The 139,107-nt window shown below is 35.0% G+C and overlaps 1 protein-coding gene across 3 annotated transcripts; it reads left to right on the top strand.

The window, feature by feature from the left end:
• Positions 1 to 23,032: 23,032 nt before the first annotated feature.
• Gabra4 (gamma-aminobutyric acid type A receptor subunit alpha4) lies at positions 23,033 to 85,683 on the top strand. Of its 3 annotated transcripts, XM_004849771.4 has the most exons (9): positions 23,033 to 23,294; positions 23,685 to 23,803; positions 37,329 to 37,396; positions 38,430 to 38,650; positions 38,824 to 38,906; positions 41,488 to 41,631; positions 43,768 to 43,920; positions 49,997 to 50,256; positions 83,065 to 85,683. In XM_004849771.4, the coding sequence occupies exons 1-9, from the start codon at positions 23,209 to 23,211 to the stop codon at positions 83,596 to 83,598; spliced, it is 1,668 nt and encodes a 555-aa protein (XP_004849828.2). In that variant the 5' UTR covers positions 23,033 to 23,208; the 3' UTR covers positions 83,599 to 85,683. The 3 variants fall into 3 exon arrangements, with proteins under 3 accessions (XP_004849828.2, XP_021118052.2, XP_004849830.2); XM_021262393.2 differs by lacking the exon at positions 43,768 to 43,920 and having other exon boundaries at positions 23,035 to 23,294; positions 83,065 to 84,064; XM_004849773.3 differs by lacking the exons at positions 23,033 to 23,294; positions 23,685 to 23,803 and adding an exon at positions 29,654 to 29,869.
• The last annotated feature ends 53,424 nt before the right edge of the window (positions 85,684 to 139,107 follow it).

Here is a 139,107-nt window from a genome sequence, read left to right as displayed (position 1 = left end):
AGTCTGTGTCAGGTAACAAAAATAGACTTACATAACCAGTAACCATTAATGTTTTTTAAAAGCCATAAATTGAGGTAGGGACAAATGCAAAATTATTGTATCTAGTCTATATCTTTATCAATATGAAACATTTTTCTTATCTCTAATAAAGCTTCTTTTTTTTCCATTAAGTTTATTGGTACATTTTAGGTATAAAATACAGTTACACTCATCATTAGAATCTTGTACCTTTATATGATGTATCTTGGTTCTTATTTTTTCCCCTTCCTCTGCCCTCCCTTCACCCCTCCACCCTTTCCTATTTGCAAAGACTTTTTTGCTTCCATTTTTTTCCTTTCTCATATATTTTCTTTTCCCTTCTTTCCTTTCCCCTACCCCTCCCACTTCCCTACTCCTTTAGACCTTTTCTTCCCATTACACAATACGTTATACATTGTTTAATTACAATATCAAAATTTAGAGGACATTATCACAGATTTTACAGAATTTTAAAGGATATAGACAGCATATTACAAAAAATCTTTCTTGGAAAAAATTTGACAACTTCTAAGAAGTACTTTGGAAGACAAATTAATGAAACTGACTCCGGAGGAAATATAAAATTTGAATAGCACATATTAAAGAAAGTATATTCCTAGCTTGAAAACCTACCTATATGACAAAAACAGGCTCATATACATTTTAAATGATAAATTATATCAAACATTTAGGGCAGAAAACAAAGGAACATTTCCCCCCTGATTTTAGAAAATCAACATTGTGCTAATCCTAAAACTGAATAAAGATAATAGAAGAAAAAAGGATGAACGTAGACAGAAATTTGTTTAACAAAACAAACTATTAGAAGTCAGATCTGGCAGTATGTAGAAAGTGGTTTTATTATAGGGATGGCAGTGTTGGTTCAGCATTGGAATATCCACCCCCAAAAGTCATCATTTTAACGGAGGAAAGGAAATAGCCATATGAACCTGTCACTAGTTGGAGAAAAAGTATCAAACTAACTTCTATAGCTGTTCATGGTAAAAGCTATCAGGAGACTAGAAGTAGAACAGAACCTTCTCAACAGATTAAAGACATGTACTTCATACTTCCAGCAAAAAACCCTTATATGAATGGAGAAGATACACTGCTTTCTACCTAAGGTGGGGAACAAGGGCAGATAGGCCTACTCTTCATCTGTCCATTAAACTTTGAAACGTAGGCCTAAACCATAATAGTCTGGCAATAAAAAGAAACAATTAGCATAGGATTGGTAAGGTAGAAGTAAAATCTTTATATGTTGATGAAATGATCATCTACAGAGAAAATACTAAGAAATCCCTCAGAGCCCCTAGAAACTGTATTTGAATTTAGCAGGATTAGAAAACACAAAGTATATGTAAAAATTCAGGTCTATGTATACTTGCTATAAATGAAGAATTAGATATTGAAATTTAAAAGTTATGTAGGAGTACAAAGGGCCTAGAAAAGTAAAAAGAAAATAATAACAGTGTTGGAAGACATTTATTACCTCATTTAAAAACTTCCTCTAAAGCTACAGTAATCAAGGCAATGTTGCTGTAAGGAAAGACATATGGATCACTGAAATAAAACAGAGAATCTAGAAATAGAAACACACATATATGGTCCACTGAGTTTTGAAAGATTATTTAACATTAACATTTTATAGACCATAAACTCAACTCAAGAGCAGAGGAAAAGATAGTGTTTTTAGCAAATGGTACTAGAACACCTGTTATCCGTATATAAAAAATTAACCTCAACCATTTATTTTCATACATAAAAATAACTTGAAAGGATCTGTGAACCTAAATATGAAAGTCTAAAACTATAAAACTTTGAGAAGAAATTATGGGGGAAAATGTTCATGAATTTAGGGTAGGCAAGAATTTCCTAGGATATAAGAAACAGGATGTATAAAAGAAAAAATTGATAAATGAGATTCCATCAAAATTTAGAACTTTAAATGATATTGTTAAGAAAATGAAAAGTGGTCCGTAAACAGACCATATTTATAATACATATAACCTATGACCAGAATATATAAAGAACACTTACAGCTCATTCATAGACAACCCAATTAAAAAGTAGATGCAAGAAGATGATGAATAGCCAGTATAGCACAAGGAAAGATCTGCAACACTGGAATCAGAAAAATACTAATCAGTACAATGACAAGATCATATTATACACTCATTAAGGAGATGAAATTAAAAATTTTAAAAGAAAAAATGTCAGCTTAGGTGTGAACCATTTAGAACTTTCTAATACTGCTAATGTGGATTTAAAATAATAAAACCATTTTGGAAAACAATACAGAAAGTTCTTGTATTACTGTTAAGAACCAACAGTTCTGTTCTTAAGTTTTACTTGAGAGGAATGAAAACACTTGTTCACAATAGATTTGTATATACAAGTTGGCTATTCCTTATCTGAAATTCTTGGGACCAGAAGTGTTTCAGATTTTGGTTTGAAATCCACTTGATTTTCAAAGAGGATAGCTACTCCTGCTTTTTTTCGGGTTCCTATCACAGGGAATATTGTTTTTCACACTTTAACTTTCTGTTTGAGATTCTTTTTGAGTTAAGTGTGTTTCTTGTATGCAGCACATTGTTGGATCTTGCTTCTTGACCTATTCTGCCAGTCTATTTCTTTTGATTGGTGAATTGAGACCATTAACATTGATGGTTATAACTGATACGTATTGACTTATCATTGTCATGACCTTTTCTTTTTGCTTGATCCTCCCCCTTTACTTTTAATTTCTTGTTGTGCTACATGGATTCATTCTGCTGTGCATCCTGGGGTTGTGATCATCATTGTCTTTTCCTAGGATATTATCTAAAATTTTTTGGAGTGTTGGTTTGGTATTCATGAGGTTCCTAAGGTGCTCTTTGTCATGAAAGTATCTTATTTCACCATCAATTTTGAAAGATAATTTTGCAGGGCGCATCAATCTGGGTTTGAGGCTGTTTTCCTTAAGGTCTTGAAATACATCACTCCAAACTCTTCTTGCCTTGAGGGTTTGCATTGAGAAGTCTGCTGTGATTCTGATGGGCTTTCCTTTGTATGTGATTTGTTTCTTTTCTCTAACTGCTTGTAGAACTTTTTTCTTCTGTTGGGTTTCTGGAATTTTAACAATTATATGCCTATGTGTAGATTTTTTTTTTGATAAAGTCTATTTGGAGTCCCATATGCCTCACTTATCTTTATGTCAAGTTCTTTTCCCCTCCTTGGGAAGTTTTCTGCCATCACTTCTTTGAAGAGTTTTTTTTTATGTCATCTGCACTCTCTCCTGTTTCTTCCTTGACTCCAGTCAACCTTATGTTATTTTTCTTTGCATTGTCTAGCAGTTGCTGGATTGATTTCTCATGGTCCTTAAAATTTTAAAGGAATTTTTCTTTTCCTGGTCACTAATTGCAATCTTATCTTCTATGTCTGAAATTCTGTCCTCACATTGGCACATTCTGTTGCAAAAGCTTTTAATCTCGTGGAGTTTTTAATCTCCTGGAAATCTGTTTGTATCTGTTTTATGTATTCCATTTGTTTCCTATGTTGGGATACCATCATGTTCCTCGGTTCCTCTATTTATTTACCTGTGTCCTCTCTAGATTTATTAATAATGTCTTGCATTATGGGTACAATCTCTGCTATTATCTGAGAAATTATTTCTGATTTCATTTTTTCTAGATCCTCTTTTGTTGCCAGTTCAGGGAGTCCACTTGGTTGAGTATCAGAGTGTTCCATCTTGTTTCCCTTAAGGGTTGCTTTAGGTTATCTGGAAGTCTGTTTTTGAGACTTGTTTACATGTCTTCTCATTTTGATGTGGCGGGGGGAGGCTGTGTTGCTGGCCCCCACGTGGCTCACCTCCTCTGTACTGAGGGGGGTGGTACGGTGGCCTGGAAGCCTCCTCCTGGGTGCTGGGAGTGGCTCACCTGCTCTGCACTGAGCTGAAGCTTCTTATAGACAAAATACTCATTGTCTGATATTCATATAGGAAGAATATGGTATGTACTTTACTTTAAAATTTTCTTTTTTTTTTTTTTTTTTTTTGGCACTGGGGATTGAACTCGGGTCCTTGCACTTGCACAGCAGGCGGTGAAACCACTGAGCTAAATCCCTGGCCCACTTTAAAATTTTCTGTATCCTTACACTTAAAGTGAATCCCTTTTGAAGGACATATATTTAAGCTTTGTTTTGTTGTTCAGTTTTGGAATCTTTATTGTTATTTTCATTATTTTTATATTTGTTGTATTATGGAAATATTGATATTAAATAAAATTAATGTAATAGTACTAAATTTTAACATCTTACTAAATATTCTATTTGCCCCACTTAATTCTTTGCTCATATTTGTCTTCAAATGTGGCAGAATTTTGTGTTTTGAGCAGAATCAAAAATACTGGAAAAACTTGCTCGCTATAGAATTTATGACCAACCTAGATGTCATGCTTGCAATGCTTGGCCTCTGTAATTCCTATTTTAGAAGTAGTTTGCCCACAAGATAATCACCGTATCATAATTCAACTCATTGTAATAAAGTGATGCAATTTGATTTTGGAGTGATTTTGGCTTCATGATTTGAGATATATTGTAGATACAAGAAATTACCAGGGTCATAAAAGTAAAGAGTTCCATCTTTATGATTTTTAGAGGTCAGTTTTTAGTATGTTTTCCATTTTTTGTTACTGCAAACTTTGTGGGGATATGCATTGTAGAGTAACTAAATAACATTAAAATATATTAAATACCTTTCCTAAGAGCCAGATTCTTTCAGAATAATATAATGAGGAGTCTATGCCTGAGAGTAAGACAGCTTTATAAAATTTCTGAAAGTCAATCTCAGTTGAAAATCAAAATGTATGGTTATAATTTGAACGTCAAGGAAAAGGATAGATACACTTTGTTCAGAAACTTGTTGGAAATCATTCAACTGAAGGTGATTCCATTCTCAGAGATTATCAAAATAAATCAGAAACAATAGCATCTGATTTTATTACGAAGAAACAAAAAAAGATCATTCCTTTATTAAACTTGAAAAAACATAATAATAAATGTGTCTCTGAGACAAAAACTTATAAGTAAAATAAATAAATACATACATATGTATACGCACACAAATACATAAAAACAAAAGGGAAGAAGAAAGAATTGTCATATTCATAGAAAAAAGTTAAAACACTGAACATCAGTTATAGATAAGCTGAAGTGGAGAGCAAATCAAATGTAGACATGATTTTGCTAGGCTCCATCAGTTGCAACTTGCCTTCTTCAGGATTTAGGTACAGTGATTTGATAGTCATTGAAGATATAAACTGGTTCCTAATTTTAGAAATCTTGCAAAAAAAAAAATAATAAAGTTCTCTGTGACTGAGGGGGAAAAAAGGTGTGATTTGAGCATATCAAAAACATCCTGCTTGGTCCAAATGTATACGTTTTAATAGTTAATGACACCAGAAATTATATCAGAGTCTATCATTTTTGCCAAAAATATTCATAATGATGTTTTCTTGCTTTTTGTACTCATAATCTTAGAATGTATACATTTTTATTTTCTTACAACTAATTCCTAGAAGTGGAATTCCCGAAAAAATTCAAGCACATTAAAAAGGTCTTAATTGTATTACTATATTTCCTTGTTAATGTGATCATTGGTTTCATAGCTTTCCTGTTAATATATGTAGTCAGGGTCAGGGATCCAACACAGTATAGGATTTAAATGCCTTCAAGGGCATTTCAGTTTATAGGCTCAAAGCTAAATTTCCTAAAACTAAGCTTTCTTCTAAGGGCAGCTAGAGATTAAACCAAAAGAATAAAAATACTAGTGGATGAACAGACAGAAAACAGGGATTCAAATCCAGGCACTGGCTATTAGTAACATAAACTTGGAATAGTCAGGGATTCTCTGTGAGCCTAAGTCTTGTACTTAAAATGATGTGGCAGAACTAGGTGATTTCTCTTGGTTCTGTTTGGCTTTGCAATTTTATAATGTCAGCGGGAAATGCGAAAGGTCATTTTAGACATTACTTTCTCCAAAATCTAATTCTGTCCTAGTCTCAGTGTCTGGGAAACCAGAAATATGAGTGGTTTCATAAATTTCCTAAATAATAATGAACTTCCTTCTGGACTCATTCCTTATAAAAATGTATAGTAAATGCTTAGAATTTGGGTCTCATTAGAATAAGTAAGGTATCATCCCTAGTACTTAGAAATTCACTGATCGACAAAAACCATTTTGCAAATGAGCAACAGGTAAGCAGCAAAGGTCTGTGTGGACAGATAACAACACCCTTACCTGATGGGCATAGATTTGTCAAGTAAGTTGCCATTTAAAATAAAATTTAAAGATATATAATGCTTGCCATGTAGATAAAATGGAACAGGTATTTCTGGGGCAAATGGCATGTGAAGATTCATGAATGACTAGATCTAGAAAGTGATACATGTAATTTATTACTAAAAGCAGAATAGTCCTATCTTTTTCTATTATAAAACAAAAGTGATTTGGAAGCATTAGGCTATTCATAAATCTTATTTACTAGACATTCAACTTTTGCCCATTATAAACTGTCTCTAATAAATGACTTTTTATACCGTACATTTTGTGGTAAGAAATATCCCCAAATCCTCCTTTGATTTTTATCCTCACGAATTTTTAATATTCACCAATAGTACCAAGCTTCATCTCTCTGTTCTTAAGTATGAGTCCCTTTAACTCTCTCTAAAAAATTATGGTTAATGTCACTCCACACAATAGCCACCAGATGGTAATGAAGAGCAGTCTGGCTCTTTAGTCTTCCGAGAACCAAATGAATCACTACTCTGTCGTGTTCAGCCTTCACGGGTTTGTGTGGAAAATTATTTCCAAACATTGTGCTGGTTTGACAATAGGCTAATATACATTTGTGATAGCTTAACTATTTAGTTTGTGTGAACCTGGATTGTATGACAGGTTCTGTACTGAAAATTTTAAAGTACAGAATAAGCCTTGAAAATGTCTGTCATTATGCTTTTCTTTAAAAGTCATTATATGAACATTTGAAAAACCAAAATATTTGTGTATAGAATTACTAGTGAAAATACATGCAACTTTCAGGCTAATTTAATATTTGTTTCTGATTATGAATTTTTTTTAAGTAGGGTCCCCTCTTACCACCAGTAAAAATAATAAAATAAAAATATCCAATACAAGTACATGTTATAAAAATGTAGACAATACATAAGAAATTCCATATCTTTACTTACTTTTCAGACTTATATAATTGTCAAATATGCTCCCTCACTATAGTTTTTCTCAAAGTTAATCATGTAAATGGTGGTATTTTTGCAAAAGCTTAGGCCCATTATTATTTTTAACAGAACTGTGGAAAAGTGTCTTATTATGAATGATTGTATTATGTAAAATCCATTTCTTCTGTCTGCTAGTGTTTTGTATTCTCCAAAATTTTGATAATTAAAATATATCATTTGTTTAATTAAATACTTAAAGGGACACAATTCAAATACAGTGATAAATGTATAATCTTAAAAATGTCTCATGTATCTGTAACATTTATAAGTGCTCACATATCAGGAGCCCTTAATTGTCTCACAAAACAACAGAGTATGGTATTATAAGTTTCTGTCTTCTATAAGAAATTTACATCGCATTTTGGAAAAATGCATTGGCATTTGAAAGGCAAGAAAAATTTTAACATGGAACTAACACATCAAAATTATACAAAAACCTAAATGATTTAATGGGCATTTAAACTTTATCCTCTTATCACTTGTTTTTGGATTCTCTAGAAAAATAAAACCAGGTGAATACAGGTTTATTATCTATATATATATTGAGGCTTTAAGAAATTTACTCACATAACCATAGAAGCTAACAAATCCAAAGTGTACAGGATTGGCTGGCAGGCTGAAACTCAGGAAAGAATCAGTACTGCCATTCAAGACCAAAGCCATCTGGTGACAGACTTTCCTTTTCTGGAGAATCCAGTTTGTCTTTCAAGCCACACAACTGATTGAATGAGGCATACCATATTATGAAAGATAATCTACTTTATTCAAAGGCTCCTGATTTAAATATTAATTTTATCATAAAAGTATTTTCACAGAAATATCCAGAATAATTTTTTACTAAATATCTACATATTGTGGCCTACCTAAGATGTCACAAAATTAACCATTACACCATTTTTATAAAATACAATTTAAATTTTCTACAAAATAATTTAGGCATATATAAAAATACACATAGCAGATAGTCTTCAAAGATGGTCACCCAATCTCCTAATATTCACATCTTTTGCATCCCCTTTGTACAGATTAGATTTGATTCTCTATCTTGCTTTGACCAACAGTATGATACTCTATGACTTTCAAGGTGTGGTTTAAAAAGTCTTCACCCTAAGCCTAACTCAGGAATTGTTTACTTTGGGGAAGACAGTGGACAATTAAAAAGTCTCACTTCTTCCATATTTGTGTCACATTAGTATCATGTATAAAGACACATTTTTTGCCCTCAGGAGGACACCAAGAAAGAGGAGATCCAGGCAAGACCCTCTGCCCTGCTGTTCCATATATCCCAGCGGAGCTGCTGATCATGTGAAGCAGTAACCTATCATCAATGCATGGCTCAGTGAAACCTTCAGATGACTTCTGCTTTATCCACTATCTAATTGCAATGGGTTGAGGGGCCTTCAGAGAGAACCACCACATAAGTCCAAATTATGAGCACTAGGGAAGATCATCAGAATTGATTTTAATTCAGGAATTTTTGTGGTACTGTGCTGCAAAGCAGTAGATGATCAGAACAAACAGAAAAGTAATCCAAAGAATACCCAAGTCCTTACTGCTAGATATGGTAAATCTTAACATTTTGCCATATTTACTTCAGATATATTTTTTCAATGAAATACAGCATTAGATAGATAGTTGAAGTAGCCAGTATTCCTCACCCATATTCTCTTTCTTTCTTTTCACAGATAATAGCATCTTGAATTTGATATCAATCTTTCAAATAGATTTGTTCATGTTACTAAATTTATACCTATTAAGATTTATGGTGTTTTTCACATTATACATTTTGTATGGATTATATTTTCCTGAAAGTATTATTCTGTCTCTTTCTTATTTTGTTTATATCACATAGATGACATGTATTAATATATATAGCCTATATCTTAATTGTAATTGTTCTTTGTGCTTTGCTTCAGACATGGTTTGAGTATGCCTCCTAAGATACCATGTGGAGCCCAGAGGAGTCTTCCAGGTTGGCGTGCCATGGCTCCCAGGCAGGAGGAGGCTTCCCAGTAGGTGCGCCACAGCTCCCAGCTTAGAGAAGGCTTCCAGGTAGGTGTGCCACAGCTCCCAGCACAGAGGCAGTGAGCTACACAGGTGCCAGGAACACCCCGACCCCCACCCACCACCCCACATCAAAATGAGAAGACAGGTAAACAAGCCACAGAACCAGACTTCCAGATCACCTACAGCAACTCCAAAGGGAAATGAGATGGAACACTCTGATACTCAACCACCTGGACTCCCTGAAATAGCAATGAAAGAGGATCTGGAAAAAATGAAATCAGAAATAATTTCTCACATAACAGCAAAGATTGTGCCCATAGTGCAAGACATGATTAATAAATCTAGAGAGGACACAGATAAAAAAATAGAGGAGCTGAGGAACATGATGGGATGCCAACATAGGAAACAAATAGAATCCATAAAACAGATGCAAACAGATTTCCAGGAGATTAAAAACTCCATTGAAAGTCGATGCAGCAGAATAAGCCAATGTGAAGACAGAATTTCAGATACAGAAGATAAGATTGCAATTAGTGACCAGCAAAAGAAAAAATTCTTTGAAATTTTAAGGGACCATGAGAAATCAATCCACTGGCTGCTAGATGATGCAAAGAAAAATAACATAAGACTGATTGGAATCAATGAAGGAACAGGAGAGAGTGCAGATGACATTAAAAAAGCTGTTTACAAAAGTGATGGCAGAGAACTTCCCAAGGAGGGGAAAAGAATTTGACATACAGATGAGCGAGGCATATAGGACCCCAACTAACCTTGATCAAAAAAAATCTACACATAGGCATATAATTGTTAAGATTCCAGAAACCCAACAGAAGGAAAAAGTTTTACAAGTAGTTAGAGAAAAGAAACAAATCACATTCAAAAGAAAGCCCATCAGAATCACAGCAGACTTCTCAACCCAAACGCTCAAGGCAAGAAGATCTTGGAGTGATGTATTTCAAGACCTTAAGGAAAACAACCTCCAACCCAGATTGATGTACCCTGCAAAACTATCTTTAAAAATGATGGTGAAATAAGATACCTTAATGACAGAGAACACCTTAGGAACTTTGTGAGTACCAAACCAGCACTGCAAAAAATTTTAGATAATATCCTAGGAAAAGACAACGATGATCACAACCCCAGGAAGCCCAGCAGAATGAATCCATGTGGCACAACAAGAAATTAAAAGCAAAGGGAGAGGATCAAAAAAACAGAAAAAGTCATGACAATGGTAAGTCAATATGTATTAGTTATAACCGTCAATGTTAATAGTCTCAATTCACCAATCAAAAGAAATAGACTGGCAGAATAGGTCAAGAAGCAAGATCCAACGATATGCTGCATACAAGAAACACACTTAATTCAAAAAGAAACTCATAGACTGAAAGTTAAAGGGTGGAAAACAATACTCCATGTGATGGGAGCCCCAAAAAAAGCAGGAGTAGCTATCCTCTTGGCAGATCAAGTGGATTTCAAACCCACACTGATTAAGAGAGACAAAGAAGGACACTATATCCTTGTGAAGAGAACAATCCAAGAGGAAGAGATGACAAACATAAATATCTATGCACCAAACACTAGTGCACCCAACTATATAAAACAAATACTAATGGACATGAAAAATCATATAAGCACTTATATAATAGCAGTGGGGGACCTCAATACCCCATTGACACAATAGATAGACCAACTAGACAAAAAACAAGCAAGAAAGTACTAGAACTCAATCAAACTCATGAACATATGAACTCAACAGATGTTTACAGAGTGTTTCACACTACAAAATCAGAATACACATTCTTTTCAGCTGCACATGGGTCATTCATCAAAATAGACCACATACTTGCTCATAGAGCCTATTTAGGCAAGTGCAAAGAAATTGAAGATATCCCCTGTATATTATCAAACCATAGTGTGATGAAATTGGAGATCAACAGCAGAAGAAACTGCAAAAACTTCATAAACACATGGAACTTGAACATCACACTTCTGAAAAACCAATGGGTCACAGAGGAAATTAAAGAAGAAATCAGACAGTTCCTTCAATTAAATGACAATGATAATACAACATATCAGAATCTATGGGACACAGTGAAAGCAGTCTTATGAGGGAAATTCATAGCAGTGAATACACATATTAGGAAAACAGAGTGATCCCAATTAAACAGCCTGATGCTGAACCTCAAGCTTCTAGAAAGAGAAGAGCAGGACAAACCCAAAGCTCATACAAGGGAGGAAAGTATAAAGATCAGGGCAGAAATCAATGCAATGGAGACTAAGAAAACAATACAAAAAATCAATGAAGCCAAGAGTTGGTTCTTCAAAAGAATCAACAAAATTGACAAACCCTTAGCCAACCTTATCAGAAAAAAGAAAGAAAAGGCCCAAATCCATGCAATTAGGAATGAAAAGGGTGAAATTACAAGAGACCCAGAAGAAATCCAGAGAATCATCAATACCTACTTCCAGAACCTATACGCCAAGAAGATGGAAAACACAGAAGAAATGGACAGATTCCTAGACACATATGAATTACCAAAGTTGAATGAAGAACTAAAAATTCTAAACAACCCAATATCAATCAATGAAATTGAAAACATAATTAAAAACTTACCAACCAAAAAAAAGTCCGGGTCCTTATGGCTTCACCACTGAATTCTAAAAGACATTTAGAGAGGAACTACGGTCACTCTTGTTTAAATTCTTCAATGAAATTGAAAGGGAAGCAATACTCCCGAAATCATTCTTGGAAGCAAACATCACCTTGATCCCCAAAGCTGAGAAAGACCCAACCGAAAAAGAGAACTATAGGCCAATCTCACTAATGAACATAGGTGCAAAAATCCTTAATAAGATACTGGCAAACAGAATGCAGAAGATCATCAAGAAGATCATACACCCTGACCAAGTGGGATTCATCCCAGGGATGCAGGGATGGTTCAACATATGCAAATCAATCAATGTAATACACTATATCAATCAAGCCAGGGACAAAAACCATATGATCATCTCAATAGATGCAGAAAAAGCATTTGACAAAATCCAACACGCATTTATGATAATAACCCTACAAAAAATTGGAATAGATGGTCTCTACCTCAATCTGATGAAAACCATCTTTGAAAAACCAACAGCCAATATCATACTGAATGGTCAAAAACTGAAATCTTTCACACTAACATCAGGAACAAGACAAGCATGTCCACTATCACCATTCTTGTTCAATATAGTTTTGCAAACATTAGCCACAGCAATTAGACAAGAGGAAGAAATAAAAGGAATAAAGATAGGAAATGAAGTCAAATTGTCATTATTTGCAGATGACATGATACTTTATATCAAAGACTCCAAGAACTCCACCAAAAGTCTTCTAGACTTAATAACCAAATTCAGTCAAGTAGCTGGATACAAGGTCAACACATAAAGTCAACAGCTTTCCTCTACTCAAACAACAGACTCACTGAGAGAGAAATAGGGCAAACAATTCCATTCACAATAGCATTCAAAAACTAAAATACCTAGGAATCAACCTAAAAAAAAGAAATCAAAGACTTCTTCTCTGAAAAGTATAGCGCTTCGAAAAAAGATATTGAAGGGGATATCAGAAAATATCAAGATATCCCTTGTTCCTGGGTAGGAAGGATCAACATAGTGAAAATGGCCATACTTCCAAAACTACTATATAGATTCAATGCAATCCCAATTGAAATCCCAGTTGCATACTTCACAGACCTTGAGAAAACAATCCAAAAATTCATTTGGAACAAGAAAAGACCCAGAATAGCAAAAGCAATTCTAGGTAGCAGAGACATGGCAGGGGGTATTACAACTCCCAACTTGAAACTATACTACAAAGCTACTGTGATAAAAACACCATGTTACTGGCAAAGAAACAGACCTGAGGACCAGTGGAACAGATTAGAAGATGCAGAAACAACACCAGACACACTCAGCCATCTCATCTTTGACAAAGGAGCCGAACACCCTTGCTGAAGGAAAGATAGTCTCTTTAATAAATGGTGCTGGAGAAATTAGGTTTCAACTTGCCAAAGACTAAAACTAGACCTATATCTCTCACCATGCACTAAGCTAAAATCAAAATGGATTAAAGGTCTAAATATAAAAAGATAAATGCTGAACTGGCTGGAACAGAGGTTAGGTACAACTCTTGAAGTCATTGGTGTAGGAAAAGACGTTATGAACAAAACCTCAGTTGCCCATGAACTAGCGCAAACAATCAACAAGTGGGATCTATTTTACTAAAAAGCTTCTGCACAGCAAGAGAAACCACCAGCAGTGTGAAGAGACAACCCACAATGTGGGAAAAAATTTTCACCAGTGGTCCCTCAGACAAAGGTCTACTATCTAGAATCTATAAAGAACTCTAAAAAATCAGACCTCCCAAATTTAAAGACCCAATCCAAAAATGGGCATCTGAAATGAACAGACATTTCTCACACAAAGAAGTAGACATGGCAAATAAACATGAAAAAATGTTCAACATCACTGGTCATTTGAGAGATGCAAATGAAAACAACACTGAGATTCCACTTCACTCCAGAAAGAATGGCTGCTATCATGAAATCTAGCAACAGCAAATGCTAGTGGGGCTGTGAGGAAAGAGGAACCCTGCTCCAGTGCTGGTGGGAGTGTAGACTGGTGCAACCACTGTGGAAATCAGTATGGAGATGCCTCAAAGATCTAGGACTGGAAGTCCCATTTGACCCAGCTATTCCACTACTGGGGGTCTTCCCCAAAGAATTAAAAGAATCATACCACAGTGATATATGTGCACCCATGTTCATAGCAGCATGGTTTGTAATAGCTAAAACTTGAAAGCAGCCCAAATGCCTATTAACTGGAGACTGGATCAAAAAAATGCGTTTTTTTAATAAAATGGAGTACTACTTAGCCATCAAAAATGAGAAATTAGAGACATATATTGTTAAATGGATGCACATTGAGGCGCTACTCATAAGTGAAATAAACAGGACACACATGTGTAAATTCTGAATAGTTTCTCAAGCGTGAGAACCTGAAAGTGCAAGTAAGGATTAAAAGGTATGATAGATAATGTGAAATAGGAAGAAAAGGGGCAAAGGGGAGGGGGAAGTGTAAAGGGTAGGGGAAAGGAAAGAAGGGAATGGAATTAATATGGGAGAACAAAACAATGGAAACAAAGTCTTTGTAAATAGGGAGGGAAGGATGCGTTGAAGGGGGGAAAGGGGGAAAAAATAAGAACCAATAGAGTATGTAAAGGTGCATATCTCCAATGATGAATGTCATTACATTGTACACCTAAAATGTACCAATAAAAGGATATACAAAATAGATAAATAAATAAATAAATAAGAGCTGTTTGTTGGAAACTCGGTCCCCAGAGTGGTGATGTAAGAGATGGTGAAACATTTAAGAGATTGAACCTAGAGCAAGGTATCAGTTATCTGTGGTATTCTCCCCCAAGGAGGTTAAGGTAATGTTTGTGGGACCCTAGGTACTTATTGTAAGACACACGTTACAAAAGAGCAAGATTGGCCTCTCCTCAGTCTGCCTCTGATTTCTTGCCTCCTCATGAGATCTCTCTTTCACAAGTGCTCCCACCATGATGCCATCCACCATGATGTGATGCAACCAGAGGTGTTATCATTAGGACCAAGTGTATACTATTATAATTGAGACTTTAGGCCTCTAAAACTGTGAGGTAAATAAATCTATTTTCTTTATAAAGTGCCCAGCCTCTCGTATTGTTTATACCAATGGAAAACCAACTAATGGAGTATAGCATTCCATTTACATCACAATAGAATGTGATTGTCCCTTTAAATGACATTTAATTCATTTCTAGTTTTCCACTATGTGGCAAACAATAAGACATATTTTAAGTGTCTTCTTATGAATAAGTTTGAAAGTTTTAATGGTGTATAAAATAAACATGAGATGGATTGGTTATATGATAGAAGACACAATATTGTATTTATCATAAAATAGGCACTTGGGAACATTTAACAGTGCATTTAATTTGGCCAATACATAAATTGGTCATTACTATTAGGTACTGAAAAAATATATATTACTTAATAGGTAATTTTTTCTCATAGATTTTGAAAATGCAAATAACATACATATTAGCTCAGTTAAAGAAGTATTTATTTTAATAATTAATACTGGTTATGGTTAACATTGACTGTCAATTTGACTGGACTGGGAAATGCCAAGAAAATTAGTAAAACACATATACATATGAGTGTGTTTATGAGGGTATTTCCAGAGAGGATTGGCATATGGGGCAGCAAACTGAAAGGAGTGGGGACTTCCCTGAATATGGTGGGACCATCCAACAGGCTGAGGGCTTGAGTGGAACAAAAGCAACAGAAAGAGAAAGCCAGCAGCAGTCTCTCTCTCTCTCTCTCTCTCTCTTTCTCTCTCTCTCCATCTTATCTTTTTGCCATGAGTTAAGCAAATTTCTTCCACCATGTTCTTCCATCATGTTTATGCCTTGCCACAAGACTAAAAGGAATGGAGCCATTTAACTATAGACTGAATCCTCTGAAGATGTGAGCCAAAATACACCTTTCCTCCTTTATTTTGACTTTCCTAGATATTTTGTCATAGCAACAAAAAGCTGACCAACCTAGCATTTTGTATATGTGTTACCAATTATTTATAGACACATACAAATAGTTATGACATTATTTTTGTAGTATTTTAATACTCTGAGAGTTCAATCTAGAATTTAAGGTCTAACAAATAAATAATGCTTCTCATAATTTAGCCATTTGCAAATGAGCCTTCAAAGTATTTGTTAACCCAATTACTGAAATTGCAGGTGCTTAAGGTATAGAAGGGGAAAGGAAAGGAGGGAAACGAAAAATTATGAAAAAAGGAAAAAAATGGAAACAAAGTCTTTGTAAATAGGGAAGGGTGGAGAGGGTGAAGGGAGCACAGGGAATGGGAAAAATTAAGAACCAAGATGCATCATGTATAGGTACAAGCACTTCATGATAAATGTAAATGTTTGTATACATAAATGTACCAATAAAAGAATTTAAGAATTAAAAAACATAACTTTCTCTATTTTAAAAATAAATTAATTAATTAATAAAATTGGACTTATAAAAAAACTAAAGCTAGTCCTAGAGAGTTAGTATTTCCTATTGTAATTTAAGTTAATGTGGGATTATGAAGACCATTAATTATAGATATATTATTTTAATGTGCAACTTGATTATGAACAATTCTAAAAAATCTGTAGTTGATAAATTAAAATAACTACTATTATAGTTGACTTTTTAAATGTCTAAATGTTATTTAGATAAGATGCAAGTATTGCACAAGTTTTTATTTCTTTTTCCAATAATCATACTGAAACAACTAAATGTGCATTATCTATATGGCAAAAATACACTTATTTGGGAGAGATGTTAACTTATATTTTGAAATGTTTATACATATAGAAGCTGCAAAATTGCCCCAGATTGAAGAATCTCTGTATACCACTGATGTAAATATATAGCCATCATAGAAAATAGCATGAGAATTCCTCAAAAAATTAAAAATTAAACTACCATATGACCCAAAAATTTCTCTCCTGGACATGTGTCCAGAAAAATGAAATAAGAACTTTGTAGAAATAGCTACACTCCCATGCTTACAGAATTATCCACAATACCAAAGATATGGAAAAATCTAAATGTTCATCAGTGTGTGAACTGAGAAAGAAATTGTAATGTAGAGATATGATGACATATTACTCAGCCTTAAACAAGAAGATACTGTCCTTTGCTATGACATGGATGAATTTGGAGGACAGTATGACAAATAAAATAAGCCAAATACAGGAAGACAAACATTAAATGATATCACTTTTATGTGGAATCCTTTAAAAAGTATATACATAGTATATTAGTCAGCTTTCCTGTTGCAGGACCCAATACCTGACACCCTCAACTAAAAGGAGAGATTTAATTTAGCACATGGTTTCAGTCTATGGTTGGCTGGTTTCAAGGCAGTCAAATCATGATAGAAGATTGTGGCAGAGCAAAGATACTTAGTTTATGGTGGTCAAGAAGCAGAGAAAAAGAGTACAAACACCAGACCATAAGGGATGACAGACTAGACACAGACCCTAAGACCATGCTTCCAAGGCCCATCCAGATATATTTAGAAGTGTGCTTCATCAATCCCAGGGTGGACTTCAAAGCCAATCAAGTTGAAACTCCCCAATAGCTACCATAACCCACCTCTTTTCAACTTGCTAACCAAACATATGTCTTTAAGCCACACTTAATCTCCAAAAAAACAAATAGCAATTTTATAATTCCATCCTACATAATACAACTATTTCACAAACAACCAGAAACAATAACCCCTCCCCTAAAGAATCAATAGTTCCAGCAATTTTGTAAACTCCAAGTCCACATGTCTTCTGAGACTGAAGGCAAACTCTCAGCTATGAACACGTGTAAAAATAAAAAAAAAACAAACTTACATGATCAGAGTAAACATTTCCATTCCAAAAGGGAGGAAAAGAGGAATATAAAAAATTCTTTTGGCCAAAACATTATTGAAACCAACAAGGCAAACATTAAATCTTGTAGCTCCATATCTGGCATCCAGGGCACACAGTGGTAAATGTGAGTTCCAAAGGGCTTGGGTAGATCCACCCCTAAGGGTTTGCAGGTTAAATCCCAGATGGCCTCTTTCTTGGGCTGGTTCTACTTAAGGCCTGTAACCTGTAGCTTTCCTTGCCAGTGACTCCTGGCATTTGCAACTTCCTGGGGTCCCTAAGTAGGCTTTGCTCAAGCAGGGATACCGGACACTGTTCTTAAATGAAATATTGACAGTTTCACAGCCATGAGCCTGTGATGGTTGGGGTCTTGATGGTTTCTGAGATGCCCTAAAGACATTCCCCCTTTTGTTCCTTTACAATGTTCTTAGTTTCTTTTCAGCACCACAAATCTCTTTAACAGGCACAACTCCTCTGGTTCCAACTTCACACAAAGTTCTTTCTGGGCCAAAATTTAAGTTTTTCAAAATTTTCTGCTCTGTCTTTTGCCCCAATTATCTCTGTAAATCTGGGTTAAAAAGTAATAGCAATACCTTTGCCACAGCCTGAAAGTTAGGCTATCTTGAAATTTCCTCTGCAAGATTAACTAATTCACCACCCTTAATTTCAGTTTATTGAAGCCTCAGGACACAGACAAAATGTAGACACATTTTTCTGCCAAAGTGTAACACACATGGCTTCTAGTCCAACTGCCAAAAATGTACTTGTTCCCAACTGAAACATCCTGCCTCTGGCCTTTACTGTTTGTATTCCTATTAACATTCTGTTCTTCTAAACTTTGACCAGAATTCCTCAACTTATAGCTGATTATAGCATCCTACAGTGTCCCCCACATCTCCAAACTTTCCCAAACTCCTCCATAAGCTTCTGAATCACATGGTGGATAGGTACAGTCACAGCAATGGTTCCTCTTCTCTAATACTAGTTTTCTGTACAGTTTTCCCACTGCTGGACACAATATCTGATACCCACAATTTAAAGGAGAGGTTTAATTTGGCTCATGGTTTCTGTCCGTTTGGCTGACTCCACAGCAGAAACATCATGAGAGAAGTTCATGGTGGGGGCAAAGATGCTTAGTACATAGTGTCCAGGAAGCAGAATGGGAGGAGAAGGCCAGAGCAGAAGGGATGAGAGACTAGACATAAGCACCAAGGGTTCACATCTATGACCCACCCAGGCATATGTAGAAGTGTGCTCCACCAATCCCCAAGGTGGATCCCAAAACCAATCAAGTAGAAATTTACCCTAGCTGCCAAACATACAAGTAGAGTATAATGTTTTTAAGGAGTCAGATGGGGAGTGTGAGGGAATAGAGATATTGGTTTAGGTACAAGCTTCACCATTATGTAGGATGAATAAATTCACAGATCTAATGTACAGCCTGGTGACATAATTAACACTATAGTATTACATACTGAACAATTACTTGATAAAAGTGAAGATTTTGGGTGCTCGTATTATATATACACAAAGATAATTTTTCTAGTTAATTTTAATTGTCAGCATGACTAGATTTAGCTCAGATGTGATTGGGTCAAAGGGAATAATACTTACAGAAGATTAATTCACTGATGTTCATGGATAATTCACAGGATTAGTGCCCAGTTGGAGGCCAATGGTCACTGGGGAGTGCTTTTGTGGGGTATGTTTATCACTACCCCATTCCCTGCTTCCAGGCTATCTTGAACAGCCTTGCTCCACCATGACCTTCTACTATGATATTTCTACCTAGAAAAGAAAGAAGAAAAAGGAAGCTTCTTCCCACCCCTGTCCGTTCTCCCTGCCTGTTTCTCTCTGTCTCTCCCTCCTTTTTGGCTACCATGAAGTAGGCATATTTCCTCTACCAAGCTCTTCCACCATGATCTTTCTCCCTTGACCTAGGCCAAAAGCAATAGACCATGGACTAAAGCCTCTTAAACGGCGAGCCAAATTAAATCTCTCCTCCTTTAAGCTGCTGGTGTCAGGTTCTAGTCCTACTACTGGGAAAGCTGACTAATAGTCTAATTATGTAAGGGGATTTATATGCTAATTTTTGACTCATTCTATATATATATATCACTATATATATCACACACATATACAATAAATACAAATCAATAACTAGACAATGATAATAGAATAGATTGGAACAAAAGTAACATTTCAGTGGAAACATTTTAATATAAATAAGGAAATGCATAACTAGAGAGCATCAAACCAATTCTTCTCAGTTGTCTTAAATAAATGTAACAGAGAAATTAATTAACATAAAATAATCAATAACTACTATATGCTTAGAACAGAAAGCTTTAAACTGGGTCTATATCCACAAGCCTTCAGAATTTAAAGAAGTAATTCACATCATTATCCTCCTCTAGTGGTTATAATTGGTTTAATATTTAATATTTAATAAAGAAGAGCGGGTTGAATCTTTTCAAATTACCATTCAATCTATTATTACTCTAAATTTTATTTACCAAGCTAGCTGTACATTTGATAAATTAACAATAAGTGGGACTAAGTACCACAAAACATATTTAAATTTTACAAAATAGCCTAAAGAGTCTGACAGTGGAGAAGCTTATAAATTGAAGTAGAGATGTTTATCACACACATCAGTTAAAAATATTTTTTCACTTGCTTGTCTATTTTGCTCCATGCATCATCTATTGTATTAAAACCTTAGTCCTTACAGTATTTGTCCATAGCTTTTGAAAATATGATGAAAGTTATGAACAGTCCCACAGAAAAATGAGCATAATTAGAAGAGATTGCCTTTCATTTTATTTCTTAGGCATTATGAACTCTGATGTATTTATATTAAAACTTTAGAAGTAGAGCAATCCATTATTTGTAACTCACCAAATCAGAGGTGAACATATCTGTTAAATTTATAAACTGTGACTTGACTAACATAATATATGGAGGTAATGCACCTGGGTCCAGTTCAAATTTGATTAAACAAAATAATCAAAGACTTACTGAAAATAAGAGTATAATTTTAACACATTCATAGTTCTGCACTACTATACAATCACATAAACTGCCTTACAATCCTGGGCATCAATAGGAATGTATAAAGAAAACAATGGCATATTTAGTGATTTTTAAAATTTAAAGCAAACTGAAATTTTTGAGTATTGGATTTTTTAAAAAGTAAACTCACATTGACAGGCAACATTTTTTTTAAGGCATCAGGCAGAAAAATGCAACATATAACTTCGTAAAATAATACAAAGGTAATACTGTATAGTTACAAGATTGTGAAAGTAAAATGAGATATACTGCCTTCAGTATTATCTTCAACTAAATTTAAATTATATACCAGTTAACAGTAATATAATTGGAAATAGTCTCACTGAGAGGCATGCTCTTTTTTATTTCAAGGGATTAGTTCCACATATTTAAAATTGGAATTTTAAAGGTATTTATCTTTAAAAATATGGAACTTCTTTTTTCCAAGGCTATGTTTTGCTTGTTTTTTGATATGTATACTATTTAAATGGAAATTGTAGGGAAAGATGCTAATCAGTTTTAGAAAGTGTAGGAAAGTATTAAGATTGGAGAAATTATATGATGTACTATAATAATATAATGTACTATGAGATTTTATGAGGAGAATCTGTGGGGACAAGTGCTTTCCTGGCATATTTGTAGAATACATTAGTACTTCTATTATTTTTCCCAAAAGATAGAGGTTCAATTTCATTTGAATTAATAAAATGTATCTGGGAGCAAGTGATTCATTGATTTAATTGTTCATTTGGTAAATATTTCTGAAATACAATGTACTATACACTGCAAAAAGACATAAATACGGAAAAACAAAAATTACCCAGTTTGAGCCTCAAGGAGATTACAGTTTATGATAGTAGAATGTTACAGATGGAATTAGGAGTGAAGCATAATAAATTTCATAAAGGCAGCAATACAGAATATAGAATATGATGAGAGCATATAGCTCTCAACTGTTATAGCTATGGGCACTTTTGGCTTCCTTTTTGGAAGAGAACTTCAGTCAGGTGATGAAAACAAACAAAAACCCAAAACTCGTCTGTAGTCATCAAAATCTGAACAAACCAGTAAAGCTCTAAACAGAAGATAGCAATTGGTGTCCAGTTCTAGGCATCTAACATTATGAAAGTTACACCCCTGATCCATCCTATGAAATTTTCGATATGCATGAATATTCATGGGAAAGAGACTCCACCCATTGAAGCCAATAATTAAGGTTTTAAAAGCTCTGTTGGAGGTACTTACCTTTATTCTATAAAACACTAAATGTAGTGTTTAGTCTTCCCTTTGAGTCTTAAATGGAGATTGCTCCCTCCATTTTAATCTAAGTAATTCTCTCCCACTTTTACATTTTCTTTCTTCCCTCTTCCTCCTCTCCCTATGGTAATCCACACTCTTGGCTTCAGAGAGTTAGTCCACTGAATTCTGAAAGATCTCAGGGTATGGAAGTGATTTTGACCAGAAGTCCGGTGTCTTCACCTCTCTCCTCCCCTCTAGAGAAGGCTGGAGCGGCAAAGTGTAGGATAAGCATATGCTGGGTGGGGGCGGGGAGAGTATGGAAATTTGGCATCTTTAAGGCAATAGCTTGGCAAGTGCCTTGACTGCAGCGTGGGGCTGGAGCTCACTTCCTAACAGTTTGCTGACAGTACTCTTAGGGAGTTTTAACCCCTGTAACTAAGCGGAGTCTCTTCTTTCTCTGCAACCCGCCCCCATCTCTTAGCAACTGAGGGAAAGGGTCCCAGACTTGATTTCCTGTCCTCATCACTGCCTTCCACCCCAAAGCCCAGCGATCTTGCCCTGACCTTTCTCCACCTCCAGCCCTGACCATGGGTACAAACAGGTTCTCACACAACCCAACCAGAAAAGAGCTCAGTGGGTTAGATCCGGAAGAGAGGGTGACTGGGAGGCCAAGCGCTGCAGTAGGCGGGGACCTATTTGGAGCTCATGCCTACCGGGGAGCAGGGGCGAAGGATCCAGGTCCTAGAGCCCAGAGTTACAGGTTGCAATAAACTTGTCCAGCTTTGAGGCGCAGGCGCGCCCAAGTTAACCCCAGCCCCTAGCCGGTGCGGGCAGGAAAGGGTGTGGAGCAGTATACATAGCTCTACATACACACTGAACGCCAGGGAGAAAAGGAGGGGGCGAGGAAAGGCAGGTTCCGCCTCCCCTGGCCCGCGTGCACACACGCCCACCGCGGCTCGGGCTGGCGGAGCGCGGGCGAGTGTGAGCGCGGGCGAGTGTGAGCGCGAGTGTGCGCACGCCGCGGGAGCCACTCTGCCTCACCTCGCACCCTGCTCAGGGCATCTTGGGAGCCTGGAAACGTGAACAGGCTTAAAGTATGGCATGTTGCGAAGATGGTTTCTGCCAAGAAGGTACCCGCAATCGCGTTGTGCTCCAGGGTCGGTTTCGCCCTCCTGCACTTCCTGTGCCTGGCGGCTTGGTGAGTTCTCTGGGGTACTGGGGGGCAGAGGAAAGGTGGCCAGCTCCCCGCCCCCTCGGACTTCCCGTCCCTCTTGGAGCGAACTAGACCTTCCCATTTTCACTCTAATATTATGAGCTGAAGCCAAGCTTTGCTGTGACCGCGTAGAGCCCAAGGGGCGCAGGGTTGAAGAAGCGCGTGGTACTGGGGTCCATGCTGCCCTGCTCGGGGATGAGCTTTTCAAAACCCATTTTGTTCTTCCGCATCCCATCCCCCCCGCCCCCCCCCCATGCTGCCTCTAGCTTGGGGCAAAGGACTCTCCCTAGAAGGCAAACCTGTTTCCACCTGTTTTCAGATGTTTTCTTAAAAATAATCCTTTCCGCCTGCTTCCGTTTTTCTTTGCGCCTACAGTTTAAACGAATCCCCAGGACAGAACGAAAAGGAGGAGAAAATGTGCCCGGAAAATTTTACCCGCATCCTGGACAGTTTGCTGGATGGTTATGACAACAGGCTGCGTCCTGGATTTGGGGGTAGGACTGCTTTAAATGCGCAAGTGTGTCCTGTCTGTCCCTCTCTGGTCCACCTGTCTGTCTGTAGGAGTATCTTTAGGTATACCTTGCTTGCAAAAATGAGCTCTCCCCTCCCATCTTCCCTCTCTCTACCTCTCTCCCCTCAGTTACTGAGACCTATGACAGGAAGACCGCCCCCACCCGTACTTTCCCGTCTCCCTGCCCCCTCAGGAGCTTTGCCTCTCCCCCACACTAATTACCTCCCGGGACCTGACTGCAGGGTGGGGGAGGATGGGGAGGAGGCAGAGTCAAAAATGGGAACTGGGTGCTTAGCCACCTTGCTGCCCCGCTGCTGCCAGGAGAAGGCTGCACTGGAAGCAGCTGATCTGAAGTCCTTCCACGGGTCCCTTCCTCAGCCAAGAGTTGGGGCTGCCAAAAGCTGTACCTAAGACATGAATCTGGGGCATGAAGCTGCCTGACCTGCTAGGAGACCCAGACCTTCTCGGTTCTGTTCTTTTTCACTTTGGTGGCAATTGTTTCCCTCTGAGGGCTTTGGAGTTGAAAGTGTTCAGCTCCATTTCTTCTTTCAACAAATATTTATAAAGGACCTAATAGAGAACCATTCATTACCAGTACTGTTGCTCTCCTTTGTGTTCATATTTCCTTTGCATCTGTAATAGAACCTATGTGGCAAGCTTCGTACTAGACATTAAGTTCACAGAAATCTTAAGATACACTTCTTCACCTCAAACAGCCTCTCAGTTCAGTTCAGCGAGGACAAGTGATTTGTTGGGATCCCACTAATAGGGTTGGTCCACATCCTTTGATGGTAAAGTCCCTGTTACTCCCACTGCACTAATTTCTCTCACTTCCAGCAAATAAATTGAGAATAAGACATAGACTCTTGAAGGAGCTTATATTCTTGTAGCATCAGTAGTAGTAACAATAATAACAACCACTAACATTTTTATTTCCTCAAATTTTCATTTAGACCTGCCAACTTGCAGGCATTACTCAAACTCTAATGAGTCCAAAAGAAAACCATTACCTTCCTTATTTTACAAATGAAGAAATCAAGGCTTGGAAAGTTAAGTAACCTGTGCAAGTTCACAGTGAATCCAGCAGAAGCAGGATGTGAACCCAGGTTGGGTTGTATATTCAAAAGACAGAACCATGTAGATTGGGATGGTATCTGATATTATGTGATGTGATGAGTATTATATAACATTAGAAGCAAGGAAACATTTAATGCTTCCTATTGAGGGTGTACGTAAGGAGAGAGATGGTGAGAGAATGGAGGAAGTAAATGTGTGGGGAGCAAAGCAACATCTTACCAGGTAGAAGGAATGGAGTCCCAGGTTAGAAAGGGACATTGGAGATAAAATAGAGTTGGAGAGAGTAGGACTGATGATTCTATGTAGTCTATCTAGTGTCCTTTGTCTCATTTAACAGATGAGGACAAGAAACGATTTAGGCAGGGATACGTAATACATTAATGATAGTCTGGGATCTGGTCTTCTGAATTCCAAACCATTTTGTTTTGGATTTTATTGAAAAAGTTCAAGCCACTGAGGTATTGAGTATTTGCATGTTGACAGTGATAAAAATGGATGAGAAAGCTGGACATTTTTCTTGGTTCTTTCCACATTGCCACTCTGGGTTTAGGCTGTACATATTGCATTTGCCTTCATGCAAATCTGAAAAGATACTTCATTAGAGAAGTGAATCATTTGTCAGTGCATGATCTTTTCTAAGTGATTGGGAGATTGTAATTTTAAAACAAAAATAGTTTTATGGAGACTGTTTCAGATGATATGAAAACATTTAAGACTATATCAGTACAAGAGGATTTAACTGTCCAGGGAGATTTTAAGTTTGAAAAAAAAAATAAAAAAAATATTTTTCAAAGTATCCACTCCTATGATGTTTAAATATTCATCAGAAGATGGATATTCCTGAACATAAATGAAAGGGAAAAGTTATAACTGGAACTATATAATTTTACTATTAAATATTGAAAGTTAAAATAATGTCTACTCATTTGGTTATAGAGCAAATTATAATTCAAAAGGACAAAGGGGCCCATTGTACGTAGATCCTTTTTACCATGTATTCTCTCCAATTTCACAGACAGTAAAATGAGTGAAAATAATCCATGTAAACCATTACTGGACTCTGGTTAACTATAATACAGCTATCTCTCTCCAGGGCGTTATTAGTCATCTTACTTGTCATTGCCAAGTAATCGGCATTACTCACCTGGAGATGCTTTCAAATGTGTTGAATTTACCTTACTTTGAGGGTTAGCAGTTGATTAATTATTAAAAATTTGCTATATAGCACAGTGTTACAGCTTTTATTGGTGTGTGTGTGTGTGTGTGTGTGAGAGAGAGAGAGAGAGAGAGGCTCCACTCACAAATATTTGTGGTAGATGTGAAGATATTTGTGGTGATAGATTAACTTTTTAGAAGTGGGGCATTCACTGTAAATTTGTAGTATTCCAGATGCGACAGAGGAATAGTAATTATCACCTGCAGAAAATGTATTACCTGTTTACATGAAATTGTGAATGTGATCCACCAAATAGGGCCAGAGATTTAGCTCAGTGGCACCGTGCATGCCTTGAAAGTGCAAGATCATGGGTTCAATCCCTGGTACAAAATAATAATAATAATAATAATGATAATACAAAGAAGGAGAAGGAGGAGAAGGAGGAAGAAGAAGAAGAAGAAGAAGAAGAAGAGGAGGAGGAGGAGGAGGAGGAGGAAGAAGAAGAAAACGCAAACATATAGACTCCTAGGTGCTACAAGGTTGATCCCTCCTATGACATTTTGTACTTTGCAGAAAGTTTGCCATTTTAAAACTGAGATGAAAACAATTCAGATTTTGACTGGTACATTATAAATATGGATAGACTTCCTGGTTCCTTTAATCCCACTTCTGCTCTTTGTGGAACATTTACTTTTTATCTGTTTGTACAAGTTTGCTGTGTTCCATTTAAAATAAAGCTAAAAGCAAAGATTTGAATTGAAATCGGATACTTTGTGATTGCTCAGTAGGCCAGGCAGGGGTTGAAATAGATTTGGAAACTAAATTACATATTTTTAACTCAGCAGCACAGTTTGCAATGGGGAAATAAAAGGAACCGTGATGGTTCTCTTCTTTTCATCCCTCCAGGATATCCTCTCCCTCGTCTCCACATTCTCCTGTTGGAGAAGGAAAGGAGAAAAGGTGAGAAGAGAGGGAAGGGGCCATGTGGAGAGAGGCTGGGATGGGACTTCTGAAGGGAAAATGTTCTGTCGGCCTCTGATGAATCAGTTCCTATTGTGCTGAATCAGTTCCTGTCCTGCTCAAGTAGCTCGCACCTGCTTAGAAGTGGCATAAAATTAAACCCTTCCAAAAGAAGCTAAAAAGTCATCCTTTCTTGCTTTTTCCCACTTTAAATACTGTAATATGCCTTCATAAAAAATGCATAGCTGGGTTTTAACTACTGGGAGATAGTTTAGGAATCTTGCTCTTATACTTTTTTCATTTATTGTGTGATTCCATAGCCTTATGTCTTAGTTCCTTTTTTTGTCACGGAGATACAATACCTTACATCAGCAATGTAAAGAAGGAGAGATTTATTTTGGCTCCAAGATTTTAGAAGTTTTATAAAGCTCCTTATGCCATGGAAAAAGGGAGGAGTTGGGGAGAGAGATACAATTCAGGCCACCAGTGACCTGCTCCGGGACCAGACTCACAACTTAACAGCAAGTCAGCTGCAGTACCCCCATAATCACCTTCCACAAGCCTTACCTCTGACCTCATGCAGCTTTGGAGGGACATCTAATTGTAAACCATAACCCCTTATGTACAACTCATCTTTGGAGGTACATGATATGGAATAATAAACACTTCAAATATAGATGGTTGCTTTGACATCTTCCACAGCCTTCCTGGAATGGTAACAGAATATGGTAAGGCTACTCACTAACTTAGTAAGACTTCACACTTGTGCAGTCCTCTGAAGTTTTGAAAACATTTTCATATATAATATTTAATAAGATTATTACATAAACACAAAGATAAACCAGAGGCATCATCTTTCTGTAGTTAAGAGGGTGGGAATTGCCCCCAGAGCCATATAGCTAATAATTATTGAGGGCATAATTCATAACCCAGTCTTCAAATCCTTAGTTACACAAATGGTCTATTATTATGTCCACTTCTGAGGCTTTCTTGCATCATCTTGTTTATCATGAGTCAACTTTTTCTGAGCATACCTTTTGTTACTTTTTTTGTGTGCTTGTGGTGCTAGAAATTGAACTCAGTGTCTTGCACATGTTAGGTAAACACTCTACACTGAGCTACAACCCTAAACCTAAGTAAGTCCTTGAAATAAGCAAAACTGTATTTCCTCCAAAAGAGTGATGTGAAAACTTTATTCTAAATTTATAAAAACATTTAAAATAAAAAAGTAAACATGGAAAATTGTATTCACTTAGGTTAACTGGGAATATTTCATGCAAATCAAATTGTGCTTGCAATGTTTGCAAATGGTAAAAATATATATATACATCAATTTAAACATTAAGTTTCTTGTTATATGGTGGCTTTCTTAATTGAATATCACCAGAGAATATATTTTTTAAAATGTATAGATGAACAGTTCTAATCCACAGGGAGAAGAAAGATAAAGCTTTATTCTTTTCTGCTTTGTCATATTGATTTATTGATTCATTTGTTTAACCCATGTGCATTGAGAGGCTACTTTATACCAGAAACAGTGGGAGGTTATAAAGATACATACTGATCTACCATAGAACCTTATAGACTTTACAACTAAGCAGTGTAGAGAGGTAAAGATAACAAAGAAACAAATAAAATAATGAAATAAAAATTCTGTAAAACAATCTGATAGCATCCAAAAGAGAAAATTAGGTGAGGAATTCAATTCACATAAGAATGAGGGTCAAGGAAGTCTTTCAAGTTGAGACCTAAAGGTGCCAGGTATAAGAAGAGTAAGAGTAAATGTTATTTTCCGGCAGAAAAAATGTAAAAAGCAAGTGTAAAAGTCCAAAATTAGTGTGGTTTACACAATGAAGAGGATTTGTTACACATGTAGTCAGAAAACAAAAGCATGGGTCTTACAGAATTAGGCTGAGATGGCAAGCAGAAGCAAGATCATCCAAGGTCTTTAGGGATCCCTAGAGCAGCTTAGATTGTTCTTGCTAGTGAACTTGGAAACCTTAGAGTTCTTTAAGTGGAAGAATTGATAAACTATGACTTAGACTGTAATATGATACATCTGAAAATGAAAGAAAGAAAAAGGTACAAGACATGGACCAATATTGGAAACAAGAGGGCCAATGCAGAAATTTATTTATTTGTTTGTTTATGTATTTGTAATTAATTTTCTTTAGTAATTTGATAGTTGTGTGCAATAACATGGTAGATACAGTAAATATGGATCTAAGTCAACCACAGAGATATTTTTTGGATGTCTAATTTGACAAACATTGATGATAGCTTTGATATGGTAGCTTTGACACAAGAAAAAATAATAAGTGACTCCTTGGACTCTATTTTGAGAAAGTGAGCAAGGATGGTGTTATTTAAAGGTAGGGAGGACTGCCTGCTTCCCTCCCCTCATGAACTCCTATTTGAGTTGAAAAGACAGAAAATACGCAACAGAAGTGAATAAACGGTGGAGCATGTTCGATGTTGATGAACTACGGGAGAGTAATTTATAGCAGGGGAGGAAATTGTAATTTTTGACTTGGATAGTTAAGGAGTGCTGGAGAAAATGATGTTTGAACATGAGCATAGGTGGGTAAAAACATGAAATACATGCCGGGTAGGGTCTTCTGATAGGAAGGGCTGAGGAATAAGAAGGGATCCATGTGATAAAAAAGAGGAGGTTATGTAAAGCTTTGCAGGCTGGAAGGACTTTGCTTGTGCTCTGGGTCAGATCAGACATGACTGGAGGGATTTTAAGAGGAGCATGTCCTGAACTGACTAGTTTTACAAGGCTCCTCTTGACTGCTATGTTGAGAACAGTCAGAAGCAAGGACAGAAGTGGAGAGAATTTTCACAATAAGTCGGGTAAGAGCTGGTGAACACTTTGTCCAAGCTGGTAGCAGGGAGGTTTGTCATTTTCTAAGATATGGCTGGCTTCTGCCTGTATTTTGAAATTTTAGTCAAATGATGACAGCTGGAATGTGGGATATGAGAGAAAGAAAGTTGTTAAGGCTGACTCTAAACACCTAGAAAAATGGAGTTGTTAAGACCATAGCAGAAGCAATTAGGAGCATGGATGAAAAATTTTCATTATGACTGTGTTAAGTTTGAGATGCCTAGTAGATATAAAATAAAGATCGTCCAGGAATTTAGAGATGATGGATATGTAACATGCATGGTATTTAAAGTCTCAGGACTAATGTGGTCATCAGGGGATCGAGTGATATAGAGGAGAGAAAAATCTTGAGATTTGATGTCTTTGATATTAAGAGGTGGAGAAAGAGGAGGAGGATTCTACCCCAGGAAGACTGAAGAGGAATATCTTGTTGAAGTGGGTACTGAAGCAGGAAAACCAAGACAGAGTGAGAAATTTCAGTGGTCCTGAACATGAAAACTGAATTGTAATAGAAGACAGAGTGAATGGGAAGGGAAGGGAAGAATTTGAAGAACTATGTATAATTTTGTCCAGAAGTTTAAATATGAAAGAGAAGAGAAAGGGAGGGTTGTATCTTTTTACAGTGAGAAAAATCATAATTTGTGTGCTATTGGAAATAATGTTATAGAGGATAATTTAATATTATAATGAAGGGAAGGGATAGCTAAAAAATTCCTTTTAGAAGACAAAAGAAGATAGGCTCCACAACACTAACTTATTTTCTTATGCTTTCAGTTGTTTTTTTTAAAGTATTAGTATTTTTATATATTTTTATATTTTTAGGATAAGGATATGTGAAATGCTTTTGGTGTTTCCTAAAATAGCCACTCTAAAATACACATCATAGAATGTTAGTCAACTGGTGGATATTTAGATAATATTTCAGTAGGTTGTTAAATTTTTTATATAAAATATATAAGCTTGCATTTGTATATAATTAAATATTACTGGTTTCTATTCTAGGCTTTTTTAAACACTTTTTTTCCTAATAAGCCTCAGGTGCACATAACTGAATTTGTGAATAATAATCCTTGCTTCATGACATATTCTTATTATGAGCCTTCACCTGACTTTCTTTTCACCCATCCATCCATTAATTCACTTATTAAAATATAATAAATATACCGGTTAAACCATCAACCATCATAAAGAATAGGACCATGACAACTTTTGTTCTCCCTCTGTCCTGTTTTTCTTCCCCTACCAAAGTAACTACCATTGTGAGTCCTTTATAATTTATTTCATAGCTTTTCTTTGAATATCATTTTAGGTTATATATATTTTTAAAAATACTGAATTTCCTTGAACTAGCTACATATAAACTTTTGATATTTTTAAAGCTTAATTAGGTATTGGTAAAATTCAGTCTTACTGGTGCATATTGTTACAGATCATTCATTTTGACTGCTGTGTGATATTCCCTTTGCATAGGATCCCTTTGCATCATCATCTGTTCTGCTGCCAGTAGAGTCTTTGGTTGTTTCCAAGATTGTATTACTGTGAATTTTCTAGCTCAAATTTCCTGCTGTAAATGTGCAATAGTTTCTTTTGCATATGTATCAAGAAATAGATTTTTTTCTGGATCTTAGTGTAAGTGGGAGTTCACTTGTCAAGATAGTGCTAAACTGTTTTTCCATGGTTAGTTTACAAAATTAAACTCCTTTTCACAATTAAAATGAGTTTCAGGATCCACATACCCTTTAACACCAGAGAAGTTTGTATGTGTGTGTGTATGTGTGTGTCTGTCTGTGTGTGTGTGTGTGTGTGCATGCACATTCATGTGCCCATGTGACTACTGAAAATGGTATTTATTACAAAAGAACCTGAAATTTTCTGGTTTCTATCATGTCCTAATGTAGTTCAGCATCTTTTCAAATCTATATAGCCTTAAGAATTTTTCTTCTGTGAACTGCTTCTTTTCATATTTTGCCCATATGTTATATATTTTTTTGATTTGATGGCTTTAATTATTTACAAGCTAGACCAGCATTGATAGAGGGATCATATGATACAAGGGTCCCCAATCTTTAATATTTTTTTAAGTAAAAGAAACTTCCAGAACTCTGTGTGATTTATGCTTTCTCGGCTGTATCAATGAATAGCTGTTGTTTTTGTTTAATAATCAGAAAAGCTCATATTTCTATATTTTGACAAGCAAAATTTGAGATTTCTTTATATATTTCATTTGATTCTTTGATGGTTTATCTCATAAGTACTTGAAGTTTTTTCAATTTTGGACATCATTGGTATTTTGTAAGATGTAGGTATATGCATGGTGTGGATGCCTCAAAATCCAGAAGTGGTTTTTTTTTTTGGTGCTGGGGATCGAACTCAGGACCTTGCGCTAGCGAGGCAGTCTCAGTGCCACTGAGCTAAATCCCCGGCCCATTGGGAAGTGTTTTGTCAGGTGCTAGTTATGGAGACAATGTGGACAGTAAGGATTGACTAGGTTTAAGATCAGCAAAACACCTTAGGTCTTTCTCATGGTGTTACCCCATTATTGGAGATGAAATTGAATAGTCATATTTTTTAACCAGGTCTTTGTTAAAGTAACAGTGGAAAATTATCAGATACATGACTGATTGCCTTCCCACTTTCCCAGCAAGTTGAAATCAAAATTGGATAAGAATATTTACTTGCTTTTGATCTTGTTGGTCTTGGCTATTTTTTTCAAAGAGTTGTTGAAGATCACCTTATTTGCCTTATGGATTATCTCCCATGTTTGGGGGATTAAAATATTCTCTCCTCTCCCCAAAAAGAAGGTAAAAGAAAAAAAAAAGGAATAAAAACAAAATTTCGCTCTTGACAAAGGAGAAGGATTTTGTAATAAAAGATGTCTTTGATGATACACGAATGCATGTAAAATTATAGGAAGAAGTCTTTCCAAGCTCAAAATGATCTGGTTTCTATGTAATTATGCTCTTAGTAAGGTTGATTTGAACATCCTAAATAGTAGTATTAGAGGAAGTGTCTCTAAGAATTATTTTTAATTGCATAGCGACCATTATTCATTGACAACTGATTTATCAGTAACCTATTACATTTAAGGCTTGGGACTAGTTCTATGACAGAATACAAATATAAATAAGACACAATTTCTGCTTTAATTAAGATTTATTTTTAGCTTAACTGATGCAGCAAATGAATCTTAATTTTTCTTTTTGTGAGCTAGTTTAAAATCACTACTGAGATGATATTAGATATGTAATGAAGTACATAGTTATTCAGTATCTAGTTTGTGCTATGCTATGTTTGGGACTTCAAAGAGGATACAGATTTCATCTTTGCTGTTACAGGTCAAAAAGCCTGCTCACACAGGTTGAAGGAAGATTAAGAGGAAAGCATAGAAAGTGCTGTAGGAATATAGTCCAGAAACAACTTATGAACAAAACAGGAAATGTAGGTATACAATGTTAATTACTAGATATAAAATTTCACATTTAGTTGAATATTAACTGTTAGTTTATTAGCTTATGACAAAATATAGTATAGTAAAGTTAGAATACATGTTGGAGAATAATGCAAGGGCATTATAATTCTGGCTTTGGTATATAGTATTTAGCCTCCATGAACTGTTTCTGGATCCAAAAATTTTTCATGATGAAAGCACCTTTGGAGGTGAGGTTTAAATGAAATAGTGTATAGGAAGGCCTTGGTATTATACTTGGAACATCGTGGATCTTCAATAAATAGTAATTATTGTATTTCTGCTGATTGTACTTTGGAAAAATCCAATCTCCTATAAGCAGTTACACACATAGGCTCCCGCTATCCATCCCCACTGCCATCTCCTTCATCCAAATCACCATCATCTGTCAGCTTGCCTAGGACAGCAACGTCTTCTAAGAGCCCTTCTCCTGCTCTAGCTGCCCTATAATTTATTGTCCATACGTCTGCCAGTTCGATTTGGGGAAAAATAATTAATTATATAATTTCTTACTTCAATTCCTTGGTGGCCTCTCAATGATTATGGAATACAAATTGAATGTCTTATTACATTCCACAAGCAGATTCAGAGCTAACTTGGATATCGAAGGAAGAAAACCAAGGAAAAAAAACATAAGAAACAATAACCTCTGTCTCACTTGCTAGGATGCCACAACAAAGCATCCCAGACCAGCTGGCCTAAGCAGAATAATTTTTGTTTGTTTATTTTTATTTTTCACAATTCTGGAGATATCAGGTAGTCAACAAGAGGATTCTTCGAAATCCTTTCTCCTTGTCTCAGAGAAATAATCACCTTTCTAGGTCTTTACATGGTGTTTCCTAAGTATGTGTTTGTGTCCTATCTCCTCTTTTGGTAAAGACACCAGTTATATTGGATTAGAACCCACTCCAATGACTTCATTTTAATGTAGTGGTCTCTTTTTAAAGGCCATATCTCCAAATATGGTCACATTGCATAGTACTGAGAGTTAGGACTTCAGCATGTGAATTTGGGAACATAATTTATCCCATAACAATCTCCTTATGCATCTCTCCATATTTCACTGGCATTCCTCCAAACTCTTTTTCATGTAGCTTTAACAGCAGACACCATGACATAAAGCAACTATAAATACTTTGCTTAAAAGATGCCACTTTTCAGAATATGGGCTCTGGGGGTAGATGTTTTGTCTACAACATCCAGGTCTTTATTCTCTCTATGGCTTTCATTTCTTATCATTCGCTCCTCCTTTGCTTTGCTTCAACCTCACTGGCCTCTTTTCTACTTCGTCAGTACAACAGAGCTTTTCCCTGACCTTAACCTTCCTACCTTACAGTTCTTCCCATGTGGGATCTAGTTCTCCCAGCTCTTCCAGTTGCTCACGCTTATCCTGTGAGTCTTTGAAGAAGCAACTCTGAACACAAATCTAAAATGGCCTTCCCAGTCCCCTCTTAACAGCCCCCCTCCCATGATAGCATTCTGTCATTTATTTCTTTATTATTTATACTCATCAATCGCATTTACCATGGTAGCACTGAGGCTGGCACGGAACCTGGCATGTAGTTGTTCACTCAAGTGTTTATTGAATGAGAATCCAAGTGAAATCCTTTCACCAATCTTAAATATTTAGGATCTCACTCAATTCAAAGACCCATAAAATCATGTACAGGCCAATACTGAATCATGACATAAACAAATACTGAGACTATAATTTTGAATAAAAATGTTTTTCAGGAATTGTTGAAAGAGTAATATGTTATGTAAGAATTTGAAAACAACTGATATTTTCATGGAATGATTACAACTGCGAGAATCAGCATATACCACACACCTTACAATAAACTAATAAAGAAAAATATTGTCTAATTCTTCATTCTCTTAGATTCACCTCACTTTCCTGGGTCACCTATGGTATCAATATATTATAGGACAAGTGTTGTAACCACTATTTTAAAAAACATAAGAACTGTGTCTGTGTCTATACATAATAGGAAACTGAACAGTCCCGCATAGGAACTTGTTAGCAATGCAAATTGTCAGGCTCACCTTATACCTACTAAGTCAACAAATCTGGGAGCCTGGTCCAGCAATCTGTGCTTAGTAAACCTCCAGGTGATACAGATGTAGTTAAAGTTTTAGAACCACTGTCCTAATCTGATTTTCAAAATAACTTTTGGTTTCTCAGGAATCCTGTCCATTTGTGAGGATATGATCACCCTTAATTGTTGGGTCATCTGTGTCCCCTTGCCCTGACTTGCAATGACATAGCATGTCTGCTCTTTTGTCCTTAAGGAACTAGCACAGTGACATCTTCCATATTTGAACGTGTTTGAAAAAAACTACTGTCTTCTAGGGTTTAACATACATCACCTGCTTCTTGGATTACCTATTTCCAGAACAATTTGGTTTTAATGAGATTATTGCTCTTTTTATTTTTTCCAATTCCTCATTCAAATAAAAATTTATTTAACTTCTCTGCTCTCTAAAGATTCAATTTTTTAAAAGTAAAACCCATGAAAGATAGGCACGCTTACACTTTTTCTCTCACTATCCTTCTGAAGGCTATGTTTTTCTTATGATATTTATTCAATAAAGAATTTTCTCATTTTCCCTCCATCTATCTTTGTGTGGCTCAATCTTCATGCTTTAGAGGGAAAAACATTTGGATTCATTTTTATGAAGCTAAATTTAGACCTGCAGCATTAAGTGATACCAATTGCTTTTTGTATTTTTGGGCATAAATCCAATTTCCCAGTCTATATCCAAAGGATATATTCCATCATGATAGCATATGTTATTATTTCCAGTTATGATGTAGCCTCAGACCATGAACTTTTAAACTTGCTTAAATAAGGAAACTATGTTTAAGGGGGACAATAATTCCAAATTTTCCTTTAGTAATAAAGTACTATATTAGGTACATGAGAGACTTCTATTTTTGTTGAACATATCATATTCTAGTGACTAGGAAAAGTGATTTATGTCTGTTATCTCATTTAATACTTTTAGCACTCATTAAAATCTTTATCTAAGGAGATACATGGTCTGACCAAAGTCATACAACTAGAAGGTATTGGAGCAAATTTGAACTCCAGAATTCCAGATTTTAAACATGCTGAACCCAGAATGTGGTAATATTCTTTGTCTAAAATCTGTGAGCCATATCATTATCATAACTCCACTTTTCCCCTCTGCCCAAAAACCCATATACTTATTCATGAACCAGTTTTACTTAGACATAAGAGAAAATCTGAGTAGTGGTTATTATGAAATTAAAAGGGAAACTAATATGGAGTGAGTACTTCCATGAGAGTCACTGTGTTCAATTAGATCCCTATAAAACTCTTTCCTGACAGGTGTAGTTCATGTTATTGAGAGCCTAAGAAATTTGTTTAAAGATCACACAACATATCTGTGGGCAGAGCATGAATGAGGGTTTCTTTTAGGACAGCTGTGTTTTGACCTCAATCAACAGTGGATGGTATGCCTATTGTTAAAGGTGACATAAATCATTTTTAAAGTTATTAAGAATCCTTAATTCTCCAATGATATGTTCCTTGGTATCATTATGGTTTTTCTCCTCTTTGCTCTTATGGCCATCTTTCCTCTTTTTAATAGCTTGCTTCTTTATAGAGGACAAGCAGATGATAGGCTATAAAAAAATCACAAAGGCTAAAAGCTTTTGAGTCTTTACACTACCCATTGTAACAGTGGCCAGGGGTGATGTATCTTTGAATCCTGGTAAGTAATTGGGGTTTCTTTTTGCCCTTTAAGCAAACAATATTTCCTGGTTTGGTTGTATTTTAGTCTACACTCTTTTTAAAGAATGTATTGCTTCACTGAAAGTTTAACATACTTGTAAAAACCTGCTATTTCTATCTGTATTTATTCTAATTACCTAACTCTCCTAGGATGTAAAATTGTAATTGTTTTTTCACACTTATTTACTTCATTTTTACAAGGTCCTGTCACAGAAGTGAAAACTGACATATATGTCACCAGCTTTGGACCTGTTTCTGATGTTGAAATGGTAAGTATTTGGGTAACTTAATGTATCTTTTGAAGTTTGAAGAAAATATGCCAGAGGAGAGCCAATTAATACTTTTTTTTTTTTTTGTCAATCACACAAAGTTGGAAAGTCAAAGAATGGCCAAATTAAACTTAAAAGTTTATAAGAAGTAAAGATACTGAATTTGCATTTCAGCTCTCTAATATTTGAGTATTTATTGATTTAGAGTCATTCTCAACAAAAAGAAGAACATTCTTGTTACTGGATCCATAGTATAATTTTGGATGTAGTTTTTTTCTTTAGAAAACTATTGAGTAGAAAATTCGAAATTATAATTAGTTTTGGTTTGCATTAAAAGTATACACAGTATTACAATCCTAACAGCATGTGGTACTTCATGTCAGCCCAAATTGCTTCTGCACACCCTCTCCCCCTTTTCCTTCTCTTCTTCCCTCTCTCATGCTTAAAGAGCTTAGATCACCAAGATCTGGTCTGGAATAATTCACTCATCCAGGAGTGTTGTCTTATATTAAATATATTTATTTAAAATGACAAAAGAACCTATTTTATTTTTTTCTCAACCCTAGGATTTTAATGATTTGAAACTCTTGGGTTATTTGAGTAATTTTAATAAACTTTGGGAAAACAAAATTTTCCTTTTAAATATCTTACTTCATCTTAAGACATGCTTAGAATTTTATCATTAATTATGCAATTTATTATTCACTGATTTTTGCTATCTGGTCTAAAGCAAAGCACTACTGTAATTACCTGGTGCTGGCAGTTGTATTAAATTTCAGTAATTATTTTTGAATGATTAATTTTGAGGTAATTTATTTCTTATAAATGTAAACATTGAAGGGATCAAAATGGACATAACGTACTCTACTGAGAATCTTTTTGGTCTATTGATTTGAGATCATTTCTGTTTCTATTCATTTCATTTGGAGTAGTGTTTTTTTCTGAGTAGGAAAAAGTCTGAAATTTAATGTATTTTCTACATTATAAGTGTGGTTATCTGTGATTTGAATAGGTCATACATTAATTTCCCTAGGAATATACAATGGATGTGTTCTTCAGACAGACATGGATTGACAAAAGACTAAAATATGATGGGCCTATTGAAATTTTGAGACTGAATAATATGATGGTAACGAAAGTTTGGACCCCTGATACTTTCTTCAGGAATGGAAAGAAATCTGTCTCACATAATATGACAGCTCCAAATAAACTCTTTAGAATTATGAGAAATGGTACTATTTTATACACAATGAGGTAATCATTTTATTTTTTATGTCTTACCCTTTTTTTCTTTCTTCTCTTTTTTCCCTCTCTATCTCCCCCTTTCCTTTTCTTTCTTCCTTCATTCCATCCCTCCAAAATTGAGGATCTATAAAGTTAATTTTCATAAAGGGTTGATTTTATTTAATTGAATCTTTCCATCTTAGACTCACTATAAGTGCGGAGTGTCCTATGAGATTGGTGGATTTTCCCATGGATGGTCATGCGTGCCCTTTGAAGTTTGGGAGTTGTAAGTTATAATAAAAGTTTTGTTCAAATTTCTGATTACTTCATGCAGGACGATATTTATATATGTATGATTTTTCATAATCCAACATAAAAGTCATTATTCATGACAAAAATCATCCAAGGTGTGATGTTTATGAGACTATTTATTAACTAACACTTTAAAATGAGAAAGTAACACCTCCCCACCCCGTCTAGAAACAAAAACATACCTGTACAGAGAGCCTGGGTAAACTGAGTCAAAATATATAGGTTAGTAGTCAGTGGTGAAATTTAGGGACATCTGAACTGTATGTATTACGGAAAGTTCAAACGATTGTTTTCTTTTTTGTCAACGTAAGTTTCTTTTGTAAGTAGAGACCTTTAGCAGGCCTGGGAAAAGGCCAAAGAAAGCTCATGACTTCCTTACATGAGAACAACATGAGCTGTGCTGTTAGTGGGTGAAGCATAACCAAAACATAGTAGATGGTGGAGATTAGAGAGAATATAATCCCTCACAGATCACATTAATGAGGTTGGATTTATCTAGAAACTAGGAAAAGGCTTTGAAAGCTTTTATAAAGGGGTGTGACCCTCTTTGATTAAAGTTTCCTGATTTCACTTTAGCCTTTTAATGGAGAATGGGTTGTAGATAGGCAGGAATAAAAGTAGAGGAATGTTGGATGTCTTTGCTTTGTACAAGCAAAGATGGCAGTGATTTAGACTAATATCATACTAAAGGAGTAAGTGGGAAATAAGATGTGGGTAGGAAATTTCGTGAAGATGAAGACAAGAGGATAAGATGAATGGATAGGAGAAAACATGAGATTCCTTTCCTCGAGCTCCCTTCTCTGAGATGGCAACAAAATGTGATTGCTCTTCTAAGGTCTGCCTCAACATTCGATTCAATTAGACTCTACCAAAAATAGATTCTGGCTTTTACTATTGCTTCAAACTCATCATTGTACTGATTGTGAAACAGTTGCCTGCTGTTATCATTGCTCATTGCTTAACTTAATGAGAATCGGCAGTCACCATTCTTTTTATAACCCTAGTAATCACAATATTCAGTGGGCTAACTTGAAGCTAGAGAAAGACATTTGTTCCCTCACCAATGATTTAATGAGAGAAGATAAAAGCACAAAAAATACATAGACAGAAATCATGATCTCACTGGGGCCAGAATTAAAACCCAAGTGTACTGAAACAATTAAAATTTTACACAAGGTGGCTCTTATCTGGAGGAAACCCTTCTTGTCCCCTTTCACTCTCTCTAGTTCTCATAAAAAGCACTCTTCTGAGTGACTTGAACAGAGCTGGTGCTCGACCAAGCTTTGTATAAAAATAAAGAACTCATATTTTGGAAGCTGATGTTTTTTGATTGCGAATTAAAAAGAGAGGCACATCATGTTTGGCAAGTAAGGACCCTAAATTTTTCTGGAAAGAGAAAAACACTTTATAATTCAGAGTGAGAAAAGCTAGGAAAGAAAAAGGCTATAGTAAGGAAGGGTAGGCAAGATAAGGATACCCAATTTAAAATATCACAGACAAGAACGTGGTATACAGGACTTTCAATAGATGACACAGTGTGAATAGACCCCAGGAGATAAACGCTGACACACAACTGTGTAATACTAAGTGACAACACAAGCTTCATAGTTTGTTTTGCAAGGTCGTTTGTAAAGAAAATCTCTAGCTATCGATTTCTTTTGTAGAATTAAATAATTCCACTGAGGACCTCCTATGTTCTAGCCATTTTAGGAAGGTTTGTAGGGAGCAGGGAGGGAGCAATGACACACAATTCATTTGGGTTCTTTGGAGCTTATTTGTGTGTGAACCAAGCTATCTGTTCTGGGTAGACTGGTAAGCAAGCAGCTGGTCTCCATTTGCACTAAACACCAAATAATAGAAAATGGGCTTAAATTGCCACTGGAAAGGGTTTGTTGAAGATAGAAGGGAAAATGTACAGATTGTAAGGGTTTAAAGGTAGTGGAACTGGTTGTGTAATTATATTCCCTGGGGAGCTTTACAAAGAGAATAGCCAGTTGTCTCTGTAGAATGGCTACCAAATTGCCTGAGTATTGCCCAAAGGCAGAGTCTAAAAGCAGTGACCCCTGGAGAGCTCCCCCACCAGTAGCATTTGTTCTTATTTTGTTGTGTTGTTAGAGGGAGCATCTGGTACATGTCTAAATGGCAGAGCTGCTTTAGGATGGAAGAAGTCAGTATTGGTCAAGCACTGGAGGAGAGAAATGAAAACAGTAGGAGTTCGACAGTACTGTTTTAGGGCTTAATACATCTGTTTTTCAGCTGCTCATCTTATTAGCATGGAAACATTTCCAAGAGCAGTGATGCTTATGTAGCCTTGTGGATGCCTCAGTTTTAGTCTCCTCCAATTCTTTGGCACAAAACCAATAAATCCTGCTGAATCGCAAAGCTATTTGTTTAATATATAGTTTCCTAAATTGTAAGCATGTTTGAATGAATCATAATGAAAACTACTTTCATTTATTCCATCTCTCTTGAACATGTGTTATATTTTTACATGTTGATCCTCAATGCTGACAAAAGAGAAGCCCTGACTAACCACATTTTCTTCTCTCATTCAGATGCATATCCAAAGAGTGAGATGATTTATACCTGGACAAAGGGCCCTGAGAAATCAGTGGAAGTGCCAAAGGAGTCTTCCAGCTTAGTTCAGTATGACTTGATTGGGCAAACGGTATCAAGTGAAACTATCAAGTCGATTACAGGTGAGATGTTAATAATTGAATTCAGTATGTTTCTTGGCATCAGTGGTAGAGTTTTGTCCTAGCTTTTTCATTAAAATATCTAGTGTTTTCAGGGGAACAAAAAACCATTTCCAGAAATAGAGTTGATGCATAAACTACAGCTCAGAATTTCTTTATTTATATTTATAATCTTATTTCAGTTTAAAATAAATTGAGTTGGTGAGATGTGAGATTTTCTTATTTAGAAGCAAAAATCAGTTATCAAATGTATTAAAACTATTCTCAACAAAAGTATAAGGCAAGAACTCTGAGCCTGCTTCTTTTGATGTTTTCTGAAAATCGTGTCCCAATTTTAAGTCACATTCTCCATTTTTTTCCAAAATAAAAGTAAAATCTAAAGATTAATTACAAAATATAGTGAGGGTAGACACTAAAATTGTCACACAGGTATATGAATGATTATTATCCATGATTCTTAGCTTTAGAATGGGAATGGAATCATAGGATTTAGTTTTTATCATATTAATTGGGAAAAATCAGCTGTTTGTGGATTATTGTAAAACTGTTCTAATGTACTGCATCACCAGGAAAATACTAATTATTGATGATAGCTGTTTTAGTCCATTTGTGCTACTGTAAGAAAATGTTGAAAGCGGAGCACTTGATAAAGAAATGTGTTTCACACAGTTCTGGAGGCTGGGAAGTTCACCTCAATTATAAAACTATACAGTAGCCTTTAACAGCACTTTTATCTGTCCAGAAAAAATTTTTGAAAGATATTCAGTGTCTAATAAGAGTTCAGTGTCTGATAAGAGTTCCTTTTCTGGTACATTAAATGGTGCCTTTTCAAAATATCCTAGAGATGGTCCTACTGTTAACAATACAATATTAAATACTTAAAATTTTGTCAAGAGGATAGATATTGGGCATTCTTACCTCAAAAAAAAAATGGGAAGAAACTTTTGGAAGTGATGGATAACTTTATGACACAAATAATAGTGATGTTTTTACAGATGAATACTTAGCTTCAAAGTAATCAAGTTGTGGACATTAAATATTTACAGTGTTTTATGTGCCAATTATACCTCATAAACTGGTTTAAAAATTGAAGCAAGGGAAAATTAATTATGAAAAATAAAGTTAATGCAGAAGCTCTTTTTAAAAATATTTAACCTACTATCTCTTCTGCTTAAATGCTTTGTATTAATCCATGCACTGTCATGAAATCAACAGCACTCCTCCTGTCCTTTAAATTCCATGATTTTTATCTTCTAAACACAAGTCATGACTATCATTACAAGACACCCTCTTCACATCAATTATTAAACCATAGCCTTCTAATGGGACACTTTTCGTCTTATTAGTCCAGAAAAAATTTCTTCAGAGATACTCATTTTCCATTCTGCAAGTAGGGTTGAATATATCTGGAGGATGTGAGGTTTTTAAATGGCTTCATATTCTGAATGAGACCATTACTTACTAAATAATCCCTTAATATGCTTTTTTCATATATGAGAATAAAACATTTATCCATGATTATCAAAAAGTTTAAGGTTTAATTTATTAGCTGTTTAGGTTATGCCTCTGTGTTATACATGTTTGTTTGTATTTTTATTCATATTAATGCACTTATAAATGTAACTCTTTCCTTAAAATTAAGTAGTTTTTTTCCTAAGCATGTATGTGTATGAAATATATATGAAGGATATGTTCATATATTTTTTACATATTTTATATATAAATGAAATTTCTATGTTTCATTTTCTTTTCAAAATTAAAGCTTATATTTTTAGATGTATGTGTTTCCATTTTTTTCTAATGGTTTTCTGTAAAAGTTAGATCTAAGTTCTTCTCTCAAGAATTGTTGAAAATGAAAGCTGATTAAGAACTTCAAAGAAGAAATCTTTGCAACCACTTTTTTAAAGTTATAGTCCAGTTCATTAATTGCTTAATGGCTACAGGGAACAAAAGTGTTTTTCTGAATAATGATGTTGAATGTCATCTCTCTGCCCCTTCCCCCTGTTAAGATTTAATATAGTTCCCATCCTTTGTATTAGGCGAAAAAGATCATTACTTTGTGTAGAGTATTGTTTGTTATTCTAAAATATGATCATGAAGCTATTGAATAATTGCCTACTTTTCATGTTTTTGTGGTAGGTGAATACATTGTTATGACAGTTTACTTCCATCTGAGACGGAAGATGGGCTATTTTATGATTCAGACGTATATCCCATGCATTATGACGGTGATTCTTTCTCAAGTTTCATTCTGGATAAATAAGGAATCAGTTCCAGCTAGGACTGTATTTGGTAAATGCAATTCATTTACTGGGTGTTATTGTCCACATTATATTTTAATCATAATTCAGGGGAATAGCCCTTAGATATTTCTAGAAAATATTAAACATCAATATATCAAACTGTACTGGATAAAGAATCATATAAGCTTTCGTTTTTACCTAGCCAATGCAAAGTACTAATTCTTGGGGAGATAAGGGCAGTCTGTCTCTTCCTCTGGGACCACATTCTCAGCATTCCCTGGTTGAGAATCAATCGGGTGAAGACCAAATGCGAATCTGGTTACAATTTCACTTTCAGTGATATACTTGGACTTCTAACATAAAGCTGTGTAATTGAATTAAAATTATAACTAAGTGTTAAAATGAAATGCACTCGGAACTTAAAATAAAACAAATAAAATTCATGCTTGAATGAATATGAAAGTCTTAGAATAACTTGGGTTTTAGTGAAGAGGAACAAAATGGAAATGCTTTAAATGCGTTGAATTGGAAGGCATTGTGTGCTAGTTTATAAGCCCATTATTATATTCCATCTACATAACATTGTTTTCTTAACCAACATTTTGTCTTTTTATTTTTATTGTAGCTTCTTCTAGTGTTTTAAATCATTAGAAGTCCAGAACAAAATGTATGCACTTAAAGTTTTTGTGGGTTTTAATAAGTCTTTTATTTATCACTCATGCTTTTATATAACAAAATTATTTACAATTATATATTTTTAATTTAATTTTTTTATCTATTCTTTCTCTGTATATTGTAAGTAATGAAAACATTCAATGGTGGGATAAGAAAGAAAATGATCAGAATTCCTCTGAAATGGAGGCATGATCATCACGAGATACCAGTTTCACTTTGCTTTTATGTTTAGTAGAACCAAAGCCATGGTACAATGTCTCTTATCAGGCAATAACTTCAGGGAGGCTAGTGAGAGGGGACTGAAGGGAATGGGATCCTTTTATCCTACCTTTCCATCTTTTAGAGAACTGCCAAAAGGATGTCTTAGTTTCCTTGACAAACCTGAAATCCTTCTGCAGAGGTATTTTCTCCATACATGGTTACCCTCCCTTTAATCTTAGGCTCATATAAGATATTTGAGTCATACTGGAGAAACTCATACAGAGGGCCAGTGTTAGAGGCCGAGAGGCCAGTAGGCGGGAATAATGGTACTACCTACTTCATAGAGTTATGAGGTTCACTTGAAAAATAACTGCATGTTGCAAGTGGAATAAATTTTAGCCACTAAATACAGGTGTGAAAATAAAAGAGAGGAAATGATATATCTAAGCATTGGATACTAACAGATTTGGGTGTAAAATTCACATTTACCACATATTTTCCCCATCTTTCAATTATGTTAATACATCTTTCCCTCATAGACATATGAGGATTTAGAAGAGTTATGTTCAGTACTCAAAACAGGAAACCTGGTGCATGTATTGTAGGTAACTTACTCTCCTGTACTTCTCTTCTATAGGGGTGATTTATTTTGTTCTAACTTGTTTTCATTGGTTTTTAAAGAAAACATCTATTATCTGTCTAGTGCATGCTACATGACACTGTGAAATTCTTGATGTTCTTTGTCTCATTTGAAACTTGCACTAATCTTGGGTCCTTATACATCATGTTCAATAGTAGCCTGACTGGGCAAGAAATATCTGCTAAGTCTGAGCAACAGGTGCAACTCCCTTAACTTAATACCAAAAACATTGTTTCATGAGCTATTATCATTCAAATTGTTTAAATTTTATGTTTCTATTAAGGTTTATAATAAGAAAATCACTTTGATGCATATTATCATTTCTTTCTCTGTTCCCAAAGAGCTAGAATAGAAAACGTTGACCCATCATAGATGTCTGTGGTAAGGAGATGATAGTGTCACAAATGCAGACTTGTTCTAGCCTTGTACTAGCTATGAACTTTCCGTGAGTTACTTCCAACTGTTTCTTCACAGGTTAAAAGAAGATGAATGGTTGCACTTAACTCATAGGGTTGCGATGATGATCAAATGAGTTAATTGGAATAAAGTGCTTGGGATAATGCCTAGCATATAACACATAATATTTAAGGGCTGTTTATTAATGTGTTATTCCATGCTGTCTGCTACCTCATCTGAGAATCACTGCTTGATTCTATACTGTGAATAACCTGAGTATTTCAGTAGTATTGTAATTAGTTGATAAACTGAATGCTTCCTCAACTGATTACACACTGGCAGCTATTGTTCTGTCTTACCTTTTCCCAAACAATAGAAATTTCCAGTGGTGTAGTAAGTGATAGTATTGGTTATAGCTGTACTCACTCAACATTTCCTATCCAAATAAGATAGTATAAAGAAATTAAATAGCATGTATTAAGGAGATTAACATTACTGGTCCCAATGATGATAGATTTTTACATATAGTATTGGAGTCATCTCATTTGCTTTCATAATAATTCAGCAAAGTAGGGATTGTTAATTTTGTATAGGTAAGGGAAATGGCTCAAAGATACTAAGAAACATATATCAAGTCACATAATTGACAATATCTCTCTAGCATTGAAAACTCTGTCATTCTACCTTCACAGAAAGGTAAGGGGATATGAGGGCTTGTGGAGAATTCCAGAGTTGCTGAGTGAGAGTGTATGGGTGTGTGTTACAGCTACTTTGTGAGTAGTTTTCAACTTAAAAGTTGAAATTTATTTGTACCCGTGTGCCAAAATATTGGTTTTGATTGATTAGGAATATTATGTCAATAATTAAGACTTCAGAGACTTAAGATGTATCTGAATGATGTTTATTAAACTGCTCATTGAGGGCCTAGAATGATACTTTCCTAGATAAGTAAAATTTGAAGTGTTTGAGGACATTGGCAATCTATTTCATAATAGGTTTAGGTGATATTAACTCTGGGTTAGTTTTTCTTTTTCTGATTTTTATTTCCCTTTTCCCTCATAAGGAGGGAATTGGCTGGGTCAGAAATGCAGAGACTATGCAAAAACAAAATCCAAAAACACCCGTGTAAATCTGAGAACCACAGTGTGCTAAATTCTCTGCAAAGGCCTTCCCTCTCCAAACTTGTACGATGCTAAGTTTTTTAATTATCCCAGTATGGTAAAACATTAGACACAAGTAAATGCCAGCTGGCATATCTAAATCGTTGCTATTGGATTTTCTAGGAATGGCTAGCCAAAAATTCACTCCATGTACAGTCTTAGCCTCCTCTTTCATATTTCTCCCAGCTCCTGGGCCAGCTGATATAGTTCATCTTCAGCATTCTAAATGTAAGCACTGGCAGCAATACTTGAACAAGTCAAAAAATTATGGCTTTGAAACATTTTCAAGGTAGAGTAATCTAAGATATTTAAAGCAAATGAGCCATCTTTTTAGATGCAAAGGAAGCATGAATTCTTATCTGAAGGTTTGGTTTCTGTTTGCTACTTCACATTTGTGTTTATTCAACCAAACCAGTTATAATAAGTACACTCTTATCCTGCTAATGCTTTTAAAAAATTTGAACAGTGGGCAGAGAGAACATTTTAATGTCCGAAGAGATGGCAATTTTTAAGACTTTAGTCAGTTCTTTATGCCAGCTACTTTTTGAATTTCGCAGTCATAGAATAGAAACTATAATATCTGGAGGGTCATTCCACAAACTTTAAAATCAAACCGACCCAGAACAATGAAAGAGAAAAGAAATGGAGCCATGTATCCTGAATTTTTTTTGTATTAATGTCCACAGCATCATTCAAGTTGTAAACTTGTTGCTCTGTCCCTCCAAATAGTTAGAATGCAATTTTTGTTTCATTACTCAATAGCTGCATTAGTATTCTGCTTACTCCATATTAATAGCAGAATTTTTTTTCAGATAGCAGTAAGAGAAGTGAAGACCACTACCTCTGAGTCAAGGGAGAAATCATTCTGTTACTCAAACTAAAAAACATACTACTTACATAGCTTAAAAAGTTGTAGACCATATTTGAATTCTTAATAGTTCATTACTTTTAAATTATTATAATAACAAACATTTTGATTTATCTTTCAACTCTGTAGCTACAGTTTTTCAAAGTGATTTTGAAAGTTATTCATATATCTTAACAGCCAACATGAGGATAACATCTTGTCAAATTGCTCAAGGCCTTTCTGAAACAAAGTCCAATAAATTCACAATATTGCATTTTCCTAGATTTGTATATAGTTGACTATTTAAACTACTTTGGATTAATAAGAGACTAGCAATTCACAGTTATAAAAGAGAATTCAATCAAATGCTCAAATTTCTTTATACCATTTATAGAATGTTTTTAAGAAGTCTGTAGCTCGTGTGCTATACAGGTGCTACAGGTTTTCCTACTCTTAAGCACTGAAGATTCAGAAAGACTCTGAAAAAAAATGATTTCAGAGAACATGGGTTAAAGAAGAACTGGAAAAATGAATTTTTATTTATTTTGCTTATGTCATATGCCCTGCACTGTATAAAATATTACAGTGATCCCTGAGTCTGTATTCAACACGACTACCCTCAGCAGAGCTCTCCTCAGTCAAGTTGGTGAGTTCAAGGACAGTCTGAAATACACAGTGAGACCCTGTCTCAAAAAAAAAAAAAAATCAAATTGGCTATGAGGCTCACATATATGGAACAGTAAGAAAATAATATAAGGCAGAATATAACTAAATTCTAAGTTGAGGAGATAATATTGTTTACCCTAAATTAAAATATGATTATTTCTTTATTGTTGCATGAGCTCACTATCTCTTCCATTGAACATGGCTTATTTACTCTTCAGTTGGGGACTGACATGGATTGGAATTGCTGTTTAAATGCTTCCTCGCAGTCATTACCTTCATCTTCATCCTCACCACCACTATCATCATCATCATCATCCTCATCATCATCATCCTCAGATTCCTTGTATGTCAATTTTAGGACCTTTCTTAGGCATTATACAGAATGACTTCATATGTATACAGGAAATTTTTGCAGGGATCTCTTGTTTTAAGTAGATAATATGTGTTAGACAAACAGATATGAATGGAAAAAGGGACCACTATACAAATATTAGGATCCTCACATAATACATTACTTTATAGTTCCACTGGTAAAGTGGAGTTTTTGTGCTGAGAGTGGTGACTGACCTTTTCTGTAGGCTGAGGAGGGGACTTTCCTGAAAGTCATACTTTGAAACGCTACAGTTGGAAAGAAGTACCTTTATTCTTGTTGCAAACATTATTCTTCCAGACAAACTGATGAATGATAAATACCCTGTATTTTTAGAAGCCAATTTCCCCTGGAAATTTATTTTTCCAGTAATATATTTTTACAATTTTAGTAAATTAGTCTCCTGAATGAAGAAATTTGTTATTTTAACTCAATAGATAGTATTCAGATAAAGATTTAGCTAGGTATGGTGGTGTATGCCTGTAATCCCAGCACTCTGGGAAGCTGAGGCAGTCTAAAATAAAAATTTAGCAATTTAGTGAGTCCCTAACTCAAAATAAATTTTTTTAAAAAGAGAGATCTGGTGATGTAGTTCAGTAAGAAGACCCTGGGTTCCACCTCCAGTACCAAAACGGAAAAAAAAAAAAGATGTATATATAACTTGTACTTTTTCTGGCAGTAATTCGCAATAGCAGTGGGCCATGCTTACCCAGGAAATTCTGATGCTTCAATTTAAGAGGCCAATGTTCACAGCTTCCCACTCCTGGATGAGAATCATTGCTTCCTTGAATCATTCTTCCCGCTAGGTGTGTATTGATTATTTAGGTATATTGGCCCAGATTCCAGTATTTATTTGTTGTATGATACTTTTAGTTTTTATAGTAAATTCAGTAAGTATCAATGAAGCTCTAAAGGGTTTTCCAAACAATCCAAATCACATTGAGTTAGTGATTAAAAGAGTCACAAAGTGAACTATACATCTTTTACTCTGAAGCCTGTGCTAATTTCACTGATCCACTAGGACTCAAATCCTCCATGGAAGATGGCTTTGTTTGAGTTACTGCTAATTTTGTTAGCCTCATCCCACCTAATCTTCCAGGATTTATTTGTGTGTTTGCTTTTCATTGAAATAATAGTAATCCATTTTGTCTCTGCTCTTTTGCTTTAAAGGAATAACCACAGTCCTCACTATGACCACACTAAGCATCAGCGCACGGCATTCTTTGCCCAAAGTGTCCTATGCTACTGCCATGGATTGGTTCATAGCTGTCTGCTTTGCTTTTGTATTTTCGGCCCTTATTGAGTTTGCTGCTGTAAATTATTTCACCAATATTCAAATGCAAAAAGCCAAAAAGAAGACATCAAAATCTTTTCCAGAAATTCCAGCTGCCCCAGTGCTGAGTGAGAGGCAGCCTGAAGCTCCACTGCAGGTATTTAACTTACTCTTCTTCAGTTTAAGATTTTAGCTTCTTGGAGGAAATTGTATTGCCAGGGGAAATGCTTATTGGGAAATATCAGTGCCAATTTCTAAGTAATTTAACAGTACAGGTAAATAGAAGAAGGTACCTATGAATTCAAACTTTGAAACAGTGATTAATAGCTTAAACATTAACCAGCTCTGAATGAATTGGATGTAGGTAAAACTAGTTGTTTTTTTTTAAAGTTCCTTTCAGAATTAAAAGTCTTTCACAGAAAACGGAAAAGCTTATGCATGCTATGAAGAGGAACTTGTAGATGTCTTTGAGTGGGTTGGGAAGGCATTTTAGTAGAGTTCATTGAGCAAAATAAAAAGTGGTTTTTAAGGTATTCCCTTATTAGAACTATCTCAGGACTGAGTGAGAACTGTGCCCCTGTATTAAAAAAGAAAACAAGCCAAGTCGATGTACCTCTAAATCCGAGAACTCTTGCTGTAAAGGGACATAGCTAGGAGAATGTAGAAAGCTTAATAAGAACTAGTATAACCTACATTTGGGTTTTCAGAGATTCTGTGATTAAATTTTTTTTTAAATTAAGTATCTTTACTCACATTGATCCTATTTGTAAAAAAACTGCAAGACCTTTATGAAACCAGGACATCAAACAAGCAACATCCTTTCTTCCTCTCTTCCTCACCTTCCTACTCCAATATTCTGCTTTAACCTCTCCATCTCTCTCTTTCCTTGCCTATGGTCACCAACACACAGCTTATTTAGACGGTTGCCACAAATGTTAGTCTAGTACCCAAATCAAAGTGTTTAGAAATCACCAAATTTATTTTCTGCAAATGACAGATAAGTACCTTCTTCATTCATTCACTCATTCATCCAACAAATATATATTTATTGCCAACTATAGGGCACACCCTACTCAGAGTCTAAGAATCAACAATATGTAAAAAAAAACAACAAAAAACCCCACACTTGCAGTATGGAGTTTACATTCATTTGTGTGGGACAAGGCAGGAGAAACAAACAATCTTTGAAAACAAAAAATAGAGCACATGGTTTGTTAGATATGTAAAGTGCTATGATGATATTATATCACCTAAAGAGTCAGGCAGTGGAGGAGCAGGATAAGAATGGGGATTCCATTATCAGAGAGAAGATAAAGAAATGAGATAAAGTGTGTACCCTGGTGAGAATTCCCTGATCAGAGTCCTATAGTTTATAAGCTCTGTTCCTACAGGGCTCCAGGCAGTAGTCTCTAGGAATGGTGTGTGAAGAGGTAGGAAAGTGAATAGCTCACCATTGAGTAAGTTTAAGTAACTGATATTTTCCTCTAAATGAATCCATTTTATCAAGATTTTCAAAATTATCAAAATGCATTTTGCATACAATTTTTAGTTTAAAAAGTAGTGATCAAATATGCAGCTTTATTCTTTATTCCATTGCTCATATATAAACTTACACTTTCTCTGCCTTTTATCCTTATTTTATTTTGTTTTGCTCTGTTGTGTTGAAGGTTTGATTAAAGAATCCCACTTATGGCTTCTTTAAAAAATTCAAGTCTTCAATTTATTTTGTTTCTGTTTTCTAATTGATTTATGATTTTATTTCAATTCCATTTTTCTGCAGGTTAATTTTGTTACTCTTTTGCTAGCTTCTTGAGTTTCCTTATTATTAATTTTCACTGTTCCTTATTTAATATAAAGTTTCTTTGTAGCAATGAGATTTTCTTTGCCTACAGCTCTGGTCATAATTCATAATATCGATATATGATATAATTATTTGCTAAATATTCTGTAATTATATTGTTGCTTTTTGTTTTGTGCTAAAAACATTTGGAAATAATATTACAATTTCCCAGTGGGATTTTTTTCATTCATGTACTGTTGTTAATTTTTCATTGTATTGTGTTTGTTCATAAATATTCCTATAGAGATTTGAATGTGGTGAATATTTGCAAGGTGCCTTGAGATATGCCAAAAGCTTATAAATGTTCAATAGCAATTTGAAAGGAGTTAAATTTTAGTTATTAAATCAATTTTATTTAAACCATTTTTATTTCACCATTTTAATTCACCTTTAGTCCTCATGACTTCAAATACTAATATGCAAACAGTTCTCTTACAAATATTATGAGATTGAATGTATTTGCATTTTAAACATTTTTTATGTATTATGTGGCTGTGACATTCAAAATGTAAAGATTCACAGTTGCTCTATTTCCATATCAGTTCATGAATTTAACCATAAAATAAACTTCTTATTTTTCTTTTCCCTTGAATTCTACTAGATATGATTTCAATTTTTATTCTTTTCTCTTTTTGTGATGTGGATGATCAAGCCCACAACCCTGTATATGCTAAGCAAGAATACTACCTCTGAATTATATACCTAGCCCTGATGTTGATATTTTTAAAATATTGTTTTAAAAATATTAACCTTGCTGTTATATTTTTATAATTTAAAAATTCCTTTTATTTTTTTCCTCATGTTCTCTGGAAGTTATTATTCATATTTTTATATCATTAGTGACTAAGTTTAAGTTCTAAAACAGTATTATTTCAACTTGTGATATTGTAATAATGTTGAACTTATAAAATAGTGATTATCCAGTGTAGTCCTTAACTTTACCAACTTCAGGATCACTCTAATACTAAGACTCTAGCTTTGGAAATGTATTTAAATATGGATATATGCATACTTCTGTGTTTATAATAAATGGATATAATTCTCTTCATTTTTGCAAACTAATGGCACTTACTGCAGTGGTGAAACATTATAAATACTTGAAAGTACCACTTAATCAGAATAAAATTATTCTGCAAAGATGGGAAAAGAATCTATAATTTTCTATTTGCTCTCTTAACATATTTCTTAACTATAGCAGGTGACATTATCAATAAATGCTTGATTGAACCTATCCCATTGGCTAAATCCATTCTGATGTAGTAACTCTTCTTTGCGGTTTGGGGACCCTATTGTGTACACGTCATTATCTAAACTCAAGAAGATGAAATGTGTATGTGAAGGACATACCACCATATCATTCAAGTTTTGAGAAGGACTTTAGAATAAAATTATTTAAGATATATATCATGTGTTTCCTTCTTGTGAAATTTGTGACTTTACATGTATAGTAACAGATCTGTACAGCAGTTTACTTGGAGAATATCTGTGTCCTCATGACAGTGATTAATGAATTGTCTCACCCAACTTCCTGAGTCCCACTTTCTGTCAGAGTGCAGCTGGCCTTGGAGTGTCAGTTTCATTAAATGGCTTCAGTATCAAGTTCAACTTTGAAGGTTGAGAACACATTAAAATTAAGAGAGGGGCAAGGGAGGAGATAGGTAAAAAGGGAGAAGAAAATCAAGAAGGGAGGATTGTGTTAAGAGCAAAATTTTACATGTTACTGGCAAGAAGTAGTCTAAGAATTTGCTGAGGTTTGGAATTTCAGTAGAGATTCTAATCAGACACCTGAAATTTGCTTATTCAAATATGTATTCCTCTGTGTACTACTGTTTACTTATTTGAATGATGCTGCATTTGCTTAAAATGTGTTTGATTCCCTCCTTTGGAATTGGCTTTAGCATTTAAAGTCATTTATAGTTCAATAGCCCTTTGGGAAGCTCATTTGTACTTCATTCATTGTCACCATATGTGACCTGTGAACTATTGATGGCCTGCCAGAGGCCCATGGTGGCCATTTCTGTTTTGGGGGAATTGGAAAGCTTATGGTTTATGAAATATTCATGACTTGAGGGGGAAAGGTCAATTGGTAGAATGTATGAGCAGCTATCAGTAGCTTAAGTATTTCTTGGGTAGCTCAGTAGGCAAAGCACCTGTTCTGTTTCTGCTCATTATTACCTTAATTCTTCCATTGACTCTATCCTGATATTTGAATCGAGCTCTTGTAGGTCTAACCTCCCATCTTCTTACTACTTTTTAAAGTACTTACTCCTCACTGATGCAGGTGATTTGGATGAATAGAATGTCTTGAAAAATAAATAACTATATAATTTCAAAAAGGAAAGCTTTCTTAAAATTATTTTTTTAAAAAATCACTTAAAATATATTCTTTATTCCTTTTCAGAGTATACATTAATGTATGTATACCATATCTTAAGTAAAATGCTCAGTGGCTTAATAAGAATGCCTAACATTTGAACTCTTACTTTTCTCAGATACTATGTGATGTATTTTACATGTGTTAATTGCAAGTTCACAATAATTATTTTACTGAAGCTCGCAGCTCAGAAGTGATATATTAATGATAACACAGCTAGAAAATGTAAACCTAAATTGGAAATTAACTCAGCTCTGTCTGATGTGGAGCTTGTTTACCTAACTCTATTTACAGGAATTAATTTATAATATATCTATAAAGAATATATAGTGCATGTATATATAGGTATTCATATAAATAATAAACTCAGTATATCTTTTCACTTATATTTCTATGAAAGATTAGCAAAAGTATAGTAGTCTGAATGCTTTGTGTGACAATAATAGGAACTTGTAGAGATATATTATATAAAATTTAATTATAGTAATTTGTAGAATATGTCCTGTTTTATTCATGTTTTACCAATGAGGTAATTATTAGCTAGGAATCAGGTAGCCTGGTTAGTTAGTGGCAGTGCTGGGACAATGAGCCCTGTGTTTGTAAGGCTCACTCCTTAATGACTGATTAGATTCGTGGGGTCAGGGACATGTAGGATGAAAAAGATGGTGGCATCATTCATTAGCATGAGGAAGAGAAATGAAGCATATCTGATGAAGAAACTTACTAGTTCAGGTTTTGTTATCCGTAGCAGGACATTTTTTCCTTTACTGCAATAATGAAAACTTTATTTTTTTTCTAATTACAAGTGTATGTTTCTTGACTGCTTATATTGCCTTTTCTATTTACCTAATTGTTTTTCTTTGTCTTTTTATGTCACCATAACTGTTCTGCATGGATTTTTCAATTTTAAACTGTTCACATATATAATGCTATTTGTAAACTTTAAGAAGTACTTAGGTTCTTTAAAGAAGAGATGGCATTAAATATATATACTAATAATTCAAGGTGCATTTTGGATTCACTTATAAGTGCCCTCATGAGAATCTCCTTTTTTACTATTTATTCTTCAAAGTCAAACTGTTGCCTTATTTCCCAAATGGGGCCCAGCCTTAGTCTGCTCAGACTGAAGGAATTTCAAGGAAAAGATTTTAAAGATCTGTATCTACAAAGTAAGAGTAATGACAGAACCTCATAGAAAGGCTTATAGTGAGAATTAAATTATACTATAAAGGTTAAATACACAATATAATGCTTAGTGCTCACATGTGATTGTACTATCCTCTTCAAAAATTAATGTATACATGGCCACATGTATTACTCTATAATGTTCTGTGGTATTATGCTTAAGTTGTTTCATACGTGATTGCTGTATTTACCTAGATAGGTGGTGAGCTCATTGATAAAATGAATTATGGCTTAATTTCATTTTCTTATGCAGTACATAGCATAGTGTTTAACAGGTACAGTTGTTGATTGATTATGAGCCTGAATTAGGAATCAGACAATAGGAAAAGTGGTAACTCTGAAACCAATATATTTATTACCAATTTTCAAAAATATGTATCTTTTAGATAAAATTCCTTTTTACTGAAAGTAAATGTGAACACAAGACAGATGTTAAGTAGTGAGCTACAGCACAGTCACTATGAATTTTTAGGATAGCAAACACTTATATTTAGTATTCCTTTTGCCATTTTTTAATTACACCGTTGCCCATAGTTATGTTGCACAGTGTGGTATGTCAATTCATGTATACGTTGGGTAGTAATCTTGTCTAGGACATATTTCTGAGTGGTTGAAGTTGGCTAGTGAGCAGCAGTAGAGAGCTGAGAAGAACACTTTGAAAAAGCAGCAAAAATAATAGCCATGGCAAATCTAAACATGCAGCTATTATAAGAGTAACTTATTACCTTTTGATCGTTTTTTTTTTTTTATGGTACTGGGGATCAAACTCGGGTCCTTGCGCTTGTGAGGTAGGTGCCGGAACTACTGAACTAAATCCCCGGCCCCAACATTTTGATCATTTTGGTCTTATCACTTTCACAGATATCAAAGACTGAAATGTTAAGTATAATAATTTTCAGTGATTGGTAACACAGTACACACTTCTTTTCATTCCTAAAGTGTATACAAACTAGCTCAGTTTCAGGTGATCACTTTAATTATTCTGAAAAGTCCTCTTGCAAGTTCTTTCCTTGAAATAGTTTAAGCTAACATGACAGAAACCCTTATCTTCTGCTTTGTTCTTATTTCTTTCAACTCTTAACTTACTTTAAAATCTCTTTCCTTGTTAGTTTGAAAAAGGACACGACGGAGTACTGTCAGTTCATCTGACATTTAGGTGTGTTTGTGAAAGAAGTTTAATGACATTCCTTAAATCTTACATAAATAAGTACCTCGCCAATCTCATACCTTTTAAGTGCAGAATGTTCTGCAGTTAGTAATGCTCTTTAGGCAATGAGTGATTGTTTAATTGCACAATTATTAAACTGTATAATTTAAGTGTCAAGAATACCAGAATTACATTTCATCTTCAGCCATGCTTTTTGTTAGTTTTGTTATGTTTTTCATGTGCGGTGACATGATATGCTAATGTATGATAGCAAATCTCAACTACGTAGTTAGTTAACAGGCATCTACCAGGCAACTATTATGAACTAGTCACCAAGCATGGCATTGAGGATTCAAACAAGACTAAAAATCTACAAACTTAGTCTATCTAGTGAGAGACAGGCTATTAATCTTGTGAATGACTATATTTAGTACACAGAAGTATAATGTGAGTATCAATTTTAGAATAATGGAAACATGTTGATGGTAGTGTGAGCTTACTGTCATTTTTACTGCTACCTTACTTCTGCTGAAATACTGATATCTCTATTCAATTACATAGTGGGAACCTGTTATGATTATGAGTATGTTTTTGGAATATCTTTTAAGCACTAGTATGTTGGGAATACTGTGCTTGTTTCCTTCATACTTAGGAATGTAGTAGGAAGGATATAATTGAGCAATTAATTTAAAGTTAATAATTATAAATGAACAAAAAGCTGTCAAGGAAAGGTAGGGGGGATAATGGGGAATTATATCAGAGAGAATTAAACTGAGACATCAAACAGGTCTCTGAAATTTAAAAAGTGACAAGTTAAGGGATATTAGGAAGTAAGGAGTTTTTTCTTGTTTTTTGTTTGTTTGTTTGTTGTTTTGGTACCAGTGATCGAACTTGGGTACTTGTGCTTGCGAGGCAGGCAGTCAAACCACTGAGCTAAATCCCCAGCCCTAGGAGTTTTTTCTTAAATGAGGAGAAGAACAAGAGATGGAGGGAGGTAGAAAAGAGAGAAGGAAGAGAAAATGGATAAAACCAAGAGTGAAAAGAATGGAAGTAGAGCTTTTGCAAATGAGAAGGAGAAGAAGAGTTAGAGGGAGCAGGGAGAAATGGGAAGGGAAGGGGACAGAAAAGAATTAAGATGTGTTATAGACGTATACAAACTTCTCACAGTAAATGTAATTGTTGTGCACTGCAAATACGTACTAATAAAAAAATTAAAAGTAAAAACAAAATGACAAAGGGAAGAAGCAGTCACTTTTACTAGTTTATTGAAACAATATTATGAATATTTTGATAATTATTAGTAATAATGTCAGATAGAAAGAAAAATACTAATATTACATTTTAATTGAAGTTTGGCTATTTCCTTCTTCAAAGAGGAAAATACCATACATTTAATGCTTCATTAGGAAGGCTGGTTATATTATTTAGTGTGTAAGGAAGAAATAAGTCAATTTGTCAATATAGAGTAATACAGTGGGTCGTGTATGTAGACGGTGTAGATATATACTTTATATAAGTATAGATTAATTATAAATTTGTGCATATACCTTAATGGACTGTTTACAAATATAACAAATGAAGAACTTGTGAAATATATTTAGTATAATATTTAAGAAGGCAGCATGTTGCTATTATCATAATTATTATCATTTATTAAGTACCTATTATATGTTATATAATGTGCCAGTTGCTTTACATATGTTATCTTTAATATTCAAAATAAACCTTGAGAGATGAGTTATCGTGCATTAGCTGCATAATTTTGTGGTTGAGAAAACTGAAACTTGGTGAAACATTTTGGTGAGTTGCTTAGATCCTATGTGTAGTAAATGGCAGACTTCAATTTGAGCCTTACTTGGCATTTGAAAACTGGATGCTTTTAGATGCTTGGTCCTGCTGTGTCACCTAGAAATAAATATTTTGCAGGCATTAAAGGATTTTTGTCTCTACTCTCAGATTTCCTGTGTAGATGTGATCATACAACCCAATTCTTGGGTTTGCACTTCTACATCTGTTAAATATTGAAGTTAAGCAGGAGTATATATTAATTTCCTCCTAATTTAAAAATCTGTGCCACTATAAACTCATTTACTCTGAATTATTGCAGTTTGCTTTACGCTCTCTAACATACACTTACTTTAATGCACATGATATATCAAGAGCTGATCAGTGGGAAAGTAATTCTTTCTGGGGTCATTGAGTCACATCACATTAAGTATTCAGGTTGTTTTATGCTCCAACATACTGCTCAAAATTCGTACTGCTCCAACAACAATAAAACCATCAAAAGATATTGTCCTTACCATGTGCTATAGAGAATATGTATATGTGTGTGTGTGTGTGTGTGTGTGTGTGTGTGTGTGTGTGTATTCTTTTTATGGATGAAGCGATCACCAAAAAGTCTGATTTTCCCAAGTTCACACAGCTACTCTATGGTCAGTATTTAAACTCTGATAGCCGGCAGTCATACAGGCCAACTGTATGTTCAAAAACTACTGTGGATGGCTGCCCCTCAGTTATAACGCACTGTTTCTACTGTTGACTTCTGCTGTTCCTTCGGGCATCATGGGTTTACTACCTGCCCCAGCCTAGATTTTGTCTGAGGGTTGCATTAATATTTACACTGTTCAAAGCGTGAGCCAAATTTGAAATCCTATCCTGTTTATACAAGCCATATCTCTTAGCCAGTAGTGTAGGAAAGTCACAAAAAATTAATATACTCTCCAAATCTCTGGCTTGGCATAAAATATGTGTGGGTTTTTGTCAAGACTAAAAAAATCATCAGTTGAGCCCAGTCATTTCAATAAAGTATAAGTTAAACAACACAGTATAGGTTAAACGTTTTAAAAACTTTTAAAAATATTGTTAATTTTTATTTAAAATAACCTATTTTACGTGCATCAACACATCCAGTTAACAATATTTGTTTATATGTTCAAAAGAATTCTGTTTTAAATATGGTAGGAAAAGCTGTAAAGAAGTTCAAGAGGTAGTTTTTGCCCTAACTTGTATTGCAGTATAGTGATTTAAATAATTAAATATCGAGTACCTTATAGGGACCAAAAGACATTGTAAAGAAATGCACTGAGCTGTAGAGCATAGGGATTGGTGGGAGATGCTCTGACTGTTGTGAGGTGTATTTTATTGATCATCAGCATGAAGGAGAGTAGCAAGGAAATAAGCCAACTCATTACTGTAAATATCATTAGTTGCTTTGTGATGAATGGACTAACTTAAAGATCACTTTAGAATTGCTCTATATTTTATAACTGCTTGTATATTATTGAAATTTTTATTTCTCCATTTGCTCTATTACTGCTCTAGCACATCTGGAACAAATTCAAATTTCTTAAGAATGTAGCAGGTGCTCAAAATATACTTGCTGATTGATTTCAGTTCCTAACGTAAATAAGATATAGATTCTGCAGCTAGGGTCAGCAATATATAAAAGAAGCATACATTTCCATTGCCGAAATTATATTGTAATCTGTAAAGTTATTGTATTGAAATGGTAAGGTTTTCTAAACAGTGCTTCAAATTTTTATTTATTTGATCTTTTTCCATCTATGTCAGCAGCATGAGTGGGACAACACTTCTTTTTAGAATGAACAAAAAATATCAACTTTAAAAATACACAACTGCTTTAACAACTTTGCTCAACATTTGGTTATATTTTCCAGCAAGTTCTAGTCCCTAAGCTACTGAGTAAAATTATTCATTCCTTCTGTTTTATTTGACTAAACTGCCAATTTTCCTTTTGCTATTTTGAGAAGTTAATTTTCCCACAATATAATATACATCTCTAAATTTCCAGCTTTTTTCTAAGCCTCGGATGATTTAGCAATTTCAAGAAATACTAGTTTGGGTATGACTTATTTTCCTTAAATGAATTAGAGGTATTATATAATAAAAAATGTCTTGGTAAAAGAATATTATTATATATTTTAGTTAATTTTCATTTAAAAAGAGAATACATTCCACTTAGATTGTATGGTATGAATTGCATTTCTTAATTTTTAGTTTATCAGATTCCATAGCTATTTACCCTGTCTAGGATCTTTGCTTGAATATGTCATATGCTTCCTGTCTTTTGCTACCCTTATTAGTGATCCTCAAGTTTCACTTTCCTCTTGCCTTGTTAATTCTGTAACATTCTATTATTTTTATGTTGGTTTTTAGCTCTTGAATTTTATAACTTTGATATCTTCATGTAGGTGACCAGCATGGGGATTTCTTTATTTTTCTTGATAGTTTAATAACTCTCAAAGTGAGCCACTGAATTTTCTTCCTCCCCTCCTCCTCCTCCTCCTCCTCCTCTTCCTTCTCTTCCTCCCCCTCCCCCTCCCCGCTCTCTCTCTCTCTCTCTCTCTCTCTCTCTCTCTCTCTTTCTCTTTAACTAAAACAAAAACAAACCTGTTTTGCTTCTTCCTTTCAATTACTTTTTCCCTGACTAATTGAAACAGTTTCAGACTTCATAGTAAAAGGAAAGGCTATTTTTAGGAATTTCATAGAAGGGTCTAAGGCCAATTAGTTTGTTGTGGACATTGGGATCTCTTTTGAAAAAAAATGTGTGTGTGTGTGTGTATAATTTAGATAAAAGGAGAAGTTAGAGGAAGTGGGAGCCCCATCTTTTGGAATATCTGTACTTTCTTTCTGTGCAGACTTTGGCACTTGAATATCAGCATTTCCAAAAGAGGATTGGGCATAGGGTGGTGAAGCCTCTCTCTATAAAAAGAGAAGAAAGTCATGCAAAATTGGTGTATTACTATCTCTAGCTTAACAAACTTTGAGCACATGTGAAGAGGTGGGGTTAAACTATTGGACAGATTTAGAAAGAAAGCATTTTAGAGAATATGAACTCTAAAACCAATGTTTAACATAAGGCTTGGCATTCAGTATTTATTTGTTCATTCAATAAAGGACAGAATGGCTTCTAGTCTCTAACAAATATTAATAATAGCAATAGCTGAAAAATCCTAGATACTACCAATACCCCCAAAACTCTCATACACCCATGTCAGCAATGGTATTTTGCTTTTACACACAGGGCTTTGGGTTACTTGAAGGAAATCTGTGTAAGTCCTATCTCACCAACAAACCACTTGGTTTATTTGATACACTTCATTATGAACCAAGTACTCCTGCCCTTCCATTGTCTGTGCCTTTGACCCTTAGTTTTGTTGTGTGTTATCCCTGTGTGCCTCAGCACAGATGGGTACTAGATGGAAAGTAAGAATCGTGCTCAACTCTGCTGGTCAGGTTATAGCTAGAATATGATCATACATTCTCTGATTGTGTGAGAAGGAGAAAGTATCTCAGAATCTGCTCTGAGAACTGGTTTGGTTGCAGGAGCTCTTATAAGCACATCCTACTTGGAAGGTGAGAAAAGGAAGCCTTGATGGAGCTTGAAAGGTGCTTTGCAGAGAGTAAACAAGATTTGGACAACCATATAGTAACCTGACAGTTACTCTCCTTGAGCAGATTCTTAGCCAAGAAAATGTGGAAGGGCAGTGATAAACACACAGCACAGGTCAGACACTAGGTCTTCAGAGGTTGCTCCTTTCCTGAAGAAATGAGCCTGAGATTTGTTTTGAGAAAACCCCATGTTTATTAGGTTAGACTTATAAAAATGTCACTTTCACTTGTCAAAGTGGTTTAAAAAGAATAGGTGGATAATGACCTCTTCAAGTAAAGATAAGGCCTAGAGATGACTTACAACAAATGCCTAATTTTCTCAACAAAATAGGTGTATAATAAGAAATTGTCCTAGGGATGATTAAAAATGGCTTAAAATGATTAACATTTTAAGATTTATATATTTGTTTACTTGTTTGTAAGATAAGGCTGTAAGTTTGAGTTGAGAATATCAAACCTTTGGACTATATTTGGCATGCCTTGGGCTGATGAGAGCAAATCTTTTGTGAGCATTTTAGTGTTCCACATAAGATTTTTCTTTTTGTTCATTTATTTCATTTCATTTTGACTTGGAGCAATTGAGGCTGTATACATTCCTAGGCTCCACAGGCACTCTTAGGTATGCTTAGTTCACTATCACTTGTCCAGCAAGAAAGAAGCCCACTTTGCTAAAGCCTTAACTGATCCTGAATAATGTTAACATGCTTTCTGCCTAATGTTTGCCAATGGGCTAATCTAAAAATGGTATCAAAGAGGTTATCTATTATCCCCAGAACAAGAATACATTTTGAGACTGAAATAGATTATGGTCAATGGGGACCTGATCTGCTGACAGAAAGTTATTTTAGAATCCCCCCAGCAGGTGATAAAAATAGAATGAGATTTTTCTATATAGTGAATTATACTTGTTTTATGTTAATTAAAAATTAACCCCTCTTTTAGCAGCTTTCGATAGTTAATATCTTTTTATGCTCCTTTTCCAAAAGTGTTTCTGTATGAAATATATTCATCTTCCCAAATTCAGTAAGTCATTTTTGCACATTTTTTCAATGAATAATCCACTGAATCATAGTCAAATTCATACAATCAAATTCATTACTACAAATGTTTCTTTAGAAGTATATCAATGTATCATTGAGATAGAATATAAACAGACTTAAACTTCACCCTTTTTATGGCAACATTTTGTGATCCTCAGATTCCTAAAAAATTAAATATTTTATTTTTTCAATCAATGTATAAAAAATACATTGATTTTGTTCATGTTTGCCTGCAACCAAGTTTATGGCTGCTGTCCTTCTGGCCTACCCAGTTTAGCATTTGTTCTGGACAAAAGTGCCCTGGCTTGACCAATACATAAGATTGTCACCCTAACAAGGAAAAAAGCATAAAAGACAATCTTCTTCTTGCACTGAAAATCTGCTAATGTATTTAACCCACAAATAGTAATTTAGGTGTACTTGTCTGTAATAGGCATGTTATAATTTGGTTAATGGTTTAAATTAAAATTAATAGAGGATTTCAGGGTCTCATGAGACAATTTCAGATAATTATTTTCTGCAATTAACTTCCTGATTGCTGTCCAGTCATTTTTTAGCCATTAAGTTTAATGAGCTATTCACAGTTTTAGAAATCATAGCAGTACGATGTTTCTAAGTTTCAAAGCACATGAAATTTTTAAAAGAGAATGACAAATATATAGAAAGAAGTAAGGAAGATCTTAAGTCTTTATTATGTTGCATTGTTAGTGCATGGTATAGGCCAACAATTCTATAATGTAAGACAGATAAATACTACTTCTTTATTTTCAGAGATTTTGTTAGACTGTCTTCCTTATTAAGGTAAAAAGATACATAAAGAAGCTAAATTTCAGATGGAAAGAAGTGGGGGTGAAATAAGAAATATGAAAGTGAGAAGAGAAACCCTGAATAACATGTCCTTTTATCCTGCTGAAATCTTCCTTGCATATTATCTAAGCACTCCCATTTTTAGGTCTAATTTATAAGCAGTAATGAAAGATATCCTAAGGTTTCATCATATTTATTGGTCTGAATGAGAATATAAATTGGACTTGCACTAGGAAGGGAGCAGTACGAATTCACATGTTACATTGTGATAAAACACTGCTGTTTGGATTATGTTATTCTGCTTGATAGACCTGATTTAGCACTATGTACTGCAGCCTAATTAATTCTAGAGCTTTTCATCTTTAGAAATTGCTACATGAAATAAAACATTATATATGTTTATTCAGAGCCAATCTGCTAGCACAGTAGAGTGAGCACAATCATATATTCTCAGCAGTGCAAGCAATGAGATGTAATTTGTTGCTTCTTTTTCCCTAGTTCACCATAGTGTTCTTCCCTAGATTGAATGGTCTGTACAATCTGATTATTGTGTTTACTTCACTGTGTTCTTTCTTTGTGTCATTGATATTCTATTTTCTGGCTGAGGGTCTCCATATTTCTAAGAATAGTTTGATAGATTTTCAAAAGATAAACAAATGTGATCTTTTAAATGGTTAAAGTACAGATTAAATGTTCAATTCAGGTCTTATGACTTTTTGTTTGTTTTGGTAAATTCGATCAAAGGATATTTGGGGTATTTCCGTTCACCTAGATGAGATCCGTGGTTTAGGACTATCTATGTACATTCACTATTAACAATTTGAGAAAATAAGAAACTTTAGCCACAATTCTCTTGTTATCTTGACAGTAGGTGATGGAATAAGAAGTTGAGAATTCAGCTCCAAGTGTGCTATGTGAAAGGATTCCTTATATAATACCCATTCATTTCATGTTCTTGTTTCTAGTATGCTGTTGGGTATTCCAGCCGATGGCCCCAGAATCAAGTGCTAGGTGTAAAAATGAAAATAACTTTGAGTTCATCCCCAAGCCCTCAGACTGAAACCACATGACAGACCCCAAGTGAGAGCCCCCTAGTTGATTCTAGTCAATCTCTGAACTCATGAATGATGATATTGAAACAGTTGCTGTTACTTTAGCTGATTGCTTTGAGGATGATTTTGTATGCAGCATTTGATAACTAGCAAACACCTGCTTTCGAGTCAGACATACCCAAGTTTAAATACTGACTCTGGCCTCTTGCTAAGAGTATGATGTCAGCCAGGATGATAAATTTCGCTAATTCTCTTTGTTCATTTTACAGATGTTTAATCTGGAACATTGGAAGTGCTTAATAAATATGGGTTTCTTTCCTTTCCGTCCTTTCTTTCTGCCCTCCTTCCATCCTTCTTGCCCTTCTTTGCATGTTTCTTCCTTTCTTCCCTTCCCATTTAAATTCAACCAAGTGCAGCTGCTTTTATGGTAGACCATTTCAAACTAGAATATGTTAGCGCCAGGTGTGGATTTAATTGGACCTTTACTTAGAACACAGGCAGACAGAATTCAGGATGCATTTTTTTTTTCAGTGAAAACTGCTGAATCACTGGTTCCAAAATTGGCATAAAATATGCTCAGAGCTTCCACAAAGGGAGTGTGTGATGTGATCACGTGCCTTGGGGGAATCGGATAAACAAAATTTTTGAAAAGAAATGTTTCCATCAGTTTGTGGTGAACACTATCTAAATTCAGTTCAGGTGAAAAATATCTTCAAAAGCTAGATAAAGGAAATGAAAGCATGAGCAACATGTTATTTGTAGGAATGACATACATTATCTCCTTGGCAACTGCAGGGTGGCATGCGATTTGGCAGCCTATGTTGTGTCATCTTGGATGCCTGGAAGTCACTGTTTCCTACAGAAACAAAGGAAAGAACAACCTGAGAAAAAGAGTTCTGATTTTAGTATGCTAACAAAGTATTTTAAAAACTGATGGAACAACATGCTTCCACAGTATAACTAGAACTCAAAATGGCATTAAATTTTCATTTACTAATTTCCCAATGCTCTAGAATATGAATTAAATGCATTTTTGGTCCTGCTAAGCTTTTAATTCATGCTTTGTGGTCAAATGATGACTTAAGACATTTGTGTGGAATGTGCAATGCTTTCAAAAATATGAGGAGCTTTGAAACCAAATATTTTGTAAAGTCAATAGGCACTGACAAAAAATTAAAAAATAGTATTTTAGCAAAAAAGACATCCAGGTATCATATTTATTCATATTCATCTCATCCACTCATTTAACAAATATTTGTTGATTGTTTAATTTTTGCCTAGTGCTGTATGAGGTATTGAGTCTGTGTAGACCTCTTGCCTTATTTATGGTTACAATTATCCTGTCATAGCCATCGAATATTGCGGCATTTGTTTATTTGCAATAATTTGGCAAGCATTCACTTAACCCTAACTAGGAAACCCTATTTCTTTGGGAGCTAAGAATTAGGAGAAATGAACAGGGCTACACAATACTTGATTAGGCACAAAACAATTTTCATAATGCCTTTTCTTCAGTCAGCTATTTCTGAGGCCTTTCATAGGTATTGTCAGTTGTTTTTCATCATCAGACTATATGTAAATGGCTCCAAAATATTCATAATAATGACTCACACTCAATATAATTTCATTTGGAGGTTATTTGAAATTGAATATCTTAAAGGAAATGCAGGATACAGGGTAGCTGGCTAGAATCTAAGTTTTCACAGTGGTGATATTCAAAGCAGTATCAATATTATAAGACACTACAAAGGCAGTCTAAAAGATTGCAATGGAACTGCTTGATCACAGCAGGAAAACAGTATGTCTGGTTATATCATATTAAAGCATCATATCACTGTTACCAAAATCATCAGTGGGCTACCAGGATTGTTTTTAACCAACATAGTGCTGGGGATAAGGACTTGTGAATTACTATAGGGCAAACATTTGAGTTGAATACTCAAATGTGCCCGAGTATGATATTGCCTCCCATTGGTCTGCTTAGTTTCTTTGAAGCATTGCTTATTCTTCATCCATTTCAAACTTGATCATAGCAGAAAGAGAGGCATTTATCTACATTTCTAGATCCTAGTAAAGAATGACTTTGAAGTAGATTGCTTGTGTCCACCACAGTCTCACTTGAAAGATGACTTTTCCAAATACAGTAATAATTTTAGGTGTTCTTCTAGCTCAGAGAGGTAGAACTCATATGCCTGATTTTATAATTTCAGTATTAAAATTAACAATCAGATTTCACTTCCTGAGTTTCTCCCATAGGGTCTTATTTTACTATGTCCTCTCTAGGAGCAGTATTTCAGCTTAGAATTTTCTTGGATTTGTGGAGATATTCATGGAAGATTTAAATAGCATTGCAGCTGTACAGAAAAGCTGTTCTAGTGTGTGCTTTGAAAATCAGCTTTTCAATAAACGATAGCTTTAGAACTATGATTGAGAGGGAGAAAAACAGTCTTGTTAAACAAGCTATTGCAGCCACTTGCTACATGTTCCAAGCAGTTTGAAGAAGAGGTTCACATTTATCACTGCTTTGCTCCTGGAGAGGTAGGTTCATGCCTATGGGTCTCATGCCTTTCCTGAGTGGCATCAAAGAGCAAGAGGAAGATGGGGCTTGGTCTAGGAGGTAACTCTCTTGTGCTCAGTAGCAATAATTTACTCATACTCCTCCATAGGCAGAGGTATGAAACAGGAGAGGAAAAGCATTTCATTGTGGTTATTAGTTAATATTTCAGGATCGACTCATTAAACAGTCCATTAGCTACTGTAGTGGCCCAGGAAGTATAATCTGCATAGACTAAATGGCTGTCATTTGGTTTTCAAGCGGATTTAAATGTGCTGCTTTTGGCTATATAGCTTTGCCAACTATGTATCTCTTGAGACACATTGTGCAGAACTCATTTTTGCTGTTTTGAGTTATAAGATGGAATAATTTTGTTGATTTATCTTAGTAGAGTTTACTCATCATTTATTTATTATTTATTCATACAACTCATTGTTATTACTTCCTAGTGTTTGGTATGTGATAGCTGATGAAGAAGGGAAAACAGTAAGACACTATACACCCCTAAAGAAATTCACAGTTGGGAAAGGCACTCACATAGCATGCTAAATGCTAAGCTAAAATTAAGCATTAAGATGCTGTGTGAAGATGTCAGTCCTAATTGGAGTTTCTATTGTGGTGGATTCTGATGAGGGTGCAGAAGGGTTCAGAAGAAACAGTGTTTAGATTCTATCTTGAAAGATGTAAAGGGGAGGCAAAAGAGATAGAAGAAAGAAGATAGTGAGAAGAGAATGTGCAATGACCCCTAGGCAAGGAAATATGGCTCACACTGGTAGGCCTTGACTAAAACATCTTGGTTAGACTTCACAAGTTTGCATTTGCATTTCCCAACCTGACTATGTTACAAATATTTGATTGCAAGCAATTTATTTTTGAAATGATCTCAAGAAGCACCATGAAGCAAGTAGATGGGAAGAAAGAAAAGGTAATCCAGTATCACTAAGGGGCAGGTTCATCACTGTATGCTTATGCTAGAAACCTTTCCAGAAGATGTGTGGAGTAAGCTTCAGGACTGTTCTACTAGGTTGCAAAGAATTTAGGGACCTTGCTTACCAACTCTTATCTCTTGTTGATTACATTCACACAGGTGTAGCTTTTATTGAAATTGTGTGTTTAAGGTGTGCAGTGTAGTTTTTTGATATACATTTGCATAGTGAGCTAATTGTTATAGTTAACATATCCGTCTTTTCACATTTAACTATTTTTAATGCATTGAGAAGAGTTAAAATCTCAGCACATGTCAAACATTCAATACTGTACTATTAAATACAGTCCTCATGCTGTACATTTGATCTTTAGAATTTATGCATATTACATAAGTGAAACTTTGTACCCTTTCAGCAACATCAATTTTCCCCTTTATGCTCCACCCTTGGAACCACTCTTCTACTCTCTGCATCTGGAATTCCAACTTCTTTAGAATCTACACATGATGTAGTATTTTTCTAATTCTTTTGCATGTCTGATCAAACCATCAACCCTAGTCAAGCTCCTGTTGTTAGAACACTGCACAGGCAGGAAAGACCATCAGGCTATCTGGAGTAACAAGCTGGGTAAGCCTAGTGAAGATGGACCAGGCATGGATAACCTGTGGTACACTAGGTGCCTGGGGTATCTGAGAGGAGGGAGTAGGGGAAAAATGGATGAGCTAGAAAATGAGGCATTAGGCTTAGGTAGTGCATAGGAAGATCATGTCAAATGTTGTACCATATAAGTTTCCCCCCCTGAAAACAATCAGGTGCCACTGAAAAGGTTTCAACAAGAAAGTGAAATGATAAGATTTGCAATGTTATGCATATTATTTTAGTGATAAGTAGAGAGAAGGAAGATGTGTGAGGATCTTAGCACTGAGAATGTTAATAATCCATGGAACAGCCAGATTAGAAATACTAAATTCCTTTACAAAGGCTGTGGAGAAGAAACAGATTGAAAAGATTTTCAGGAAGCTAGACGGAAACGAAGAAAGCAAAAAGAGGTGAGAATAGCAGAAGTTTCTTGGCTTGGAAAGTTACTTGAACAGTAGCTAATTCCTATAATCCAGAATTCAGCAAGAAAGATGTATTTGTTTGAAAAAATATATTTTGTTCATTGGGTATAAATATATTTTTTCATAGATTAGACTTTTTTTATAAGCAAGGATGTAAATTCCATAGGAGTAGAAATTGTTATCTTTTCTGTTTTATATCAACAGAGTCAAAAACAGTGCCTAGAACATAAATAGGCACCAGCGAATATTTGCTTCATAGTTGAATGTGAAAACAGGTGAATGAGTAAATGAATGAGTGGAAAGTACTATGGTATCCTTCTGGGATATCTGAATGCTATCTTTCTGAATACATGAGTCTAGAGGATGGAGAAAATTTGAGGAAGTAGATATGAATTTTATGGTATTTATAGAAAGATTGCAAGTAAGGCCACTACACAGGCTCCTTCTCTGAAGATTGGGCAAACTGAAAAGACTTGAGTGCTGCAGCCATGGAAAGACAACATTATGGGATTAGGTAGAGGAAGGGCATCCCTCACTGGTGACAGAAAAATGTAAGTCTAACATTCCTAGAGCCAAGATTTTGAGAGAATTTTAAATAAACAAAGAAGATCACCAGTGTTGGACTCTGAGACAGTGTGTGAGGTGCAAACTTTAAAAAGTGCCTATAGAACTAAAACAGAAAGAGTTCCACAGGGAAGTTAGGAGAGGAATTAGATAAGAATTGGTTGAAGAGGAAAGAACAAATGAATAAGTAGAAATAGTAATTGTAGATAATTTTTCCCCAAACTGGCTTGATAGTAGTAGATGGAAGGGATGTTTTTCTTTATTTACAGTCTGAAAGAAATTTAAGCATGCCTTATTTTGAGCGAGTATAAATATTTTTAATTATTGATAATATGATTAAGGAGACTATACATGGGAGTGTTGGGTTTTTTTGCTTCTCTTGAAGCATCCCTTAGCCCAATGGAGACTTTTAACAGAGAACCCTTAATTACCCCTTCCTATAATTGGTAAAACTGGGCAAGCTAGAATATAGCTAGTTCTTAGCGTTGCTACAAGGAACAGTGATGATTATCTCCATCTGAGAATAGCAAATAAGATGAATTTCGAATAGGGCGCTACACATAGGTTCCCTTATATTTTCAAAATTTCTCAAGTAGAAACGTACAATATTCATTTAATTTCCAGTTCTACCAAAAATATAGTGACTATCTGATTACAGAAATTATGGAAATATCTATAGTGATGTTTTACCCCACAGGGACTATCTACATATCTGCCTTAGAATGTAAAATGTTAACTTTATAATAACAATATTTAACAAGTATAGATCATTGATTACATGCTAAGCAGTGTGTTAAACGTGTTACTGATGTTACCCTATTAATAACTAAGAAGTAGTTATTGTTACTGTACTCAGGAGAAATTTGAAACACAGATGAGCTAAATAATGTCACTAAGTTTATACACCTTGTATTTAGCAGAGTGCAGTACTTGATCTTCATGATTTTGGAACCCATGGTTTGGACTTTTGTTAACAACAAATATACCATCATATAAGAATGATAATGATACTTGATAACTTTTAGTTTTTGCTTTATAGGTGTTGATAGAGGACACGTTGCTGTCTTTGAGATATTTGGGTCTTCTAGCTTCCGGCCTGCCTGGCTGAAGTGGTTGTCTTGGCAATATACATTAATGTGCTGATGAGCCATTTGCCATAAATTGCAACTCAGCTACTGGTTCAATTCATGCTAAATTTGCAATCTGCCTTTACTGAAGTGCAAAATTGGCTTTCTTGTCATAAAGTGGCAGAACATGCAAAATAGTCTAATACCTTATTTTCTAGCTCAAGTAAGATTAGCTGGGCTCAGAGAAAGTTTTAAAATTTTTCACTTCAGATGAACAGCTGTTTCAGCCTGAGAGGTTTGTTAAGTGTCAAATGGTGTTGGTAACACCCCCTTCACAATTATAGCTGATACCATGGAGCCTACTCCTCAGGACAAGTAAAATTATTTCCTGGAAGATACCCAAATGACTTTAGCTCTTCGCAGGGTTGTGCAGTTAACAATATAAACTTTATGAAGTGTCATGGCAGAATAGGAATTTGTTCTGCTGACTTGATGTACAATTTTACTGTAGACAGAGTAGATTTGTAATGAATTTTGTTAACAGGTTAGCTCAATCTATGCTTTCTGACCAATTTACTGTCCTTCCATGTAAGGAAATTAGAAATAGAGGCAGATTTTTAAAATGTAAGAGTTTATAAAAGAGATGGCTTAATGCATCATCCTTAGCTATATATATATATATATATATATATATATATATATATGTATACATGTACTTATATATAATTTGGCACAGGCATTGCTGTACTTAACTTTATTTGTAGAAAATTACATGTTTTGTAATTAACTAACCTTATTTGTAGAAAATTACATGTTTCAAGAATCATTCTCAAGTTGAAAACTAAAGCTAATACTTTTATTTTCCCAAGTTACAAATAGAAGAGAAATTCCAGCATTCTGTGCACCAGAAAGGAAAATAATTTTTTCTATTAGTTTTATCATACATTTCAAATAGGAAAATTTTTAAACAGCTTGTTAAAGTGCTATATTCAATCTCAAGGCAGAAATTGTTGAAGCTAGTTGACAAACAGCTCCCTTGCAGAACAACATAATACTATTTTTATCATATAGAAGATGCAGCTTTTGAGTGGTGATGTTGATTCACTTTTAAAACATCTTGAAGAGAAAGTTTCCTTAATTGAAAAAAACTCTGCCTAGCTAAATTATATTTGTTAAAATGAAATTTTCTGTAGAATAAATCATCTAAATGAAAATCTATTTAAAATATTTATTTAGGCTTGAATGCAGGGTATTTTTCTTATACATAATCTGTAAGTGCTTCATGGCAACCAGCAAAGACGTAGAAAGAATATCATGAATTAGAATAAGAACAATCAGTAGGAACTCTAGAACAATTTTCACATAAACCAGCAGGAAAAAATTTTCTAATCAGAAAAAAATTTGTGGGATACACAGAATTAGTATAGTATTTATGTTATAGTCAAAATTATAGTGAAAATTATATTTATGTAAATTAAATTCAAATCTGGAAAGCTATAGTGTTTACTTACAAATATCATTTATTAAGTTTGGATTATTGTAGATTTATTTCAGGCAAACTTCTTTGTGTTCTCCCCCTGCTAACCTTATGTATTAGCAGTTTCCAGCTACTTAACTACTGAGGTGGTTAAGAGCATGAGCTTGACCTTCAAATCATAAATTTAATGTATTTTAATTGAGTGGCATTTGGAGACTTACCAACTTCGGTAGGCTTCAGTAGCATCATTAGAAAAATGAGAATATTTCTCATGGGCTATTGTAGAAACTCTGTGAAATTTAAAGTAGTGCTCGCCTCACAGTAAGTGCTCAATATATTATAGAGATGTTAATGCTGATTGAAAATTTCTGCCTGGAAAATGCCATTATTAGACACTAATTAAATGAAATTAAAATTTAAAGCATTCTCTTGCTTATTTCAAGAAAAATAAGAGTAAAAAGAGAAAGGGAACATTTTAGGACTTCTTCAAATTTTTATTGACAAGGAAAATGATTGATTTTCCTTATCTTTATTCTACTGCCAGAAATCTTTGAAACTTGTTCCCACTAACACCAGGCACTCTCTTCTCTTGTCCCTTGCCTACTTTTTAACCTGACTCAACCCTACTCCTCTGTAATAACTTAAGTGTCACTTTCATAAAGAGGTTTCCCCCCTCATAGCTGAGTAATAAACTCCATGGTTCTTCTAGCTTTTCTTTGTGGTATTATAATTTTTAATATTCCTAAGAGAAATTGCAAAGACTACAGTATTTGTCCCCTCTATACACACAGTACCCCTTTGTACACACAGCTTGAAGAAAAATGACTCAATATAAACTTGTTGAATGAATGGGTTGAATCAATGCTTTTAGTAAGAAGTCTATTACTTATGACCTTAACTGTAGATGTTTGTTATCCACTCGACCTGGATAATAAGCTGTCACAGGAGATGAAGCAAGAGATTTGAGCTTTTTTCCCCTAAAACTAAATCTATTAAGGTTATTATAAGTTTTTAGATTGAGTAGGCAAAATGAATGATGGGAATTCCAGAGAAATTCAGCAAGGTTCTCAATTCATGCATGTCTTTTTTTGCCCTGCACAGATGTGCTTTTACAAAGGAACATGGTTGCTAATGCTTGAGCTGAGGAATTTTGTTTGTCACCTGCAGGAGGATACTGAGGATCTAGTCTTGATAAAATGATTGCTTTATAGTCAGTGTCCCTTGGTCTCCTGATGCAGATAAAATTGTGACTCAAGCTATTGCTATGCCATTTTCCCATAGAGTTGGCATGAACTTGAATCCTTCTGGGTAGCAATTTATCATAGCACAATTTCATTATGATTAAATCATGTCAAGTCTACATTAAGAATAAAGCATTTTTCAAATTCTGTCTGGGTTTTAATATAGTTTTCTGAATATTTTGAGGCTGAAGCAAATCATTTTCCTAAGATAATATGGAGCTTTTAAAGATGAATTTACTTGGCCACCCACATTAGCATTTGAACACCTAATAAGATTTCCTTTTATTAAAAAATTAGATTTTTAAACATAAAAATTATACATATATTTTGAGGTACCATGTAATTCTTACATACATATATACATTATGTAGTGTTCAAATAACAGCAAACATATCTGTCACCTCATTTATCATATCTTGATGGTGACAGCATTGAAAATCTTTTTTTCTAGTTTTTTTTTTGTACCGGGGATGGAACTTGGGACCTTGTGCTTGTGAGGCAGGCGGTGGAACCACTGAGCTAAATCCCTGGCTCTAGGTTTTTAAAATATGCATTATCTATCGAAATTTACTGTGTATAGTAGTAAGATTTCTTTTGCAATGTTTTACCAGATATCTATGTATATTAACTCCCATTTTTAAGGATCAAAAATTCTTAATATAAAATGTAAAGCAGGAAAATTATAGTAAATTATGTTATTAGTAACATTCACAAGTATTTTAAAAACACATGTTATGAAAGTCAATACTCATACAAAAACTTAATCACACAGAAGAATCATAATCTGAAGGAAGGTGAAAAATTTTAGGGAAAAAAGGTTGGGTAAGTGAAGAAAGGGCTGCAGCTAACTCGGAACTAGAAAGTTAAACAAAAGTGCCAGTTAACTGTCTTTCTCTTATTTAGATGAGGAAGCATTGAAAATTACTCTAGAGGTACCTGGAGGAACCCTATTTCTAGGCAATTTTGACCATTTAAGAAAAGAATGTAGATGTCCTTGGTAGGTATAAAAGCATTTTCTTTTATCAAGGACACATAAAAATACTTAAAAGAAATCAATGATTTATTCTTGTCAAAACCATCTCAGTTTCTCTGCATGTCTTGTGTCATAGCTCTACCTAGGATTTTGAAGACATCACAAAAATATATCCACCTACTGAAAAGGGAAGATAGAATAAACTAGAAACAAAATATTTGAAAGGAGAGAGAGTTGCAAGGTTTTTAAGGTTTTAGTTTTTCTTATGAAAATCCTAGTGTAATATTCATTATTTAAAAATCATTAAAATCTGCGTCTTTAATTTTATCAACATGAGATAATTCTCTCAGTTTGCTCAGACTGACATAACAAACTACTATTCCGTGATCTTCAACAACATAAATTTATTTCTCCTAATTCTAGAGATTGGAAAGTTCAAGATCAACGTCTCAGCCCACGTCAGTTTCCAATGAGGGTTCTCTTTCTGGCTTGCTGATGGCTGCCCTCTCACTGTGTTCTCACATTGTAGAAAGAGATTTCTCTAGTGTTCCTTCCTCTCTTACACTGATAACAGTTCTGTGCATCAGACTAGAGCTTCACCTGTCTGACTTCATTTAACATTAGCCATCTCCTTAAAGGTCGTGTTTCTACTACAGCAACATGGAGAGTTGGGGTTTCAACACATGAATTTAAGGAGAACAAAATCCCGTTCATATAGCAATGATTAAACCATTTTGCTGTTTTCATTTGTGAACTTCGATGACCTTTGTTCCCTTCTGCCATTACTCATTTGATGGCTTAATCATCTCATGACCTACATCCAATTTATATGTGAGAGAAAGTCCTATGGACTACTGTAATTGAAATGAGAGTGACAACATAGTGCCAGACCTATATATTCACAGATATAATTCTTTTTAATATTCCAATATATTTAGAAAACGGGCTAGGCAGCTTGCGTTGCCAATTGTAACTGAGCCTGAGCCAATACTCTGGATATGGCTTTTCAGAGCATACTAACGTGTGAATATCGTCTTATAGGTTGAAATTACAACTGTCTTGATTGGAGTCCAGACTTCTAGATTTTATTGATAGTTGATTAGGTCCCTCAAAGAGGGAGAGAGAGTGATCTGATGTAATAGTACAACCATATCAATTTTAGACGTTGGAATGCTTGTGGTGATAGTTATGTCTGCGTCCTACATCCTGTATGACATATGGATGTAGTACTTAGTTCAGTTGAAGGCCTGTCAGCTAAGTGCCGGGTGCCATTGTTGCAGTTCCTGATACTGCTATTTGATACTAACGTGCTTTTTACCTTTGTTTTGTCCATAAGTTATTGGATTTATTCTAGTTTTACTTCTCGTCTTTACTGCCAATATGCATTTTTATTTTGCATTTGATTTCTTATTTCAGCTAGCAACATCCTTTCCTGGCTGACTTTGCCATAGACTGTTCTACCCTTCAGTATTCACCTTTCTGATTATTGAAAATGGTGGCCATATTTTTATTGAGGTATAAAATATCTTCTAAATTTTTGTTTCCTGTAATTACTCATTTCTGAGTGATATGTCTCTTTCTTTTGGAGGCAGAATCGTATTATCTGATGTCAGCTGGGTTATTTCTATGTAATATTCATTTGATGCCTACTACAGCTTTACATTGTGCTGAAGACTTTACATGTAATACCTTCTGTATTCATTAGGAGAAAGCTACCATTATTTGTCCTGCTGCAAGAAGCACTTTAAGGTTTCAAAAGGTTTAAAAACTTGCTGGCCATCTCACAGTTAGTAACAAATTCAGTATTTGAGTCAAGGTCTGTCTGGTTTGTGAGCCAAAATCCTAACAATTTGGGCCGTGATTTTCAATTTCTAATCCCCAGATCACTGGCAACAATACAAATAATAAATGAACTGCCTGCAAATAGGACCTGAGACTTTGAGTGCTTAACTAGCTCTCAGATTATTCTTATAAACACTTCAGATGATTAGAATATTGCATTTTGTTATTGAATGAGAAAAGTTTCATTCAGTTTACAGTTACACTTTAGAGAGAGTTGAATATCCTTTACCTTCTTCCCTCTCCAAGGTTATGTTGGGAGCATTGATGAAAACAGTATGATTCCAGGTAGCATCCTGAAGTCCACTTAACCAAACCAGAACTCTAACGAAGTCTCCAACAAGGTGGTTTCTTATATTGGTGCCATGTATTTAAGATACAAAGCATTTATAAACAAAGTGAAACACTAGGAATCACTATGAAGCAAAACTAGACACAGAATCATATGGCTCAAAGAATTCCCAATGTTTTAAGCGCTCAACTCTAAATATCTAAACGCAAAATGAATTTTTTAAGTTCTTTTTTTTTCTAGTAATTTCAAATTGAAGTCATAAACTTATCCTGGTGCCTGATATTGAAAGTAATATTTCTATAGTTTATGGAAATACAAACATTGAATTAAATGCTAACATTGGGAGGAAATGAAATAGAATAAATAGAGAATTCCACATTTTCATTTCTATATTTTGGAGCTCAATATATGATAGAGTCCCTTGGTAACTATTTATGAAATATTTAACATGTTTATTTGGAAGTGATGTTTTTCATTTGTACCTGGTAGCATTCTTAAAAGTGCAATTGATACTCCTCAGTAAATCATTATCTTGAGGTTTAGTTTCAGCTGTTCTAGCATACTTGTTTATTTCCTTATTAAATAAGATGTGTGACCACCCCCGAAGCCCTGTCTGAATGGCCTTGAATAAATATCTCTAAAATATTGGATTCTGTCTACGGCAAGACCACCCCGAATGTGCCCAATTTCATCTAAAATATTGGATTCTTATTTTTTTGTATGTGACCCATTGATATTCTGGAAGATAAACCTGCTCATCATTAGCCTTGTTAGTTTTTAATTTAGGAGGGTTAAATTACATTTTATTAAATTTCATTAGCTTCTCAAGCAAGCAATATGAATGTAGCTGCCTGCATTCTGCAAAGCTAATCTTAGTCACTTTATCTCCTTGCTGCTAGAGTAATAAGTCGAGATGAATATTTTTCTGCAGTTGATAATACTTCTTTAGAAGTGTCAGATCACGGTCATGATTGACAAATTGCTTGGATCTGTTCCTGTTTGCCTGTTGCTGCTTTAATCTGTTGGTAATGTTTGAATCTGCCACCTCACATCTCTATCCCACCAGTTTCTTTGCTACAGGCTATTGTGACTAATGACAAAATGATTTCAAACTAAATCATTTTTTAAAATTCAAATGAAGCTTAGGTGCTTTTTCTGTTTGGAATTATTATGTGTTTGCTGAATACTAATGCAGCCACTAAAGTTTCTACTCTATGTGAAACATAACATCACTCTGGCTGACATATTAGTTGCTCCAAAACTTGAAGGTTGTGTGAATATTATTCCTAGTGAGTTCAATGCCAGGTAGGTCAACAGATTTCTCAATAATTTTGTGATCTTTTATCATAGAAAATGACAATTACTTTTCCCATAGCAGGCCTTGCGGCATAAGTACAAAATAACTTGAGTATCATTTAATTGCTTGGCAGACAGCAAAGATTTAAGCCTCAAATCAGACAACTTCTACTTTCTTTTATATAGGGAAGATATATAGAATATTGAGACTTATTAGGCATTCTTAGTCAGATTTGGACATGAATCAAGATAATATGTATGCTTTAAGCACTACGTGCAATATTCTAGAAATCTACCCTCTAAGAAAAGAAATAATACTCTGGAGACCATATAGAAATTTTGATAATAGAAATATGAAGAAGAATCTTGATTTTGTACTATATCTATTTCAATACAAATTATCAAATATAAAACTAGTACTTATCATGTGCTTTAGGCTACAGCAATTAGTCTTTATACTCTAAAAGCGCAATAACACTTTTAAAATGAGAATATAATGATTTGGTCTTTGATTTCAGTGAGTAATTTACTTATATTGTTCACACCACTTTATCCATTCTCGTGAAGTCTCTTGCTTTATTGATCCTTCTTTCTAATCACCTTAGAGTGATCTTCTATCTTTGGCTTGGGTGCTCTCTATTCTCTAAACCATTCTTCAAGTCTGTGCTTATATTTCTTTGATGATTTATAGTGCTCAGCAGATATTGTCAGAATTTTCAAACCAGCAGAACATACCAATATGGGGTGGACATTTGTTGGGAGTCATTAGTGAGAGAACTACTTCGATGGGAAACTAGTTCAAAATATTTTTGAGGAATAGGAGATTATAAGCACTTGTAAAAAGAAAGAATGGAATAAGATTGCCAGTTTAGATGCAGAGGTACTCAATATCATGCAGGACAACAAAGTCATAAACTTTGACAATCTTTTTTACCAACAATGTTACAGCTCTAATCAAATTTTAAACAGCAAAAGTACACCAGATAAATTTTAGTAAAGACTTTGAAATTCTTTAGTGGACTTGTTAATGTTCCATTATACTATTGAAAGAATATGTTGTATTTGTTTCTGATGTCCAAGTCTTAAATACTTATTAATAATTTTTGTTATACTAGAGATTGAACACAGGGATTTTTCACTTATATAAATTCCCAGCTCCCCCCTCTTTTTATTGTTTTGAGACAAGTTCTTATTTGGTCAGTAAATTAACCAGGCTGGACCTGAACTCGTAATCCTTCTGCCTCAACTTCCCAGAGTATTGGTCCCAGCTATAACAAAATTTTTGACTACTACAAATATTTGGCCAACTCAAACAGGTGCATTTAGATATGGTCTTTAAAACTTCTTCCATATTTGTGAGTAGACCATTAAATATGGCTAATTAGATACAGTATGTTATACCGTGATTCAGTATATGACTTTCTGTTAATCATAACTTATACCATAATTCACTATATGACTTCTAGTTAATCATAACTTTTGGCCCTTATTTTCTTCTCCAAAATAAGGAACTGAAATAAAGTGATTATTAAAATCCCTACTAGTTTAAAAATATTGTTATTCTTAAACACTGGAATCATGGAAAGAAAAGTAATTTGATCATTTAACTAGTGTGTGAATTAGACAACAGCGCCCCCTAAAGATCTTCTATGAGGACTGGGCAAACCAACCTTATCCTAAAACGTCTGAAGAACTACTCCTCATAATGGAGGTTTGGAAACGCCCTGTATGGACCTTTGATCTCTACAGTATATGTTATCTGTGGCTACAATAATGCTGCATAACAAACCACTGAGATACATCACAACACATGCATCAGATACTTTTCTTTTGCTCTCACATCTATACATCAAATCTGAAGTTCTGTTGATCTTAACTAAGCTTGCCCAGGCAAATCATCTTCTCTTAGCTAAGACAGACTCATCTGTTTAGCTTCAGCTAGCTATGTGATCCAGGATGGCCTCGAAGGAATTGCTGGTTGTGCTCAGACTTACCTCTCTTTCACCAGCAGCTTAGCCTGCTCTGCTCTTTATGGTGGTAGCAGTGTTTCAGGAGGCAGTGGAAACAAACAAGAAATCTTGAGGTTAAGACTTGAAAAGACATACCATCATTTCTACTACACACTGTGGACCAAAGAAAGTCAGAAAGTGGCTTGTAGGGAAATCAACTCCATCTCCCGGTGGGGGAGAAGTTCATGTGTCACGAAAGGCATGAATAAAGAGACATGATCAATTGATGCCAGTTTTGTAACCACTCTGTCCTAATGAACATGACTCACAGGATTTCAGGAAGTTCCAGAAGAAATCTGGACTCTAGAGGGAATGAAGAAGAACTTTAATGTTCTTAAGCTTTGTTCTGAGGTACAGTTAAGTTATTGGAGTCAGTTTCACCCTTTCCAGTCTTGTTATCCAATGTCCTGAGGTAGCACCAGGGCAGAGGTTAGCCATTTATACCATACTACTGAGATAAGAACCTTCTGAGTACTCTGTCAAACGCTACACGAGCATTGCCATTTTCACATCTGGTGGGAACATGCATTCCTTCTGGTTTTGTGAAAATGTCAGGTACTCTTTCCTCTAATCTTTTCTCGTGGTTCTGTTTTTAGCCTTGGACACTGTTTTTTTTTTTTTTTTTGTTTTTTTGGTACCAGGGATTGAACTCCAGTCCTTGCTCTTTCGAGGCAGGCAGCGGAACCACTGAGCTAAATCCCTGGCTCCTGCCTTGGACACTTCTAAACTATCTGGACCTGGCAAAATAATCAATAGGGACTCTTCAGATTTTTGGAGTTCAGCCTTTGTTTAGCATTTTCCTCTCTGGTGCTTTGTCCTGTGAACTGTAGCAATGTTGGTCTCCCCAGATTCTCAGTCCTATCTCATCCACTCAGACATTGTGCCATTTCTGTCCCTTTGGGCTTTTCTTTTCTGCACCACATTATGGAAACTGTTAAGTGTGTTTCTTCACTTTTGGTGATTATAGTCACTTCTCTCCTGTATATCTAATTCATCCTTTTTTGCTGCCTTCCTTTTTCTTCTCAGCATTTTGTCTCAATTTGGCCTTTGAATATATTTCTTTTTGATATATTTTTATTGTGTCACATGTAGGTGTATATATTGAATTGCTAATGAAAATATATACTCTTTAAATATATCTTTATCATTTTTACTATCTTTATCATGTGTATAACATTTTAGAATTAAGAATAACCAATAATTATTATCCCTTTCTGAAAAATGATATTCAAAAGCTAAGGATTAATTAGATGCCATTTATATTGTGCTTTGTGAAAGAAATATGCCAGATAAATAATGATGTCTCTAGCTTTTAGGTTGATGTCAATTTTGTTTCCAATTGTCTTCAATAAAATTAGGTACCATATGTTAGGGTACAATTTCTCATTAGTTCAGCTGCAACCTGCTTAGAAGAATACTCCAAGCTGACATGAAGAATGCTTTCTAAATTTCTCAGAGCCTGCTTTTGGCTCTGTGCTTTGTGAAGCTGGGTTTTTTTCCCCTCTAGTCATCGACCTTGAAGCCATAATTCATAGGTATGGATTGAACATTTAAAAACACTCGATGAGTGTGGTACTGAGCAAGATATTTTTAGAATAAGCCTTGCTGTGTAATGTGAGCTCCCAATTAATTATATACAACTTGGCTACTTTATGTTTGATCTGTGAATTGTCCTCCGGCCCAGCTCCTTCCAGTCAGTCATTTATGAGCAGCTCCTCTTTCTCCCCTCTACTTCTCCATCTCATCATCCATAACTTATTTGACACAATGGCAAGGGGAGAATATATTATATAACCCTACTATATTATAGATAAACATAATAGAGAGGGTAATTTACTGCTAAATAATCATAGTATTTTTAAAAGTCACATGTAACTATTTTGAGAACTATTTTTGAGGCTAAGCAATTGCTTTACTTCATAGCGTGCATGGACAATCTGTAGTGGACTATGTAGTTATTGTATACATCAAAATTGTAAGAGGAATTAATTTAATGGTATACCACAAAGCTTTATTCATATATAGTCTTAACTTATAAATCAATTACTTTTATGGAAAATATTGAACTACATTTTTATTTAATTGTTCCTTATTGGTTAATGCTTTGAACTCATTCATGCAACTATTTGGTGATATTCTTTATATGTGTAACATAACTTCTCATGTAAAACTAATATTCCTTTGTATTTTCATTATTAATTGTGAAAAACTAAAATGTGTCAGGGTGTTTAAAGTTTTCATTAATGTATATTATTGCCTGTCTAAGATTCTTTATAAAAATGAATTCCAGGGATTTGGATATTAAATGTTTTAAGTTTTTTAAAAAGCAATGTCATACATATGTAAATAATTATTATTGTTGTTATTTTGTGCAAACAAGCAGGTACACTTCATAATGTTTATACAACAGATGTACTTATAAAACTCTTTGAAATGTGTATGATACATTACAGAAAATTATTTCTAATAAAATTTGAACAAAGAGCTTATATAGCTTTGGTTCTGTATGCTTAATATCAAGTATAAGAATAACTTATAGTACTAAAAATATCATCTTTATAAATTCATATTCTATTTACTAAAATAGATCATATTTCAAAATAGAAGTTTTTGGACTCATAGATTCAAGTGTGTACCTTCTTTTTTGTTAGATACCAGCAAGCCTTTGCATCAAGCTGAGTGGCTGTGGCAGGTTACTAAAATTTATTTTATAAACATGAATAATCTTATGTATTTTCATCCCTTTAAATTTTGTACAAATCTATATAAAATCACATAATCAGTATAATTTTTAATTTTTTTTCAGAATACAAATGCCAATTTGAACATGAGAAAAAGAACAAATGCTTTGGTTCACTCGGAAACTGATGTTGGCAATAAAACTGAAGTGAGAAACCATTTGAGTAAATCTGCCACTGGTGTTCAAGAATCTTCTGAGGCCACACCGAAGTCATACTTAGCTTCCAGTCCAAACCCTTTCAGCCGAGCCAATGCAGCTGAGACAATATCCGCTGCAAGAGGACTTCCGTCTGTTCCTTCTTCTACTCCTGGCCGAACTGGGTATGTGTCGCGACAAGCTTCAGTTGGTTCTGCTTCTACTCGTCATGTATTTGGATCAAGACTGGAGCGGATTAAGACCACTGTTAATACCACAGGGGCTTCTGGGAAGTTGTCAGCTACGACTCTTCCCCCTGCTCCACCGCCTTCTGGGTCTGGCACAAGTAAAATAGACAAATATGCCCGTATTCTCTTTCCAGTCACATTTGGGGCATTTAACATGGTCTATTGGGTTGTTTATTTATCTAAGGACACTATGGAGAAATCAGAAAGTCTAATGTAATTTTGTTGCTATAGTAGTTTCCTAAAAGCTGATGAAAATGCAGACTGTCTTTTTAAATGTTTTTAAAGATGATTATTCTTTACTAAAATAAACATTCTACGTAATTTTTCCATTTAAAAATGCAAGCTAGTTATTGGGAAAGTGAATTAATTCCTCAGTGAAGAGAAAGTGAACCATCTTTCTTTTCAGAATGATAATTTAAAAAGGATCTATTCAATGTTCAAATGAGATGGAATACACACTATCATGGAACAAGAGAAATAGGGCTATTAGAGATATGTGGTGCATATTTTTGCATTGAAATTTGAAAACAGACTATGGCATTTTTAATTCCTGATGAATATCAGCCAGCTACCATAAATTTCCCAATGGCACTGCCCTTAACCAGAATTGTTTATTTGTGTCATATGCACTGACCTTTGGTGATTGTCTGAGTGCCCATAAGAAAAGGATTTTCCTGTTAAAACATCAGTGAAAGGAAAATGGAACAAACCTAACCCAGATTAATATAGTGGAACCTACGCTGCATCCAAAACATAGACATAGACCAGGGAAAGTGTTTCCTTTCATATATCGGCCCAAGAAGATTTAACAGTTAACTTGAAATTTTGTGCTCCAAGTCAAAGTTTAAGTCACTGTATGAATTCTTTGTCATAGTAGCTCCTTCAGTTATGTACTGTATTCATTCTTGGCTATTTATCCAGAGCCTAAAGCCTACTGTTTTTCCAGGCACTGTGGTAGACACTGTCTCTTAGGAAAGTTCTTTCACATTTACCTACAATATTACATAAATGGTAGAACAGCCAATGCATGCTAAAGAACCATAATTTAGCAGAAGACATTACATTCTTTAATGAAGGAAATTTAGTTAGAGTCTGACAACATATCCAAAATATTTGTTTCTCCCATATTGATAGAGGATAACAAGTATATTTGTTCACATTGAGGTTAGTGAATGTTAGTAGAATTTCAGCAATTGGTTTTCAAAGTATCATGAAAATGTGGTACAGATTGTTCTGTGAGTGAAAAGCACTGTGTACTTGAAAAGAAAAATCTGGACACTGTAGGACTTAATAGATTACCTGTCTCCAATGTGACAACGATCATGTAATAAAATTTGATCAGAATCATAGAATCATCCAGAAATAAGAACTTTACACAGACCTTTTAGATGTTTTCCCCAACATAGGTCTTACAGTAGTTGGTGAAATGCTAGCCACTGTAGAATGTTTTTGTGTCCATAGTTTCATATTTTGTGATAGGTTTTTGTTTGTTTGCTGAGAATTGCAGTAAGGCTTCCTAACTAAAGGGTGTATGTCAAAATTAAAGAAGGAAAGAAAAAGTGAAGAAAAATGTCATTGCCTCAGAATGAGATTGACTCTGTATGCCATTTACCAGGATTTTTCACATGCTGACTTTTATTTTTCATTATGCAGGCTTCACTACATCATTGAATTTCTTGTGGCTATCTTATGCAGCTCAACCCAGGTCCATTTCTTGTTGTATTGCCTCTGATTTTCTCCATATGCTTCTTTCTCCATGCCCCAGGAGAGTGTGTGTGTGTGTGTGTGTGTGTGTGTGTGTGTGTGTGTGTGTGTGTGAATGAATATGTTCTGGGTGTTTGGAGGAATATTCTGGTAGAAATGGCCACTTGGCAGACGGGACCTCTTATTTTTTACAAGTTAATAAATTGGCATCAACCTTTCACTTAGTGCATTGCCTTGTATTGATTGTATATGAGACATGTAAAATGTGCGAATGCCAAATATCAATTGTAAGTTATGCCTAAGAATTCCTTATTTGTCTCTCTAGGTCTTGCATAGAATCAACACATTTTAAACCTGAAAGATTCTGTAGAAATAATGCAGTCCAAATCCCTGATTTACAAATTGATTTCAGTAAAATGAAGCCAAATAAATTATATGTATATGTATATATTTAATAAAGAGAACTTGTACAAAAAAGGTTATAAATTATTTCATCAAATGTGAATGGATTTCTAGCCTTGAGAAGAATGCTTGGAATTATGGTTAGAAGCTGTTATTCACTAGTCCATTAAAATCACTTTATTTCTTTGGCGAGGAACTTGTCTTTGCTTATCTATTCTTAAATATTTTATTAGCTTTCTTTTAAAAAATTCTTTAAATTTTATGGGTTTTAAAGCTATAAAAATAAACAACTTAAAAGTTATAGACCTGAGGTCCCGATGAACTCATAGGTTTTTTTCTTATTCTTGCATTTGAAGATTTAAAAATAAGTCAATGGGCCAGGGATTTAGCTCAGTGGTTCCTCAGCCTGCTTTGCAAGCAGAAGGTCCCAAGTTCGATCCCTGGTAGCCCCCCCCCAAAAAAAGTCCGGTGGGCAAACAAAGAGAAATACCAGAATTAGCTGAGAATTCTTACTTGTTCATTTGAGGAATAAATTGATGAGAGAATCCAATCATTATTATAAAAGGGAATTATTTCACTTGCCAAATTGTTAACATATGATTTTTTTCTCTAACTGAACTCTATCAAATTTGTTCAATGATTTTTTATTTTTTTGCTCATCATTTCTGTCTTTCCAGTAAAATACTTACGTGAGGCCCAACTAATTTTCACCATTAGAGAATCTCACAGAGTAATTAAGAGATCACCAAGTCCTGGTCATTTGTGAAGAGGAATAGTACTCTGACTGTGAATGTTGCTTTTGAATGTTACTATCTTTTAAAGATGAAATTCAGAATTGCTTTATTTAGTTGTAGTATAGTATTTGTATTTCAATTTTCAATCCAAAGTTGGCCACTAACTGTGACATAACAACTTCCAATTTCCTTCAGGCATGACAGTTATAAAAATATAATTACATTATTAATTTAGAGTTTAAAATGACCTGGGTTTGTGCATATACATAATGCTTTGAATAACATGCATTTAAATTGAGCCTCACAAATCTTGAATTCAAGTAGGCAGAGAGTAGTCACCCTCTTTGTAGATGAAATGAGTCACAAAGAATTTAATGACAAAAGCACAAGGCTGTAATAAACTTTTGAAAGGTCATTTTTCAATCACCTCACCTTGGCAGTGGCCTTGTTTCAAGTAATACATTAAAAAATGTGGTTTATTTCATTCATAAAGTGGTCAATTCTGCTTAGCCTAGGGGAAAACAAAAACAAACAAATAAAAAGCAAAATAGAAGTCTACTTTCTACTTCCTTGACTCCCAATGATCCCTCTTTGAGATTTGTGAATAATCTCCAGTGGAAAAGCACTGGGAAAATGTCACTTGATTTAATTAATTAATTTATTTATTTATTTATTTGACAGTACTGGTGATAGAACCCAGAGATTTCACACTGAGTTATATCACCAGTCCTTACTTTTTCTTTTTATTGTATTTTAAGATAATCTTGCTAAAACTGCTAAGGCTGGGTGAGAACTTGCAATACTCCTGCTTTAGTTAGCCTCTCATAATGCTGGGATTACAGGTGTGTGCCACCATGCCTGGCTGGATTACTTGATTTTAAATTTTGACTGTATTGTTGCTTTAGACAAGTCACTTAACATAAGACTAATTTATTGTGTAAAATGGGGAGAAGATGGATTAAATAATATTTCTTCAATTTCTATATTTTGTCATTTTCATGGTAAACACAAGCATATCATTACAATATACCCAGTATTTTGAACCATGAATACACAATTATAGAAAAAAGTTATTTCTACTTAAAAACATACGCTATTACTTAATTCAAAGATAGGTCCCCTTACTGAAAAGAAAAAAGGAGGGGAAGGTAAGATTGAAAAGAAAATCTTCCTGTTTAGATTAGATATTTCCTCCCCTATAGAAGATTTTACACTTTAAAGACTAAATAATAATGGTTATTGTTCTTTTTTGGGTTTTTACTCATTCTTACTGTTTCTTTTCAGTGCTGAGTACTGTGCTAATTTTTAGATACAAAAAAATAAAAAATAAAAATAGTCCGTTTCCTACATCTGACAGTAATAACAGATATGTAGAAAAAGAATTATGGAGTATAGTAAATGCTTTGATAGTATAAGCAGGGCTAAAATTAAGATGATGTTTGCCTCAAGCACAAACATACATGGAGAGCTCAAAATCTATAGGAATTAAGACAAGTGTTTTAAATAAATATTTAAAATCAAAATCAAAACAAATCTGCAATGAACAAAATATACAATTATAAATAAATATATAATTAGTATGAATGATGTTTCCTTTTGTCCCAGGCTCCAATATTTCTAGGCATAGTACTGATATAGATGGTAAGAAAAGAATGCATATAACTTTGTAAATTTATTGATGAAGAGGAAAGAAGGTGATAACAGAGCAAGGTTCTCAAAGATGGTTTTGAAGCAAAATTCACAGAATAATTTGGTATTCTTCTGGCCCCACCCCAGCCCCTACAAACAAAGCAAGAAACTGAATTTTTAAATAATGATCAATCAAAGAAAATGCTGACTACAAAGTATTCCAGATAGTTGAAGGGAAGGACAAATTAAGAGGAGTGATAGTTTTGGAACCACCTGATGGAGCTGGATTAGGGAGAATTTTGGGTAAATTATTAAAGAGATTGAATTTGACTCAGAATGGCAGCAATTTGATGTAAATCTTGATGATAAGACTAACATGCTTATGCTTCTATTTTGTAGAGAAATCACCTCATTGCTGTGTGAACTATGGATTAGAGGGCTACTAATCTAGAGGTAGAGCGCGAAAATCTCTCATTTTTCCATTTCTTAATTAACCTTAGCCTTTCACTTCATTTTTATTTTAAATCTCAGTGACTCACTGTCACTTGTAAAAATGAATTAGGAATTGCAGAAATTTAAAAACAATCTCAAAATTCCACCACCCAGGAATTAACATTTCATGAACATAAGGCCAAATATCATTGTATAGATACTATTTTATAGAAGAATACATTTATTAAAAGACACAATATTATAAGAGCCCAATAAGCCATATGTGGTGTTGTTATATAATAAAAAACATTCACTTTTCTCTCAAAGATAAAATCATGTGGTAAAACTGAAGAAATTGTTGACATTTAGATAATTTTTTCAAAGTAAGATTTTAGAGATTTCATTGCTTGCATCTCAGATTTCAATCTTTATTTTAGCAAACTTCTCTCCATTTTATGTCTAAATAATTTTTTGGAATATTAGTTTAAATCTTTTCATCTTGACAACATTCTCTGTAATTATTTTTGCATTTTTAATGTTTCGTCAACCTTTGTCAACTATACCCAAGTGAGTTTTCCATCATGTTGATTCTATTTTTTAACTTCTAATGTAGTCTTCAATTCCATATTATTTTTATTTTTTTCATTGTGCTCTTCTACTCTGCCAATTCATTTTTATCTTTCTGATGTTCTTTCTCTTCATTGAAACATTATGTCTTTTTTGAACTTCATTAATGAGAACATATGTGTGGTTTGGGTTTTCGTTGTTGAGACTACAGAGATCTCTTTATACAAATATTCCCTCTGCCCGTCCCCATTGTTTTCCTGTGGTATGAACTTTATCTGCTTTTCTATTGTGTTTTCACCACCCTTGCCTGATTGGGGGCTAGTTTCTTACTATTAATCAGTGAAGGGAGCTAGCTATTTACTGAAATCTAATGTAGGACGTGGTGGGAGGGTGAGTCAGAGCAGCCCACAGAAGCTATTTAAGTTTCAGCCTTCAAACCCACCTCCTTAAATCTGTTTTATCTTTGGCCCAAGGACAATATTTTTCTCTATTTTTGACCTTCAGGGGTCTATGTAGTTCACAGTGTAAAAGTTTCTCAGTTTTACTTGTCATTTGTTGTTATCTCCAGTAATTATTACTTCCTCTCTTTCCCTTTCCCAACTTTAATCTAGTATTCTGTATTATCCAGACTATTTCATAACTATCAGATGTAGTCTATCAGTATTTTTCCCTTTATGTCTATCTTCTACTATTTGAGACCGTGTAACTGGAATTCCATGATTTAGTTTTGCCCTTGCTTTGTACACCTTGTCATGACAGCTTCAAACAAACCATCTCTGGAGGACATCTCAGTTTTTGAAATCTATAACCTGCTCAAGATATGTGCCAGTCAGTTTGCTAACTCCTATTATTTCAAGTGTTTCTGCACTGGAAAGCTGCTTGTCACACTTTGTCATCAAGTACTTGCTGATTACAAAGGACATGTATTTGTGTTTTTTTCCAGTTTTTCATTATTTATGCTATTCTTACAGGTTTTTATAAAAGGAAGTGAATTATAAATACTTTTATTCTATCATCTTTGATGTAAGCACTACAATTCATAAAAGAATTTTCATTAAACAGAGTATCTTTTACTAGTATATAACCAGAGCTATGTTTGTTTTTTTAAAAATCTCCTATGTGCCTGGTCACATTGGAATTCAGCACGGAACCTTGAGAGGAATCTAGATTAAGTCAACTAAATGGCACCTCAGAATACTGAGGAGGACCAAGAAACTAAAAGAAATAACTCTAAATAGAAGGAAACTCTTTTGATTGTCTGAGTAGTATTTCTGTAAGCTTTTTTATTTTTCCTTAGAAAAACCCAGAGATTACTCCTTTGAGAATGTTTCCTTTTCTTTCATTTTTCCTCCCCACTCCTTTTATTCCAAGCCTTCACTTTTCAGTCATGTATTCTATCCAAGTGCTAATTTTGGTAGACTAATTATATTTTCCAGTCCCTCAATTCAGCAATAGATTATTGGAATGTCTTGTTTAACCACCAGGACAAAAACCTTTTAAGATCTTTTAAAGTAATGATGAAGTTAGTGGAAATTTTTTAAATGTCTATGCTTTCTTCAGTAGTACACCTTTTCTCTGCTGTTAGAAAATAAAGCTCTGGTGTGAAAAACTAAAAGGTTAAATAAGGATCAAGATGTATAATTGATAATGTGAAATAGGAAGAAAAGGTCTAAAGGAGTAGGGGAAGTGGGAGGGGTAGGGGAAAAGAAAGAAGGGAATGGAATTAATATGAGAAAAGGAAAAAATGGAAACAAAGTCCTTCTAAATAGAGAAGGGTGGAGGGGGTCAAGGGAGGGCAGGGGAATGGGGTAAAAATAAGAACCAAGATATATCATGTAAAGGTACAAGATCCCAGTGATGAATGTAATTGTATACCTAAAATGTAACAATAAATTTAATGAAAAAAAAAAAGAAAATAGAGGAAACACCCATTTTTAAAGTAAATGTTAAATAAAATGATGCCCTTCTTTTTTTTTTTTTTTTTACTAGTGACTAGCTTCCATAATTCAAATGGAAAAATAGAACTGTGCAAAGAAAATTCAGAGTAATATTTTATTAATGAATCCATTAATTTCATTGAAAATACCTAGGCAAAAGAATTGCACAAATATATTTGAAATGTCACCAAATGTTCCAGACTATAATATATTTGATACTATTCAGCAGGGAGTACAAAATAAATTAAATATATTATATCTAAACATTAAATTTAATACTGATTATACTCTTGTTCCATATTTTTACTACATATATGTGATCTAGTTTTATTTAGATTTTACTTATTCTATGTAAATCTAGTCACTGTAAGATATTATCTACCTTGGAAATATCTCCCTAGGATGCATTGAGATTTTTTTTTTGTAAATGTGATCAAATAAATACTGTGAGGAAAGTATTATTATAAAATAATGATACATGCTTATATTGATAAAAAAATTATCTTTTATGTAATACCATATATGAATATCATAATGTGAAGTGCAAGTAAAATTTTGTTCAAAATACATCTACCATCATCTGCCTAATGACAATATTATGCTGAATTCCTTTTTACTTCTCCAAATAAAAATAATTGGGAAAAAATTCTTTTCATTTTTATTTTTACTATAATATTAATTAAAAGAGTCTGGCAAATATATGGAACAAATTTATGTTGTTCCTAATTATAAGACCTTCCATTTCCCCAATGATATAATATTATTTATAAAAGACAAGTTAATATACTAACTAGATTTCCAGAATATCTATCCAAATTATTAGATTTGATAGAAAACACATCACTTGCACAGTAGGAAAAGACTTTCATAACAGAACATGTATATTAGTGAGATTAACCTTTGGCTGTTCTTTTTGTCTTTTGTATGTATTAACTGTACTCCGTATTCCATCTTTACTGATATTATTGATACACTACATTGTATTGGCTCTCATTTTACTGATTATTTATATTATCTCCTAGTAAACATATACAATAAATCAGAGCTTTAATTTCTTAAGAGATATATTATTGTTGGCTGATAATTTATGATTTTAACTGGGGTTTGGTACAATGAGTAATCCAGTTTCTATGTAGGGTCCTCTGTATTTCATATGATATTGAATGGTCAAAATATGAAATAGGTGGTTAAATTTTCCACTATTTTATCCTTAATTAAGGAGATGTGATAATAATTACTTTTAGGATGAAAATGTTGAGAACTCAAAAAAGAAACAAAAGTACTTTCGTTTGACTTTTTTAATGGGAGTGTGGAACAAATGGAAGAATGTAGTGTTTATTCTCTCCCTCCTCTTCCTAAATAACTTTATTTTTTTCCTAAATAACTTTAAATGTTTGTTTAATTGTACATTTGAAGATATTCCTTAGTATTCAAGTAAAGAAAAATACAAAAATGTACATGTCATCATATAGTAAAAACTATATTTGCTATTCTTTAAGTTTCATTATTCTTTAATAGGAACAGCAATGGTAAAGTATGATTTTTATAACAGTATACATTTTGACAAAGATAGATGTATTTTGATTTCATGGAGATACTATTTTCTTCCAAAGCACACTATTTTTTTTTATTCTTTTATTGGTACATTTTAGGTATACAATAGTTTTACATTTATCATTGGGTGCTTGTACCTGTACATGATGTATTTTAGTTCTTTTTTTTTTCCCCATTGCCTGTGCGCGCTTCACCCCCCTTCCCTATTTACATAAATGTCATTTTCATTTTTTTTCTTTTCTCATAATTTTTCCTTTCCCTTCTTCCCTTTACCCTTCTCCTCCCACCACCCCTACACCTTTGGACATTTTTCTATTTCAAATTATGAATTGAACTTCCAACAATTACATCTGACTCCCTGGAAATTGGTGATTTTATTCTTGGAAGAAGTGTTACTGTGACATATTATAGTGAGGAGCAGAGCATATAGTCATTATAATTTTGTTCTTGAAAATTTGTTTAGGAAAAAAGGATGCCAAATTTTCTGTTAGTGTTTTAAAATAATTCATCAGGAAATGATTTTTTCAATGTTATCTCTCTAACATTAAACAAATGTCTCTTGCTTTTCAAAACTAAACTTATTACTCATGATGATAAACTCCTTTTGTTTTTTAAAACAAAACAGCCATGCATAGTACTGTGGAATAATTCAGGTCTTGGTTTTTCACTGGAAAGTGAGTCTTTCAAATAGTAAGGATTTAAATATTAATAAAATTTAATCACTGATACTTTTTTTTAGATAAATGTGTTGGAACTAACTCTGGAATCATTAATATATAAAACACTGTATCCTTCTAATAGATTGTTTTCTATTTAATTTAAAACTATAAACATAAATACCTTTGGAATACTTTTGGCTAAGGTACTCTTCTTCCTGTCCATAACTATTCTTCCAATACATTGATCAACATACTCTGTCTGTTGTGATGTTTCACATTTGAAACCCTGCTGGTTATCATGAATAGCCTAGTCTTCACTGACTTCTAAATACCTGCATGCCAAAATTATCTAGAATGAAATTTTGCAAGTTTCAATGAATGGGAATATTTTTATATATAACTGAATGAAGAAAAATTATATAAGGTCTATGATAAATAATAGGACTTTGTAAAAACTTTTCACTTTTTGATTTTGAGTCACTAACGGGGTAGTGTGTGTGTGTGTGTGTGTGTGTGTGTGTTTCTGATGCGTCAAAGCAAGGGAAAGTTTCAAAAATAATAAAGTATAGCAATTAATCAGTGACTCAGCTCTAACTGGGAAGATCAAAGTAAGTTTATGAGAAGCTGAATGAGATTAAAATAAATATAAAAATATATGAGCATAAATGTTTTAATACTTAGCTTGAAAGTTTAGCTGTTATTATTTATACAAGACGAAGCATTTTGAACACTCTAAAGTTTTTATTTTTGTGTTTTACTTCTTACAATATACCATAAAATATTTCTAGTGTACTTTTCTGAAACAACTATTTCCTGATGAAAACTTCAGGCTTTTGATTATACCTCCTAAAAAAGGGAATGTACCTGAGAGAAGAGCTGACTGTAGAACTGTCTGGAGTACGTATCTATACATTTTCCTATATGAACGCATACAGATTGTGATAGGCAACTGGTTATGTCACCTTGAGTAAGAAACACTGGACTAAATTGGATCATCATAGTTCCAGGTGTGGCTGAGGGGATTTCCTAAAGATTTTCTGGGATTTACAGGGGATGAGTGACAGCACCCAATGGACTTGTCACCTAAATGGTATAAAAGAGAAAAAAAGAAGGAAGGCTCACTCCTGTTTCTTTGGAGGAGCTCCAGTCTTCACCTTCATCTTAGTTATCACCTCCTGGCTTCCAGTGCACCCTTCTGCCTTTATCAAAGACCCTTCAGCCTCTTGATATGGACTGCCACAGGACACTACAGTGAGCTAGTGAGCTTTGACTGGATCCTTCAGATCTCTAGCACACAGATAGAACTTAGGCATTTTTCCATACCTGATTCTATGGGCAGCCACTGTAAGCCAATCGTGTAAATTCTAATAATTTGTACATCTTGAATTAAATCTGTTTCTCTAATAATCACTAACTAATATGCAGATAAAACACATAATATACACTACATTCTTCTTTGGTTAACTTTTTGGTGTGATATGACTGGATTAAATCCCCTCCATATTTATTGCACTTAGTTAAATATGATTCCTTACTCTAGTAAGAGAATTTCTATTAAAATTTAAATATAGAGAATATATATATATAGTATAGTGTTTTCAGGTAAGGTCTCATTGATTATAGGATACTGTTTCCAACTGGATTAGATAATATTCAGAAAATGTTTGCTTCTTATTTATAATGATAGAGAAGTATAGCTAATATAGAAGTTGGAAGTCAAAATTAAAAAAAAAAAACTATTTTCCACAAATTCAAACATAAATAGAGATGTAGGAAAAATATGTTAATGGAAGACTTGGCAATATGGCCTTTCAAACTGGATTAAATCAATTGCTTAAATTCTAGTAGTTCACTTGTTTTAATCTTTTGTGAATAATTTCTACAGCTCATTATTTGGAAAAGTATAATAGTCAAAGGTCAGTATTCTTTCTGACTAATTGGAAGCCAAAATTTGTTGCTGAGTCTCTTGGTTATAAATATAAACCCTGGGGTGGTTCAGTAACTGTGAACTTGTTTACAATGTTACCTAATCTGCATCATTACCTTTGTGCATTCTGAAAATTAATCTCTTACAAGAAAAATTAGACTAAATTTTTGCTGTTTTATGGCATGTTTTACTGATTTGAAATATACATCCATCATTTGAATTCTTAAATGCTCTCCTTTTCATGTTATTTTGGAGAATGTAAAATAAGATCATTTAACATTGTTTTGGATTCTGTTCACATTTGAAAACTCTTCAGGGTAATATCAAGTCAGCATTTTAAGCAAACAAATTCATGAGTCTGTATCATTAGCATTAAGATAAATGCTAATCAGTGGTATCATTTATAAAATGTCTCATATGCTCTTAACAGAGGAATATATGTCGATTGGCACATGACATCAGCATTCAGATAGCATTTCCATTTCTTCCTTCACCTCAGTTTCCTCTATTTCCTACTCTCTCCTTGAGGTAAATATTATGGTATTCCAGAACTCATTCCTCCATAGTTTGTGGCATTGCTATCAGTGCCACAAAGAGAAAAAGAACAAAATCCCCTTCTATTCTGCATGCAAAATGGAAAAAGTGAAAGTATTTTTCTGCATTTTCAAATGTGTACTTTTCCACATCATATAATATAATGCTCTTCCATAAATGATAACAATATAGTTTTCACTCATACTTAAGACTAGGTCTAATGTTTCTTTCAGTCAAAAGAAATAAATGTGAGTGAAAAAGCTATTGCTCTTCATTTTGTAGAAGACCACATTATGAATAGAATTATACCTTCTGGCCACTCTAAGAATAAACCGTACATAGAACTGAAAATGCCCTTTAGAGATTGTGCTAACTGAATTATTCAAATAACTCCCTCAAAGAGCAGATCTAAAATTCTGGCATTTGTTATAAAAGTTGAGTGATATGTAATCTATTTTCCATTACACAATTATTTGCTTACATTTCTGCTCAAGTATTGACCTTTTTACGGACTTCTTGATCTCATCTCTCTGAACCCATCCATTCTACACAATGATTTCAGAATGTTTCCAAAGCCCAGTTCTATTAATCTCGCACTTGCTTTAGAGTTTCTTTTGGCCTGCTGTCACCTGAGAGGATGACATATAAAATCTTTATCATGACACCCAGGGCACAGTGCAATTCAAATGTAGGTCACCTTCATTGTCTTTCTCCACCTGCTCTATAATAACCTAGTCACTGACTACATAAAATTCTCTGAACGTATCCTGCATGTATATATTTCATATCTTGCTACCTTGTCAAGCTAAATCTTTTGCCTGGATGATTATTTTCCTGATTTCATATTTTTGGCAACCCTCTGTAAATTACAGAATTAATATCCCACCTGCTGAGAATATCTCCGGTTCTCCTTAGTAGAATTAATTCATGGCAATTCCTCAGGGTCCCCATATCTCTTTTGTGAGATCTTTCATATGAAATTCCAATTTTTATGTCTTTTTAATTTGCAAAGTAACTATTTGGATAAGTATGGATAGTTATACTCTTTGATCACAAGTCCACGGCTTTATTTTGTAACTTTCACAGAATTAACACCAAAATATACATTTGATGACAAACTGAGAATCCTAGCATACTGCCTCACAGTTGTATGAATCATTTGTATTGTCAGGTTAGTTGACTGTCCACAAGGATAAATAACTTCAAGAAGGTCAAATCTCAAACTCGTCGTTTATTTCTTAGGTTCTGTTAGCAATGGATTGTACTTTAAAGTTATGTATAAAACTAGTATATTCACCAGTGTCACCAAGGATATTTTGTCAATAAAATTTTGATAAAATATATGACAAATGCCAGAACTGACCTATGACAACAGGCCAGCATTAGATTTCATTTTATTTATGCATTTTCATAATATAATACTAAATGATTTAAAAGAAGTAGACAAATGAATTTATTCTTTAGTTACAGTTTAAGATTGTGATATGATTGAAACAACCATTTTAATGGCCTAGACAAGTGTTACCATAACTCTATAACCATAATTCTGGCGTTTACTTGAGAACAATTGAACAAAGACTGAGATATACATATTTTAAAACTGCTGTAAGACTTTAAATATGTGGCAGATTATATAAGTTTATTGATATTTACTATCTTTCCCTCACCTGCCACTAGGTAAGAGAATATACCTGGAAAATAAAATAATTGGCTTCATATTCATATCACGAGAAAACCCTGTCTCTTCTCTTAAACTTTCTGAAAATTTTGTCTACCATTTAAGTACTGCAATAAATTTGTAATTCTTTAACAATAATCGTGTTTTGATTTAAAATATACACCTTACTTGGACAACACAAATAATTTTGAATTTTTTTTTTTAAGACAGGGTCTTACTATGTAGTTCAGCCTGGTCTTGAACTCATGGCGATATTTCTGGCTCAGCCTCACAAGTGCTAGGAATATAGGCAAGTGCCACCAGACCGAGCTAAATATTCTTATAAATAATTATAAGATGCAGTTGGTTCCAGTGGTTTCAGAATTGGAGCATTAACATTACATTGTATTCTATGGCAATATTATGTTAGTAAGATTATAATAGTGCACTTGGTAAGATTATATTGTGTCATGCTAGCCTGTGCAAATCTTCCTCCTACAGTGAAAGTGGGAAGAAAGTTAGCATCAAGGATCTAGGAGTGTGTGCAAGTAGTCAGGAGTATTGCAAAAGAGTTTTGCAATGATTTTTAAAGTTGTCTGGGAGTAGAATGAAGTAAAAACTATGCAAAACTTCACAATGCTATTTCACTATTTTTAGATCAGTTTGCAAATCTTACATACTTAAAAGTTAAATTTGGGGCACAAAAAGTTAGATAATGGTTAACATAATTGTATAATTTTGGATGTGTATGTATGCTTCTTCTTGTTCTTATTTCTGAGTCGTTTGCACAAAAGCATAGGCAATTAGTATCCTACATCTGGAGACACAATAAAATTTTTGCTGATTTAGTTACTTATTTGTGTTGCTGATTTCATAGACAAAATATAAAATTAAGCCAGCTCTTTCTCTTACCTGAAGCCTGATTGAAAAGAAATAAATTTGTTAAACTATAATTGATTTCTTGATCATTAGGTTAAAAATAATTTAAAGACAGTGTAGAAAGTGTGGAAATAAAAATAAAGTAAGGAGAAAAACACTGAGAAGGTAAGGCTTATAAAAGCAAAATTAACATTTTTAATGTTTAACATGACTTGTTGTATCTCTTATATTAATATGCCTTCCCTTTTGAGAATCTTAACAAGTCTTAGCTATAAACATAGTAAGAACAGACTAGATGTGATTTTATATATATTTATTTCAACATTATGATTTAGACTACATAATCTATGCTGATGATATTGTATGAGTGGGAGATCATATTCAAATGACTCTGGTTTTTATTCTCTTTTAAGACAATAAGCATTTGGAATTATAGAAATAACTGAACCATATCATATGATATAGGTATTACATACTGTGGCTTGAATTTAATAATTTTGAAGATTTTTAATCAATATGTGATTTCTTATTAGGTGATATTTTTGTATTAACAGTATCGATTTTATTTCAGCATAAATTCTTAGACAAACACACAACACTGTAAATACTAAAATCTGTATAGGTAAGATGACAGTATAGTGCCTAATTACCAAGAGGTAGGTTAATATAGTGGGTATCTAGAGGTTCTAGACCGGTGGTGGCAAACCCATGGCACACATGCTGCAGCAGGCTGTTTATATCATTGAAAGCTCTAAAAGATTTTCCACCACTGCTCTAGAGTGTACCTCTTACCAGTTTGTGATTTTGTGCGTACTATTCAATCTCACTCCTGCTCAAGTTTTTCACAAGTGAAATAAGGAGAATCACTTATCTCAAGAGTGTTGCTGATTTTTAAATGAATTGATGCATTGAATATATTTTTGAAAACTATCTGGCACAAAGTTACACGCTCAGTAAATATTGGGTATTATTCTGATTATCTACTGCTGCATACTTCCCCAAAATATAGTGGCTTAACATACCAATGTATTATTTTTTATTCACTATACTGTGGGCTAACTTGGGCAATTCTCACTTGGGGACCCTTATGCAGTTGAAATCAAATAACAGCCAAACATAAAATCATAGAAATCACAGGCATGATATCTAGGATGAGAAGGTTCCAATGGCAATTGTTGATTGATGATCTTTCTATGTCCATGTGGCTACCTTGAGTTTTTCATGACATGGCAGTATTTGATGTCAGATTTCTTAATGTGGCAACTGTCTTTCCTGAGTGAGCATTCCAAGTGAAAAGACTTAAAAACAGCAAGTCTATTACTTCTCAGTATACAAATTGTCACAGTGTTATTTCTGCCATATTCTCTTAGTCAGAGTATTTATACACTCCACTTAGATTGAAGAAGAGGGGATACAAATTTTACCCTAATGGGAGGAATATCAAAAGATTCTGGTCATCTTTAATCATCACATATACTGATATTATTCAGTAGTTTATTTAGTGGAAGACATCATTTTATGTCTTCTTGACAATTAAAACACAACTATGGAGTTTAGATTCCTTGAGCCTACAATCTTCATATTGAAGTATTTTAAAATGTATTCTTTTTATAATTGACCTTATAGTTACTACAGAATTACAGCCCGTGAAATATAGCCCAGGCTATTATTTCTCTTTGACCTGTATTATTTGATGTGCTGTTGTTCATTGAAACTACTTACTAGTTAAACACAAATCCCAAATGAGCAGGGAAACCATTTATTCTGTAGTAAAACTCATAGCAGATAAATGTCTCTACATTTATAGCACATGAACTAAGATTGTGAGAGAACTGGGTCAAGGATGTTTCTCTCAGAAGGATGTTAAAACTAGAGGTCATTCAGGTTCCAACAAAAGAATTACCAGAGCACAAGAGTTTCTTTCTGAACCTCCACTAAACATAACAGCACATTTTAAATCTGAGCTTTGGAACTGTGATAGTAAGATACAACATCTTTCCTGCTGGTATTACAAATGTCCCTTTAAGGCAATTTACTCCAGATGTGAGAAGGGATTGGCAATTGAGCCAGTTAAGTGGTAATTTGAAATGTGGATATGAGAAATTAGTATGTGAGGTTCAATTCCAGAAATTTATAAATAAGCAGTTCATTTGATCTAAAAATTGAAGACCTCAGTTCTGTCAAATAACTTGAAAACTTTTGGTTGAGAAAAAAAACAAAAAAAATTACCAGGAAGCATTAAGTAGAACCGCTTATAAAATATGTAAAATGTCAGTGTTGAGGCTGTAGGGAATGTAGGCTGGTACCATAAATTCAATACATTTTATGAGTGTTAGTATTGTTAATTATTTTAGACTTAAACTGATTATTGATCAAGACATTATTTTTTGAAAATTCCTTCTACATTGACCTTATTTTATACTTTTCATCCTACTGGAATTACAGAGTTACAATCTGGCTAAAGAATCACAAAATATAAATTCAAACATTAATTTCCAAGTAAGTTGTTCTATTTACATAGATTTCTTAAAAACCATAAAGTATGTGTACACAACACACATGAATATGTCTCAAAACCCTTTTATCGCTCATTCCTTTCTCTATGTTCCATAATTATCTCTGTATTTCTGTCTCCAAAAGTCTCCATAAATGTAGCTAGAGTATGCACCTGTCACCTTTTTACCTGTCTTGCTTTCATCTTAGCTCTCTAGTTCAAATTTTCATATTCCATTACAAAAAACTCATCTCCTCACTGACAAAAATATGCTTTAAAAATTTCTGATTACTCTTTCCCCTATATAAGATTTATTAGTGAAAACCAAACTGAGATTAAAATGGGGAACAATTTTTATTCTAAAGATAGAGGGAAAAAGTATGCAAAAAGAAGAGAGATAAGAACAGAATACTCATTTCATTTCTAAGATTAAACTCTGAGAGGGAGAATAAAACAGGGAGGAAAATAAAATTTATATTTTGAGACAAATTAGGTGAGAAGAGATCATGTCAGAGGGGACTGTTTTCTATTCCATATCTGAAGGTAGGATGCTCACAGAAGCACACTATACAAAATATGTATGTGTTATTTCCTGGCATCTTGTCCAATATAGTATTTATCTCTAATTTTTAAAATTTTTGTTGTAAAACTGTTATTCATGTTTGCATTAAAATAAGTCATGATGGATTTGTTAGGCCTTGACCTCTTTATCACATACTTCTGCTGTTCTCACTTAGAAATATATGAAACGTGTGTATGAAACAAAATACTGATTTTAACACATGACAATCCACAATAGTTTTTTTCTTGACCCTCCTAGATCTAACATAAATAAAGCTTTTTAAAAAATTAAGTATAACATGCAGCATACTTACTAATAAAAATAAAATTAGGTGATCTGTGACACTAGGAATGGATAGAATTAGGAAAGATTAACTTTCTGGCTTTAGGTGACAATGGGCAAAGTATCTGATGCTGTTCCCTGTTGTCTACTTGGGGCACCCTCTGATTGTGGCCTGGGTTATATGCAGACCTGAGGTGCAGGGGCCCTTGAGATCAAAGATGGCAAAGGGATGGTAGGGTCAGTGGAACACTGTATATTAAGGGCACACAAAATCTTCCTGGAAAGTTAAGGGTGACTCATCTTCTCAGGCTTATGTAAAGTAGTCTGAATATCTTGTTGCAGTTCACCTATCACTTACTGCATATTATAATTTTATTGTTTAGCAAAGCTTTCAATTTTGCAATCAACTTTTTCAGAAGCAATGAGCTCAAAACAAGGGAAGCATATGTTTAACTAGATTTTCAATATTAAATACTTATTTTTAATCATGTTGAAGGATAATACGTAAAGTGTACAAAATATGTCAATATTCTCATCTATCCTTAGGACAAAGTAATATCACTATGAAAACCATAAGACACAAAGACACAAATTATGAAAGAGTTATCAGCACCTACTTCAAAAGTTTAGTTATTTTATGAAGAGTACTGGGAAAATAAGAAATTAATGTAGTGGGAGAAGGTGCATGTAAATATAACACTCTGAAATATGTTACATAAGGCCAGCTTAATATCATTGATATCAAATATTTCAAAGACAAAATCAGGTAATTTACAATAATTATTTTTTCATTCAATTCATGCAATCAAATCACAACTTTAGAAAATTCACTTTTCAGAAGTAAAACATCTGCTATTATTATAAATGTTATTTTTTGTTTGGTTATTTGAAGCACATTATTATACTTGAAGTTAATCTTTTATGAATGGTCTGTTCATCCTTTCTACTTTTCTATTGACATGATTTTTCTGATTTAAATTCTTTTGAATTCTTATACAGCAATAATTTTAGTCATATGTAATACTTGTTTCAAATGCATTTCATAGTTTGATGATCACTTTTCATTTGTTCTTTTGAGATACTTGCTTATTTTAATTTTATGTAGTTGCATTTACATTTTTCCTTTGAAGTTTATGCACTTTGTCATTATAAAGTATCATTCTAACTAGGGCCAATATACATTTTTGGTGTCATTTTTTGATGAATTCAACTACATAGTGTTTTTGAAATCAAATTATTGCCTTTTGTGGTACTATCAGCTTTGAATCTTCTTCTTAACTTTCTAACTGATAAATAAAAACATAAATATTGCACATATTAGAGGTTACCATGTGATGTTTTAATTTGTGTATACACTGTGTAATGTTTGAAACAGGTCAAACATATCTACTTCCTTCAACATAAAAATTTCAGGATCGTCTGGCTTTTTAAAATATACAGAACATCATCATTATTTATGGCTACAGTACTATGCAAGAACTTCTTACTCCTGTGTTAGTAAGAGCTAGAACTTCCTACTCCTAAGTGTAATGTGTTACTCATTAACCAACTCTTCTCCATCCTTCCATTTTTTTCTACAATCTCCAACCTCTGGTAACCACCATTCTACCCTCAACTTTCATGAGGTCAATTTTTTTATATTCCACAAATGAGTGAAATCATACAGTTCTATTTTTTCTGTGCTTGGCTTGTTTCACTTAATATAATGATTTCTAGTTCCATCTGTATTGTAGCAAATGATAAGATTTTATTCTTTCTGGGGGCTGAATAGTATTCCATGATGTACGTATATCACATTTTCTTTATCAGTTTGTCAGCTGATGAACACTTAGATTATTTCCCTTTCTTGGCTGTCGTGAAGAGTGCTGTAGTAAAAATAGGAGTGAAGAAGTCTTTTCAACATGCTGACTTCATTTCTTTTGAACATGTGCTCACCCAACAGACCAATTACTAGATCACATAGGTACTTTTATTTCCAATTTTTTGAAAAATCTCGATACTGTTTTCCATGAAGGCTGTACTAATTTATATTCTTACCAACAGAGTGAAAATGTCCCCTGTTCTCCACATCCTCACCAGTAGTTGTTATCGTTTGTCTTTTTTGATATAATAGCCATTGTTACAAGGGTGAAGTGATATCTCCTAGTGGTTTTGATTTGCATTTTCCTGATGATTAGTAATCATGAGATTTTTTTATACACCTGTTTGGTCATTTCTATGTCTTTGTTTGAAAAATTTTCATTTAGGTGTACTGCTAATTTTTAAAAATCTGGTTATTTATTTCTACTGTTGAGTTTTTGGAGTTCTTTATATATTCTGGATGTTAATTCCTTGTTGGTTACAATTTTCAAATATTTTCTCCCATTCTGTAGGTTTTCTCTTGACTCTGATGATTGTTTCCTTTATAGTGCAGAAGCTCTTTAATTTGATGTGATTCCATTTGTTCATTTTTCTTTTGTTTTCTGTACTCTTGGGATCTGTACTTATATCTTATATTCAGTTCAAAGAGTATGTAAAATAAAATTGCTTACTGTATTATATGAATTTAATTGGGAAGTGCACAAGGCCATATTAAAGTAAGTATATTAAACTAAGAAACCTATTGAATAAATTTGGAATTAGCTGTTCTGTGTACATAATTGATAAATGCATCCAAAATACAATTAAAATAAAAGCTGTGATAGTTAAAATTCACAAATAGTAAAATGTGCAACAATTAGATTAATCTAACTAGAAAAATTTTTGTGATAAAGCTAGAAATAAGTAGAAAGAAAGACCAAAACGTAGCACATGCTTTATCATTTGTTGTGTCTAAATGGGATCTTACAAATATTTAACTATTAAAAAATATCTTGTAAGTTTAAATAGTGTAGAGTAGTATTTCACAGACACATAAAAGTTTGCTGTACTGTACTAAAAATTGTTTGGAATTGGGTCTTGGTGTATAGTTCAGGCTGGTTTTGAACTTAGTATGTAGCCTAGGCTGGCCTCAAACTCATGGCAATCCTCCTGCCTCAGCCTCATGAATGCCAGGATTACAGGTGTGTGCCACTGTGCCCAGCAAAATGTGGTGTTTATACACAGTGAAGTATTTTTAAATTTTTTATTTTTATTTTTTTGGTACCAGGAATCAAACTCAGAAACTTACCTTTGCCAAGGAAGTGCGGCACCACTGAGCTACATCCCTGGGCCCTCATTTGGAAAATTTATTTTTTGGTACCAGGGATCGAACTCAGGACCTTGCACTTGCAAGACAGATGCAGTGCCACTGAGCTAAATCCCCAGCCCCCTCATTTGGAACTTTTTAATTAAAGAATTCAATTGTGCCAATAAAATCAAAGTTTGAAGATTTTATAGATTACAGCTATTGTAATCAAAGCATGCAACATAATAGATATTTAAACTTATCTGTACAAAATTAAGCAAGAAAGTGAACAAATATAATTAGATCTTAAATAATATACAACATTTAATTATGAAATTCTGATTATGTTTTAGAATATTTAAAACTTGTATAAACAATCTTCATGGAGTTTGTACTAAAATATCTATAAATACATTCTTAGAAAAATACAATTTGAAACTTTCTAATTTGCAGAATCTAAATTTGACAAAACTTTTAAAAGAATTATAAGTAATGAAAGCTGACTGTATGAAACATCTCAAGTATTTGCTGAAGACACATATTCTGAATAGAGGCAAAAGTATTTTTAAAATTATTTAGGCTGAAAAAACATATTTATATGAAAAAATAGGAACGATATTTTTTCACATGTATCAACAATAAAATACATATTTGAGAAGACTGTAGGTTATTAAAAAGAATTTTAAAAATAATATCGTAGTAATTGCATTCTGCAAATATTATGAGAAAATATTAAAGACAATTATATCTGACACTTAATATAATGATGTAAAATACATCATGTGGCAGGAATTGCCATTCACTGTTACTTCAAAAATTTGTATTACCAATATAGCTATCTTTAAAACGGTTTTGTTTTAATGTACTCATGTTATTTTAAGTTTTACTAATCTTTGTATTTTTTAATAATATTTCTTTTAGATCACCAGTATAAAAATCTCAAAATGTCAAAAATGTGGCCAGGGATTTAGCTCACTGGTGCCACTGCCTGCCTTGCAAGGCCAAGGTCCTTAGTTCGATCCCTGGTATAAAGAAAAAAAACAAAACAAAAACTTTTGTGGGCCAGGGATTTAGCTCAGTGGTTGCCCCTGCCTCAAAAGTGCAAGTTCCTGAGTTTGATCCCCAGTACCGAAGAGTTAAAGAAAAAAAAAAACAAAAAAACAGTTCATTTTAATTAATCATATTTCCCCTTTCACTTTCTAGTGTTCTAGTTTGAACAAAATACTATTTGGTGACCATAACTCGTATCATGATATTCTTAGGAGAGCTCAGATATGCTAGAAGAGACTTTCAGCTTGCTTTGGAGTTGTAGGAAATCTCAAAATTCCTTCCTGACCAAATGAGGTACAGATAGAATTGAGAGAAAAGGCCTACGGACTTTAGATTGTTGTGACATTAAAATAAAAATATCCAAAATGATAGACTATATTATTATTATTATTATTTATTTATTTATTTATTTTTTGGTACCAGGGATCGAACTCAGGACCTTGGGCTTTTGAGGCAGGAGGCAGAACCACTGAGCTAAATCCCCGGCCCTACTATATATTATTTTAGAAGCAAGAATACTTCAATTCTGTCTTTTCTTTCATTACAAGAAGATGAACTGTGGAAAACTTCACTTCTTCCAGTGGAGGTGGCAATCAGTGGTTTGATTGGTCAATTTGGAAGGCGAAAGTTGACCCGCCCCTTCCTTTTCTCCACCCACAGGAAGTACCCACAGTATTCCTGTCTTCCAGTCTGTAAAATTGACCGAGGACAATTTTTTCGCGGCACCATTTTCTTTCTGCCGCTGCCGTTTACGGCGTTGGTAAACTCACCTAACTGAAGGTTTTAGTTTCAGAAAGTGCAGCTACAAGGGATTACTTTGGTTCTCTTGCAGATTCACCTCTTTTATTTCTTCCAGAGGGAAAAGAGAGACATTACATTTCGTTCTTTCCCCACACTCTAACATCTAGAACCTAGAGTAAAGATAGAGAAGGAAAGAAGTCCTGTTTTTAAATTTGTTTTTCCTTCTAGTACTAGGACTTGCCCCACAGCATCCCGGCCCTCTTACTGTTTTCGCCAAATTTCCCAGGCTGCGTTCAGATTTACGATCATTATTCCTGACACCTTCCTAGAGTACTGGGATTAGGAGCTACGAAGTTGTATGTCTTGGTGATTTGTGGAGTTAGAAGCGTCAGCCACGGCTAATGTAGGAGACCTTAAGCTTTGGCAGAACTGACCGATGTTCAGTTGCAGTGAGTTGTAGCTGTGGTGATTTTTTCTTTCCTCAGTAGAATGACTGTTTTTGTATAAGCAAATATCCTTTTCTTACAGACAAGTTTCCATGCCTTGGCTATAAACAAAACAATCAAACTTTGAGAGCCCCAGCAAGTGTAATCTGACCAAGAGTGCTGAGATAGCCCTATTAAATGGGTTTTAATCAAATGACTACTGCTGCTTATCCTTGAAATCTAAAGATAGAATTTTTTTTTTTTTTTTTTTTTTTTTGGTAACAGCAGTAGAACGCAGGACTTTGTGCTTGCGAGGCAGGCGCGGCATCGCTGTACATCCTCGGCCCTAAATATAATTTTTAAAGTAGCATTGTTTGAGACAAAGGCTTGATCATAGAGTCTCTTTGTATGTCAGCCTTTTAGGTCTTGCAGTATTTCTACTATCTCCAGCATTATCTGCATGAAATACGTAATGCCGAGACTGATTTTTCTTTTGTATCATTTTGACTTCCCTTCAGTGTCAAGAGAAGGAACTATAGAAAGACAAATCATGGAGTCATTTCCAGCAAATAGCATGTAGGTTTTAAAAGTTGCTCCCAGATGGCACAGTGACACATTCCTGTAATCCCAACATTTAGTAGACTGCAGGAGAAGGATTGCAAGTTCAAGTCATATCTGGACAATTTAGTGAAACCCTGTTTTAGAAAAATAAAAAGGCATGGGGATGCAGCTCAGTGGCAGAATGCCAGTGGGTTCCATCTCCAGCACAAAAGCGCCAAACTTTAAAATGCAAACCAAAACCAAAAAGTTACTGCAATTTAATCTCAAATTGGCTTTGAATTTGATAATTGCTTAAGCTGTAGCAATAACTTTGATCATTGAGATCCAAACTTTGACTCTAGCCGCGGGAGGTACATATGGATATCACATTATGAGGACATCAATTTATTTATTTATTTTTTTGTATTAAATTCTTTTATTGGTACATTGTAGGTATACAACACAATTACATTTCTCATTGGGAATTGTACCTTTACATAATGCATCTTTGTTCTTATTTTTTCCCCATTCCTAGCCCTCCCTTCACCCCCTCCACCCTTCCCTATTTACAAAGACTTTATTTCCATTTTTTCCATTTCTCATCATTTTTTCCTTTCCCTTCTTTCCTTTCCCCTGCCCCTCCCACTACCCCTACCCCATTGGACCTTTTCTTCCTATTTTCCATTACTGATTATTCATTCTAATCATTGGTACATTTTAGGTATACAATATAATGACATTCATCATTGGAAATTTGCACCTTTACATAGTCTCTCTTGGTTCTTATTTTTCACCCTTGCCCAGCTCTCCCTTCAACCCCTCCAGTCCTCCCTATTTACAAAGATTTTGTTCCTATTTTTCCATTTTCTCATATTAATCCCATTCCCTTCTATCCTTTCCCCTAGCCCTCCCACTTCCTTCCTCTTTGCCTCTTTTCTTCCTATTTCACATTACCCACTATACATTTAGTCCTTATTTACACTTTCAGTTTCTCACACCAGAGAAACTATTTGGTATTTACACATGTGTGTCCTATTTATTTCACTTAAGACTATTGCCTCAATGTGCATCCACTTAGCTATAAATGTCTCGAATTTCTCATTTTTGATGGCTGAGTAGTACTCCATTTTATAAAAAAACCCCACATTTTCTTGATCCAGTCTCCAGTTGATGGGCATTTGGGCTGTTTCCAAGTTTTACCTATTACAAACTGCGCTGCTATGAACATGGGTGCACATATATCACTGTGGTATGATTCTTTTAATTCTTTGGGGAAGATCCCCAGTAGTGGAATAGCAGGGTCAAATGGGACTTCCAGTCCTAGTTCTTTGAGGTATCTCCATACTGATTTCCACAGTGCTTGCACCAGTCTACACTCCCACCAGCAGTGGAGCAGGGTTCCTCTTTCCCCACAGTCCCACCAGCATTTGTTATTGGTTGATTTCATGATAGCAGCCATTCTTTCTGGAGTGAAGTGGAATCTCAGCGTTGTTTTCATTTGCATCTCTCCAATGACCAGTGATGTTGAACATTTTTTCATGTATTTATTTGCTATTTTTACTTCTTTGTCTGAGAAATGTCTGTTCATTTCAGATGTCCATTTTTGGATTGGGTCTTTAAATTTGGGAGGTCTGATCTTTTTAAGTTCTTTATGGATTCGAGATAGTAGACCTTTGCCTGAGGAAGAGCAGGTGAAGATTTTTTCCCACATTGTGGGTTGTCTCTTCACTCTGCTGGTGGTTTCTCTTGCTGTGCAGAAGCTTTTTAATAAAAAGAGATCCCATTTGTTGATTGTTTGTGCTAGTTCATGGGCAACTGAGGTTTTGTTCATAAAATGTTTTCCTACATCGATGTCTTCAAGGGTTCTACCTAACCTCTGTTCCAACTGGTTCAGAGTTTCTATTTTAATATTTAGATCTTTAATCCATTTTGATTTTAGTTTAGTGCATGGTGAGAGATACAGGTCTAGTTTTAATCTTTGGCAAATTGTAGCCCAGTTTTTCCAGCACCATTTATTAAAGAGGCTATCTTTCCTCCAGTGAGGGTGTTTGGCTCCTTTGTCGAAGATGAGATGGCTGAGTGTGTCTGGAGTTGTTTCTGCATCTTCTAATCTGTTCCACTGGTCCTCAAGCCTGTTTCTTTGCCAGTACCATGCTGTTTTTATCACAATAGCTTTGTAGTATAGTTGTAGGTTGGGGATTGTGATACCCCCTGCCATGTCTCTTTTACTTAGAATTGCTTTTGCTATTCTGTGTCTTTTCTTGCTCCAAATGAATTTATGGATTGTTTTCTCGAGGTCTATGAAGTATGCTGCTGGGATCTCAATTGGAGCTGCATTAAATCTATATAACAGTTTTGGAAGTATGGCCATTTACACTATATTAATCCTTCCTACCCAGGAACAGGGGATGTCTGTCCATTTTCTGATATCATCTTCAATCTCTCTTTTCAGAGTGCCATAGTTTTCAGAGAAGAGGCCTTTGATTTCTTTCCTTAGGTTGATTCCTAGGTATTTCAGTTTTTTGGATGCTATTGTGAAAGGAATTATTTGGCCTATTTCTCTCTCAGTGAGTCTGTCATTTGTGTAGAGGAAAGCTATTGATTTTTGTGTGTTGACCTTGTAACCAGCTACTTGACTGAATTTGGTTATTAAGTCTAGAAGACTTTTGATGGAGTTCTTGGGGCTTCTATATAGAGTATCATGTCATCTGCAAATAATGACAATTTGACTTCTTCATTACCTGTCTTTATTCCTTTTATTTCTTTCTCTTGTCTAATTGCTGTGACTAATGTTTCCAGAACTATATTGAACAAGAGTGGTGATAATGGACATCCTTGTCTTGTTCCTGATTTGAGTGTGAAGGATTTCAGTTTTTGACCATTTAGTATGATATTGGCTGTTGGTTTTTCATAGATGGCTTCTATCAGTTTGAGGTAGAGACCATCTATTCCAATTTTTGTAGGGTTTTTATCATAAATGCATGTTGGATTTCATCAAATGCTTTTTCTGCATCTTTGGAGATAATCATATGGTTTTTGTCCTTGGCTCTATTGATATAGTGTATTACACTGATTGATTTTTGTATATTGAACCATCCCTGCATCCCTGGGATGAATCCCACTTGATCAGGGTGTATGATCTTCTTGATGATCTTCTGCATTCTGTTTGCCAGTATCTTATTAAGGATTTTTGCATCTATGTTCATTAGTGAGATTGACCTATAGTTCTCTTTTTCAGTTGGGTCTTTCTCTGCTTTGGGGATCAAGGTGATGCTTGCTCCCAGGAATGAATTTGGGAGTATTGCTTCCCTTTCAATTTCATTGAAGAGTTTAAACAGTAGTGGCAGCAGTTCCTCTCTAAATGACTTGTAGAATTCAGCAGTGAAGCCATCAGGGCCCTGGCTTTTCTTAGTTGATAAGTTTTTAATTACATTTTCAATTTCATTGGTTGATATTGAGTTGTTCAGAATTTTTAGGTCTTCTTCGTTCAACTTTGGTAATTCATATGTATCTAGGAATCTGTCCATTTCTTCTGTGTTGTCCATCTTATTGGCATATAGCTTCTGGAAGTAGGTATTGATGATCCTCTGGATTTCTGCTGGGTCTGTTGTAATTTCACCCTTTTCATTCCTAATTGCATGGATTTTGGCCTTTTCTTTCCTTTTTCTGACAAGTTTGGCTAAGGGTTTGTCAATTTTGTTGATTCTTTCAAAGAACCAACTCTTGGCTTCATTGATTTTTTTGTATCATTCTCTTAGTCTCCATTGCATTGATTTCTCCTCTGGTCTTTATAATTTCCTCTCTTGTATAAGCTTTGGGGTTGTCCTGCTCTTCTTTTTCTAGAAGTTTGAGGTTCAGCATCAGGTTGTTTAATTGGGCTCCTTCTGTTTTCCTAATATGCATATTCATTGCTATGAATTTCCCTCATAAGACTGCTTTCATTGTGTCCCATAGATTCCGATATGTTGTATTGTCATTGTCATTGAATTGAAGGAACTGTCTGATTTCTTCTTTAATTTCCTCTGTGACCCATTGGTGATTCAGAAGTGTGTTGTTCAATTTCCATGTGTTTATGAAATTTTTTGAGTTTCTTTTGCTATGGATCTCCAATTTCATTGCACTATGGTCTGGTAATATACAGGGGATAACTTCAATTCCTTTGCACTTACTTAAACATGTTCTATGTGTGAGTATGTGGTCTATTTTGGAGAATGAGCCATGTGCAGCTAAGAAGAATGTGTATTCTGATTTTGTGAGGTGGAAGACTCTGTAAACATCTGTTAAGTTCATTTGTTCAAGAGTTCGATTGAGTTCTAGTATTTCATTCCTTATTTTTAGTCTAGTTGATCTATCTATTTGTGACAGTGGGGTGTTGAGTTCCCCCACTACAATTGTGTTAGTGCATATATGACTTTTCATGTCCGTTAGTATTTGTTTTATATAGTTGGGTGCACTAGTGTTTGGTGCATAGATATTTATGATTGTCATCTGTTCCTCTTGGATTCTTCCCTTTACAAGGATGTAGTGTCCTTCTTCCTCTCTCGTAATCAGTGTTGGTTTGAAATCTACTTGATCTGCCAAGAGTGTAAGACCGAGGGCCTTACCAAATGCTGTGAGGAGCTGATTATAGTGAAGCACACCCAGGAATCCCAGTGGTGCCTTCAGAATGTAAGACCAAGAGCCTTACCAAACACTCCAAGGAGCTGACTAAAGCGAAAAACACCCGGGTAGGATCACACCGGAAAAGTTGGGAAACAGACCTTTATTAGTCTGGCCAGATGGCACTCCAGAAGCAAAATAGCTTAGAGAGGCAACTGGCTCAGAATCCGAGGCTGTTTTTATAGGGGTTTGAAGGGGAAGTTAACATATTAAAGAAAAGGGGACAAAGGTTAGTGGTCGACTGTCACATATTGATGGTCAGCAGACATCTGCAGCTTGTTCTAACAATTGTGGTGCCTGGAATATCAGTTCCGGGCAAACAAAGAGTTGAGTAGTTTACTCTGGGACTCTAGGTCTGTTACAGATCCCTATCTAGCGTCCCTAGACTATCTGGGTCTCTAGGTCTGTTACAGATCCCTATCTAGTGTCCCTAGACTAACAAGCATCTCCATTCATTAACTCACATTTTAATCACAATGGGGCTGGAGAAAAAGGAACAAAGGTTATGCAGTCCCACAAGAGGATAGCTACTCCTGCTTTTTTTCCGGTTCCTGTCACACGCAGTATTGTTTTCCACCCTTTAACTTTCAGTGTATGAGTTTCCTTTTGAATTAAGTGTGTTTCTTGTATGCAGCATGTTGTTGGATTTTGCTTCTTGACCCATTCTGTCAGTCTATTTCTTTTGATTGGTGAATTGAGACCAGTAATGTTGATGGTTATAACTGAAATGTATTGACCTGTCATTGCCATGACTTTTTCTTTTTTTGGTTCTCCCCCTTTACATTTAATTTCTTGTCATGCCAGATGAGTTCACTCTGCTTTGCTTCCTGGGGTTGTGATCCTCAATGTCTGTTCCTAGGATATTGTGTAAAATTCTTTGGAGTGCTGGTTTGGTATTCATGAAGTTCCTAAGGTGCTCTTTGTCATGAAAGTATCTTATTTCTCCATCCATTTTGAAAGATAGTTTTGCAGGGTACATCAATCTGGGCTGGAGGCTGTTTTCTTTTAGGGCTTGGAATATGTCACTCCAAGCTCTTCTTGCCTTGATGGTTTGTGTTGAGAAGTCTGCTGTAATTCTGATGGGCTTTCCTTTGTATGTGATTTGTTTCTTTTCTCTGACTGCTTGGAGAACTTTGTTCTTCTGTTGTGTTTCTGGAATCTTAACAATTATATGCCTATGTGTAGTTTTTTTTGATCAAGGCTATTTGGAGTCCTATATGCCTCACTTATCTGTATGTCAAGTTCTTTCCCCCTGCTTGGGAAGTTTTCTGCCATTATTTATGTGAAGAGATATTTTATGTCATCTGCACTCTCTCCTGTTTCTTCATTGAGCCCAATCAGTCTTATGTTATTCTTTTTTGCATCATCTAGCAGCTGCTGGATTGATTTCTCATATTCCCTTATAATTTTGAAGCAATTTTTCTTTTCCTGGTCACTAATTGCAATCTTATCTTCTATATCTGAAATTCTGTCCTCACATTGGCTCATTCTGCTTTGTAGACTTTCAATGGAGTTTTTCATCTCCTGGAAATCTATTTGCATCTGTTTTATGGATTCCATTTGTTTCTTATGTTGGGATTCCATCATGTTCCTGAGCTCCTGTCTAGATTTATTAATCATGTCTTGCACTAGGGGCACAATTTCTCCTGTTATCTGAGAAATTATTTCTGATTTCATTTTTTCCAGATCCCCTTTTGTTGCCAGTTCAGTGAGTCCAGGTGGTTGAGTATCAGAGTGTTCCATCTCATTTCCCTTTGGGGTTGCTGTAGGTGATCTGGAAGTCTGGTTTTGAGACTTATTTATGTGTTTTCTCATTTCAACTGGGGTGGGGGGCTGTTAGCACCTGCACGGATTACCTCCTCTGATCTGGGTGAGGTGGGACAGGGGCCAGGAGCAGCAGTAGGGATGGTGACCCAAAAGCCCTTTCCTGTGGGCTGAGAGCAGCCGGCAGGTTGGTGGCCAGGAAACCCCTTCCTCTGGACCAGGAGCAGTGGGATGTTTGCTCAGAAGCCCCTCCCTCTGGGCCGGGAGCAGTGGGAGGGATGGTGTCCCGGAAGCCCCTTCCTCTGGGCCAGGAGCAGCAGGACAGAAGGTGGCCCAAAACCCTTTCCTCTGGGCTGGAAGCAGTGGGAGAGATGGTGACCAGGAAGCCCCTTCCTCTGGACCAGGAGCAGTGGGACAACGGCTCAGAAGCCCCTACCTCTGGGCCGGGAACAGTGGGACTCAGTACCTTGGTATGGTGGTCTGGTGCCCTCTGCATCTTTGTAGTGTGGAACCAGGTGGCTGCCTGTGGGGTGATTTGGTGTCTTCCATGTGACTCAGGACCTCTGTAGGGCATGCACAGACCTGCCTGTCTGCAGTGGGCTGATTCGGCATATGTTCTGTGCAGCTGGGGACCTTGGTAGGGTGATATCAATTTAGAAAAGAATGGAGACCCTTCCTGTGAAAAGTATATACTTTTTTCATAATAGAGGATGAGATAAAACTCAATACAATTATTGCAAAAACTAAGAAAGGAAGTGAAAAGACTCATGATTGAAATGTTTGGTTCTAGTAATTTTGTTTGGTAATTTTAGGTAGTAGAAACTTTAAAACATGTATCAGTGTTAATATAGAGCAAGGGAAGGAGGGAAAGAAAAAATAAGTTACAGCTGGAGAACAGATTTTGTTTTTTTAAGGAGAAAACAGGAGTAACAGAAAATGAAATTTGAAGTTGAAGTAGACAGATGTAAAAAAAGGAAGTAGAGACTCAAGGGAATCTAATTGCTATATAGCAGAGTATTGGGAAAGGGAGAAATGTTTAATTGTTACTAGATTTAAATAGGAGACTGATCCCAAATTTATCAAGGAGAGACAAGATTGTAAATGAAATGATTTTCAAAGAGGCAAGAAGTAAATTTTTGCGGGGGGGGGGGGATTGAACTGGGGACCTTGCGCTTGTGAGCCAGGTGGTGGAACCACTGAGCTAAATCCCCGGCCCAAGAAGTAAATTATTGAGAAGTCACAGAAAAGGATGTTATAAATGCAGTTAAATATTGAAGACCAGGAAGATCTGTAGTTTACACGAAGTATCACTAGGTAATTTTCAAGGTAAGACAGCCATTGTCGTGTTTGAATATAAATATAGTTTATGCTTTAAAGAAATGTGCCCAAGATTTAAGAATCAAGACAAGACTCAGCAAAATGAGCCATATATCAAGAAATTAGGCAAGAAAATAAGTTCAAGCTGAATGAGCTAGATGTTAGTCTGATGGGAGAAAAAGTTTTTCATGGAATTCTCCATCTTGGGGAGGTGGAAGGGAAAAGATTTGCTTGAACTCTAGATACTTTCAGTAAAGTCAAAATCAAGCCACTTCATTGTTGGTAAAGATGATTCTTTTTTTTTTTTTGGTACTGGGGATCAAACTCAGGACCTTGAAGTTGTGAGGCAGGCGCCGCAACCACTGGACTAAATCCCTGGCCCCCAAGATGATTCTTGAATTTAAGAAACACAACAGTATGTTTAAAAACAAACTAAGGTGTAGGGAAAAATAACAAGGCAAAAATATTCATTTCCAGCAAATAGCATTCCATGGTAGATGTTTTGGAGAAGAGATCAAATTAATAAGCAGTTGAAAACTCAACTTTTTAGGTAGATTAAATCATTACAAATTTAAAATGATTAGAACATATCAAGAAGGATGGAAAAAAAACAAAAACTAGAAGCATATTTCTTGCTACAGAATAATATGTAGCAAAACAAATGCTACTCTGTACAATTCAGGGATAAAAGGCAGTGCCTAAAGGAGCACACGGAAGAGGAATTTGTTCACATTGGGCCCCAAGGGGCCCATGCTTCCAAAGCATCAATTATGACAAGTTCAGGAATCTTCTGAGTGATTTTTCCAGTTGAAACAAATGGGATGATACACATACCCTCCCAGGTTTCACTAGGTTAGCAATTCTATAACAACAGGCAGCAGAAAGAACCACTGTATCGCAGGACTGAAAATATCTGCTCGTTGGAGACAGCTATGTTTTATAAGACAGAGACCACTCCCAGTAGCATGAGAATATTGGAAACTAGGATCTCGAAGAGGGAATGGAAATGAAGAGATTTTTGAAACATGTTTTGGAGGAAGAAAATGTCCCTTAGGTAAAAGCAGGTGATAGTAGTAGTAAATCTCTATGTTTCTGTGAAAGGCAAGAGTATCTCAAAATTCATTCATAGTGGCATCAAATGTACAAGTTTATTTTCCTATGAGATATGATGAATTCATAGGGTTAATATTAGCCTATTGATATGAGTGTTCTGGGAAAACCGACAAGCATCCTCACCCAGGTGAAGGTGAAACCAAGAATATTTCACGTCTTTTTCTTTAAATGTCACTCAAGCTTGTTTCTAAGAACATTGTTCTTTGGGCTAATTTTTGTTAGATCTGGAATGGCTTGTATTTAAATTTCATGGGTGTAGAGCCAGTTTTGTAGTTTATGTGTTCTTTTATTATTGATTTTGAATTTATATCAACATAGTTAAAAACAAAAAGTATACATTGAAAATTAAATTTTGTTCATGTCTCTACCCACTCCTGTAGACTTTATTTACTTGTTTTGGGGGGAAAACGCCACCTTCTGTATTTCTTACCTGCATAATACTGTCCTGTGTAGCCTATTTTGAAAAGTTAACACATTTATATTTCTAATCAACTCTCTGAAGTAAAAATTCCTATAGTTTCAATTTTAAAGATAGGCTTGGCATGGTTAGTTTTCTCATTGCTGCACAAAATGCCTAACACCCACAAGTTAAAGGAGGAGAGGATTATTTGGCTCACGTTTTCTTTTTTAAATTCTTTTATTGATACATTTTAGGTATACAATACATTTACATTTATCATTGGGTGCTTGTACCTGTACATGGTGTATCTTGGTTCTTATTTTTTATCCCCATTACCTATGTACCCTTCACCCCTTCCACCCTTTCTTATTTACATAGATTTTGTTTCCATTTATTTTTTCTTTTCTCATAATTTTTCGTTTCCCTTCTTTCCTTTCCCCATCCCCTCCCACCACACCTACACTTTGGACCTTTTCCTATTTCAAATTATCAATTTTTCATTTTAATAATTTTAACCCTTATTTATACTTTCAGTTTCTCAAACTAGAGAAACTATTCGGTAATTACACATGTGCCCTATTTATTTCACTTAAGAGTATAGTCTCAATATGCATCCATTTAGCTATAAATGTCTCTAGTTTCTCGTTCTTTATGGCTGAGTAGGACTCTATTTTATTAAAAAGCCCCACATCTTTATCCAGTTTCAGTTGATGGGCACTTGGGATGTTTCCAAGCTTTAGCTATTACAAACTGTGCTGCTATAAACGTGGGTGTACATATATCACTGTGGCATGATTCTTTTAATTCTTTGGGGAAGATACCCAGCAGGGGAATAGCTGGGTCAAGTGGGACCTCCAGCCCTAGTTCTTTGAGGTATCTCCATACTAATTTCCACAGTGGTTGCACCAGGCTGCACCCCCACAACAATGGAAAAGGGTTCCTTTCTCCCCACACCCCCACCAGCATTTGTTATTGGTTGACTTCTTGAGAGCAGCCATTTTTTCTGGGGTGAGGAGGAATCTCAGTGTTGTTTTCATCTGCATCTCTCAAATGACCAGTGATGTTGAACATTATTTCTTATGTTTATTAGCTGCTTTTACTTCTTTGTCTGATGAAAGTCTGTTCATTTTAGATGCCCATTTTTCAATTGGGTCTTTGAATTTGGAGGGTCTGATTTTTTTTTCAATTCTTTATATATTCTACACAGTAGACCTTTGTCTGAGCTACAGCTGCTAAAATATTTTTCCCACATTGTAGGTTGTCTCTTAGCTCTGCTGGTGGTTTCTCTTGCAGTGCAGAAGCTTTTTAATAAGATGAGATCCCAGTTGTTGATTCTTTGTGCTAGTTCCTGTGCCACTGAGGTTTTGTTCATAAAGTCTTTTCCTATGCCAATGTCTTCAAGAGTTCTACCTAATTTATCTTCCTGCAAGTTTAGTGTTTCTGTCTTACTATTTAGTTCTTTAATCTACTTCGATCTTCATTTAGTGCATGGTGATAGGTATGGGTCTAGTTTTAATCTTTGGCAGGTTGAAATCCAGTTTTTCCAACAGCATTTATTAAATAAGCTATCTTTCTTCCAATGAGGGTGGTTGGCTCCCTTTTCAAAGAAGAGGTGGCAGAATATGTCTGAAGTTCTTTCTGCATCTTCTCATCAATTCCATTGATCCTCGGCTCTGTTTCTTTGCCAGTACTGTGCTGTTTTTATCATAGTAGCTTTGTAGTATAGTTTCAAGTTGGGGATTGTGATGCCCCCAGCCATGTCTCTGTTGCCAAGAATTGCTTTTGCTATTCTAGGTCTCTTGTGGTGCAAATGAATGTTTGGATTGTTTTCTCTCCTTCTGTGAAGTATATTGTTGGAATTTCACTGGGCATTGCATGAAATCTATACAGTAGTTTTGGAAGTATGGCCATTTTCACTGTATTGGTTCTTCCTGCCCAGGAACAAGGGATGTCTTTCCATTTTCTTATATCCTCCTTGATCTCCTTTTTCAGAGTGCTGTAGTTTTCAGTGTAGAGGTCTTTTGCTTCCTTTGTTAGGTTGATTCCTAGATATTTCACCTTTTTGGACGCTATTGTAAAAAGGAACTGTTTCCCAAATTTCTCTCTCAGTGAGCCTGCTATTTGTGTATAAGAAGGCTATTGTTTTTTGAGTGTTGACCTTGTATCCAACTACTCTACTGAATCTGTCAATTAGGTCTAGAAGACTTTTGCCCAAGTGTTTTGGGTCTTCTATGTAAAGTGTCATATCATCAGCAAATAATGACAGTTTAACATCTTCCTTTCCTATCTTTATTCCTTTAATTTCTTTCTCTTTTCTAATTGCTGTGGCTAATGTTTCCAGAACTATATTGAACAGGAGGGGTCATAGTGGGCATCCTTGTCTTGCTCCTGATTTTAGCATGAAAGTGTTCAGTTTTTGACCATTTAGTATGATGTTGGCTGTTGGTTTTTCATAGATAGCTTTGATCGGGTTGAGATAAAGACCTTCTATTCCAGTTTTCTGTAGTGTTTTTATCATGAATGGGTGTTGGAGTTTGTCAAATGCCTTTTCTGCATCTATTGAGATGATCATATGGTTTTTGTCCTTGACTGTTGATATAGTGTATTACATTTATTGATTTATGAATGTTGAACCATCCTTGCATCCCTGGGATAAATCCAACTTGGTCAGGGTATATGATCTTCTTGATGGTCCTTTGTATTGTTTGCCAGTATCTTGTTGAGGACTTTTTGCATCTATGTTTGTTGGGGTCACCTCAGTGGGACACTGGAACCTAAAGACAGTATCTGACAAAACTTATAAAAAAAAGGAGCACAGGGGACCAGAGCTCTGTGAGGAGTTAAGGCCAGGTTTTTTGTTAATTTTCTTCTTTTATACATTTTTCAGCAGGATACATCAATCATTAACAGTTTACAATGCTAGTCAACTAATCAACAGTTATACGTTTGAGTACATCAAACATATAAAGAATCATCTTGTATATTTAATCTTAATGCATCTTATCTAAATCATCTTGGCTACTTAAAGCTGCTAAAGAATTAGCTACTCTTTATTCTTATATCAAGCAAATATGTGACAGTCTCAAGGGACCACAGGGGAATAAACAATGTGGGAACAACACATAGCCTTCTGAAGTTATCTTTAACTTCTCTACCTGGGCCTGCCAGAGACATCAGGACAATCTGTCTTCCCAAGGCTGTCTGAGGGCCGGAGAACTTCTCATATCCTCCACATATATTCATTAGGTAGATTGGTCTGTAGTTCTTTTTGGGTTGGGTCTTTCTCTGGTTTTGGAATCAAAGTAACACTTGCTTCCAAGAATGAACTTGGAAGCTTTACTTCCTTTTCAATTTCACTGATGTGTTTACAGAGTAATAGTGATAGTTCTTTAAATGTCTTGTAGAATTCAGCGGTGAAGCCATTAGGACCTGGGCTTTTCTTTGTTGACAAATTTTTTGTTACATTTTCAATTTCAATCGTAATTGGGGTGTTTAGAATTTCTATATTTTCTTCATTTATCTTTGGCAATTTGTATGTATCTAGGAATCTGTCCATTCTGTGTTTTCATTTTATTAGAGTACAGTTTCTCAAAGTAGGTATTGATGATCCTCTGGATTTCTGCTGGATCTGTTGTGACTTCACCTTTTTTGTTCTTAACTGCATGGATTTGAGCCTTTGCTTTCCTTTTTTTGATAAGGTTAGCTAAAGGTTTATCAATTTTATTTATTCTTTTGAAAAACCAACTCTTTGATTCATTTTTTTTTGTATCATTCTTAGTCTCCATTGCATTGATTTCTGCTCTGATCTTTATAATTTCCTTTCTTTTATGAGCATTGGGTTTGCTATGGTCTTCTTTTTCTAGGAGCTTGAGATTCTACATTAGGTTATTTATCTGAGATCTCTCTGTTTTCCTAATATGGGCATTCAGTGCTATGAATTTCCTGCATAGAACTGCTTTCATTGTGTCCCATAGATTCCTGTATGCTGTACTGGCATTATCATTTACTTGTAGAAACTGACTAATTTCTTCTTTAATTTCCTCTGTGACCCATTGGTTTTTCAGGAGGGTGTTATTCAGTTTCCATGTGTTTGTGGGAGTTTTGCAGTTTCTAATGTTATTGACCTCCAGTTTTATTGCACTATGGTCTGATAATATACAGGGGGTAACTTCACATTTTTCACATTTACTTAGACATGTCCTATGAGCTAGCATGTTGTGTATTTTGAAGAATGACCCATGTGCAGCTGAAAAGAATGTGTATTCTGATTTTGTGTAGTGAAACACTCGGTAAACATCTATTAAGTCCATTTGTTCAGTAGTTTGGTTCAGTTCTAGAATTTTGTTATTAATTTTTTTCTAGATGATCTATTTTTGGTGCTGGGGTACTGAGGTCCTCCACTACAATGCATGTATATTTCGGATTGTCATCTCTTCCTCTTGGATTGTTCCCTTCACAAGGATGTAGTGACCATCTTTTTCTCTCTTAATTAGTTTTGGTTTGAAAGCTACTTTGTCTGCAAATAAGATTGCTACCCCTTTTTTTTTCTGGGTTCCTGTCACATGGAGAATTGTTTTCCATCCTTTTACTTTGAGTCTATGAATTTCTTTTTGAGTTAGGTGTCTTTCTTGTATACAGCATATTGCTGGACTTTGCTTCTTAATTTATTCTGTCTTTCTTTGATTGGTGAATTGAGGCCATTCCCATTGAGAGTTATAATTCATAGATTTTTTTTTTTTCTTTTGGTACTGGGGTTTGAACTCGGGTCCTTGAGCTTACGCAGCAGGCAATGAAACCACTGAACTAAATCCCTGGCCCCATAACTGATAGATATTGACTCATCCTTGTGATGATGTTTTACTGTGGTTGGCTCTTTTATTTATTATTTTTTCCCCCTTTCCCTTTAGTGTCTTATCTTGCCTAGTGGCTTCCCTCTGTTGGGCCTCATGGAGTTGTGACCTTCCTTGTTTTTTTCTAGAATATTATTTAGAATTGCTTGGAATGCTGGTTTGGTGTTCATAAAATTTCTCAGCTGTTATTTGTCACAGAAGTATCTAATTTCCCCATTGATTTTCAAAGATAATTTTGCAGGATACAACAGTCTAGGTTGTAAATTATTTTGTTTTAGGGCTTGAAATACTTCACTCCAGGCTCTCCTTGATTTGAGAGCTTGTGTGGAGAAGTCTGCCATGATTCTGATGGGCTTTCCTTTGTAGATGATTTGTTTCTTTTCTCTAACTGCCTGTAGGATTTTGTTCTTCTGTTGGATTTCTGGGATCTTGACTATTGTAAGTCCAGGTATAGATTATATTTGATCATGGCTAGTTGGAGCTCTGTATGCCTCACTTATCTGTATGTCCAATTCTCCACCTCTGTCTGGGAAGTTTTCTACTATTACTTCTGTGAACAGTTTTTTTTTTATGTCAATTGTACTTTCTCCTGTTTTTTCGTGGATTCCTAGCAGTCTTATGTTATTCTTCTTTGCATCACCTAGCAGGTGCTGGATTGATTTCTCGTGTTCCCTTACTATTTTGAAGAGATGTCTGTTTTCATGGTCCTTAACTGCAATCCTGTCTTCTATACTTGATATTCTACCTTCCCTTAATCTTCTCTGCATGCTTTCAATGGAGTTTTTAATCTCCTGAATATCTGTTTGAATCTGTTTCATGGATTCCATTTCTTTCTTATGTTGAGTGATCATGGTTTCCATTTCTTTCTTATTCCGGGCATTCACAGCTTCCAGCATATTTCTGAGCTCATCTATTTTTTTTTATCTGTTTCTATTCTAGAGCCTCTAATCATATCTTTCACTCTACTCACCATCTCTGTCATTATCTGGGAAATTATTTCTGCTTTGAATTTTTCTAAAGCCTCATTCGTCTGTTTTGTTACTTTTTTGATTATCAGGCTTTTCCACCTCTTTTTCCCCAGAATTTGCCTTTTGTAGGGGTGGAAGTCTGAGTTTGTGACTTACTTAAATGTCTTCTCATTTTTATTTTTGGTAGTGTTCTTTGTTTGGTTCCTGGGTTGATACTTTGATGTTGCTTATTGTAAGTATCTTTGTTGATGTATTTAGAACCCTTATGAAATGATTGCTTCTCAGAGATATCTTCTAGATATAGCTGGTCTTTAGGTTTCAAGCCTCTAATGGCTCTGAGACTGTCTCATTTTCATTATACCAGGAAGGAGAGCTGATTAGTTCAATCACAACACCTTAGCCCAAGTAATATAATTAGCAAGACAATATCATCAAGTACCTCTTAGAAAATGACAATTTGTGGTAGTTATTAATCTATCACCTTTACCTGTGTGAATTATATCAAAATCAAGGACCAATGCAATATTTTTATAGTGAATAAACTCTTCAGTGTAGCGACTTTACCCTTCAGAATGGGGAGTTAGAAGGAGTTGGGGAGGGAGAGATAGGTAGGTAGAAGGATGGGGCAGGTTAGCAGTGAGGCCAGAGGACACAGGTGAGAGAAGGAAAGGAAGAAAAGAGAAGAAAAGAAAAATAAAGAAGAAATATGAATTAGGGCCAGAACAGGAACACAAAGAGAGATGAAGAACAATGTGGGACAGCAAGGGAGTGAGGAGAGAGAGAGAGAGAGAGAAAGAAAAGAGAAAAGAAAGAAAAAGGAGAAAAATAAAAATTTTAAAACACTAGATAAAGAAAGGAAAAAATTTAAAGATATGAGCAAAAAAAATACTGATAATTTTGAAAATAACAAATAAAAGATAAAAATGAAGGGAGTCCTTTAACGTATGTCTCTGCTGTTGCAATATACAATGTGGCCAGCCGTGTGCAGTTATAAGTCAATGAGTCTCAGTAAGCCAATAACAGACCCACGAGATTCAGGCAGATTTCTGGCTGCAAGTCCCAATTTTAGCTCCCCATCCTCCTGCAAGGTTGAACTCTGCAAAGTTCTACTGCAGGTTCCAGCTACCTTTCCCCTGAAGATAGTCCAAGTTCCAGTGGGAGGTGGTGATCCCTCCAACTTACCAATTCTGGTGTGCCTTTACTGTAGAGATTCTCTTCACTTTTCCAGTGGGCTTCGGTTATCATCAGGGAGCCTGAGAGAGGCCCTGTCTCTGTTCTTCACTTCTGCAGCTCAGGACAATGGCCTTTATGCTCCCCTGTGCCTCTGTAGTGTGGATCCATGTAGCTGTACAGCCAAGAGGCCAGTGGCTGGGGGTTGGGGCGGCTGTTGTTGAAGGTGCCTGTGTGGCCAAGATGGAGGGTGGTGGGCATGCTGGGGAGTCCTCACCGGCTTGGTCTCCTTGTCGAAAGTGGGCAGAGTGAACCAGACTGAGCAGGGCTCACACAGCCCAAGCCTGCTCTGCTTGTGCCCATGGCCAAGCTGGACTTGGCTCATATTTTGTAGAGATTTCAGTCCATAGTCTGTTGGCTCCAAGGCAGGGTGGCATGGCAGACGGCCATCACAGAGGAGTAACAGTTCATTGCATGGCAAGCAGAATGCAGCAGCAGCAAGCAGCAGGACTGCCTTCTTTCTATCCCTTTTATATTCCGTGATTGGTGCCACCTATGCACAGGGTGGAGCTTCCATCATCCACCCCTTTAATCCTAGTATTGCACCCTTAATCTACATTTACACACCCTAATCCAGTCACCTTTGAAACTCTATCCATGACTCTGCGGGGCTTTGGGGAGACATCTAGATACATACTATAACAAGGCTCAAAAAGATTTTCGATTGTTTGTGGCTAGACTCAAGCAGTCTAGCTCCAGAGTCAGAACTTGTGATGTTTGCTTTTATTTGGAAGATCCATTGTCTTAACACATCTGACCATTCTGCATAATTTTTACCTGAGCAATTACAGGAGTTATATATGATTGCTGAGTTTAGAAAAAAACTACTGGGACTTCCTTCTTTTCCTTTCCTTGGGATTCAGTTGTTCTCAGGAGTTTCTCTGATTTCCCATTTTATAGGTGTCTACTGTCAAAATCTAATTACATCCTATAAGCCCCACCTCCTAATACCATCACCTTGGGTTTAGGTTATCAACATATGAATTTCAGAGGGATGCAGACAATAATAGTATTTGTCTTTATTTTATTACGGATTTGAGATGTTCTATATTATTGATGGATTTGTTAATAATAAGAATACCTCCTACCACTTCTATCCCTGCCCCAGGTTTTGTATTTGTGGTGACACCATGAGAGCCAGGTAAGTGGTTCTACTGAAGTATCCAAACCTCTATGTAAGGAATGAGAAATGAGATTACAATTTTTCTTTCCTTATTAAGGGTTGAAGAAGCAGTTATCTTCTCTTTCTAAAAGAGTCTCCTTGGAAGGATAGTAAGTCTAATTCTTAACTATAGCACTTTTGCATATTAATAAGATTCTAGGACTCACATAGCTTTATGGGTCTCAGATCTAAAGATGTCTCCACATCCTAAGTGTCATTTGTCTTTGAAATGTAAATGTCTAAGAATTGTCTCTTTATACTTTGACCTAGACCTGAGGTACCTATCCCAGTAGGTAAGCTTTTGGCTTTGGGAATAAGTTTAATATTGGATCAAAACACTAAGCTTCGTGATTAGGGAAACAGATGGCTGTAGATTAAATCCTCAAGATAAGTGTGAATCTCAAGAGAAATAAAATAAAAGATTCTTTAATTTTATAGTGAATACAGGTCTCTTTTTAAATAGTGAATTCACTATGCTGAATGTGAATATGTGTTGTAGGCTTAGGTTTTTCTTTTAATAGGAACACAAAAATCCATTTAGCTACATATCCATTACATGAGCTTTTGTTTTCTCTGCTGGGTAAAGATGTTTATAGTATATTTGAGTATGTCAGGTCGTCCACAAATAATGGCTGTTAAAAAATAATTATACTTAATTTTTTAAGATTTGAGAATGTCTATGTCAATGTTGCAGAAAAATATCATTAAAATGAAAGTTACTGTTTATTCATGAAATGAACTTGTGACTAAAATGTAGGTTAGAGAGTGTCAATTTTAAGCTTTGAGACCTGCAAAGAGGTATTTAGACTGTGTCATGGAAGACCAGTATATTAGTCCAACTGGTTACCTCCCTTACACTGGTGAAATAATGTCTCCTCCAGAGCTATCACACACACACACACACACACACACACACACACACACACATAAATGTCAACCCAAAACTCTTGATTGTTGAACTTGCCTTGAAGTGAGGTTAGGTTTCCATTCTCTCCAGAGCTTTATCAAATGAATTGTATACCCACCAGTGTTCATCAAGGTTCCCAAAGGAACCACCTGGTGCTGAAAGACTAACACTATTAAAGGGAAACCAAGTACTTTGTATAGGGACAAGGAGAAAATTGGCTTATGGGCATCTCAGAAATCAGTAAGAACCCACCCCTCATAGTCTGAGGGGTACAAAATTGTCAGCTTTTCAGTTGAAAAGAGAGTCTTTGGGACTCCTGTTTAAGAAGGGGCCTTCTAGAGAATTAGTGCCCCAGGTTTGCTCTTACTGTGCTCATCTAGATATTCAAAGACTGCTGCACCCATAGTCCAAGGGGGCCTGGCTTTTGTTCCCACTGGCAGCAGACCTTGGCATTATGTACACGATAGTGGTTGTTCAGACATGTAGAAAAGAGTTGTGTGGTCATGGAGTCTTCTACTCAGATTTTAGGAAGGCCTGGAATGCTAAGCAATGTGCCCCTGAGATGAGAGATACGTGCTTGAAGCTTTAAGTATGAATCCTAAAGTGCAAGGAAGATCCAAGGAGGTCAGAACTGCCAGGAATGTGGCATGTGGAAAGGCAAAGGCTGAAAACAGAGCCAGCCCAAGACATAGGTCATGTTGGCTGCCACTGGCAAGGCCATAGGAGTGGAGCCATCAAAGCCTTTTGGAGTTGACATCTTACCATCATGTGCTCCAGATGTTGGTCATGAAGTTACATAATTTAATATTTGACCTCCTGGGTTTACCTTTGTTTGATTCTTTCTTATCCCCCATTTCTCTCTTATGGAATGGGAATGTGCACTCTGTGCCATAGCATTTTGGAATTAAGTTAATTGCATTTTTAATTTTACAGTGTTTCTCAGCTAAGAGTTAGCTTTGAGTCTCAGAGGAAACTGACTATGACTTTTGGGTAATGATGGAACTGTTGAGACTTTGGAAAGAGACTTTTGCAGTTTTGATTGTAAATAAGACAATTCTATCATGTTAGGGGACTGATTTATTACTGAATTTATTTGGATATTAAGTATAACAAGGACATGTGTTTGTGTGTCAAGTTGACAAGGGGTAGGATGTGATTAAGCTTGTCAATTTTATTGGGTTGGGGGCTGCCAAGGAGATTAGTAAAGTACATTTCTGGGAGTATCTGAGTGAGTTATGGAGGCATGAACTTGGATACTATGTATAGTCTCTGGCCCTTTTCTTTCTGTTCTCTTCCCCTGCTCTACTTCCTAGACTCCATGAACTGAGCATCTGTGCTCTCATACCTTTCCACCATGAGGTTCCTCCCTTGGAGCTAGCCAACTGTGGACAAAATCTCCTGAAACTGTGAGCAAAATTAAACTGTGGTCCATTAAGTTGTAGGTATAAGCTACTGTGTCCCAGAAATGGGAAAGCTGATTAGTTAGTATACTAGTACAGATGGAATTATTAACGTAGAATATAATACAGGATATTTAAAAGCTGCAGAAGCTGGAATAAGAGATGGATTAGTAGAGGCTTATTGGAGTAACTGATAATATTTAGTGAAATAGAAAGAACATGAGTTGGACCTTGTTCTGCATAAGAAAGAAAAAAAACAATGTCGTAGGTATGGAAACTAATATGAACTGAGAAGATTTCTTGAAGACATATTTTGCTAATTCTTTTCTCCATGAATTCAGTACATTCAGTAAGCATTCAGTACATTCAGTAACAGTTCAGTAATTATAATGAGGTAACTTGAAGAACACTCCTTCCTTCATAAGTTTGAATATAGACTTACAAAACACTGTAATTCATTGATTAAATGTATGACCAGGGAACAGGAGGATATATTCTGGCAGCAATCAACATATCAGGTTAGATCAAAGAATTTAAACTTGTTGCCCATAATATGGAATTGACACATACTTAAGACCTAGGTAAAAGAAGGAAAAGAGTATTGTAGCAAAACTCATCAATGGTAAGGTGAATGGAGAGAGACTGAGTCAAGAAAACCAATTAGAAAAATACTGGAATTATCTAAGTTCTAAATGATGGAAGCATCTAATGTGATTTTGGCTTTTGGGACAAAGAACTCAAAAAAGTAAAAATTTGTGTATTTTATGAATGTAAGTAAATAACTTCAGGATTTGGAGAAAATAATACAGTTTATATGGGCAAGAGCAACTTAATCTTTATGTATATGTGGATATTGGCCAATGACTATATCCAAAAAGAAGATCCTTCTGGCCCCTGAATATGTGGTCCTGAAATGCCAGGCAGTTGTTGAGGGTTTAGGGTTCACCAATCTAAAGGTGATAGGAGTGATAATGGAGTTAATAAGGCCAGACAGTAGAGTTAGAGGAAGCCCTTAGAGTGACAGGAAGCCCTTAAGAAGAGTGACAGGTGGATTTAGAGAACATGGGAAGATAAAGAAATAATGATGTAAAATTCATATAGTTAACAATATCAAATATTTATATGAAGTAAGAGAAAATAAGGTCAGAAATCATCACTAATTCGGTTTATAGTATTACCTAGAGGTAAGGTATGTAATAGAGATCTGAACTCTTAAGTCAACATAAATATACTGTTTAAAATGGTCATCACTCATTTTTGTGGACTACTTTGTCTAAATTGAGAATGGTCTCCTTAATTTAAGCGCCAGAAGAGTTGGTTGAGGATTAGTTGTCTGTCTTAGAGATTACCTTCAAGAGTTCATGGGAGAGAACATCTGAGAGGGGGCAATAAATAGGCTGGTTTTGAAATTAGTGTCTTCTGATCCTACTATGTACATTGAACTATTTCTTACCAGAACCCCAGTGTTGTCTATTAAGTGAGAATAAATAAAGGGGACTCAGAGAGATACAACTTTTTCCGATACTCAAGAAGACACATGCTTAGGATTCTCCTGACATAGAGAAAATCCAGCAGAATTGGTGTTGGTTTGTTCTTATTTACATGTATAAAAGCTAGAAGAAATCCACAGAGATGACAATTCCTTTTTTTTTAGGCCTGAAACAAGGGTGGAGAGAAGGGAATCAGAACCTTAATTTTAGAAAAAAATCTAACAGTTCATGACAGAGCTCACAGCCTAAGTGACCTGTATTCCCAGACACTTGCCCCTGTCTTGGCCCTGTTTGTTCCTGGTTCAGTTGTCTGTGCCCCTGGGGTGAGGCTAAAATAGAGGACAATTGGGAAGTCAGCCATGGACTACAAAATAAGCCTTCAATTGTCATTTTAATGGCCATACCATTTCACCTTAATTTAATTTCCCTACCTCCAAGGATATATCTTGTTTTGTAAGTTCACAAGCTGACACATCATCCAGAGAGACTATTTATTTTCCCTATCTCCTTCACACAAAGGCTGAGATTATTCTTGCAACAGTAATCAAGATCTTCTGTCTTTGGGTTGCAAAGAAAATGCATTCAACTGTACTTGAAAGAGAAAATTGAAATTCGGCTACAGATGATAAAGCACATTCTCTTTCTGTTTCAATTTTGTCTGCTCATATCAGTTGAACTGCATTAATAAAAGCAAAGGGTGCCTGTTGCTAGTTATTGGCAAAAAAACACAACATTCGATTGCACCAAGCTGAGTATTAGGTGTGTTGAGGTTTAATACTATTACAGAATTTTGGTCTTTTTTTTCCCCTGGTGAGGGCTAAATAGTACAAAGTGAATAGGAAAAGAGTCCCCAGAGGAAGATTTTCCACTCCTTCTAATAGCTGAGCAATTGTGACTCTTCAGAAAACGATTAAATCTCAAGTGTGATTGGCTTGCCTATCTGTTGTAACCATTCTGCTTTGCTGGTGTAATTGCTTTAGGAAAGAATTCAGTATACTTATTAGAATTTATAATCCAAAGTTTAATTATTTATTGTGTTTATTCATTCTGTAGGTCATGAAATGGTCACTGGGTACATTTACCAATAACATAATCACTGCAGTAATAAAAAGAATCCAGAAATAAAAGTAGATCCATACCTCTGAGATAGCAATTTCTGTAAACAAAAGATGTACTGTAGATTTTTATTTTTCCCCATCAGGCAGTCTCACGGGCATGTTGACTGTGAAACCATAGTGAAGTTCAGAGAAATGAAAGAGTAAGAAAAGAATAAAAGCTCATATTCATTTGTACTCAATAAATAATTCTATTAGCTGGCCCTATAACAAGAAGCTAATGGCACAAGGCTAGGCAAAATTGTGATTTAGCAATAGTTTATCTTCAAGTACTTCTAGTTTCCTCTTTGTATACTTAATGATACCTTCTCTAAGGGCTTCATTGATTTCTCTCTCTGACAAATTTATTTATTCCCCAGAGGAGATGAAATTTATTCTGAGGCTTAAGTAATAAAGGTGATGATGATACAAATAAAAGAACTCTTTAAGGCCAATCAGCCCTGGGTTCAAATCTGTTTCTAATCATTTTCTAGCCAAGTGATTTTTAATTAACAATTTCTCCCTCAGGGAGATAATGGCTTTGTGTAATCTGATGCTAATACAATTTTCAGAAATGTAAAACAAATATACATTATAGATATAGATGTATCTGTGTATAAACTTAAGAAACAATGTAATTTTATATTAAAAATGATAAATACAAAAAGACAAATATAACAAAATTGAGAAAAATAATTTTTAAAATTAATTTTGGTGGTACATTTTAGGTATACAATATGACATTCATCATTGGAAGTTTGCACCTTTACATAATTTCTCTTGGTTCTTATTTTTCCCTATTTCCCTGCCCCCCTTCAACCTCTCCACCCCTCCATATTTACAAAGACTTTGTTTCCATTTTTTCATATTAATTCCATTCCCTTCTTTCCTTTTCCCTACTCCTCCCACTTGCCCTTTCCCTTTGCTCCTTTTCTTATTTCACATTAACTTATACCTTTTAGTCCTCATTTACACTTTATTTCTCACACTAGAGAAACTGTTCAGTATTTACACGTGTGTCCTATTTATTTCACTTAAGAGTATCGCCTCAATGTGCATCCATTTAGCTATAAATGTCTCTTAATTTCTCATTTTTAATGGCCGAGTAGTACTCCATTTTATAAAAAAACCACATTTTCTTCATCCAGTCTCCAGTTGATGGACAATTGGGCTGCTTCCAAGTTTTAGCTGTTACAAACTGTGCTGCTATGAACATGGGTGCACATAATATCACTGTGGGATGATTCTTTTAAATCTTTGGGGAAGATACTCAGCAGAGGAATAGCTGGGTCAAATGGGACTTCTAGTCCTAGTTCTTTGAGGTATCTCCATACTATTTCCACAGTGGTTGCACCAGTCTGCAATCCCACAAACAGTGAAGAAGGGTTCCTTTCTCCCCATAACCTCACCAGCATTTGTTATTGGTTGATTTCTTGACAGCAGCCATTCTTTCTGGGGTGAAGTGGAATCTCAGCATTATTTTCATTTGCATCTCTCGAATGACCAGTGATGTTGAACATTTTTTCATGTATTTATTTGCTATTTCTACTTCTTTATCTGAGAAATGTCTGTTCATTTCAGATGCCCATTTTTGGATTGGGTCTTTAAATTTGGGAGGTCTGATTTTTAAAATTTCTTTGTAGATTCTAGGAAGTAGACCTTTGTCTGAGGAACAGCAGGTGAAAATTTTTTCTCACATTTTGTATTATCTCTTCACACTGTTGGTGGTTTCTCTTGCTGTGCAGAAGCTTTTTAATAAGAAGAGATCCCACTTGTTGATTGATTGTGCTAGTTCATGGGCAACTGAGGTTTTGTTGATAAAATCTTTTCCTACACCAATGTCTTCAAGAGTTCTACCTAACATCTGTTCCAGCCGGCTCAGCGTTTCTGTTTTAATATTTAGATCATTAATCCATTTCAATTTTAGTTTAGTGCATGGTGAGAGATTTAGGTGTAGTTTTAATCTTTGGCAAGTTGAAACCCAATTTTTCCAGCACCATTTATTAAAGAGGTTATCTTTCCTCCAGTGAGGGTGTTTGGCTCCTTTGTTGAAGATGCGGTGGCTGAGTGTGTCTGGAGTTGTTTCTGCATCTTCTAATCTATTCCACTGGCCTTCAGGTCTGTTTCTTTTCCACTACTATGCTGTTTTTGTCACAGTAGATTGTAGTATAGTTTCAAGTTGGGGTTTGGGATACTGCCTGCCATGTCTTTGTTGCCTAAAATTGTTTTTGCTATTCTAGTTCTCTTGTTCCAGAATGAAATTTTGGATTGTTTTCTTAAGGTCTGTGAAGTATGCTGCTGGAATTTCAATTGGGATTGCATTGAATCTATATAGCAGTTTTGGAAGTATGGCCATTTTCACTATGTTGGTTCTTCCTACCCAAGAGCAAGGGATGTCTTGCCATTTTCTGATATGGTCTTCAATCTCTCTTCAGAGTGCTATAATTTTCAGAGAAGAGGTCTTTGATTTCTCTGGTTAGGTTGATTCCTAGGTATTTCAGTTTTTTGGATGCTATTGTGAAAGGAATTGTTTGCCCTATTTCTCTCTCAGTGAGTCTGTTGTTCATGTAGAGGAAAGCTATTGCTTTTTGTATGTTGACCTTGTATCCAGCTACTTTACTGAATTTGGTTATTAAGTCTAGAAGACTTTTGATGGAGTTCTTGGGGTCTTCTATATAAAGTATCATGTCATCTGAAAATAATGACAATTTGACTTTTTTGTTTCCTATCTTTATTCTTTTTATTTCTTTCTCTTGTCTAATTGCCTTGGCTAATGTTTCTAAGACTGTATTGAACAGGAGTGGTGATAGTGGACATCCTTGTCCCTGATTTTAGTGTGAAGGATTTCAGTGTTTGACCATTTAGAAAAATAATTTTAATTGTCATCCTAATAGCATTTTAATTCCTTTTTCTACTTCAAAAACATTTTAGCTAATATTCTGTGATTATTTTATAGTATTTTCCATAGAGAAAATAAAAATATAATTTTGACCTTTTGAAACACAACTGGTATTTTTTGTTAGGTCATAGAAGTTTCTTTGACTTTTCCATTCACTTCTACAAATGGTGTATCTTTATGCACAGTCCTTATAAGATTCCTTGTCCAAGGATAAGTCTTGAAAAATGAAGCATTTTGCAATTTCCTCGTGTACCCTTTTTCAAGCAGTATTTGCCACAGCAGCCAGTCCTGGTGGGTCAGGTCCTTGGCACTCTGAAAATGAAAGAGTGAGCTTCATTAATAATTATTATGTACACTAATTCACTCATTCAGGCCTGAATGCATTTATTCCATTTTTTTTTCTTGGTCTTGTGCAGGGTTGAGAGAGAGAGAGAGGCGGGGGGAATAAAAGAATGAAAATGCTCATTTCTGTGCTCATATTACAAACAGTGCAAATAGATATTTTATAGTACAGATGATCAGTCCAACAACAAAATATGAATAAATTTGCAAGAAAATGAATGAACCTTATGATCATAATTTTAAGTGAAGTAAATCAGACACACAAGGTTATACATCACATTGTTTCACTTATATGAGAGATACAGAGTAAAAATAAAGAACAAAAGAAAAGGTAGATAACAGGACATAGGAAGATAGATGGCTCTCAAATGGGAAGGGGATCAAATGATGGAGGGGAGAGACAAGGAAGGGATAAGGGATGAAAAAGAATTAGGATGTGTTACATACATGCACCAACTTCCCACAAAGGTGTAAACATTATCTATTACACACATGTACTGATAAGCTAAAAAAAAGGCTATGAAAATCAGTAAAGAGAATTCGAAATAATTGGTACAGTGGAGATCACTTGTCTTATCATTTTTCAGAACATTTCCCAGGGGACAGGGGAGAGCTATGAAAGAAAAGGATTTTGTAGCCAAATAAATTTGTAAAACATATACTATTATATATTCCTCTCAGACATTCTCAGTGTAGTTTTATCATAGTTAAGGCTTTAATAAGACTGCCCAACAAACCTAATTAACTATGTAGACATATTTTCAACCTTATTTGTTCATGAAAAAAATGGTTTCAACAGCAATATCCCTACTAGCATGGATCATTTCTTGGAGGATACAATGACCTACTCTAGTCTTTGTCTTCTGAAGATATGGGGGCTAGTTTCATTTTCTGTCCTTGGAAAGTGTCATTCTTTTTCTTCTGATTTTATAAGTTGATATGGGGAGGAGGGCCAAAGTTTGGAGTCAAAGAGTTAAATATTGAATAAACCATCTTTCAGGCGTTCTTCCATAGAAGCTAATGACAGGTCCCTAATGTAACTTGTGTATGAAATGCAAGTCCAGATGTGCTTTGGTTTCTGTGTGATGGCCAAGCCAGTCTCATCTCATATAAAATGTGTTATAAATTCCATCATGGATAATAGAAATAAAGATACATAACAGTAATTCAAAAGATGTCTACCTCCCTTCTTTACATATACTAAATCCTGTGTCATTTCTGATGGACTTGAACCAACTTCATAAGAAAATACCAAATCCAATAAGTACTCAGTGCAATAGTGCTTTTTTCTTTTTTTTTTTTTAATCTATACTGTAATCTCTAACAATGATACTAATAATCTCTGCAGTTAGTACCAAAGTCAGGAAGACTCACATGCTGCTGCAGTCAGCAGGAGGGAATCCATGACTCCAAGGTAAAAGACGTCTGCTTTTCTTTTGACAGTGATGTGAAGAACTTTGTTCTTTGGAACCTGTTGGTTGTGCTCAGTTAATAGCTTTTAGCATTTTCTCCCTGAAGGATGCCCAATAATAGCTAAAGTATATTTAACTGAAGATGAAAGATGAAGGAAATAAATGAATATATAAAATGTCCATTGCACAGAGTTGGAGCAAAAGGAACCTAGTTGCACCTGAGACTTCTCGTCACTGCATCATAGTAGCATAACTGCAGTTTAATTTGGTTTTATGATGCCCACTACCAGGTTTGACTTTCAGGATGTTTCATGCTTTAAAAAATTGTGCTTTTTTTTTTTTTCCAGCTTTTGCTGTGGTTTCTTCAGCTTTTGCTGAAAATTAGTTCATTCCCTAATAACACTGGCTGGAAGAAAAGAGGAAGAAGTAAGAGTGTGCTAAGGGATAAACAAACTAACCAGTAATGAGGTGGCAAGATATTCCCTAGTCTACTACATAGATTTCAGAAGGATATAGAAAACTTAAATTGAACCTAAGGTAATATCTTTTTTTTTTCCAGAAGTTTGAGATCAGGGCTAAGATGTGGAGACTTTAGACAGTTGTGTTATTAAAAGTGTGTTCTCTTAGACACTATGCTCCTCTGAATTTGGAAAATCTTTTTCCTGGTTTTCCACCTATCTCATTGCTGCCTTCTTTAAGTCCTCTCTGCTAGATTTTCATCTGTCTTTAGACCTCTTCTCTTCCTTATATATGTTCACTCATGATATGATCTTTTAATTATCATATGTATGCTGAAGATTTGACTGGTGATAACCCTTGAACTTTAGACTTATATCCAGCTGTCTACCTAAATCTAACACATTTGAACTTGAATGTTTGATTTTTCTCTACCAAAGCTATTCTATATCCTGTAGAAAAAAATCTGTTTCATGTCCTGTAGCATTTTCTTTCAAGTAAATGGTAACTTCTAGTTGGTTAGGTCAAAATTTTAACATCATCCTGTAATTGTCACACTTTGTTTTACCTTCTACATTACCAAAACTGTTGGTTCCACAATTTTTGCTATTGTGAATTTGACCATTTCTCTTTATTTCCATATCACCACTTCATTCAAGCCATCATTATCTCTAGTCTGGACTCTTAGATTTTCCTTCAACTCCTTGACCTAGTCTTGCTGCCATTTAGCTATACTTCACTTATGGCCAGAAAGATCATTTAAAATGTTACTATATCGTTATCCTCTGTGTAATATACTCTAGTGACTTTCTGTCTTACTTAATAATATCCAAAATTTTTACTATATTCTGAAAGCATTACTTTATGTCGCCAGATTTCTGTATCCACTTACTGTTCTCCAGCTCTTCTGTTACTCAACACTTTAACAGACCATCTCAAAATCTTTGTACAGGCTGTTCACTCTATCTAGAATGTTCTTCATTTAGATGTGCACATGGTTTGATCTGTGTTTACATAGCAGCTTGTCTGAGAGACTTCAATGACCATCCTGTTGAAAGTATGATCCTTCTTTTACTTTATTTTTCTTTGTATCATTCTTTGCTGCTTCTATATCCCAGTACAGTGTAAGAACTATGATGGAAGACATTGTCTGATAATTTCTGTTGTCTTCTTTAGTACACTCACAATCTAAACTGTCCCAACACAGGTACTTAATAGGTAGGCACTCAGTAGATATTTAGGGAATGAGTGAATGAACTGTCATTTATATTCTAGGAGCTTCCTTTGCTTTGGACTCAGAACATCGTATTTTCTCTTGGGGTAGGCTAAAGGTGTGTGGTCATAGTCAAATCCATTATGCTTTCCAGACAGTTGCCAGATTCAGCTTTTAGCAGCTAATCTCTAGTAGGACAGAAGCCAAATGATTGTGATTATGAAAACATGGCATACACTAAGTAAAGCCTAGATTTACTTTCCTGCTCAGACACACCAGTGTAACATAAATCTTCCAGAGTCATTTCAGGTCCTACTTACTGGGGGCTTAAGTCTCCTCTCTGCTCTCTTTGGCTAGATCTGTTATTTCTGGAGATGGGCTGAGCTGGCTGTATGGGTTTAAAGGTGTTAATACTTCCATAAATTATCTATTATTTGTGGTGCAGGTATCTCTTCCTTTGGCTAGATCATGTTTTTCCCTTATAATAAAAGTAATACAGACTAAATTAATTGGGGACGATTGTAGTGGCAATTGAAGAAAAAAGTGGACAAGTAAAAACTTTTTTTAACTCCTTGAAAACCATTGTTAATATTTTTCGTATTTCTTACCAGTTTCATTTTAGAGTATGAGTGTCTATGTCTTTACGTAGTTGGAATAAGCCAGCAATTTCTGAACACTGTTTATATTTAGGGTTCTTTGTTCCTTCTTTAAATAAGTTTAATAAAAAAGCTGAAGGAATTTGATTTTTTCTTTATACAAGCTGCTCCTCAGAAGACATTGCTTTTACATAGAATTAGAGACTTTATTCTATCCATGTTATCATTACCAAGTGCTTGAGTGTACACTTACTCTCTTTTTCATATGTTTTAAAACTCCCTGTCTTGATAATATTTGGCAAATAATGTCCATGGTAGCCTTGTGTTTTTCTTCTCACTCTGTAAGTTGTTTTTGCTGACACCAGAATGCAGTCTGTGAAAGGGAATGTTAAAATGTATGTAGAAGACATTGAAGAAGAATGGAGTAGTTCTTTGATGTTGGGCCTGGTGAACATGGGGAAGAGTTGAATAACACTAGCTTGTAACAGAAGCTAAATCTAGAGAACAGGTGGAAAATATATAATAGAATTACACTTTGAAATCCAAGTTCTGACCTACCAAGGTGGGTGTTAAAAGTCTTACCAGAGAGCGCCCAGGACTGACTGAGCCCAGCTCTGTCCCCCTGGCTATGCCTACTTGTGACCAAGAGCTGGTAAGGACCCACCAGGTACACCCACCAGCCACCCGTGGAGCTGTGCGGGCGCCTACAACAACAGAGCCCCCCCCCCCCCGCTGCCTCTAGCCTCTTGGCTGTGCAGCTACCTGGTTCCACACTACAGAGGCAGAGGGGAGCATAAAGGCCATTGTCCTGAGCTGAAGATGTGAACAACAGAGAGAGGGCCTCTCATGCTCCCTGATAATAACTGAAGCCCACTGGAAAAGTGAAGAGAATCTCTACAGTAAAGGCACACCAGACCACTGTACTTGGTAAGTTAAAGGGATCATCACCTTCCATCAGAACCTGGACTGTCTTCAGGGGAAAGGCAGCCAGACCCTGCAATATAAGCCTGCACAGTTCAACCCTGCAGGAGGACAGGGAACTCAGCTTGGGACTTGCAGCCAGAAATCTGCCTGAATCTCACGGGTCTGTGACTGGCTTACTGAGACTCATCGACTTATAACTGCACACTGCTGCCCACCTTGTTTTTTGTGACAGAAGAGACATACCCTGAAGGAGTCTCTTCATTTATTTTTTATGTTATTTTCAAAATTATCAGTATTTTTTTTTGCTCCTATCTTTAATTTTTTTCTTTCTTTTTCTACTGTTTAAAATTCTTATTTTTCTCCTTTTTCTTTCTTTTCTCTTTTCTCTCTCTCTCTCCCTCACTCCCTTGGTGTCCCCCATTGTTCTTCATCTCCCTTTATGTTCCTGTTCTGGCCCTAATTCATATTTCTTTTTAATTTTTCTTTTCTTCTCTTTCCTTCTCTCACCTGTGTCCTCTGGGCTCACTGCTAACCTGCCCCTATCCTTCTACCTACCTATCCCTCCCTCCCCAACTCCTTCTAATTCCCCATTCCAAAGGGTAAAGTTGCTATATTGAAGAGTTTATTCACTATGAACATGTTGTGTTGGTCCTTGATTTTGATTTAATTCATACAGGTAAAGGTGATAGATTAATAACTACCACAAATGGTCATTTTCTAAGAGGTACTTGATGATATTGTGTTGCTAATTGTATTACCTGGGCTAAGGTGTTGTGATTGATCTAATCAGTTCTCCCTCCTGGTATAATGAAAATAAGACAGCCTCAGAGCCATTAGAGGCTTGAAACCTAAAGACAAGCTCTATTTAGAAGATACCTGTGAGAAGCAATCATTTCATAAGGGTTCTAAATACATCAACAAAGATACTTACAATAAGCAACTTCAAAGTATCAACCCAGGAAATAAACCAAGGACACTACCAAAAACAAATGTGAGAAGACATTTAAGCAAGGCACAAACTCAGAATTCCACACCCACAAAAGGCAAATTCTGGGGGAAATGAGGTGGAAAAGCCTGATAATCAAAACAGTAACAAAACAAATGAATGAGGCTCTAGAAAAATTCAAAGCAGAAATAATCTCCCACATAAATACAGACATGGTGAGCAGAGTGAAAGACATGATTAGAGGCTCTAGAACAGAAACATAAAAAAATAGATGACCTCAGAATTATGCTGGAAGCTGTGAATTCCCGGCATAAGAAAGAAATGGAAACCATGATCACCCAACATAAGAAAGAAATGGAATCCATGAAACAGATTCAAACAGATATTCAGGAGATTAAAAACTCCATTGAAAGCATGCAGAGCAGATTAAGGGAATCTGAAGGTAGAATATCAGATATAGAAGACAGGATTGCGGTTAAGGATCATGAAAACAGACATCTCTTCAAAATAGGAGGGAACATGAGAAATCAATCCAGCAGCTGCTAGATGATGCAAAGAAGAATAACATAAGACTGCTAGGAATCCACGAAAAAGCAGGAGAACGTATAATTGACATAAAACCATTCACAGAAGTAATAGTAGAAAACTTCTCAGACAGGTGGAGAATTGAACATACAGATAAGTGAGGCATATAGAACTCCAACTAGCTATGAACAAATACAATCTACAC

The sequence above is a fragment of the Heterocephalus glaber genome, unplaced genomic scaffold (genome assembly GCF_053883595.1).
Source record: "Heterocephalus glaber isolate CG9 unplaced genomic scaffold, H.glaber_assembly_v1.0 deba00001509, whole genome shotgun sequence".
Taxonomy (NCBI): Eukaryota; Metazoa; Chordata; class Mammalia; order Rodentia; family Bathyergidae; genus Heterocephalus; species Heterocephalus glaber.
Note: the sequence above shows the minus strand (reverse complement) of the source record. Positions and strands in the feature narration are given on the sequence as shown.

Coding starts and splice junctions, on each gene's coding strand:
- Gabra4 (XM_004849771.4), top strand. CDS start 23,209: ATGGTTTCTGCCAAGAAGGTACCCGCAATCGCGTTGTGCTCCAGGGTC. Junction 23,295..23,684: donor TTCCTGTGCCTGGCGGCTTG/GTGAGTTCTCTG, acceptor TTGCGCCTACAG/TTTAAACGAATCCCCAGGAC. Junction 23,804..37,328: donor GCTGCGTCCTGGATTTGGGG/GTAGGACTGCTT, acceptor CATTTTTACAAG/GTCCTGTCACAGAAGTGAAA.